The sequence below is a fragment of the Lissotriton vulgaris genome, chromosome 2_1, assembly GCF_964263255.1.
Source record: "Lissotriton vulgaris chromosome 2_1, aLisVul1.2, whole genome shotgun sequence".
Lineage (NCBI taxonomy): Eukaryota > Metazoa > Chordata > Amphibia > Caudata > Salamandridae > Lissotriton > Lissotriton vulgaris.
This window is the reverse complement of record NC_141687.1, coordinates 1,205,923,841-1,206,068,019: the sequence shown is the minus strand read 5'-3', so window position 1 is coordinate 1,206,068,019 and position 144,179 is coordinate 1,205,923,841. Positions and strand designations below refer to the sequence as shown.

Sequence of the window (144,179 nt, the reverse complement as noted above, 5' to 3'; positions counted from 1 at the left end):
ATGCACAGTCATTCTTGTTGATAGGAGTGCTAAGGGCAGAGCGTTAGGCCATTTAAGACCAGAACTCGCTTGGATCTTGGCCAATTTCAATTTTAGTGTGCCATTATAGCATTCTACTAGTCCAGCTGACTGGGGGTGATTTGCAGCATGAAATTTTTGGTGGATACCTAGCCCCTCACAAACTTTCTTCATCACTCGGCCCACAAATTCACTCCCATTATCACTCCAGACCATTCTCGGCATTCCGAACCTAGGGAAAAATTCTTTGACAAGGGCTTTAGCTGTGGACATGGCAGTGTTGTCCTTTAAGGGATATGCTTCCACCCATCTTGAAAAGGCACAAACAACAATGAGTACGTATTTCAAATTGTTGCACCTTTCCATGTGGATGAAATCTAGCTGCAAAACCTCGAACGGATACGTCGGAGGCACAAAATGACCAGCTGGAGTTGGGGTTCCCCTACCAGGATTGTATTTCAGACACACCATACAGTTCTTCACCAAGTTCTCTGCACATTTTGGAATTCCTGCATTCTGCCAAACCGGAGCCAACAACTTGCAAATCCCTTTCACGCTAATATGTGCCATTCCATGAGCCATTGTCACCACTGCAAGCACAAACACATCGGGTAACAACCATCGCTGATGCTCGGACAAATCAGTCCAACAACCATTCGAGTCCAATCTACCCTTACTTTTTCTCCATTCATTCAACTCTTTCTCTGTAGCTTCAGCTTGAATGGTTTCACGCTCTCAATCGTATCTTCACACATACCAACGTCACCAACCCATCTTGCAGGGCCTGCAACATACATACGACTCATCACATTCCTTGCAGTTTCTTTCGCGACTTCATCCGCAAACGCATTTCCGCGACCAACATCATCAGTAACCTTTTTGTGTGCACTGCATTTCACAATCGCAAATTGTAACGGCAAGGTCAGTGATTCGAGAAGCTCATTCACCAACTGTCCATGCTGGATCTTAGCTCCATGCGAAGTCAGGAACCCACGTTCTTTCCACAATCGTCCAAAACTGTGAGCCACACCAAATGCATACTGGCTGTCCGTGTACACAGTCACTCGTTTTCCTTTAGCCAACACACACGCTCTTGTCAATGCAATCAACTCTGCTGCTTGAGCTGAATTATGTGGGATACGTGCAGCTTCAACAATCGTATGCAAAGTCGTCACAGCATATGCCGCAGTCGTATCACCATTCGGCAACTTGAAACACGAACCATCAACCCACAAAGTACCATCACATTCTGGAAGAGGAGTATCCCTAAGATCTATCCTCCCTTTCGTTTCTTCTTCTGTCCTGAGACAACAATCATGCTTTTCAACATCGCCTGTCTCTACTGAAATCGGCAATAACGTGGCTGGATTCAACGTATTGAACCTCTTTATGTGCACATGACTCGCTAACAGTGTCAGCTCATAACCTGACAATCGAGCCCTAGTTAAGTGCTGATTCTTGGTTTTGTTTAACAAAGTGTCTACTGCATGCGGAACCATCACAATCAGCGTATTATTCATCACTAACTCAGCAGACTGTCGAATAGAAACAGCTGCTGCCGCTGTGGCTCTCAAGCAACTTGGCAACACCTTAGCTACCGGATCCAAAGTCGATGAAAAATACGCGCATGGACGCAGCTTGTCTCCGAAAGACTGTGTCAACACTGACAATGCACAACCTTCTTTCTCGTGGACATACAGTGTAAAGGGCTTACTGTAGTCGGGGGTACCCAGCACAGGAGCCGAACACAATGTATCACGCAATTCGGAAAAACTTTTCTGGCACTCTTCAGACCACGGAATGGGATTCGGTGTATCTTTAGAAGTCAATGCCACCAAAGGTTTGGCCAATAAGGAAAAATTCGGTATCCATTGTCTGCAATATGATGTAATGCCCAAGAAAGCACGTACTTCTCTCTGTGTCCTTGGCACACTCAATTTTGCAATTGCCTGAATTCTTTCTGGGGTCAGTTTCCTTCCCTCCTTCGATAAGAGATGACCTAAGTATGTCACTTCTTGTCAACAATATTGCAATTTTGAAAGAGACACTTTGTGGTGCAGATCAGACAAATGACGCAACAACGACAAGGTGGCTTCTTTACAAATCTCCTCAGTATCTGCTGTATTAGCAAATCGTCGACGTACTGAATAAGGGTAGCGCCATCAGGTAAAACAATTGTATCAAGCTGTGTTTTTAAAGCCTGACTATATATTGATGGACTTTCACAGTAGCCTTGAGGAGCACGTTTGAAGCGGAAGCTTCGGCCTCCTAAACTGAAACCAAAAATATTCCTGCTCTCCTCGGCAATCGGGATGCTGAAGAAAGCATTCTTCAAGTCAATCACCGAGAACCAAGTGGCTGAAGCTGGAATCATAGTCAATAAGGCAGTGATATCAGGGACAACGGGAAACTGTGGCACAACTATTTTATTTACCTCTCTAAGATCAATCACGAACCTGTAAACAGGTGGCTGAGAAGGGTCAGTACGTTTCATAACAGGCAGAACAGGACTATTACAAACGTTGCCTCTTGTCTCTTCAATTACATCTTTTTCAATCGGATCATAAATGATCGCTAACAACGCCTTTTCACCTTCGCTAGAGATCTTGTATTGGGGAATGCGTGGCATTTTAACATTGGCTTTCAATGTCACAACATATGGCGGTATTTCCAAAAGACCCACGTCGTTAGGACCAGTAGCCCAAAGAGTATCCAGAAGAGAAGAAAATTCTGTCGGAAGTGTATCCTTCGACAAATACATCGGGGAGACCACTCTCTTGCCCAGTGTAAGTTGTACTCCCGAAGGAGAACAATACAACGTCGCATATAGTCTTTTCAATAGATTTAATCCTAAAAGGTTCTCCCCACAACCTGTCGTCAGAATAAGGGGTGCTTCGAATTCATAGGGTCCAACAGAAAGAGACATAGGACTAGAAATCGGGTTCCTAACCCGGGCGCCAGAAAAACCTACTGAAACATTCATTTCGTCAGACAAAGGTGCGCCAGGGAGTTTTGAGTGCATAATAGAACTCTTTGTAGCACCAGTATCCAACAGAAAAGGCTCTGACACACCTGATGTAATCACCTCAACATAAGGTCCACTCTGATCTACTGGAACTGAAACAACTCCCTCTCTTTGTCCATGGCTGTCCTAGCAATCATTACCATTCGCTTCGTCACCTTCAACATAGTAATCGTCCGTATAGTACTGAGCGGTCCTACCAGATGAACCTCGCTGTTGATCAAAACTATTCATCGAGTTCTGTGGAGGCAAAGAACGTGTGTTTTGCAGGAACGCACCGCGTCCCCTACCTCTAGGCGTTTGTTGAACACCGCGACCTCGTACACCAGAAACACCATTCGTACGCTGCAACAAAACCTGACAACTATTCTTGTAGTGACCCTCTTCTTTGCAATACGCACACTGATTAGGACCGTACGGAAAACGCTGTTGAGAAAACTCGTTGCTTTGAGAGTTTCTCGAATATTGCTGAGGTTGCTGATAGTCGCGCTGATTATTACTACGGGGTGGATAAGCTTGCTGTAGAAGAACTTTAGTTTTTAATTCTTTAGTCTTCTTATCCGCTTTCTCTAACTCATCTTTGCACCTATTTTCGTAGTACTGGGCAGTAGCCAAAATCTGTGCTGACGTGGAAACGGCCCAAGCACTTTCAGAATCCTTCAACTTATTGCACAGTTCAGGAAGCAAATTATGTACAAATTTGTCAACAAACAATCTCTGACCACCCTCGGTAGCCATATCCTGACCACTATGATCTACAAAGGTTTCTTCAAACCGCGTGAAGAAATCAGACACTGTTTCGTCTTTCTTCTGCTTACATGCAGACAACTTGTCCCAATTGACACGCAATTCGGGCATCAAGGTCTTCATATACGTAATAATCTTATCAGGAAGTTCAGTAATCAAATCCTCAGGCTTAGCACCTCCTACTTGCCTATTGTCGGCATCTCTAAGATTAACCCATGTATCACCCAATTCAACCGCATGATCCGTATGACGAATCTTACTCCAAATAGGTTGTGGAACAACATTGCCAAACAACATGTTGATGTCTGCCAAATTCATAATACACGAACCCACAGTCTGAGTCAACTCTTTATAGTACCCTGCTGGATTTTTGCGTGGATCAGGTAAAGACTGCTTAGTAGCTAAAACTTCAGCGCATTTTCATGGAACATGCTCCCAGACACGCTGAAAATGAGCCGGTACAAGTGGTGCAACATTACCTGGACCAGCAGCCACTTCTTCTTTCCACACCGGGGGAACTTCTCTCATTGGGTATTTTCTTGCCTTTCTCCCAACTGAAGAATTAGGCCCAAACAATTGTCGAGATGAAGTCTCACTCCTCAATGACAACAACATCGCGACCGCTTTTCCAACATCAGATGGACTTACAATAGTTCCCTGCACAAATTCGGAACGTATGCTGTACAACTCGTCAGGAGCTTGTCCCACTTCCTCATCCCACTTTTCAACAAGAAAAGCACACATCGTATCGAAAACGAACCGTTGCTTCGGTGCTTCCCATTGAAGGAAAACATGCATAACACCCTCAAGATCATACTGTGTATCAGACATAATCCACTTACGCACCATGTGGTCCAAAATCGTACGCTCATCCATATTTGGCAACTGACTACGTGACTGTCTACGCTCGGTAGCACGGGACATACCCAATTGTCCCAACAAAGGTGAAAAGAAATCAGTAACAGCAGCAGTCATTCACTGTCTAGTAGAAGGAGAAGATGAAAGAATAAGGGAAGACGGAACGTTAGCAGAAGAATTCAAAGTCGGAATGGAGGGAGCATTAAGAACAGGCATAGAAGTAGCAGACAAAGGCAAAGTTGGCGGCCCCTGAGGAGGCTGCGCCAAAGGAACAGTAGCCAACGGAAGAGGAGCTGGCTGTGGTGGAATCACAGGTGGCACAACAATTGGAGGTTGCACAGCCACAACTGGTGGCGGTGGTGCCGTAGCATTTTGTGCAAAAGGGGGTGGCGAACTCAAGAGATGCAACATTAAAGGATCTTTCTCAAGATCTTTCTTTGCTTCCTGTTCTTTAGTTGGCAAAACTGGGTAGCATCTATCTACCGCTAACTTCTTCACTCTTTTCATCTGTTCGCTTTCTTGCTCTTCTTCGTTATCCCTAAATGCAACAGCAGCTTGTACCATTGACATACCTCGTTCTCGTTTATTTTTCTTTGCTAATTTCATTTCTCTCTGTTTGGCTTCTTTGCGCCATATGCGAAAAGAGTCAAACATTGCCGGCCGGGCTTTCTTCTTAAAAAGTTTAACCTCCAGATTATCCAAAATCTCTGTATCAAAGCTACCATATTGGGGCCATTTTAAAACACCATCTTTTCTGGTGTATCGGATCCATACTTCATTATCTGCGATAGGGCCTACGCCGTGTTTCACATAAAGTTCATAGGTTGGAGTTCCAATCGGAGGAACCAGACACGAGTCCTCCAATCGGGAATCCCTATTACTACCAGGACAAAACAAATTTCCAAGTCTGCTAAGACCAGGCATCTTCGCTCTCTAGTCTAGCTTCAAACTTCAAAGGATTATCGAATACGATATTCTCGTGAATACACAAGTCCCTCGGCTTTGGAGCTTGCAAGTTCCAAACCAAAGCGATCCCAAAGGGATACCAAAACTAAGAACCAAACTAAGGACTGGGAGACGCTCCACTTATACTTAACTGAGGTATCGATGACGTCACCAGAAGACTCGTCTAACGTTTCGCTCTGCCAATCATCAAGGGTCCAAAACAGGGCGATAGTCAGGGCAGCAGTCCTTCGTAGCCGTCGGAAAGCGGGGAACCTCGCAGCAAAGACTTTTGGACCACGTCGACATACAGGGGTCAATGAAGTGGCGGCCTTCCTCCAGAATGTTCACACGAAGCTCCTCACGAGCCTCTGGCTTGGACCGGTACCCCTGAAATCGCCTCACGTTGGGCGCCAACTGAAGTACTCGGTTTTTCGGAACCCAGCGGTGCCAGGGAACACACCCAAAGACTTCGAGTTCTTCCTGTTTCAGACTACAGAAACACAGAGTCTTCTTGGTGAAGTCAAAGATCGTATTTATTGGCTGCAGCCAGTAACAGGTATCCTAGAAGTACAACACGGTGTATGTTCTCAGGAGACTGCTCAATCTTACAAAGCCAGCCTTCTCTTTTTATACAAAATAATATGCTTCAGGCAAACATTCCTTATTTTACAGTTGACCATTCACATATTTTCATTACAAAGGAAATGCAGAGTCATGATGACAAGCCCACATTTCAGTTTGTCCAGTCCATAATCAATTACCCGGCAAGGCCCAGTACTTTCATCAGAATTCGACGGACCCCCAATAAAAACGGGCACCTCCTCCTCGTAAAGCAGGTCATAAAGAAGAAACAGGGACAGGTGTGTGTAAGATTAGGCATGGTTTGTGTGCGATGAAGGGTTTATGACATGTTGTGCCTTGATACTAATCTCACTCGGCCACTGGGAAAGCAACTGGCCGAACAGGTTTGGCTTCAGGCAGTGGAGTCAGCTTGCCCAGGTCACAGAGGAGTCAGTAAAGGTGTACGTGTCCTTCAGACTGGTTTTTGGCCTTGGTCATTAGGCCTATGTGAGGGCAATCACAAAATGGCTGCCGTTCACAAAATGGAACCCTCTGGTTCAGAACGGAAACTCCGATTTCAGGGTGATTTCGTCACCCGAAATGACGAAAATGTTTGTGCATAGTATTCAAACCATTACCCGTCTGCTGATACCAAAATTGTCATGATTCGACGATGTTTATAACACGAGTCCAAGATTTTCAGTACCACATCTGAATACCTCTCTGCAATGCAGCTCCCTGGAGCATACTGGAGGTAACTGGTGGGCTAGTTGGTCCCCAGGGACCCTAAAGTTTGAAGAGGAATTAATTCCTCCAAGGGGGCGTGTTTGCAGAGTGGTGCAAGGAGGGGGCGTGGCCTCCGGCGTGATCCAGTTTTTTCTTCTTTTTAAGAAGGGGGCTGTGTGGCCCCCCTTCTTTTTCTAATTTATTGGCCCTTGGGACCCCATCCCCCATGGCCTGCCCCCAATTATTTTTTAAAAAGTAGAAATTGGGAAGGGGGCCACGCGGCACCCTCCCGTTGCCATATTTTGCCACGGGGACCCCATCCCCCGAGGCATGGCCATTTTTTTATTATTACTATTTTGGAGGGGGGCTGCCTTGCCCCCCTTCTGTGGCCACTTATGGCCCGGGACCCCATCCATCGGGTCTGGCTTTTTAAAAAAAAAATATATATATTTTTTCAATTTGAGGAGAGGGGCTACGTGACCCCCCTCCCGAGCCACTAATAGCCCCGGGGACCCCATACCCTGGGGCAGGCCCTCTCTGTTGGTGGCCCTTGGGGGTCCCCAATCCCCCCACAGTCCCAGCCTGCTCTCCGCATCCTGCGGGAGCCGGCATTGCTTTTCCACATGGGGAGCAGCTAACATGCTGCTCCCCCTGTGGTAAAGCAATCTGCTTTGCTATTTGGAAGAGAGAGCAGGTTTCCTTTTCTCTCTTCCAAATAGCAAAGCAGTTTGCAATGACAGGCTGGGAGCCGCGAGGCTCCCACCCTGTCATTGCAAACTACAGTGTCCGGGGGGGGGGGCAGTAGGAAGTTATAGTTAGGACCTAGTTTCCATAGGGAAAGCATTTTTTGTTTTTCCAATAAATTTGGCGTCGTTTGATGACCCCTAGTGGGGCGCTCCGGTCTTCAAAGTTTAGGGGTGATTCGTCAAGCGGGGGACGAGAAAAAAGGGGTGGTCCCCAACATGTTTTCCCTATGTTATTTTCCATCGGATACTTTAAAATAAGCTACAGCCCGAACTGCTGAACCGAATTACACCAAATTTTACAAAAAGGTAGCACTTGGTTCGGAAAGCGACCCTTTTTTAAATTGTGTAAATCCATTCAGTAGTTTCTGAGAAATTAGATAAAGAAAACGTTTCGATATCAGTGACTGAGGAGGGTTCACGAACCCTGCCTACCACGAGCTTCATTCTAATTGGCTGCCAACACTCCAAACCAGGAAGTGTTGGCAGTCATCTTGTGACTCGGTAAAAGCGAGTCACGATAAAACAGTAAAAAACGGTTAAAAACAAGAAAAGGGGGCAGGGTAGAAACACCCTGACCCCCTAGGCCTGTTCAGGCGATCTCACAAGGACCCCCATGGCCAAAAAAAGCATTTTTTAAATAATTTCGTCGGGAATCGCATTGGGGTTGAGAATCCCGCCGAAATTAGTTTTTTAAAAGGAAGCACTAGCTCCCACTCTTCGTTTTGAAAAAGCCCTCGGTTGGGCCAGGTCCCGGGGGCACTCACAAATTAATTAGTGGGGGACCCCACAGCCCCAAGAAGCCCCATCTCTCCCGGGGCTTATTTTATTGTAAGCAGGGGCACTGTGGCCCCCTGCAGCCCCAGGGACCGCCACCTCCCCGGGGCTGTAAAACATTTGCGTGGGGGGGTCCCAATCCCCCCACCCTGCCTGAGGGACTGCCACCTCCCTGGGGTTCAGTTTAAAATATTTAAAAGATTTATGTAGGGGCTCAAGACCCCAAGACCCCCACATGCCCTGGGGTCGACCACCTCCCCGGGGCACTCTATATTTAAATTTGTGGTCCGCAGCTGTGATGTCATTTGAGATGTAATCAGTGATGTCACTGACCATGTCATGAATTATGTAATATGTGAAGTCATCAGCAGTGCATTGCGGGGTCGTGACTTATAGTTCGCTGAACTAACTATAACAGTAGAATTTCTCTGGTTTTGTATGAGTGAAATGTCCAACTAACTATAACGTCCCTGAAACCTATGGTTTTTTCAGTGAATATTTATTCATTTATATTTATTGTATTTATACAGTTATATAATTTATTACTTGCATTTGTGACTTTTTTTTTAAACCTTTATTGCACCTTACAGTCTTACACAGCTTCTGGCCTACAACCCAGGGGGCTGGCCGCCACACAATCACGACAATAGTATATCTACTGGATAACTCCGTATAATGGCCGCCATTTTCGGGGTTCGGCTACTTCGCAATACAGTGAAGGTACATCAGTCTCAATAGTTTGCTGATCTAATTAGGTTTGGTTTTCTGTTTTTTATCAATAAACAACGTAAAAAGAAACGAAGAAATCACATTTAGGTCATCAATTGTTTAAATAAATTTGCACTAAATGTGTCATGGCAGGTTTCTGTAAAGTCTATCTGCACTTATGCCCTTAGGGTCAGTCGCAGCTGTAAGTTCTGTGAATGAGTGTGGGTGTGTGGTTCGTCTGGGGCCTCGCTCTATTGGTCCCACCCTCTCTCCCCTCCTGACTCCCAAGGTCGCCCCCAATCCCAGCCCCCTACCCCCACTCTTCCCACCTCCGAGCTCTGCTAGTCGTCCTCCCCATCCTCATCTGATGTCATTGGGTCTTCTTCCAGTAAGGGTTCACAAATTTCTCCCCTGTACACATTCCATGGGGTCCAAATCCTGTTCCATTTCCTTGGGCAAGCCTGGCTAGAGTGCACCGCCCTTTCTGTGATCATCACCCTGTCCATATTCATACCCCATTGTGTTCTCGTTGGCACCTCTACCACCCCCCATTTCTGCGCTATGTCCCGCTTGGTGATCACCATGCCCAAAGTAGCCCATTGTTGGCCATGTCTGGACAAATCGTTGGGTCCCCACACATTTAGTATGCACTTTCGCGGCTCAGGGACCAGGGGAGTCCCCACAGTCTGCGATATTGTGCGCATTATTCATCTCCAATACTCCTGAATGCGTGGGCAGTCCCATATCGTGTGGAAGAACGTACCCCCCTCTCCACATCCACGAAGACAGTATGGGTGTTGTGCACGGTGTATGAGGTGCAATGTCGTTCTCGTATAGTACACTCTATGCAGAATTTTAAGTTGTATGAGCCGGAATTTAGCTGAGATGCCTACTTCTTTGGGCGACGCCAGTGCTTCATTCCATTAGTTTTCATCCATAACTTCTATGTCTCCCTCCCATTTGTCTTTCAGTTTGACCATGGGATCTGGCAAGTTGTTAATTAACTTACGGTATGTGAGTGATGTCGCTCGCTCCGGCATGAAGTCAGTAAGGAGGCGATCCTCGAGCGGGGAGGCCTCCGGTACCTCCTCCTCAGGGGGGATGGCATTAAGTAGTGCGTGCCGAATCTGAGCATACCAGAATGATTCTCGTGATCCCAGCTCATACTGCTATCTCAGCCGGTCAAAGGGACTCACCGTGCCTCTTTCCCATAAGTCTCCCACCGTAGATATACCTATCTCCTCCCAGTGGGAGAAGCCCTTGCTATGTCTTAGTTTTCCCAGGGCACGAGAGTCCCATAGTGAAGTGAGTTTGGTTATTCTCCCTTTCCAACCTAGTGCCGCCAGTGCTGTGTGCCACAGCGCTGCGGTGAGTCCCGTGGGTCCCACCAGTTTGCGCACCATTCGCTGGTCATATAGAGGGGCCAGTAGAGTACTGGTCCCCAGCTGTGCCCTGTCTGACTGGAATGCTGGGTCGTCCTGGGGAGCATGAATCCATTGATTTATGGGTTTCAACTGCACTGCCCAGTAAAACAATTTCAGATCCGGCAACGCAATCCCCCCGTCATACCATCCCCTGTGCATTTTAGCCTGTGCAATGCGCGCTGGGCGGTCACTCCATAAAAGACCAGCCACCAACGCCGATACTTGCCTGAAGTACCCTGGTGCCACCAGGTACGGCGTATTTTCCAGAATGTATAAAAACCGGGGCAATGACATCATTTTATAAAGTGCTGCTTTACCCAGCATCGTTAGGGGCAGCCCAGCCCAAAATACAACATCCTGCTCAAGCCATGGGTGGCATCAGATTTTTCCGCGCAAATTCCATTGGATCCATGGTGACATGGATGCCCAGATATTTAAAGGATGAGCCAGCCTCCCTTAAGGGGCAGTCTACGTTCAATGCCGGGATTGGGCCCTTCAGAACATACAGCTTCGATTTAGTCCAATTCAGAGTGTATCCCGAGACTTTACCGTGTTCATCACAAAGGGTCAGGAGCGCTGGAATTCTATTTTCTGGATCTGTTAGGAACACCAGCATGTCGTCCGCGTACAGTGAGAGGCGATCTTCCCACCCCTCTGCCCAGGAAATCCCTTTCAGAAGTGGGGTTGACCGTATCAAGTTTGCTAATGGTTCTAAGGCGATTGCATAAAGCATTGGCGACAGGGGGTAACCTTGACGGGTGCCTCTCCCCAAGGGGAATATTTGCGAGATGTGGCCATTCGCTACCACTTGTGCTACCGGTTTCGCGTAAAGCAGTCTGACCCATGCTATGAATTTGGGTCCAAACCCCAAATGTGCCAGGACCTCGAACAGGTAATTCCACTCCACCAGATCGAAGTCCATCTTTGCATCAAGTGCCAATATAACCGCCGGTTCGGGGATTGATCCCGCTCTTACCAACACTCCGTGCACCCTTTGCAAATTCAGTGCCGTGTATCTGTGCGGTATAAACCCGGACTGATCGGGATCTTTGAGGTCAGGTAGGTGCGCCATCAGTCGGGTAGCCAGGAGTTTGGCCAGAATTGTAACTTCTGCGTTAAGCAGGGATATGGGGCGGTAGGAAGTTCAATCTTCCGGTGGTTTCCCAGGTTTGGGGATCGCGACGATGGTTGCATCTCTTTGGTCTAGTGGGAGTTCGCCCTTCGACAAGCAGTCTTTGTACATAGCAAGTAGGTGTTCACTGAGCCTCTCCGATGTGGCCTGGTACCACTCTATTGGGATGCCGTTTGGTCCAAGTGCCTTACCGGGCTTTATCGCTCGTATGGCTATTTGAATTTCCTCCGTAGTTATGTCGGCTTCCAATTCTGCTGATGCCTCCGGCTGCAGCTTCGGAGTTTGGATAGGTTCTAGTGCCGCCCTGGCCATGTCAACGGACACCTCCCTATCTGATGTGTAGACACCCTCGAAGTGATCAGCAAGTGCCTCTACTATCTGTTCGGGGCTCATGTGAACTATCCCCCTCCTGTCTCTCACTCGTTGGATACCTCTGGAGCTCCCCCCCTTTTTATCCAGCCAGGCCAACATCCTACCCGCCTGTTCTTTGTTTCAGTTATTTGCCCCCTCACCTGGTGCCGTAAATGTTCTGTGTACAAGTGTTGTTGGAGGTGCAGGGCATGGGATGTGTCTGACGTGGGGTGTGTCTCATGTGTTACTGTCGCCTCTCGCAGTGTTAACTCTAGCTCGGCCAGTTCAAGTGCTTTTTCCCTTTGATAGCCTGTGATCGAAGTTATGGCCTGTCCCCTTAACACCGCCTTGTATGCCTCCCACAGAGTCGCTGAGGATTGGACTGACGTGACATTCTCTGCAAAGTAAAAGTAATGTGTCGTCGCCATCTTGAGTGCCTTCCTGACCTTGAGTACCTTAAGGTATGCAGCCTGTATGGGATAAATTTGTCTACGCGATTTCTCCTGGGTGGAGATTGTCAAAATGACCGGAGAGTGGTCCGATATGCCTCTAGGTTGAATGTCTATGGTGTCTACGTGTTGTATGCCATCTCCCAGTGCCAGAAAATAATCGATCCTCAATAAGCTGTTGTGGACAGTGGAGTGGAAGGTGTATTGTCTCTCTTGAGGGTGTGCATCAAAATATATCAACTAGACCCATGGCGGTCAGGATAGGCTGGAAGCGGGAAAGACCCCCAGTCGGGTTCGCTGCTGGGAACCTGTCAGTTAGGGTGTCCACTGTGGCATTGAAATCCCCCCCAAGTATAACATCTCCCTCTGGAAGGGTCAGGAGAAAATCACCCAGTGCCGGAAGCATGACCGAGTGAAGTGCCGGGGGGATGTACACCGAAACCACATTAATGAGTCGCCCCTCCCATTGTCCCTGTAGGGACGCAAAGCATCCCTGTCCATCAATCTTTGTGCGCAATGGTATAAATTGTGAGGATTTCTTGAGTAAAATGCCAGTCCCTCGAGAGCCAGACGTGAATTCTGAATGCACTATCATTTTGTAACCTCTCCTGTCAAGCGCCTTGGATGCCCCTACCTGTAAGTGTGTTTCCTGGAGGAGTGCTAGGACCGACCCCTGCCTCTTTAGTGCAGTAAGTACCAGCCCACGCTTGACCTTATCTCCCAGCCGTCTCACATTCCATGTCAGCAGGTGAAGGGGTGTTCCCTGTGATCTAGGCTCGAAATCCTCCGGACTACGTATTGGGCAATCGGCCATAGCTAGTCGTGTAGTTGATTGTGTGCCTACTGCGCCTTGCGGCCCAGGCGAGCCGTCTCTCTCTGCCACCTAAGCAGTGCAAATGCCTAATGATACATTGTGACCCTTCTTGTGGATTTCTAACAAACAAAACTAACATCCCCCCTACCTCCCCTTTCTCAACGTGATTAAATGTGTGTCCTGTCTCAACTTGCGGTTTGCGTTTAACATTTAAACAATCCTCCCACGCCTCCCTCCTCCCTGCCTCCCTGCTAGACGGACCTAGTACTGTCCACCCCCCCAACTCAGCAGAGTGCTTTACCCAACCCATGAAGAGTTACTTGCTTGCTGGGGTGAAGTGTCCCCCGGAGTAGACAGTTCCCCAGCCCTCTCCGGTCTCACCCAGGTCAGTGTCCAAGCCAGGTCCCACCCAGAAAGTCTTTCTGGTGGTCATCTTGCATGGTGACGGGAGTCTATTGTTCCTCTCCGTCCAGTGCGTTAGGGTTGTCCGGTGTGCGCAAGTGCGTCGATCCATCCCTGCCCGAGGCCTGTGATCTCGGTTGGCTGTCTCCACGTTGGTTCTGGTGTGTCCTGTGAGAACGGCGGGGCAATCCTACTTGTCGCCATCCTTCCAGCCAGTCACGGGCAGGTGTGTCAAAAAACCAAACCTTACTGTCCGCTACCACCCTCAGCTGTGCTGGGAAACAGCATTGAGTATGGTAGTTCTTTGGCTCTCAGTTCCTTCTTGATTTCAAGGAAGGTCCTCCTCCGGCGCGACACCTCGGCAGTATAGTCTGGGAAGAAGGCCAGTTTGGAATTTTGAACCTGTATTGGTGTGGCCACCCTTGCCGCCTGCAGGATCGCATCGCGGTCGCGAAAGTTAAAGGGTCTCGCCAGTATTGGTCTAGGGGGCGCTCCAGGCTTAGGTTTTCCCCCTGAAACTCTGTGCGCTCTTTCTACGGAGAAAAATTGCGATAGTCCCTTTGGTTTGAGCTGTGTCTTGATCAGGTCTTCCACATAAAAGTCCATGGCTCTGGTGCCTTCCGATTCCGGAACCCCAATGATTCTTATGTTGTTACGTCTAGAGCGCCCTTCCTGATCATCCAGCTTCTCTTTTAGTGCCGTATTCTTCGCCGTCACATGCTCCATCGCTATTTGTAAGTCTGATACGTCCTCCACTAGAGATTTTGTGACCACCTCGACCTGCTTCACTCTTTCGCCCATCTTTTGAAAGTCAGCCCTCAGAAGAGAGACTTCAGTTGCTGTGGACCCCACCGTTGCTTGTACTTGTGCCAACACCTTCATCACGTCTTCAAGTGTTGCTTTCCTTGTTCCGTCGCTCTCTGGTGTCTTCCCCGTGGATGTGCGAGGCTCCGATTGGGAATGGGCCTGTTTGTCAAAGGCAAATTTTTCCAACTTGGACTGCGAAGTGTTGCCTCTTGTGCCTCTGCCTGCCATGGTTCTTTCAGGTGTGCCTGTCGTTTGCTGTGTCTACGGTATGTTTCTCAGGAGGGCTTCTGCACTTGATAAGTTCAGGCCGTGTGGCAGTGGTGTTTCCAACCTATTTCCTCCACTCTGGGAAAGCTTGTTCACTCCCGGCGTCCGGAGCAGCCGAGCTTGTCCCCTCCGCTTTTCAGTTCCTCTGGCTGCAGCCTTTCGCCATTCCAGAGTTTACCAGGGCCACTTATTTAGACAGTGATGTCAACACTTTCCTTGCCTGCGTGATGTTTCAGTACTGATCCGCCCCGACCATCGGGTGTGTCTGCGGGCCCTCCTACCGTTTCTGGGCGCCCCTGGCTCTGTTATGTTCGGTCGTGCCCCTCTGCCCCGAGCCCTCACTGTTGCTGCCTCCCGCCGCGCCTCTTCCTTCTTCGGCTTGTGCGTTGCACTTCCGTAATGGCGCGAATTGGGTGTCTGAGGAGGCGGGATCAGTGGTGCCCGCTTTCTGTCGTTTTCCCTTTCTCGGGGATCCGGACAGTGAAGTACCGTGTAAGGTCTCCCCCGGGTCGGGTATTTTGTCCTCCTCACCCCGTTACTTTGGTGCACTGCTGGGGGGACTTAACTCTCCGCGCCGATGGCACTCCTCCGCTATCCTCGTCCGTCCGGACGCCCCACTCAGGTGTCGATAGAATTCAGAAGGACCTCGGGGGAGGCAGGGGAGGGCTCCGGTTTTGAATCCGTCGATGTGCCTCGTGGGGGGGTTCAGGTAGCGCGAACTTTCGGTCACCCTCTGCCGTCTTGCTCTCACTTCCGTCCGGCCTCTACAGATACCGGACCCCGGTGTCGTAGTCTCGATGTAGGCCCACCGCTGACGGAGTGCACAGCTTCACGTCCCGGCACCCGATTTTGACCGGTGTTTCGTCGGGTGGTTCCCGCTCGGTCCTGGACCCAGGTTCCTCCGTTCAGAGGTCGCAAATAGGCGGATTAAAATGCGGATTTTAGTGGGGAAGCCGCCTCACTCACGGAGCCTCACGGCTATGCTACCGCCATGTTCGGCTGCTAGCCACGCCCCCCGCATTTGTGCCTTTTTAAATGCTTTTTACTTATGCTGCCCAATTTTGGTTTTGAAATTGATCTGCAGTAATTTGTTGCATTGGCCAATTTGGATAGTCTGTTCACTATGCCTATTAATCATGTGATCGGCATTCAGAGGAGGTGGTGATAGTATCTCTTTAAATATCCTAGTATGTCGTTTGGTTGATGTTCTTCGCTTGTGAACAAGGGCTCTTGAGCCCAAAACGCGTCTGTGCTGCCAGTTTAAAATAAAATCTTCACCTACCTGATCCTGTGGTCTGTCTTCCTGCTTCGCCGTTCCTAAACCCGGAGGTTGCTGTGGAGTTGTCCTGTATATATATATATATATATATATATATATATATATATATATATATATATATATACTCCTCCAACCGGTTCTCGTGCCACGGAACGCCTCAGGCACTTTCCCCAGTGCGCAGACACCCAAATCAGTCGAAGCCAGTCTTTGCGATATTACCAATTTATTCCATCAAATTGAAGTGCAGGGGGTGGAAAAAAGAAACGCCGAATATATATATATATATGTATATATATATACTAGCAGCCCGCCCCAGCGTTGCCTGGGGCAGAAGGGGGCTGGGGGCAGCCTTTCAGGCTTGCGTGCACTCCCGCCCCGGCCCCTGCCCGCCACGACATTTCCACTCCTCCCCGCGCTTCACTCAGTCGCACACGTTCCGCCTTGCGTGCACTCCCGCCCCAGCCCCCGCCCGCCACGACATTTCCACTGCTCCCCGCGCTTCACTCAGCTGCACACGTTCCGCCTCCTCTCAGCGGTCCCGAGCTTCACCTACCTCAGCCCGACTTCACCGCTCCTCGTTCCGCCTCCTCCCATCAGCCCGACTTCACCGCTCCTCGTTCCGCCTCCTCCCATCGCTTCTCTGAGCCGCACATGTTCCGCTCCTCCCCGCGCTTCTTGTATCTCAGCCCGACTTCACCGCTGCTGTCCACCGCTCCTTCCAGCGCTAGATGATGTCAGCACGCACGTCCACGTTGTTAGCGCACACGGCCGGCGCTACTTCTTAGGGACTACTTTTTTTTATTGTTTATTTTTTAAATAACGTTTATTTTTATATTTTTTATAGCCTATGTCCATCTACAGGACCCCCCCTTTCCAACGCTGTATTGGGTGTTGCGATTGGTGGTGTACTTTTTGAGTTTACCTGGCTCAAAGGACACAGTTCTCTCTTTATAATAGTAGTATAGATATAAATATATATATATATATATATATATATATATATATATATATATATATATATATATATATATATATACTAGCAGCCCGCCCCAGCGTTGCCTGGGGCAGAAAGGGGCTGGGGGCAGTACACCCGCTTCCCCTCCTGTCCCGACCCCCTCCCGTCCCGACTCCCTCCCGCCCCCACTCCTCCCGCCTGCCCCTCTGTGCACACCCGCTCCCCTCCCGTCCCGACTTCCTCCGGTCTCGACTTCCTCCCACTCCGACTCCCTCTCGCCCGGACTCCCTTCCGCCCTGACTCCCTCCCGCCCTGACTCCCTGCCGCCCTGATTTCAATGCTTGTTTACATTACCTGAGCTGCCACTCCACTCCTCTTCGCCATGACGCGCCAAGATGCAAGTTCTCTCTCAATGTTTAAATTACCTGAGCTGCCGATCTGCTCCTCTTCGCCATGACGCGCCCACGCTCCTCCGCTCCATGTCCGCCGCGATTTCAATGTTTACATTACGCTCCTCAGCTCCATGCCTGCCGCTCCAACACGTCGTCATCACGCACGTCGTCGCGTCGTGTCACGGCCAGCGCTAGGTCCCGGCCAGCGCTACTTTCAGGGGACTACTTTGTTTACAAATTTAATTTTTTTAATTTACTTTTTTTTAAATTTATATAGCCTATGTCCATCTACACACCCTGACATTTTCACAGATGTATCAGGTGTGTAGATTGGCGCTGTGGTTCCCTCACTGTTTGTATGTGTTTTGAAGACAGCATATGTGCAGGACTATATGGGTAGATGAGTGTGTATATGTGTGTGTTAGTGAGTGAATGACTGTCTCACTAGTTTCTTTATCAGTAACGACATATGATTTAATCTAGTATATGTGAGTATTGATGTTTATAAGTGAGTATATGTGAGATTGTAAGAGTTCCTGTTTAAATAAGTATGTGTTTCTATAAGTGATTGTTTAAGAGAGTAAGTATGTGTAAGTTTCCTTAGAAGTAAGGTGGTAGTGTGTGCATAGTTGTATATGCAAAGAAATGGATGTTCAATAGTTTATTTGCATGTGTGTGAGTAACTTTTGGATGACTGTCGGTGTGTAACAGGATGTATTGGTGTATCACTACATATGATGAGTGAGTATATGTATGAGTGACTATATAGAACTGTTGGCGAATGAGTGGATGTGTATATAGATGGTGGTATTACTGAATTGGTTCTTGTAACTGGTATGGATATCTCCATTTTTTTGAAAATGTTAATTTCTATTTTTGAATATGTGTTTCAAGGGTTACATTACACTGAAAGGAGGTCTGTCACTCTGTCACAAAGATGGTGTCATGAGTGATGTCATGAGTGATGTCACTGACCATGTCATGAGTGATGTAATATGTGACGTCATCAGCAGTGCATTACACGCGCAAGTTATAGTGAGTCCAACTAACTATAACGTGGAATTTAAATGGTTTTATGTCAGTAAAATTTGCAGCTAACTATAACTGGTGTGAAACCTATGGTTTTTTCAGTGAATTTAATAGGTTTTTTATATGCTAATTCCTAACTATAACTGGTGTGAAACCTATGGTTTTTTCAGTGAATTTCATTGGTTTTTTAAATGCTAATTCCTAACTATATATAAGGCCCCAAACCTATGTTATGAAGTTCAAAATTTGGTTAATAGCAAATGTCTATAGCTATGAAATTTAATATTTTTGAAAATGAATGAATCCTATATTTTATTTGTATTTTAAACAAATTTTTTTTTTTGACCCTGGAGCGCTCCAGGGGCGCGCCCCGGTGAGCGCCCCAGAGAGCGTAGTCGTTTGAAGCGCCCCGGTGCGCGAACCGGGAAGCGTCCCGTTAGCGCCAATGTCGCGAACGAAAACATGATTGTGATGTATCGCGTAGCCGCGTCCGCGTGATACACACGGCGTAAGCGCACCCGGAAGCACTCGAGCGAATACGATCGCGCAGCGTAAACTTCCGACGCCCTTACGCGACGCGCCCCGGGGTGCGCCCCCGGGCGCGCCCGTGGGCATGTCGCGTAAGCGCGCCGGTCATGTGACCTGAAAATAACACTTTTAATTGGTGCAGAACAGTTTTACTTTCATAATGATGAAATCCCTGGTCTTGTGACCTGAAAATAACACTTCTCATTGGTTCAGGCCTTTTTTTCTCCAAATGATGAAAGACACCACCTTTTTTCCTTATTCTGACTTTGTCCTTTGACTGAGGAAGACCTTTTTCAGTAATAGAGACAGAACTATTTTGTACTTTCTAATGGCTACTGTAGCTGCAACAGCTGGAGCATCTGCACCACCACCACCACAACCACCAAGAGGACCACCACAACAGTACATTGGTGGTCAAGAAGAGGAGGAGGAGGAGGAAGAGGAAGAGGAGGATGGGAGAAGATGGCTGCCTGAACAAAATACCCCATACAAGCCCAAGTCACACATTGTATGGGAGTTTTTTTCACTTCCAGAGGGCAAGAAAAAAGTGAACTTGCCTAATCTGTAAGGAACAACTCTCAAGGGGCAACCCAAACAAAAAGTATTCCTTTGGTAACAATACCATGATTCGACATATGATCCGTAAGCACCCTAACAACTATTCTCGTGCAGAGATCAGGGCGTAAAGCTCATCGTCCTTGCTGGGGACAATCACAAGTGCCCCAAAAAGAAGTCATTTTTTCAGTTTTTTTGTTTTTTGCTCCAGTTGAGCCAGTTTCAATTCCCTTTTTTTTGTTTCTCCCCCTAAAAAAATACAAAAAAATATAAAACTGTTTTGAAAAGCCAAAAAAAGTACAAAATGTTCAAAAAACATTAAACAAAATATAAAACAACAAAAAGAAGAAAAAAACCATTTCTTTTTAGAACTACCTCCAATTTATAAAAAAAAGGCTTAATTTTTAAAAAACTCTGTCATTCTTTTTTCCTCATGGTATGCTCCCCGTTCCGCTCCCCGGTGCGCGTACCGGGCGCTCCCCCGCGCAAAACGAAAAAAAAAAAAGATTTTTGCCCCGCGGGCCCTTTTATAGCCCCCACATCAAACCTAGGGGTCAGGGGGGGGTGTACCCTGCCCCCTTATGGTCATTTCCCCCTTTGTTTTGGCCACCTCTTGTGTCTCGATCCTACCGAGACACAAGATGGTGGCCGCTCCGGACTGTTTCGAATGTTTACAGACACCCGGGAGCCAATCAGCTTTCCATGCGCACCTCGCATGTCGCGCCCGCTGCGCTCCCCGGTGCGCGTACCGGGGCGCTGCCATAGATATATATATTTTTTTTAACCTAAATTACTCAAAATCCACTGGAGCACATATCTTGAGACATAGCAAAGGCACATCGGGCTACCAGTCCCTACAATTTTGCCAAGTTTGGTGGAAATCCATTCAGCCGTTCGGGCTAAAAGTGAAGTCGACCGCCCAATGGAAATTAACATGGGGAAAACACGTTTTGGGACCCCCCTTTTATCTCGGCCCCCGCTTGACGAATCCCCCCCAAACTTTCAGGGAAGGAGCGGGCCATTTTCTTGGAGAAATTTGCGAAGATTCGTCCACCGGCGCCAAAGTTATTCCCAATAGAATGTTGCGGATTTCCTATGGTAAGTAGATCCTAACTATAACTACCTACTGGCGACCGCCAGTAGGTAATTGCCAACTGGCGATAGCCAGTAGGTATACATAGTTAGGACCTAGCTACCATAGGAAATCCGCAACATTCTATTGGGAATAACTTTGGCGCCGGTTGAGGAATTTGCGTGTAATTTTCCAAAATTTAGGCCAGCTCCGCTCCGCTTCTTCCCTGGAAGTTTCGGGGGGATTCGTCATGCGGGGGGCGAGGAAAAAGGGGGGTCCCAAAATGTGTTTTCCCTATGTTAATTCCCATAGGACGAATGGACAAGGCTAAAGCCCGAACCGCTGAATGGAATTATGCTAAACTATGCAAAATAATAGGGATTGGTACGCAGAAGTGCCTTTTCTATATATGGTGAAAATTGCTCCAGTGGTTTTTATGAAAATTAACTTCAAAAACACATATATATCTGGGCAGAGCCTAACCACACATCTCATCGTGAGATCTGATTGGCTGTCAGCACTTCATCCAAGAAGTGTTGGCAGCCATCTTGGGACCAATATACATGATAGCACCTCATTAAAAAGCATTGTAGTTAATAGTTACATTATGAATCATTTGTTGATGGTACCATACTCATTTTAGGAATTGTTGTGTGTTCTAAGGTGATTTTACTATGTGAAAAAGCCTTCTGCTGGGATATCAAGAATCATGTTTGAAAGAAAACTATTATCTCATGCTTTTCCCACAGTGGTTTGAAAGGGGATCTATAAGCTAAACTGAAAGCATATTTTCTTTAAATTCACATTATCTTTCTCAGTCATGTGAGAATGAAGTTTGACATTCTCAGTAAAACATGTACATCCAACAAGGACAGAGACTGTCAGTTGATTCCTTTGTGTTCTACTGCAGCCTCCTAGAGTGTTCTAAAGAACAACTAGAGCACTAACAGTCCTACTTATTACAAAGGTATGGCACACCTGAAGCCATCTTGATTGGAATAAAGTGGCAACTCTTAAAACATTTAATTTAAAAAGGAGAAAAATGAGGGGGTCTATTTTGCTATAGAATGTATGATTAGTGCTGCAGAAAAAAAATGTGGGCAACTTTTGAGTGACTTCTTAAATCCTCTTCTATTTCATTAAAATATTCTGACATGCAGTCTCCCAAGATGGCCACCTGAGACAAAAGAGCTCAAATGTAGCCCAAATATCACCCAGATGTAGCCCAAGTATAGCCCAATGACAGAATGTCTCAGAGTGTTCTAAAGAACAACTAGAGCGCTAACAGTCTTACTTATGACAAAAGTATGGCACACCAGAAGCCATCTTGATTGGAATGAAGTGGTAAGTCTGAAAACATTTAATTGAAATAGGAACAAAATGAGGGGGTTCATTTTGCCATAGAAAGAAAAATTAGGACACATTTTGAGTGACTTCTCAAATCCTCTTCTATTTCATTAAAATATTCTGACATGCAGTCTCCCAAGATGGCCACCAGAGACAAAAGAGCCCAAATGTAGCCCAAATATCACCCAGATGTAGCCCAAGTATAGCCCAATAACAGAATATCCCAGAGTGTTCTAAAGAACAACTAGAGTGCTAACAGGCCTACTTATTACAAAGGTATGGCACACCTGAAGCCATCTTGATTGGAATAAAGTAGTAACTCTTAAAACATTTAATTGAAAAAGGAACAAAATGAGGGGGTTCATTTTGCCATAGAAAGAAAAATTAGGACACATTTTGAGTGACTTCTCAAATCCTCTTCTATTTCATTAAAATATTCTGACATGCAGTCTCCCAAGATGGCCACCAGAGACAAAAGAGCCCAAATGTAGCCCAAATATCACCCAGATGTAGCCCAAGTATAGCCCAATAACAGAATATCCCAGAGTGTTCTAAAGAACAACTAGAGTGCTAACAGGCCTACTTATTACAAATGTATGGCACACCTGAAGCCATCTTGATTGGAATAAAGTGGTAACTCTTAAAACATTTAATTTAAAAAGGAACAAAATGAGGTGGTATATTTTGCTATAGAAAGTATGATTAGTGCTGCAGAAAGAAAAATATTGTGCACATTTTGAGTGACATCTCAAATCCTCTTCTATTTCATTAAAGAATTCTGACATGCAGTCTCCCAAGATGGCCACCAGAGACAAAAGAGCCCAAATGTAGCCCAAATATCACCCAGATGTAGCCCAAGTATAGCCCAATGACAGAATGTCCCAGAGTGTTCTAAAGAACAACTAGAGTGTTAACAGTCTTACTTATGACAAAAGTATGGCACACCAGAAGCCATATTGATTGGAATGAAGTGGTAAGTCTGAAAACATTTAATTTAAAAAGGAACACAATGAGGGGGCTCATTTTGCCATAGAAAGTATGATTAGTGCTTCAGAAAGAAAAATTAGGGCACATTTTGAGTGACTTCTCAAATCCTCTTCTATTTCATTAAAAACATTCTGACATGCAGACGGAACCATGCACATTGAACACCAGCAGCAGACTTCCCTGGTGAGCACTAGCTTTACTACAGTGATCTAATGAGCAACTAGAGTGCTAACATTCAGAATTCATGGCAAATGTGTGACACATCTGAATGCCTTCTTGATGGAACCAAAGCAAACAAGCATTGAAAATGCAATAGATCTTGCCCTCGTTTAAGGTAAAGCCATTCTGTTTGTAATGAGGTGGCTTTTTAGCTTTGCTTTTATTAGTGTTTTTAAAACTTTAAAGTAAATAACATGCATATGTATGCATATATGTATATGTATGCATGCATTTATATTTGTATTTATATAGATATGCAGATTATGTATGTTTATATATGTATGTATATATATATATATATATATATATATATATATATATATATATATATATATATATATATATACACACATACATTACCTACTGGCGGTCACCAGTAGGTATATATAGTTAGGACCTAGTTTCCATAGGAAATCCGCAACATTCTATTGGGAATAACTTTGGCGCCGGTTGATCAATCTATGTGAATTTCTCAAAGAAGATGGCGCGTTATGCTCCGCTCCTTCCCTGAAAGTTTCGTGGGGATTCGTGAAGCGGGGGCCGAGAAAAAAGGGGGGTCCCAAAACGTGTTTTCCCCATGCAATTTTCCATAGGACCTTTAGACACGGCTACAGCCCGAACGGCTGAACGGAATTACAAGAAATTTGGCAAAATGGTAGAGTCTGATTCGCAGATCACGCTTTTGCTTAAATGGTGTAAATCCCTCCAGTAGTTGCTGAGAAAATTCAAGTTGAAATCAATTATATATCTATAAGCGCGCACAGTGCGAGCACCATGCGCGCACCGTGCGAGCACCCCGCGATTTTTCAAAAAAAAATAAGGGGGTCCTTGTGGGACCCCCTGAGCAGGCCTAGAGGGTCAGGGGGCTTCTACCCTGCCCCCTTTTTGAGTTCTACACATTTGTTTTCCTGCTTTCCTGTGCCTTAATCTACTGAGGCACAAGATGGCTGCCAACTGTTTCTGTTTTGGAGTGTTGATAGACAGTAGCAGCCAATCAGCATGCCTTCCAGAGAAAGTTGCATGCTCATTGGCTGTCAACACTACAAACCAGGAAGTGCTGGCATCCATCTTGTGCTAGGTAGACCGAGGCACAAAAGAAGCAGAGCTCACAGCCCACACAGCTCTCACAGCCCACACAGCTCTCACAGCCAACACAGCTCTCACAGCCCACACAGCCCTCACAGCCCTCACAGCCCACACAGCCCTCACAGCCCTCACAGCCCACACAGCTCTCACAGCCAACACAGCCCATACAGTTCTCACAGCCCACACAGCTCTCACAGCCCACACAGCTCTCACAGCCCACATGGCTCATACTCTCACAGCCCAAACAGCTCTCATAGCTCTCACAGCCCACAGAGACCTCACAGCCCACATAGTCCTCACAGCCCACACAGCTCTCACATCCCACACAGCTCTCACAGCCCACACAGCTCTCACAGCTCTCACAGCCCGCCTAGGTAGACCGAGGCACAAAAGAAGCAGAGCTCACAGCCCACACAGCTCTCACAGCCCACACAGCTCTCACAGCCCACACAGCCCTCATAGCCCACACAGCCCACACAGCCCTCACAGCCCTCACAGCACACACAGCTCTCACAGCCAACACAGTTCTCACAGCCCCACAGGTCTCACAACCCACACAGCTCTCACAGGCCTCACAGCCCACACAGCCCTCACAGCCCACACAGCTCTCCCAGCCCACACAGCTCTCACAGCCTTCACAGCCCACACAGCCCACACTCTCACAGCCCAAACAGCTCTCATAGCCCACACAGCTCTCACAGCCCAAACAGCCCACACAGCCCACACAGCTCTGGCTAAGATAATACCAGCAGAGAACAAGCACTGGCAAAGACAATAATGGCAGCAAACAAACACTGGCAAAGACAATAACGGCAGAAAAAAAAGGCAAAGACAATAACGGCAGCAAAAAAAAAACACGGACAAAGGCAATACCAGCAGCGAACCAACACTGGCAAAGATAATACAATCAGGGGGGCAGGGGCACAAAAAACGGCACAATCAGGGGACAGAAGGCCCGACAAATGGCACAATCAGTGGGCAGAAGGCAAGAAAAAACGGCACAATTAGTGGGCAGAAGGCAACAAATACGGCACAATCAGGGAGCATGAGGCAGGAAATACGGCATAATCAGGGGGGCAGAAGCCAAGAAATACGGCACAATCAGGGGGGCAGAAGGCAAGAAATACGGCCCAATCAGAGAGCATCTTGCTCCGGTCCAAAAATCGGATCCCTAGGGCTGCTCAGGTGGTCCCACAAGGATATTAACATATTTAAACGTTATCTGCTAATAGAATTTGCATTTTCAAAACCTTGCAAATTCACTGAAAAAACCATAGGTTTCAGGCCTTATTCAGGTAGGAATTGGCATTTAAAAAACCTTTGAAATTCACTGAAAAAAACATAGGTTTTAGGCCTTATGTAGTTAGGAATTAACATATAAAAAACCATTGAAATTCACTGAAAAAACCATAGGTTTTAGGCCTTATATAGTTAGGAATTAGCATTTAAAAAACCTTGAAAATTCACTGAAAAAACCATAGGTTTCAGGCCCTATATAGTTAGGAATTAACATATAAAAAACCACTGAAATTGCTCCTATATAGTTAGTTGAACTAACTATATATTTCGCGCATTCGCAATCCACTGCTGATGATGTCACATATTACATCATTCATGACATGGTCAGTGACATCACTGATGACATCACTGATGACATCTCAAATGACATCACTGATGACATCATCCAGTTGAGGTTCCGTGACATTCGTAAGTGGTGTTTTTGACTCGCACGAATATGGTCGAGTCTGGTATCTATGAACCGCAAATGACGAGTTTAGTGGGTGTACGCAGTTTCGCTGTGCTAACCTGAACCGTTCGTTTGTTTCGTGGGTTTCTGTCTGTACCCACGGGTTCCATCTTAGATACGGCATCCATTTTGTTTCTTGCCCTCAAGTAGCCAGCGAACGGACGCTGTCCGCTTCGCGACCCTGGGATTCCCAAGACTCTTGCGGAAGACCCGTTTCCTTTGAAAGTGTCTTTATGATGAGGGGGATGATACTGTAAGGCAGATGGCCCCGCTCGATGCACATCTTGCCGTGCCGGTCTATTGTTTTAGCCGTGCATCTCATTAGGCACGTCCCTTTGATGCTCGCCGCTCGTGTTTCCCGATACCACCCCCTTTTACACCCTTTCCGATCTCCCCACTGTTTCTGCCTTCCTTGCACCTGTCCTTGTTCCTCTTTCGATCTGTTTACTGCCGATTGGAATGTACTAATGGTGGGAAGATGGGTTTTTACAGTTGGGAACCACCGAATGTTTCTGTACTTATGTTCCGGACCTTGAATACATCAAAGCGACCCCTCTTGGGGATAATGATGGGAACCAAGTTGTAAACCTTTGTGTACCATGTTAACCTATGAGAGAAAACTGTATAAAAAGGAGCGATCCACAGTAGCAAATTGAATCAGATCCCGCGAACTTACATGCTGTGTACTTCACGTGACTTCTGTGTTCCCTGCAGTAAATAAACCTCGAATCTTTGACGCCGAAGGAAGTGTCCCGTGTCTCTGTCATTTGTACGCCGGAACAGGTAACCCACGAAGGTTTCAGGTGTTGTCCCCTGGCACCGCTGGGTCTTAAATAACCCAGTCCTTCAGTTGGCGCCCAACGTGGGGCTGCATCAGTGGTACCGGTCCAAGCCCGACGATCGTGAGGAACTTCGTGTGAAATCTCCGAGGGAAGGTGCACCCCGCTTCATCGATCCTGTTGTCGAAATAAGTGGCCCAACGACTTTTCCCGCGAAGATTCCCGCCTCCTGACGGCTGCGACGGACTGCTGCCCTGACTGTAGACCTGTTTTGGCGCCTGGCGTAGACCTTGGTACAGCGAGACGATTGACGGGCCTTCCTGGTGACGCCATCGATCTTTGAGTTAAGTATTTGTGGGTCGCTCCCAGAATCCTTGGTTGTGGTTGCTTAGTTGTTGCATGGTTCCATTGCATTTGTGGTTCTTAGTACTTGGTTCTTTGTTGTAATATTTGACGACTGCAGCCGCCAAAAACCGAGGGTTTTTGCTCTTTGCAGGGACTTGGTAAATCCCGTAACCCTTGAAGTTTGTGAAACTCGACTAGTGTGCAAGATGCCTGGTCGTAGTACTTTGTTCAGTTGTTTCAGACGTTGTGGTACGGATTCCCGACTGGAGGACTCGTGTCCGATACCTCCGGTTGGAACTTCCACTTATGAGCTTTACAGCAAACATGGGTTGGGTCCGATTACCTTTAATGAATATTGGATTCGCTATACCAAAAAAGATGGTGTCCTTAGTTGGCCACCTCATGGTAGCTTCGAGACCCCGATCTTAGACAATCTTGAGACTAAATTGTTTAAGAAAAAGTCAAGGCCGGCCATGTTTGATGCCTTTCGGTTATGGCGCAAAGAAGCCAGACAGAAAGAGATCAGACAGACAAAACGTAACCACAGAGATGGGGTTGCTACTATAGTAAAGAAAGCAGAACAGTTTCAGCGAGATAAGGAGGAAAAGGAAAAGGAAGTTTTTGATAGGCTTCAGCGTATGACTAAAGATAAATGTTATCCCGTTTTGCCAACGGAGTCGGATAAGAAGGAGGAATTAGTTGAGGATCCTTTAATGTCCTATCTTATGAAGTCGCCACCTCCGTACGCACAGGGTACCGCAGCTCCTGTGGTTCCTCCTGTACCTGCTCCTGTACCTGCTCCTCAACCTGCTCCTCCGACTGTTCCTATTCCTTTGCCTACTTCTGTTCCTACTGCTCCTCCGCTTGTACTTCCTCATACTCCTGCTCCCGCTACTGCTCCTGTTCTACTTACTCCTGCTGCTTCTTCTGTTCCCGATTCTTCTCTTGTTCCTACTCTATCGTATACTTCTCCATCAACCCGACGTCGTACCCCTTTAGTTGCTGCTAACTTTGTTAATTCTCTTGGACCTATTCCTGAGTCCACTGGTTCGGACGGTCCACAAAGACGTAGTCAGCTTCCTGGTAATAGGGAACGTGCTGCGCTGTACAATATGGCGATGGCATGGATGCTGCACCCCTATAGGAATCCTCCACGTTCGGTATTGAATACGTTTAGTCAATTCAATGTGCCGACACAACGATATGTTTTTGAGGAAATGTGCAAGGCTTTGCGTGATCAGATATCGGCTGATGCATCGGACGATGTATTAACTGCTTTGACCAATCTGCAGCTCCAGTTTTTGAGCGGAATGATAGTAGGTACTAATGTTCGACGTGCTGTTGAGCAATTATTGGCTCTTCGCCCCTCTATGATGCCTCAAGCATTGTTCGTCGAGGATGTTGAGAGACAGTTAGATGCGTCTGGTCAGTACCCCATGCGCGAAGTTCCACCAGTGTGGATGCCAGGTGATCCTAATGCTAACCCCATTATTGTACCGTATTTCCAGAGAGTATGGATTCATCTCCCGTGGAAACGATCGGAAGTTCTGCAGGTGAAGCAATCTTTGCCCGACCCTCGCAAAAATCCTGCAGGGTATTATAAGGAATTATCGCAGCTCGTAGATGCTACGATAATGAATCTTGCTGATATCGATATGCTGTTCGGTAATATTGTGCCGCAACCGGTATGGGCCAAGATTCGTCAGGAAGATCATGCAAACGAATTAGGTGGTGATTGGGCTGCTCTTACTGCGGCAGATACACGACAAATTGGTGGGGCTAAACCTGAACAGCTCATTACGGCTTTGCCCCAAAGAATTATTACCCTAATGAAAACGCTTATGCCAGCTATGAAGGTAAATTGGGACAAACTGTCCGCTTGCAAACAGAAGAAGGATGAGAGCGTCTCTGATTTCTTTACGAGATTTGAGGAGGCTTTCATCGACCACAGTGGTCAAGATATGGGTACCGAGGGTGGTCAGCGGTTGTTTGTGGATAAATTTGTCTCTAACTTATTGCCTGACTTGAGCAACAAATTGAAAAATTCTGAGAGTGCGTGGGCTGTCTCTACGTCTGCTCAAATATTGGCTACGGCACAGTATTATGAGAATAGGGAGAAAGAAGAGAATGACCGCGCCGATAAAAAGACGAAAGAACTTAAAACTAAAGTGCTGTTGCAGCAGGCGTATCCTCCGCGTTCGAATCAGAATGAGTCGCAACAACGTAATCGGCCGCAGTTGCAATCTAATAGGTCGCAATCGCGAAATGACTCCTCCTTGCAGAGATCTTCGTTAGGGTACAATCAGTGTGCCTATTGTAGACAGGAGGGTCATTTAAAATTCAACTGTCCAGTCCTCAATGAGCGTAACAGTGGTAACATATCTAGAGGAGGTCGTGGTGGTTCTCAGCAGACATCACGTGGTAGGGGTCGCGGTGCTCAAAATGACCGTTCAGATAATTCATCAAATTCCAATAATTGTTTTGATCAACGTGGATCATCGCAAGGACGATCTGCGCAGTACAATGTAGATGATTATTACGTCGATCAGGGGACTGACGACAGTAATTACTAGGACAGCCATAGACAAGGAGAGGGAGTAGTATCAGTTCCGGTTGATCAGAGAGGGCCTTACGTCGCAGTTGCTACATCGGGCGTCGTTGAGCCTTTTCTGTTGGACACTGGTGCAGCGAAAAGTTCCATAATGCATTCGAAACTCCCTGGCGCACCTTTGTCTGGCTTAACAAATGTTTCCGTTGGATTCTCTGGCGCCCCTGTTAGCAATCCGGTTTCATGCCCTTTGCCACTTACAATTGGGCCACGTGAGCTCAAAGCTCCGTTGATTTTGACCACTGGCTGTGGTGAGAATCTTTTGGGACTGGATTTGCTTAAACGTTTGTATGCGACTTTGTACTGTTCTCCTGCGGGAGTAAAGCTTACTTTGGGTGAGAGAGTTATCTCTCCAATGTATTTGTCTCTCGATAAGCTTCCACCGGAATTGAGTTCTCTTCCTGCATCTTTGTGGGCAACTGGTCCCAATGACGTGGGCCTGCTTGACATTTCCCCTTATGTTGTTCACCTGAAATCTAATGTGCGACTGCCACGTATTCCCCAGTATCGTATCTCCCTTGATGGTGAGCGAGCGCTGTTAGCGATCATTTATGACCTGATCGAGAAAGATGTTATCGAGGAGACTCGGGGAAACGTGTGCAACAGTCCTGTACTCCCCATCTTAAAACGCACAGATCCATCGAAATCGCCTGTTTATCGTTTTGTTATCGATTTACGGGAGGTAAATAAAATTGTGATTCCTCAGTTCCCCATTGTGCCTGACATCACGGCGCTACTGACTCTGATTCCAGCCTCGGCGTCATGGTTTTCAGTGATCGATCTGAAGAATGCGTTCTTCAGTATCCCGATTGCTGAGGAAAGCAGAGACCTTTTCGGTTTCTCTCTTGGGGGTCGTAGCTTCCGGTTTAAGCGTGCTCCTCAGGGCTACTGTGAAAGTCCATCTATATACAGTCAAGCTTTGAAGGGCCAACTCGATGCATTTGTGTTGCCGGTTGGCGCAGCTTTAATCCAATACGTCGACGACTTATTGGTGGCTGCAGACACTCAGGATATTTGTAAAATTGCTACGGTATCGTTGTTGCAGCATCTCTGTGACTTACATCACAAGGTGTCACCTTCTAAACTTCAATATTGTTGTCAAGAAGTAACCTATTTAGGTCACTTATTGTCAAAGGAGGGAAGACGGTTGACCCCAGAAAGAATTGCAGCTATTGCGCGAATGTCTGTGCCAACAACCCAAAGAGATGTGCGTGCCTTTCTAGGTATCACGTCATACTGCAGACAGTGGATTCCAAATTTTTCATTGTTAGCGAAACCATTGGTGGCTCTTACGTGCAAGGATGTTCCAACTCCTTTACCATGGACGGAAGAATGTCAGAAAAGTTTTTCTGAATTGCGTGACGCGTGGTGTTCGGCTCCTGTGTTAGGTACCCCTGACTACAGTAAACCGTTTACACTGTACGTTCACGACAGAGAAGGTTGTGCGTTGAGTGTCTTAACGCAACCTTTTGGTGATAAGCAGCGTCCATGTGCATATTTTTCCTCAACCTTGGACCCGGTAGCTAGAGCATTGCCGAGTTGTTTGAGAGCAACAGCGGCAGCTGCGGTGTCCATCCGACAATCAGCAGGATTGGTCATGGATAATATGCTTACGGTGATGGTTCCGCATGCAGTTGACACTCTCTTAAATCGTACGAAAACTCAGCACTTGACGAGTGCGAGGTTGTCTGGGTACGAGTTGACGCTTTTGGCAAGTCATATTCAGATAAAACGTTGTAATGTCCTAAATCCGGCGACCCTATTGCCAATCAGTACGGAGTCAGATGAAGTAGCAGCTCACGACTGTTACTTAAGGACTGAGGAGGAAACAAAAGGTCGAGTGGACCTTAAAAACACTCCTTTGGAAGATCCCGATGGAACGTTGTATGTGGATGGTTCATGTTTTAAATTGCCAAATGGTGATGTGACTACTGCGTATGCTGTGGTAACTTTGAATACTGTTGTGGAAGCTGCGAGATTGAATCAGAACTCTGCCCAGGCTGCAGAACTGATTGCCTTAACTAGAGCGTGTGTGTTGGCGAAAGGGAAACGGGTGAATGTGTTTACCGACAGCCAATACGCTTTTGGCGTCACCCATAGCTTTGGACGGTTGTGGAGAGAGAGAGGTTTTATGACGTCGCATGGTACAAAGATTCAGCATGGACAGCTTGTGAATGATCTTTTGGATGCACTTACGTTGCCTAAGCAGGTAGCAATTGTTAAATGTAGTGCGCATCGTAAGGTGACGGATGATGTCGGCCGTGGTAATGCGTTTGCGGATGAGACTGCTAAGGAGACTGCATGGAACCTTAGCACTAGAATGTATGTGACGAGTTCGGTAAGGTGGCCTACAGAGACTGGTATGTGTGAGGATACCATCGAGAGTGTGAAAACGATACAGAACGAGGCCACTGAGACTGAAAAGACGAAGTGGAAGGAGAGTACGGGAAAGTTGGACGTGAATGGTTGCTGGGTTGATTTGTCGGAGCATAAGAGATGGATGTTGCCAGATGCGTATGTGCTGGCTGTTGTGACTATGGTCATCGTTAACAAAAGAGGGAAGGAGAGGGAATAGTGGATTCTGTCTCCCCTAGCAATTATCATAAACAAAATGGAATCCACTAGGTGGAAGGCGGTTGTTACCACAATGGTGGGGAGCAACCAGTGTTGTTAAAATACCCCTCACACACCAACAGGCCCCTTGGTGTCATGCTTCATCATCGGGGTCTTCGCAAACCTCTACGGGATGCGGCGTGCTACGACTTCACGACTACGCAGGAGCACTTTACGAGTGAACTATGTGTTTGGTGTGTGTGAGTACAAGAATGTGAGTGGTGAGGTGAAAGTGAAGAATTAAAAAATACCTGGCACGTGAGTACCGAAAATTTTTTTTATTTAGTCTCCGGCTGGTATTATTAAAAAGAGTGCTAGAGTGGTTGTGGTTTACTGATTAGGGTAACCCAACCAAATTAGTGCGTCGACATGTTTCGGAGTTATGGAACTCCTTCTTCAGGACGGGAATATGCACTACTTATCCCCACCTTACTCACATGTGTGTAGATTTTAAAGTGTGCTCTACAAAAATAAGATAAGGGTGAAAATGTACCTATCTATGTTGAATGCAAGGTCTGTTGCGCCCAATTGGCGATTCAGGACACCTGTAAACAGAAAAATCAAATAAAACAGGATAATACATGTTTTTGTTTCATACTGTGTAAATACACAGAAGGGTAACAAGGAACAAAAGTGAAGGTCCAGGAACCCTAAAAAGAAAAAACCGGAAAAAACCGGAAAAAACGAACAACATATAGACTGAAACACACAATGATTCAAAGTATCTGATAAGCCTTTGAGGGTATAATTTCTGACCCAGATGTATTGCTTACTTATGAAGGGAGGTCAAATGGCCTCATGAGCCACAGCGTGTTGGGGGGTCCGTTCTACCCGGTATGGCAACCTGTGAGGTATTCAAGGGAATGGATCAAAAGGTTGTAATCCCTCGAGATTGAAAGATCACACACCATTTAGCATATTCATACACTCATACACACTCACGGTTATCCCAGGACTGTCTGGCTTGGTACCCCTCCACGCGGCTCCGACGAGTACATTTGTGAGGTGAGGAGCGAGTTTTTATAGTCTCAACTGGCTCCAATTAGCCTCTAATTGAAAGCGGAATAAGCCCATAACTGGTCCGGACCCCTAGTTTCCATTCCGCTTCAGCGCGCATCGGGTAGGGCGTTCCCGTGCGAATGCGCATGTGCGGAAGAGGAGTGTGGAAGAGGTGCGCATGCGCATCACCTCTTTTTGTCTATGACAACACTGATTCAGTGTCTGCCGCCTCGCGCATGCGCGAAACCGGTGACAGTATTGATTCAGTGTCTGCCGCCTCGCGCATGCGCGAAAACGGTGATAGATGATGTATTGGCCGATGTCTGAATAGGTTGCCTCAGAAACCCAGAAATTACATGAATTGCATGGTAATCGAGCTGTAAGAGGTTGTGATGAAGGTTATAGGCACCATGTATAAACCGCCTACACAATTAAGGATAATATTAATGTTAAACCCTGGGCATTGTGGGAGATGTTACAATTACATAAAGAATGTCAGTGGAGAAGTAAAAATTAAAACTAGAAATTACAAAATACATTTTTCTGGAAGGGTCACTGAAACCATTTGAGCAGTAGGTACAGTAGGGTTTGGTTTGGCATGGATGTTAGTGAGGATGTTCTCCTCTGGAGTAAGTTTGGGGACAGGGAACTCATGCAATTGAGTCTAAGGGGTTACCAGTTACTGGAGAAGGGTGATTATCAGATCTCAGCGTGTTTGGCAAAAATGGGGTTATTTAGCGCAGTTGGTTCCATGGAATGGAGTCGTTCAACCCAGTCACATCTGAGCCCAGACGGAACACCCATCTTTGTTCTTTCTCAAACAAACCTCTTTCACATTTCAGTTGCTCAATAACAGTCCAATGTATATCATTTACACAGTGCTGTGCTTCTAGGAAATGGGATGCCATTTTCGTTGTCTGTTTTTTGCATCTCACATTGCTCTTGTGTTCATTAATTCTGATTTTAACTGCACGTGTGGTCATTCCCACATACTCTTTTCCACAAGGGCATGTGATGAGATACACCACATTACGGCTGTTGCAATTCGTGACAGCACGTTGTTCCCATTTTTTGCCATTACTGAATTCTAGAATCAAGCTTTTCTCAGTCAGGTGGCAATTGTTACAATTCCCACATGGGTGATGCCCATGTAGTCCTTTCAGCCTTGTTTGCTGTATCGCATTGGTTTGAGGTCTTGTATGGACCAGGATATCCTTCAGGTTTCTTCCTCTCCTGTGTGCAAAGATGGGTTTTTCCAGATCTAAATTTACACTTGTCAGGATGCGCCAATGCTTGTTTACCAGTTTGGATACCTGGTTAGACACGGGGCTGAAGGTCGTGACAATCTCGAGGGATTACAACCTTTTGATCCATTCCCTTGAATACCTCACAGGTTGCCATACCGGGTAGAACGGACCCCCCAACACGCTGTGGCTCATGAGGCCATTTGACCTCCCTTCATAAGTAAGCAATACATCTGGGTCAGAAATTATACCCTCAAAGGCTTATCAGATACTTTGAATCATTGTGTGTTTCAGTCTATATGTTGTTCGTTTTTTCCGGTTTTTTCTTTTTAGGGTTCCTGGACCTTCACTTTTGTTCCTTGTTACCCTTCTGTGTATTTACACAGTATGAAACAAAAACATGTATTATCCTGTTTTATTTGATTTTTCTGTTTACAGGTGTCCTGAATCGCCAATTGGGCGCAACAGACCTTGCATTCAACATAGATAGGTACATTTTCACCCTTATCTTATTTTTGTAGAGCACACTTTAAAATCTACACACATGTGAGTAAGGTGGGGATAAGTAGTGCATATTCCCGTCCTGAAGAAGGAGTTCCATAACTCCGAAACATGTCGACGCACTAATTTGGTTGGGTTACCCTAATCAGGAAACCACAACCACTCTAGCACTCTTTTTAATAATACCAGCCGGAGACTAAATAAAAATTTTTTTCGGTACTCACGTGCCAGGTATTTTTTAATTCTTCACTTTCACCTCACCACTCACATTCTTGTACTCACACACACCAAACACATAGTTCACTCGTAAAGTGCTCCTGCGTAGTCGTGAAGTCGTAGCACGCCGCATCCCGTAGAGGTTTGCGAAGACCCCGATGATGAAGCATGACACCAAGGGGCCTGTTGGTGTGTGAGGGGTATTTTAACAACACTGGTTGCTCCCCACCATTGTGGTAACAACTGTTGTGACTATGGCACACGGATTAGCACACATTAGTGCGAAAGGTATTTGTAAGTTGTTGTCCCCTGTGTGGAAGAATGATGGTATTACGAAATGTGCTGAGAGATTGGTTAAGAATTGTATGGTATGTATGTTGTACAACCCTGGTAAGGGAACACCTACACCTCCTGGCCATTTTGCTCCCCCTTCCTATCCATTTGAAGTGATCCAGCTAGACTTCATCCATATGGAGAGATGTAATAACCTGAAATACGTTTTAGTTGTGGTTTGCGCATTCTCCCGATGGATTGAGGCCTACCCTCTCAAAGACAATACTGCCCTGTCTACGGCGAAAATCCTACTGAAGGAATACTTTCCTCGGTATGGAATGCCTCGAATTGTATGGTCTGATAACGGAAGTGAGTTTGTAGGGAGTGTGATGAAGAGTGTGTGTAAGGGCCTTGGAATTAATCAAAAATTCCATAGCGCCAATCATCCCCAGTCAGCAGGTTTGGTTGAAGGGTATAATGGCACCCTTAAACTCAAACTGGCTAAGATTCAGGCTACGACTGGTCTCTCGTGGCCTGACGCTTTGCCCTTAGCTCTGTTGTCAACAAGGGCGACAGTACACTCCCGAGTAGGGCTCAGTCCCTATGAAATAGTGTTCGGCCGTCCTGCGAATGTTTGGGGGGTCCCTAGGCCAAGTGTGTTTTCTGATCTTGAGTACCCAATGTTGATTGATTATCTTCATGATCTGACTGCTAAACTGAGGTTAATTCACCAACAGGTTTACGAAGCACTGCCGACGCAGACGGAGGGTCCAGGCCACCAGCTCCAACCAGGAGATTGGGTGGTTACTCGAAACTTCGCTCACAAGAAGAATCTTGAACCCCGTTTCACTGGCCCTTTCCAGGTCCTCCTTGCCACGAGAACTGCTGTCCGTTTGGAAGGGCGCAAAAATTGGGTGCACGCCACCCATACGAAAAAGGTACCTATACCTTTACCGGCAGACTCGTGGGTGAGGAAAGGCATTGCTTCGTCTGAAACAGAGAAATTCCAGACATTTGTACCTTTTAGTGACGCTGAACCTGCTGGAGAATCCTCAGTGCAGCAGAACGACATTGCTGAACATTTGTCATCAAAAGACTCAAGATCTGAACAATTGACTGATCAACAGAACTCTGTTCCCTCATCGGATCCATTGTTTGACGAACAGACACGTCCTGGGAAAACTCGATACTTTTTGCGATCCAACACCAAAGACTAATACATTTTCGTTTTGTCCCTCGACATTTGCATTATCCCATTTGCCACGATCAGTCTGAACCCCCTGCATAATTGTGATTATTTTTGTAAATATTGAGTTTCGTTCCATATATGTGTTTTTGCTTCCACAGCTAAGAGACTTTGTATATATATTTGTGAATAAGATACCTTGCATCCAGGTGTACCGTAGGGCCGCGCGTGTACTTCCTTCTGGTTAGTAGGTCTTGGCACTAGGTCAAAGACCGTCGGTTCCTGGGAACTCCTAGGGATTGACTACTGCTACACAGAACGAAGTGCGTCAAGAAACGTTGCGGACGGTCTTAGGGGATGGCGTTTTCAAAGCTGATGGACTTGGAAGAAGCTCAGGCGCAAAGATTTAAACTGCAACAGATCACTCGTACCAAATGTTTTGTGTTTCAAGTGTTCCTTCTGTTTCTGGTTCTTTCTTCGTTATTGGCGGGTGGGGTGTATTACATGATACCGTACTTCTTACCCTCTGCCATACCTACTCCTACTTCTGAACCTAAAGCTACCTCCACTACATCCCCTCATTCTTTCCATATCTTACCCGAACACGAACAGGCTAGACGTGCGGAATTCAGAAATAATTCCTTTATTCAACTCCTTCATCAGCACCAGTTAGTGGTTAACACTACTAATTGTTGGGTGTGTGGGTTAATGCCACATACCACGGATAAGGGAATTCCATATCTGGTCCTTCCTTATAGTTCCCAGGGTTCAGCTCGAGCATTTCAAACAATGTTTCGAAGTGCACTAGATTCCTACCCCAATCGAGAGCCTCGTTCCTCCCACTTTGGTCCTGGTTCGTATCAAAAACCTTTGACTATAGCGATAGATGATTTAGATAGGGATATCTATGAACCGTCGCTCATCCCAGAGGAAGAGGTACAAGCCTATAGGGTCCTGAGTAAGGTCGAGTATAGTGCGCTCACTGATGAAAAACAGCTTAGAAGCTCGCCTCCGATATGGGTCGTACCCCACCTTGGTAATTTCTGTCTACTGGGTCGTGGCCGAAGATCGAGAGCTCGTCTTGGAGAGAGTGCTTGCTCCAAGACTTACATCTTGCCGATGCTCTCTTCCCCTGTGTTTCTGGCTGCCAAGGGTACATACTTTGTCTGCCATGATCGTGCGTATACATGGTTGCCCTCCGACTTTGTGGGCTCATGTTATATCGCAAATCTGTTGCCTCCGATGTTCACTGTTGATGCAGATTATCACAAGACTAGAGTTGTGAGAGGCGTGATTAGCGAAGAGGACACTGCCGGTCAAGAGGCAGGAGACTTTTTCAAGGGTTTCCTTCTGTTTTGGGGACCTATGGTCAATAGTAGGAACCTGAGACAACTGACTCGAGTGGTGGAATCGACAGCTAATATCACTGCCAGTGCCCTTGGTAATATCACCACAGAACTTCAGGCGGATAGGCTCATGACGTTACAAAACCGGATGGTTTTAGACGTTGTCTTAGCAGATCGAGGTGGAGTATGTAAGGTGATCCATTCGAGCTGCTGTATTTTCATTCCAGATAACGCTCCGACTGTCTATCAAGCCATCTCAAAATTGCATAAGATCTCTGAGTCCATACACGTGGACGTAGGGGATTGGACGCTACTTGGGTGGTTTTGGGGCCTAATGTCGACTTGGGGTTGGAAGATTCTGATGATCGTCGGAGTTGTTGCAGCGTTTCTGTTCACGTGTTGCCTTTGTGTGCAGTGTGGTCCTGCCTTATGTGGCCTCTGTGCTACAACGTGTATGAGACAGTCACCTGTTACCAAAGGAGCTCAGATGGACAGAGCTATGTTGCAGCAATATCTAGATGGTCTAATGAATATCGAGTATGATTCCGACTAGTGCTTGCCTACATGAGGGCAAAAGGAGCGTCTGAGGTTCCGTGACATTCGCAAGTGGTGTTTTTGACTCGCACGAATATGGTCGAGTCTGGTATCTATGAACCGCAAATGACGAGTTTAGTGGGTGTACGCAGTTTCGCTGTGCTAACCTGAACCGTTCGTTTGTTTCGTGGGTTTCTGTCTGTACCCACGGGTTCCATCTTAGATACGGCATCCATTTTGTTTCTTGCCCTCAAGTAGCCAGCGAACGGACGCTGTCCGCTTCGCGACCCTGGGATTCCCAAGACTCTTGCGGAAGACCCGTTTCCTTTGAAAGTGTCTTTATGATGAGGGGGATGATACTGTAAGGCAGATGGCCCCGCTCGAGGCACATCTTGCCGTGCCGGTCTATTGTTTTAGCCGTGCATCTCATTAGGCACGTCCCTTTGATGCTCGCCGCTCGTGTTTCCCGATACCACCCCCTTTTACACCCTTTCCGATCTCCCCACTGTTTCTGCCTTCCTTGCACCTGTCCTTGTTCCTCTTTCGATCTGTTTACTGCCGATTGGAATGTACTAATGGTGGGAAGATGGGTTTTTACAGTTGGGAACCACCGAATGTTTCTGTACTTATGTTCCGGACCTTGAATACATCAAAGCGACCCCTCTTGGGGATAATGATGGGAACCAAGTTGTAAACCTTTGTGTACCATGTTAACCTATGAGAGAAAACTGTATAAAAAGGAGCGATCCACAGTAGCAAATTGAATCAGATCCCGTGAACTTACATGCTGTGTACTTCACGTGACTTCTGTGTTCCCTGCAGTAAATAAACCTCAAATCTTTGACGCCGAAGGAAGTGTCCCATGTCTCTGTCATTTGTACGCCGGAACAGGTAACCCACGAAGGTTTCAGGTGTTGTCCCCTGGCACCGCTGGGTCTTAAATAACCCAGTCCTTCACAGTGTCTGTGTGTTTTTGTAAAGTTTAAATATGTTTAAACATATTGAAGAATGAGTGGATGTATAAGAGTATGGATGAAGGATTTGATTGTATAAGTGAGGAAGTATGTGTTAGTATATCTGTGAAAATGTAAGCTGTTCTGTGTTTAACTGTATAGATGAAGAAATCAAAGTGTGATTGATTCTTTACAGGACTGACTAGGTGTGTGAGTAACTCCATGGATGAGTGGCAGTGTGTGAGTGTCTGCATAGGTGTATGAGTGCATATGATAGTGTTGTAATAATGAGTGACTGTATGTACGAGTGATTGTATGGCTGAATGAGTGAATGTGTGTGTAGACGTAGGAATCAGTGAGTGCGTATGTAGTAACTGGTATTCGTGTGTCAATGGTTTCAAAAATGATACTCTGTATTTAACACTAGGTGTAACAGAGGTTATATTAGAGTGTAAGGAGGAGCATTGTATTATCACATGAAGTATATCATCAGTGGTGTGATCATTGATGTCAAATTAGATGTCATCAGTGATGTCATCAGTGATGTCATCAGTGATGTCACTGACCATGTCATGAATGATGTAATATGTGACATCATCAGCAGTGGATTGCGAATGCGCGAAATATATAGTTAGTTCAACTAACTATATAGGAGCAATTTCAGTGGTTTTTTATATGTTAATTCCTAACTATATAGGGCCTGAAACCTATGGTTTTTTCAGTGAATATATACATAAATGCATATGCATATCTATGCATATATATATGTGTATATGTGTGCGTGTAGAGAGAGGTGTAGAGGTAGAGGTGTAGAGGTAGAGAGTAGAGGTAGAGAGGTAGAGGTAGAGAGGTAGAGACTAATAGAGAGAGAAGTAGAGAGAGGTAGCGAGGTAGAGAGTAGAGAGTGAGTAATAGAGAGTAGAGAGTGAGTAGTAGAGAGCAGTAGAGAGAGTAGCAGAGAGTGAGTAGTAGAGAGTAGTAGAGTGAATAGTAAAGTGAGTAATTGAGAGTAGTAGAGAGTGAGTAGTAGAGAGTGAGTAGTAGAGAGTAGTAGAGAGTAAGTAGTAGAGTGAGTAGTAGAGAGCAGTAGAGAGTGAGTAGTAGAGAGCAGTAGAGAGTGAGTAGTAGAGAGTGAGTAGTAGAGAGTGAGTAGTAGAGAGTAGTAGAGAGTGAGTAGCAGAGAGAGAGAATAGTAGAGAGTGAGTAGTAGAGTGAGTAGTAGAGAGTAGTAGAGAGAGAGTAGTAGAGAGTAAGCATGGGCGAATTTTGCGAATTTGCGGTTCGCGAATTTGCGTATTTGCGAATTTCCAATCCACAAAATCCGCGAACTCTCGCAAATTTGCGAATTTTTTATTTTTTTTTGTGTCCGCAAGGGTTTTGTACCAGTTCGCAATTGCGAACTTACTTGTCGGCTCGCAACGGCCGCGACTATGTTGTTTCGACGTCTGGTTCATCATCACAGTTTCACAGCACCGTCTGTTTCACCACTGCCACCCTCTGGTACATCACTGCCACCCTCTGGTTCATCACTGTAGATTATTGGGGTGAAAAGCAAGCACACCTGCCCTGCTTCACCTGACATGAATTAATTTGGGGCTGATTATTGTGTCACTGAATTTAAACTTCCAGTCTGGCACCGGCTTCCTTATCTGTAATTTGCTTTCTGTTGCAGTGCAATTTTTTTTCACAGGACCTTTGTGGCCTACTTGTAGCTATTCTATGAGCCTGCTGTGAGGGTCAGAGCAGGGTCATAGAATAGTTGCAAGTAGGCAACTGAACTCTGGAGGGGCCCCTCAGGAAGCACTACAGGGAATAGTTACTAATGATGAGTTTGAACTTATGCACCTGCTGAGTGCTTTCAGCTTTGCAAAACTCGTTTCCTGCAAATTCGCGGGATCTGCGGGGCCCGAATTTGCGCGAGATCGAATTCGGAAGCCGCGAATTCGTGCGAATATGCGATTTGTTTTTTTGCGGCGTGTTAGTTCGCAAGGTTTTGTGCGTTTTAGCGAGCCGCTTGTAGCGCAACGGCCGAAGTTACCCTCACGGTCGTTCACGGGCGCGGCCATCTTGTTTGCATGATGTATTTCCGTTTCCAGGGGCGATGTGTAATCTCGCAAAGTGTGTGGCTCACTAGTACAAGTTTACGTGTGATCGCGAGGAAAATCTCGCGCGAACTTACCCAGGCGGTCGTGTACGGGCGCAGCCATCTTGTTTCTCATTCATTGCTATGGTTCTGGGCATGCTTTCTGTATCCTCTCTGAATCTCTGCCATCCTTTGCTTGTTTGAAGTTTTTTTTAATCTATTTTACTTATTATCTATCCCTCTATTTTTCTAGCTCTATATTTTTGTGTTTTCTGCTACTTTTGGTTAATTTTAAACTCTTCTCTTTTCTTCTTCCCTATTCTATTTCTCCCTTATTATTTACCTTCCTTTCTGCCCAGACCATGGTAAAGGGAGCCGGGAAGCATCCTGAGAAGGGGAAGAGTCCCGCACCCTGTGCCCAGATCCTGTGCGGGCGTTTGAGGGGGGAGCAGGTCACAGCCCGGGAGATCTTCAGCGCGGAGGAGGTGGCCGCACTAGTTTTTTATGTTCAGCGCCGCCTCCCCAGGACCATCATGGCAGGTGGCAAGATCGCTGGCGGGAACGGGATCCGGGAGCACCGGAAGCGGTGGGAGAAGGTGTGCCGGGCCATGTACCAACACTCTCGGGTCCGGCGCACCTACAACCAGGCCACCCACCGTTGGACGGATCTCCTGGACCGGGAACGCGACTTGATCGACCTGCTCGGCCTTGAGATCCCCGGGCTTGGTGAGTAGTAGTAGCTATTTCTTCACTACTCTGTTTTCTCCTGCTCTGTGTGTTATTATATTGCAAATTTTTGTTTTTTACCAAGAGCAATAATGCTGCTGATTACATTGTAGGTAAATTATATTTCAAAATCTTTTGTGCATTTCAGATGCACTGCTCTCCTTCTCAGTAGCTTTGCTACTATGCTTATTTGTTTTCGATTTTGTGTTCATTTCATTCGCCTGAGAAATTATGTATGAGTGTAGTTTAAAGAACTGCGTAATGCTAGACACTAAGGGTCAGATATTTAATTACCGGCGCATCCCTGCAAAGTAGCAGGGATGTGCCAGTAATTGTGCGCCACGCCACCACCACCACCCATGGTGCGCCGTATTTACAATGCGGCACACCAAGGGCCCAAAACGTTACCGAAGCGTTACACATCTGTGCCGTAAAGGCGGCGCATTGCTGGAGTTGCGTAGCAACGATGGCGCAGCTCCAACAATGCTCTGGGGTGCCCTATCTCCCCAATGCTGCGTCAAGCCGTACGTCTGCTTCAAGCAGGCGCAGGTTTTGAGTCACGCATCATTGTCCCAAAAGTGACTGATTGAAATCATGTACATTTCCCTCAGCCACTTTTAGGATACGTTCCTGCGCAGGAACACCCTCCCTTGCGCCGGAACTCCCCCTGATGGCGCAGGGCTTTACAACGTGATGCATCTCCAGTCCCATATGCGTCACGTTGTTAATATGCACCGCACCATGGCGCCTCTTTTGTTCTGCCGCTGCATCACAAAAGTCTCGCAACAATGGAGCAAAAGAGCCACAAGGGGCTTGTAAATCTGCCCCTACAGACTCAAGTCCAGTCCTTCCTTTGTACACCTGGCAATAAGAAGAAATAGTGGTGGTGGATTGATAGTTTGAGTATTTTAATGACTGGTTAATGTAGTAAGAAACATTTTAGTGTTGTCGCTGATCTGCAATCACGATGGACTCTGTCTGTCACTTTGCGTGCTGCGGACTCCTGCCTGCCAGTCCTAGGCGAACCTTTTTAGTAGTTTGTTTAGTGAGTTACATAACTTTCCAAGTCGACGGTCCGCAAATCAAGCAATACTAATATCGTAGTAGACCACATGAGATAGGTCAATACATCCAGTGGAATAGTTGTCTATTTGCTATTTCGCCAAAATATTTTGTTATTGTTCTTTTGAAATGTTTGATTTGGTTGACAAATATCATCCATGTTTTCTGGTCTTTCTTTCTTTCATGTTGTGCATAAGCTCCCCCCAGGGGCAAGAGGGCATTGGAGGAGGCTGCTTCTGCTGCTGAACAAGGCCAGGATCGGGCAGGCGAGGGCTCCTTTGCTGGCCCCGGTAAGGTAATTTTAATATAGAGTACCTATTTTTTCCTAGCGTTCCTCATTCGATGTCTTCTAAATCCTCTTTGATCTTCTTGTAGACTGTATCTAAATTCTTATCCTGCCTCGACTATGACTCCCTGTGGTATTACTAGATTATTCTTATTAGTCTGTCTGTGTAGCTAACTAAGATTGCACATTTGGCAAAAGGTGTAAAACGAAACTCCCATTCTAGCCAGCAATAGCTCTAAGCACTGAGTGCAGTCCATAATGTCTTTTCAAGTCTTGTAAATGTTTATGCTTTGACAATTACCAACAATAAAAAGGTGAATGACCACCAAGAAAGAATAAGATACTACTTTACTTTTGGTTTGGATAGGAGGACAATCCATACTACTACTGTTGCAGGGACAAATCTGCACAAACAGAACTATGGACACTAAATAGTGCATTGTTTATCAATTATAATAGGCGCCGGTAGACTTTCCACATACCTCAGTGATATCAGACTTTGAAGAACCCCCAATCTCCTTACTGACTAGATAGTGTGGCAGAGTCATTTAGCTCACCGAATTCATCGATGATTGATTCCCAATGATGATTATCCAACGCAGGACAAGAGTACGGAGTCAGAGTCCAGAAGTGTCAGAGGCATGGACTCATGCTTGCAAATTGCAAAACCTTTTGCTTATTCACTCATGACCAAAAACCACAGAGTCTATTTAAGTTTTAAAGCTTTATTAAAAGTAAAAATATTTATTAAAATCAAGCTTGTCATAAAACATAAACGGTTGATTAAAAATGGAAAAGTGCTTATAGTGATTTTTTATTTCACACATTTATTGTGGGCGAGCCGAGCCCTCACCTGGTTTGAACTTTCATTTTTCTTTTTGGTGCTGAATCATTGGTCCCTTCGTCCTAGTTATGATGATTTGTTCTTAGAAGTGAAGCTTCTGTCTGTTATGAGAAAAATGGTCCGTGTTAAAAAGCAAGCATTCATCAGTTGTGCCAAAAAGTGCAGCAAGACAACACCCTTTCCTGGAAAAAGGGACATTTTTACTTTAGAGTAGACAGTCACAAATTATTAGATTGGTTTCTGTATTCACATTTCTTCATTCCTAGACAAAATACTAGTGAGTGGTGTATGTCTATGACATCTAACATTCTTAAATGTAATTTGTAGGGACATTTTTACTTTAGAGTAGACAGTCACAAATTATTAGATTGGTTTCTGTATTCACATCTCTTCATTCCTAGACAAAATACTAATGAGTGGTGTATGTCTATGACATCTAACATTCTTAAATGTAATTTGTAGGTGGAACATCTGGTGCTGGGCCCAGCGTGGAGGTGGAGGAGGAAAGCTCTGGGGAGGAGGCGGAGGAAGTGCCGGACCAAACTGCTGTGCGGGTTGCCACGGTAGTGGCGGGCAGTGGTAAGCTCTTATATTCCTTACTTATTGAGATTGCAGATTGCATAGTGTGCTGCTCCCCGTGAGAAAACGTATTTTTTGTCCAGATGAGAGACATGAGGAAGAATGATTGACATTTAGGGGCCTATTATGATGGCGGACGGACCTGAGTCCGTCCGCCACCATAGAGTAGGAGGGACCGTCCGCAGGGGCAGCGGCGGTCTCTCCGTGGTAATTAGGATGTGACCGCCACCCTGGCGGTCACATCCTGTATTTTTATCATTGCGGCGGGTTTCTGCTTGAAGCAGCACCCGCTGCAATGATAAAAATGTAAGTTGTGCATTTGCATGCACAAAGCAGCATGCACCGCGCGGTGCCTGCCGCTTTGTGCAGGCAAATGCAGGGGGGTACCATAGGTACCCCCCATGTGCACCCCCACCCCCCCTTCACCCCTGGGGGCCTGCAACGGGCCCCCAAACAAAAATCTGTATGCCTTTGCACGGCGGAAACACAGCCGTGTAAAGGCATGTTCCTCCAGACATCCTAATATGGCTGGCGGTGTCTGATAGACACTCCCAGCCATGTTAGTGCTTTTCCACCGCGGATGGGAGGCGACCGCGGCGGAAAAGCTGCGGACTGAAAAATGATCCCCCAGCCATCCTAATCTGGCGGGGGGTCTTTTTCAGTCCGGTGCGGATTTCCCGCATCCTCCAGGCCGGCGGTGGATTCCGCCGGCCCGGAGGATGCGGGAAATCCGCAATCCTAATCTGCCCCATAGTTTGAATGGATGGATGCCTGGATCATGGTACTATCTGACTCTTAGATAGCATATGTGTATCTAGAGAGAGTAGACGGTCACTGGATGAACTAAGTGTTACTTTGAAGAGCATGTAACACCGCACCCGCACGTCCGTCCCAGTGTAGGAAAGGCAAGGAAAAGAAGTTGTAATTTTGTCCGAATAATACCATGAATAGTAGCAGTAGTTTGTATTGCAAGCACAGCATATATCCGGCTATTACGATGGCCACTCACTACCTCTGCTAATAAGTTTAGTAGAACTCGGTCATTCATGTATGGATGTATCACTGTTCACTCAATAAAAAGCAAAGCACCTAAAGTCATCTCATATGTAAGCAAATACATAGCATGTGCAGTGATAGATAATCAGATTATTTATCTTCTTCATTTTCCTTTTCTAGTATTCATTGGCACTGTAGGGTGAAAGTTAAATTAATTAAGCAGTAGCCCTAGTAACAGAGTATTCTCAGTGCCACCCGTAATAGAAAAGTAAGAGCATCACCACCTGCATGTACTGGACTGGTACAGTAACGCTAGTCTGTCTCACTCATCATGGCGGGCCTTTGTTTTTCTCGGGTGCAAGTTGACTGCGCTGGCATTATGCCGGCTTGCAGAAGTTAACGTACCAATTTTGCTAAACAAGAGAGAAGAAGAAGAATAAGACTGGTGTACTGTCATAGTCGACTCTAATGGAGTGAGTCCATAGTGCTCGTAGAATTGATTGCTTAAACTCCCACTAATGTTAGAGCAAGGGTGAAGAAGTGGGAGGTTAGATAGATACTGGCCACAATAGTTATGTACTGCACTTGCAAGTTGCTAGTTCTACTGTGACACAACTTTCTGCTGAATCATTTTGTGTTAATCTTAAAGAGCATTGGTTACAGACTATGTCTTTCTTTCTTCATATAGATGCTCCTTCCAAACCAACCCGGAAGGAGCTGGCTAGACGGGCCCGGCAACGGAGGCTGGAGGCCACTGTCACTGAATATTGGTGGCTGGTGGCCCAGGAGGAGGGGGACACGCAGTCTATAACAATATCTACCGGCACAGCTGCATCCTCCTCCGTGCTCCTTGGGTCACCCAGTCAGCGCAGCAGGTCTCCAGCGGTACGGAGCCGAGGTACCGCAGCCACCCGCCACCGCCGAGCAGCAAAGAAATCAGCTGCCCCCCACAGCAGTTGCAAAAAACGGATGCACCGCCTTTCCCTGAGGGTTTCCTACCTCGAGCAGGAGCTGCTCAACACGAAAACCCTGCTCGAGACCCTCCGCAAGGAGCATTCCGACCTGGCCCGGAAAGTCAAAAGCAGCAGCCAGCAGTAGGAGGAGACTGTCCCTTGCCCCTTTTTTAAAGACTTCTGGGGGGTGGGAATTGGGAGTTGGGTTTTTTCACTTTTTTTGACTTTTCACGGACATTCGTTGGGGTTAGGGAGTGGGGGTGGGTTGGGTCTTGTGGGAGATTATTTTTGTCAGGGATATCAATATATTTTAAACTTTATCTTAGCATACGTGTTTTTTTTACTGATTTTGAGGCTGGTGGGTGGGGGTTTAACAGTAACTATGTTTTCGTGAAACTTAAGTGACATCTTGATTCAAGTTGTGTAATTAATTGCCCAAATGTTTTCAAAACTAAGAGCCTCTCACAGAGTAAGTGAATTCAATAGTCCTAGGACTTTACTAGTACTAGCGTCAGTCTCTCGTCTATCCTAATACTCCATTATACTTCCTCCCCCCAAACGCTTATCTTACCTGTAATTTGTGTTTGGAAATAGGGCTAGGCACAGGGCTGGCTGCACGGCAAATGGCGATTAAGGTTGGCAATCCTGGGCGGATGAAATGTCATCATTGCGTTGGTACTAGTGGTGTTACACAGTGGCAGTTGCAGCATCTGAAAAAAAAAATGAAACCTTGTTTGTCCTTACCGTAGCATTAGAACAGTACGATAGAGAATATAGCAGGTGACAGTACACTAGAACAGTGCCACAATGTAGCCTAACAAATGGTAAAGTATTGAAAGTATAACTAGTACTTGCGTTGAATTTCTTTGACATTGGCTACTACTACAAGAAATAGTACAGAAGGTGAAGGACACAGCAGCGTAATAATTTGCCACGTCTAGGGGGAGGATGTTCTTGATGACCTATCAAGTTGATGGCGCACATGAAAATCTGCTTTCATTTGCCAATAGTGACTGAGTGTCAAGCTGAGTAAGAATAGAATGTATCCTCGGATTCATTCACCAGCCTGTTGCTATGATCTTATCCTCCCCCGCAAGTGTGTGGAAGTATTGCTGTCATTTAGTCACACATCAATCAAAACCACACAGCCCGGGGGAAGAGGGTTAGGGTTTGGAAAATGGATGGGAATGGGGGATTTTGGGAAAGTTTTGTTGAGAGAAGAAAAAAAAAGCACAGCATGGAAAAACAATAATTGAAGATAAAGAAATCTTTGGGTACAAAGCTAACCATAAATCTTTTAAGTGACATAAAGGAAGTGCATGCACTACTGCATGCATGGTTACTGAAAAGTAAGTAGTACTTTCGACAACCGTGAATGACAGAATGCGACAGTACAGGGCTGCAGCGTTTTCACTTGCCTATCTCTGCACTCAGAGAAACACTTCTTACATTAAATTAGGTTTAATAAATAGCAGAAGTAAACCCTATAGAATGGCTGTAGGGATGAATTTAGAAGCAGAGATCCAAGAAATGCAGAGTCACACTGATAGAAGTTCACAGCAATAACATTACTTAAAAGATAATTAGAAAAGAACGGATACTGTATCTGTATGTTGTTGTAGTTGTCCTGTTGAATTTGGTAAGTTGCATGCATCAAACCATTCCTCTTATTAGCGGGACTCCTCCATTCCAGCTGACGCTCCGTCCATTAATGTTGGTGACCAGAAGGCACCCTGTCCACTGCCTGCCTGGCGGATACTGAATTGCGGCTCGCTAATGTGAAGCCTGACTTCATCCTTTTTTTCCCATTGCACAGACTGAAAACCGGCCTGTAATTATTGATGGAAAAACAGGAAGTGATATTAGAACACCAATGACAAATAAATATAAGGTATGTACGCTGTGTAGTGCAAAAAGTCACACTTTGAGTTTTCTAATAGACAGTACAATATTTTTGAAAGTGCGTACTCTGTCTGAGTCTCCTTTTGAAGGATAAATAAGTATGGGCAAATTAATTTAGCGGATCTTTCCCCTCAAGCTAGGTGTACTGTAAACTGTGTTTTAGAACAAAATTAGACCTTCCCAGCAGTGCTCCCACCAAGACCCTTCCTAAAGCCAGTCGAAAAATGTAGAAGACCCCCAATCAGATCTCAAAAAACGAGGCCTAGTAGAAAACTGGTGACAAAACGTACTTTGAAAGTAAAAGTAGGCCTAAATCCCCCCTTACCCACCGTGGATTGTATTCAAACCACTTGCAAGCAAGCAAAAGTATCCATACCCAGCATCGCTCCAAGACTCGCAAACCCCTCCCCAAACAGCCCCCCGCCCAAACGCATGCAATACAAATACTGCTAACCCTAACGAGCCCTAAGTTAAGAATAGTGGCAAACACTTTCTTTAACTATGCCAAATCCCCCCTTTCCCACCATGGATTTTCTTCAAATCACTTGCAACCAAAATTACACATTCCCACGAGTGCTCTAAGACCCCAGAACTCAGTTGCAAAAATCTAGAACACCCCGAAACACATGCAATCCTGCTGCTAGTGCTAACCCTAATGAACCCTAAGTTACAAAAAGTGCCAAAAGGCTTTTCCGCATGGATTTCCTCCAAACCAGTTTTATCCGGTATTTGACCTTCCCAGCAATGCCCCAAGACCCGTCAACCCACCCGCAAAAAAGCACAACACCCCTAAACAGCCAAAAAGCAAAAAATGAAAATCTCATACTTACAATATTTTTCGGCCTTCTTTCAATTCTGTCCAAATGCACTGTGCAGCTAGGCCATAATTCCCGTTTTCCACCATGGATTTCCTGAAAAGCATATGCAATCAAAATTAGACTGTGCCAGCAGTGCTCCTAGACCCCAAAACCCACCCACAAACACCCGGAGCCCCCCCCAAAGAGTACCTCAAAGACAAGCAAGTCAGCAAAAACGCAAAAAGAATTTCGCCTCCGATTTGGTCCAAACCAGTTTTATCCGGTATTAGACCTTCCCAGAAATGGCCACAGAGCCGTCAACAGAGGCGAAAACAAGTAGAAGACCCCCAAACAGCCAAAAAGCAAAAGTACAAAAATGGGGACTTAGTCATTTTCAGGGCAATTTCCAAAATCACTCCGCATGCGCTCTGCAGCTAGGCCCTAACTCCCCTCTGCCACCATGGATTTGCTTCAAACCTCTTGCAATCAAAAGTATCCATACCCAGCAGTGCTCCCAGACCCCGAAACTCACCCACAAGCACCAGGAGGCCCCCCAAACAGGCCCCCGAAAACATGATAGTTAGCAAAAAGGCAAAAACGTTTTCAAGTTCGATTTTGTCCAAACCAGTTTTATCCGGTATTAGACCTTCCCAGCAATGCCCCAAGACCCGCCAACCCACCCGCAAAAAGGCACAACACCCCCAAACAGTGAAAAAGCAAAAATGGAAAATCTCATACTTACAATATTTTTCGGCCTTCTTTCAATTCTGTCCAAATGTGCTGTGCAGCTAGGCCATAACTCCCGTTTTCCACCATGGATTTCCTGAAAAGCAAATGCAATCAAAATTAGACTGTGCCAGCAGTGCTCCCAGACCCCAAAGCCCACCCACAAACACCCGGAACCACCCCAAAGAGCACCTCAAAGACAAGCAAGTCAGCAAAAACGCAAAAAAAAAATTGCCTCCGATTTGGTCCTATCAGTTTTATCCGGTATTAGACCTTCCCAGCAATGGCCACAGAGCCATCAACCCAGGCAAAAACAAGTAGAAGACCCCTAACAGCCAAAAAACAAAAGAACAAAAATGGGGACTTAGTCATTTTCAGGGCAATTTCCAAAATCACTCTGCATGCGCTCTGCAGATAGGCCCTAACTCCCCTCTGCCACCATGGATTTGTTTCACACCTCTTGCAATCAAAAGTATCCATACCCAGCAGTGCTCCCAGACCCCGAAACCCACCCACAAACACTAGGAAGCCCCTCAAACAGGCCCCCGAAAACGCTAAATTGAGCAAAATGTCAGAAAAAGCAAAAACTTTTTCCTCATGGATATGGTCCAAACCAGTTTTATCCGGTATTAGACCGCCCAGCAATGGCCACAGAGCCGTCAACCCAGGCGAAAACAAGTAGAAGACCCCCAAAAAGCCAAAAAGCAAAAGTAAAAAAAATGGGGATTTACTCATTTTCAGGGCAATTTCCAAAATCACTCCGCGCGCGCTCTGCAGCTAGGCCCTAACTCCCCTCTGCCACCATGGATTTGCTTCAAACCTCTTGCAATCAAAAGTATCCATACCCAGCAGTGCTCGCAGACCCCGAAACCCACCCACAAACTCCAGGAAGCCCCCCAAACAGGCCCCTGAAAACATGATAGTGAGCAAAAAGGCAAAAACGTTTTCAAGTCTGATTTTGTGCAAACCAGTTTTATCCGGTATTAGACCTTCCCAGCAATGCTCCAAGACCCGCCAACCCACCCGCAAAAAAGCACAACACCCCCAAACAGCCAAAAAGCAAAAATGGAAAATCTCATACTTACAATATTTTTCGGCCTTCTTTCAATTCTGTCCAAACGCGCTGTGCAGCTATGCCATAACTCCCGTTTTCCACCATGGATTTCCTGAAAAGCAAATACAATCAAAATTAGACTGTGCCAGCAGTGCTCCCAGACCCCAGAACCCACCCAAAAACACCCGGAACCCCCCCAAAGAGCACCTCAAAGACAAGCAAGTCAGCAAAAACGCAAAAAAAAATTGCCTCCGATTTGGTCCATACCATTATTATCCGGTATTAGACCTTCCCAGCAATGGCCACAGAGCCGTCAACCCAGGCGAAAACAAGTAGAAGACCCCCAAACAGCCAAAAAGCAAAAGTACAAAAATGGGGACCTAGTCATTTTCAGGGCAATTTCCAAAATCACTCCGCGCGTGCTCTGCAGCTAGGCCCTAACTCCCCTCTGTCACCATGGATTTGCTTCAAACCTCTTGCAATCAAAAGTATCCATACCCAGCAGTGCTCCCAGACACCGAAACCCACCCACAAACACCAGGAAGCCCCCCAAACAGGCCATCGAAAACGCTAAATTGAGCAAAATGTCAGATAAAGCAACAACTTTTTCCTCATGGATTTTGTCCAAACCAGTTTTATCCAGTATTAGACCTTCCCAGCAATGCCCCAAGACCCGCCAACCTACCCACAAAAAAGCACAACACCCCCAAACAGCCAAAAAGCAAAAATGGAAAATCTCATACTTACAATATTTTTCGGCCTTCTGTCCAAACGCGCTGTGCAGCTAGGTCATGACTCCACTTTTTCACCATGGATGTCCTAGAAAACAAATGCAATCAACATTAGACTGTGCCAGCAGTGCTCCCAGACCCCGAAACCCACCCACAAACACCAGGAAGCCCCCCAAACAGGCCCCCGAAAACATGATAGTGAGCAAAAAGGCAAAAACATTTTCAAGTCTGATTTTGTCCAAACCAGTTTTATCCGGTATTAGACCTTCCCAGCAATGCCCCAAGACCCGCCAACTCACCCTCAAAGAAGTAGAACACCCCCACAAGTGCAGAGTCTTTCTTCATTTGGCGTAATCCAGCCCTCTGCTTTGAGGGAAATAGGGATCTGGAGGAGGAGGATAGAGGAGCATGTTCTTGTGAACTTGTGAACCTGAGGAATGCAGACTGCGGCACCTTCAAATCAATAAGCAAATAAGTAAAGACAGTTCTGCTGGTGGGCTTGTTTTTGTGATTAGGTGATTAAAGTTTTAATTATATTGACTGTGCAAAACAAAGAAAGACAGACACACAGGAATAAAAATGAATAAGGACGAAAAAGAAAGTTATTCATTCATTGGCTCATTTTCAGGGCTGGTTGTCAGGGAATAAGAGTTCGTCCTCATACTCTGCGAATTCAGGCGGGAGTAGGTCACCTAACAGAGAAGAAATTCCTTCATCTAAGTTGCTGTCCTCCTCTTCTTCTTCCGGCGTGTATTCTCATACTTTGTAATCTGGTGGTATGAGGTGCTGATTCATCTTGATCATTGTTAACCTCTCCACATGTTTGGGCGAGAGGCGGGTCCTTTTGCAAGTTACAATGCCACCATCAGCACTGAAAACGCGTTCAGAAGGCACGCTTGCAAGTGCGCAAGACAAGTAGTTTATAGCCAGGTTGGAGATCTCTGGCCACAATTCTTTTTTCCCATGCCAATACGCCAATGGGTCAGCATTAACATAGACCTCTGTTGAGTCATTCAGATAGTCTTGCACCATCGACTCAAGGTTCTCCACGGTTCCTCCACTTTGCTTACTTTTTGCTGGGACCTTTTGAGAAGCAAACCCAAGCTGAGTTAGCCAATCCTCTTCTTCACCCAATGTTACTGTTGTGTCTGGTGCAGATGATCCGGTTGCCGGTGTCTTTAACGGCTGAGAGGTCACTTCTGCCACAGCCACAGGTGCAGAAGTGGATTCTTTTGACTGGGGATGGCCTGCTGATGCTGATGTACTGCATTTTCCTTCAATTTTCTGCCGTTCTCTTTCAAACCTCATGGCTGACATAGCTAGCCAATGTTTGTACATTAAAACTTGTGCTTCACCAAAAGCAAAGAATGCTCTGCCTGCCAGTGCCTTTTTGTAGCGTGGATCCAGAATAGTAGCACAAATGTAATGCTGTTCTGAGTGGATCATTTGAAGACGTTCATCGCCAAGTAGGCACTGTAATAATTTCTCCGCCAAAACAAAAGCTTCTTGCTTTTCTTCATCTTTTTCAAACATAGTAGTCACCGCCTTCAGTTGGTGCTCTAGCATGCACAACAATGGGATAGCTTTTCCCAAATTACAGTCCTCCCTGCTGACTGCACGCGTGAAGACCTCAAAAGGACTAAGCATGTCTGTCAGGCTTTTAACTAGCTCCCATTGCGCCGCATCTAGCCTCAGGTCCTTCAGAGCTGTACCCAGTGTTAAGAAATACTGATCGAGTACCGTAAACTGCTCATACAGACGCTCAAGCATGTAGAAGTTTGAATTCCAACGTGTTGGCACCTCCTGGGTGAGTGCTTTCACTGGCATTCGACGTTCATGTAGCAGGCCCCTCAGATGCTTCCAGGCCTTAAAAGAATGGCTGAAATGGTTGCACACTCTTCAGCAGGTGGTCACTAACTCGCACACTGGACTTTCTTCGCTCAAGAATTTTTTAACAACCAGCTTTATACAGTGCGCCAAACACGGCGCTCTGAAATATTTACCCAGCTCCATGACCTTAACTACATTGGCGCCATTATCCGTGGAAACATAACCAATCTTGCATTTTTTTGGGGACAGCCATTGAAAGACCTTTGTGTTAAACTCCTTCAAAATGTTTTCTCCTGTATGACTTGTCTCCATGCCAAACATGGCTAGTGTTGCATGCTTCCGAGCAGCTTTAAATACGTTGTCCTGGTCAACACCTGCCCTTAGCTTTACTGTAACTCCTGAAAAAGAGACCCAGTGTGCAGTGATGCACATGTAATCAGTGCCTGCGCCACTGGTCCTCATGTCTGTTGTCAGATGTATAATGTGAACAGCACTCTTCTGCAAAGCTGCCCCAATCACCTCCAGCACATCTTCATGTAGTGCTGGAACCGCAACTCTGGCAAAATAGAACCGGCTAGGAACCTTCCATTTAGGGCTGAGCGTTGCCACTAATTCTAGAAAACCAACCCCTTCCACAAAAGAAAAAGGGAGAAGGTCCAGAGCTAGCATTTTAGCCAGCTTAGTGTTATACAGACGCGTCAGTGGGTGGTTGCGGTCAAATGGTGCTTCTGAAAACAACATGGTTCTAATGGTGGGCTGGACCATTTTACGGGATGATGATGACTTCTTCGACCCAGTTACGCTCGCTGATGATGAACTTTTTCGCATTGGTGTCTCACTCTCTCCCACACTCTTAGTGTGGCTCGCAGGGGGTGTGCTGCTGACAGGGGTAATGGGTGTAAGTGAAGTGTTTGACGCTTCTTCCTCCTCGTCATCATCAGATGTAACATCAACGTATACAGTTTGTTGACTTCCAATTCGGGCTTCCTTGATCTCCTTTAGGTGCGCATGCCATTGGACAGTGTGCTGTCTCTCAAGATGACCTCTCTGGCCTCCGGTACCATAGTTGGTACCAAACTTACCACGACTAACTGCAAGCTTACAAATGCTACAAATGGCTATGTTTTCCCTTCTTGGGCAAACACTAAAGAAGTCTCAAAATGCGGACTTGAAATGTCTGTGGGGGGCGGAGGAGTCGATACTGGTGGTTGTCATGCTGCTAATGGCAGATGAAGTGGAGGATGTGTGTTGCCGAACTTTACTATGTTGTGCACTTGCACCACCACTAATTGAGGTTGAGGTGGATGGAGGTCCCTTCTGGCGAGAAAGAAATATGGAAGCGGTAGGTGGTGGTGTAGTAGTTAACTCCAATGATGGTGTTCCCATTGTCTCCTCATCGACAACATCACTCTCAGCAGCTTTTCAGGCTAGGGTCAAAATGTCTGTTTGCTGCATGCCCTCTGAGGCTGGAGTGACGTCTATGATGACTGTGTCGTCGTCGTGAGAGTCTTCATCAGCAGGAGTATACGCCACTTCTTGTTCAGCGTCATCATCACACTCCATAACTATGAGACTTTCGGGGACCTTCCTTTTACACTTAGCTACCTTTGTCAGATCATGGTGTGCCTCACTCTCAGACGGCAGTGGTGGTTCCCAAGTTTGATCCGAATCATCAGAAGGAGGTGGGCTTGAAGAAGATGTAGACACCATCCTTGATCTTTTCCTTGCTAGGGATGTGGAGACAATGAATGATCAGGAGGAGTGGCTTCCTCAAATGATACCTCGGCTTGAATTTCGATTTCCTGATGTGCCCCTACTTCGGGAGGAACAACTATTGTGGGTACTTGTGCCCCTCCATGCAGCTCTGCTTGCGCATCTCCTTGCTCTGCCTCTCCTTCCACATGTACTTGGGCTTGTACTTGCACATGTGGTTGTTGTTGCGGCTGTGGTTGTTCAACACTCGTCAGATGAGTTAAAACAACCTGTGTTGATTGAGGGGCATTGCTGCTACTTTCTTGCGATGAGCCAACATCACTGGTCGATGGAGATTGAACAAGTAGACTGGCTGCCTCTGCAACACTCAAGGGCTTGGACTTAAGTTGGCGTGGTGGTGGTGGCACTGAGCCCAGTGGAGCGGGGGTGCTGCTCCCAGCTTGGTCCCCAGCAGATCCCGCTGCTGCTGCAGGCGTACTTTTTTTTATTCCCAAAAAATGTGGCGGGTGGCACACCAGTCTCCTTGGTAAGTTGCTTCTTCTGCTCTTTACTGGCAACTTTCTTGCTAGAGGAGCTACGGGGAACTTTTTTTGGGGCCATCTTCTTCAGAGGTCAGAACAGCAGGCCGCAGTTGCACGAGTTGCAGACTTGTCTGTGGCCAGATGTGACGTCGCATGACGTTATGGTGCACACACACACCGCTGCAGGACTTCTTCCTGGCACTGGTGGTTCTCTTGAGTCTTGTGCACCTAAAAGCAATGGAAGACAGAGGAACATCAGTTATACACCCCAAAAAGTTGAAAAACACATAAAAATCAGCACAATCCCATGCCATCCATGCCCTCAATGATGTTTAAATTCAAGACACCCCACAGAAAGACTAGGCCCATGCACCACTAACTAGCCCTGGGCAAAAGGCCCCAACAGCAGCCAAAGAAATCGAAAAACACATAAAAATCAGCACAATCCCATGCCATCCATGCTCTCAATGAAGTTTAAGTTCAAGATACCCCACAGAAAGACTAGGCCCATGCACCACTCACTACCCCTGGGCATAATGGATGAAAGCTAGGCAAAATGGGTGCAGGCCTGAGAACACTGCCTGCATTCAAAATGGCCCCTTGCCCCAGGCACATGGCCAGGGCCTGCCTGTACCAGCACTCAAAATGGCCCCCACCCATATGGCCAGTCCCCATCAACACCTCAAAAAATCGAAAAAGACACAAAAATCACCACAATCCAATGCCATCCATGCCCTCCATGATGTTTACATTAAAGAGACCCCACAGAAAGACTCAGTCCATGCACCACTCACTAGCCCTGGGCAAAAGGCCCCAACAGCAGCCAAAAAAATCAAAAAACGCACAAAAATCAGCACAATCCCATGCCATCCATGCCCTCAATGATGTTTAAATTCAAGACACCCCACAGAAACACTAGGCCCATGCACCACTCACTAGCCCTGGGCAAAAGGCCCCAACAGCAGCCAAAGAAATAAAAAAAACACAGAAAAATCAGCACAATCTCATGCCATCCATGCCCTCAATGATGTTTAAATTCAAGACAACCCACAGAAAGACTAGGCCCATGCGCCACTCACTAGCCCTGGGCAAAAGGCCCCAACAGCAGCCAAAGAAATCGAAAAACACAGAAAAATCACCACAATCTCATGCCATCCATGCCCTCAATGATGTTTAAATTCAAGATACCCCACAGAAAGACTAGGCCAATGCATCACTCACTACCCCTGGGCATAATGGAGGAAAGCTAGGCAAAATGGGTGCAGGCCTGAGAACACTGCCTGCATTCAAAATGCCCCTTGCCCCCAGGCACATGGCCGGGGCCTGCCTGTACCAGCACTCCTCAAAATGGCCCCCACCCACATGGCCAGTCCCCATCAACACCCCAAAAAATCGAAAAACACACAAAAATCACCACAATCCAATGCCATCCATGCCCTCCATGATGTTTACATTAAAGAGACCCCACAGAAAGACTAGGCCCATGCACCACTCACTAGCCCTGGGCAAAAGGCCCCAACAGCAGCCAAAAAAATAAAAAAAAACACACAAAAATCAACAAAATCCCATGCCATCCATGCCTTCAATGATGTTTAAATTCAAGACACCCCACAGAAAGACTAGGCCCATGCACCACTCACTAGCCCTGGGCAAAAGGCCCCAACAGCAGCCAAAGAAATCGAAAAACACCAAAAAATCAGCACAATCCCATGCCATCCATGCCCTCAATGATGTTTAAATTCAAGACACCCCACAGAAAGACTCAGTCCATGCACCACTCACTACCCCTGGGCATAATGGATGAGAGCTAGGCAAAATGGGTGCAGGCCTGAGAACACTTCCTGCATTCAAAATGGCCCCTTGCCCCAGGCACATGGCCAGGGCCTGCCTGTACCAGCACTCAAAATGGCCCCCACCCACATGGCCAGTCCCCATCAACACTCCAAAAAATCGAAAAACACACAAAAATCACCACAACCCAATGCCATCCATGCTCTCCTTGATGTTTACATTAAAGAGACCCCACAGAAAGACTCAGTCCATGCACCACTCACTAGCCCCTGGCAAAAGGCCTCAACAGCAGCCAAAAAAATCGAAAAACACACAAAAATCAGCACAATCCCATGCCATCCATGCCCTCAATTATGTTTAAATTCAAGACACCCAACAGAAAGACTAGGCCCATGCACCACTCACTACCCCTGGGCAAAAGGCCCCAACAGCAGCCAAAGAAATTGAAAAACACAGAAAAATCAGCACAATCCCATGCCATCCATGCCCTCAATGATGTTTCAATTCAAGATACCCAACAGAAAGACTAGGCCCATGCACCACTCACTACCCCTGGGCAAAAGGCCCCAACAGCAGCCAAAGATATCGAAAAACACAGAAAAATCAGCACAATCCCATGCCATCCATGCGCTCAATGATGTTTAAATTCAAGACACCCCACCGAAAGACTAGGCCCATGCACCACTCACTACCCCTGGGCATAATGGATGAAAGCTAGGCAAAATGGGTGCAGGCCTGAGAACACTACCTGCATTCAAATTGGCCCCTTGCCCCCCGGCACATGGCCAGGGCCTGCCTGTACCAGCACTCAAAATGGCCCTAACCCACATGGCCAGTCCCCATCAACACCCCAAAAAATCAGAAAACACACAAAAATCACCACAATCCAATGCCATCCATGCCCTCCATGATGTTTACATTAAAGAGACCCCACAGAAAGACTCACTCCATGCACCACTCACTAGCCCTGGGCAAAAGGCCCCAACTGCAGCCAAAAAAATTGAAAAACACAGAAAAATCAGCACAATCCCATGCCATCCATGCCCTCAATGATGTTTAAATTCAAGACACCCCACGGAAAGACTAGGCCCATGCACCACTCACTACCGCTGGGCAAAAGGCCCCAACAGCAGCCAAAAAAATCAAAAAACACACAAAAATCAGCACAATCCCATGCCATCCATGCCCTCCATGATGTTTACTTTAAAGAGACCCCATAGAAAGACTCAGTCCATGCACCACTCACTACCCCTGGGCATAATGGATGAAAGCTAGGCAAAATGGGTGCAGGCCTGAGAACACTGCCTGCATTAAAAATGGCCCCTTGCCCCAGGCACATGGCCAGGGCCTGCCTGTACCAGCACTCAAAATGGCCCCCACCCACATGGCCAGTCCCCATCAACACTCCAAAAAATCGAAAAACACACAAAAATCACCACAATCCAATGCCATCCATGCCCTCCTTGATGTTTATATTAAAGAGACCCCACAGAAAGACTCAGTCCATGCACCACTCACTAGCCCCTGGCAAAAGGCCTCAACAGCAGCCAAAAAAATCGAAAAACACACAAAAATCAGCACAATCCCATGCCATCCATGCCCTCAATTATGTTTAAATTCAAGACACCCCACAGAAAGACTAGGCCCATGCACCACTCACTACCCCTGGGCATAATAGATGAAAGCTAGGCAAAATGGGTGCAGGCCTGAAAACACTGCCTGCATTCAAAATGGCCCGTTGCCCCCAGGCACATTGCCAGGCCTGCCTGTACCAGCACTCAAAATGGCCCCCACCCACATGGCCAGTCCCCATCAACACCCCAAAAAATCAAAAAACACACAAAACTCACTACAATCCAATGCCATCCATGCCCTCCATGATGTTTACATTAAAGAGACCCCACAGAAAGACTAGGCCCATGCACCACTCACTAGCCATGGGCAAAAGGTCCCAACAGCAGCCAAAAAAAATAAAAAAACACACAAAAATCAGCACAATCCCATGCCATCCATGCCCTCAATGATGTTTAAATTCAAGACACCCCACAGAAAGACTAGGCCCATGCACTACTCACTAGCCCTGGGCAAAAGGCCCCAACAGCAGCCAAAGAAATCGAAAAACACCGAAAAATCAGCACAATCCCATGCTATCCATGCCCTCAATGATGTTTAATTTCAAGACACCCCACATAAAGATTAGGCCTATGCACCACTCACTACCCCTGGGCATAATGGATGAGAGCTAGGCAAAATGGGTGCAGGCCTGAGAACACTGCCTGCATTCAAAATGGCCCCTTGCCCCAGGCACATGGCCAGGGCCTGCCTGTACCAGCACTCAAAATGGCCCCCACCCACATGGCCAGTCCCCATCAACACTCCAAAAAATCGAAAAACACACAAAAATCACCACAACCCAATGCCATCCATGCCCTCCTTGATGTTTACATTAAAGAGACCCCACAGAAAGACTCAGTCCATGCACCACTCACTAGCCCCTGGCAAAAGGCCTCAACAGCAGCCAAAAAAATCGAAAAACACACAAAAATCAGCACAATCCCATGCCATCCATGCCCTCAATTATGTTTAAATTCAAGATACCCAACAGAAAGACTAGGCCCATGCACCACTCACTACCCCTGGGCAAAAGGCCCCAACAGCAGCCAAAGAAATTGAAAAACACAGAAAAATCAGCACAATCCCATGCCATCCATGCCCTCAATGATGTTTCAATTCAAGATACCCAACAGAAAGACTAGGCCCATGCACCACTCACTACCCCTGGGCAAAAGGCCCCAACAGCAGCCAAAGAAATCGAAAAACACAGAAAAATCAGCACAATCCCATGCCATCCATGCGCTCAATGATGTTTAAATTCAAGACACCCCACCGAAAGACTAGGCCCATGCACCACTCACTACCCCTGGGCATAATGGATGAAAGCTAGGCAAAATGGGTGCAGGCCTGAGAACACTGCCTGCATTCAAATTGGCCCCTTGCCCCCAGGCACATGGCCAGGGCCTGCCTGTACCAGCACTCAAAATGGCCCCAACCCACATGGCCAGTCCCCATCAACACCCCAAAAAATCGGAAAACACACAAAAATCACCACAATCCAATGCCATCCATGCCCTCAATTATGTTTAAATTCAAGATACCCAACAGAAAGACTAGGCCCATGCACCACTCACTACCCCTGGGCAAAAGGCCCCAACAGCAGCCAAAGAAATTGAAAAACACAGAAAAATCAGCACAATCCCATGCCATCCATGCCCTCAATGATGTTTCAATTCAAGATACCCAACAGAAAGACTAGGCCCATGCACCACTCACTACCCCTGGGCAAAAGGCCCCAACAGCAGCCAAAGAAATCGAAAAACACAGAAAAATCAGCACAATCCCATGCCATCCATGCGCTCAATGATGTTTAAATTCAAGACACCCCACCGAAAGACTAGGCCCATGCACCACTCACTACCCCTGGGCATAATGGATGAAAGCTAGGCAAAATGGGTGCAGGCCTGAGAACACTGCCTGCATTCAAATTGGCCCCTTGCCCCCAGGCACATGGCCAGGGCCTGCCTGTACCAGCACTCAAAATGGCCCCAACCCACATGGCCAGTCCCCATCAACACCCCAAAAAATCGGAAAACACACAAAAATCACCACAATCCAATGCCATCCATGCCCTCCATGATGTTTACATTAAAGAGACCCCACAGAAAGACTCACTCCATGCACCACTCACTAGCCCTGGGCAAGAGGCCCCAAAAGCAGCCAAAAAAATCGAAAAACACAGAAAAATCAGCACAATCCCATGCCATCCATGCCCTCAATGATGTTTAAATTCAAGACACCCCACGGAAAGACTAGGCCCATGCACCACTCACTACCGCTGGGCAAAAGGCCCCAACAGCAGCCAAAAAAATCAAAAAACACACAAAAATCAGCACAATTCTATGCCATCCATGCCCTCCATGATGTTTACTTTAAAGAGACCCCATAGAAAGACTCAGTCCATGCACCACTCACTACCCCTGGGCATAATGGATGAAAGCTAGGCAAAATGGGTGCAGGCCTGAGAACACTGCCTGCATTAAAAATGGCCCCTTGCCCCAGGCACATGGCCAGGGCCTGCCTGTACCAGCACTCAAAATGGCCCCCACCCACATGGCCAGTCCCCATCAACACTCCAAAAAATCGAAAAACACACAAAAATCACCACAATCCAATGCCATCCATGCCCTCCTTGATGTTTATATTAAAGAGACCCCACAGAAAGACTCAGTCCATGCACCACTCACTAGCCCCTGGCAAAAGGCCTCAACAGCAGCCAACAAAATCGAAAAACACACAAAAATCAGCACAATCCCATGCCATCCATGCCCTCAATTATGTTTAAATTCAAGACACCCCACAGAAAGACTAGGCCCATGCACCACTCACTACCCCTGGGCATAATAGATGAAAGCTAGGCAAAATGGGTGCAGGCCTGAGAACACTGCCTGCATTCAAAATGGCCCGTTGCCCCCAGGCACATTGCCAGGCCTGCCTGTACCAGCACTCAAAATGGCCCCCACCCACATGGCCAGTCCCCATCAACACCCCAAAAAATAAAAAAACACACAAAACTCACCACAATCCAATGCCATCCATGCCCTCCATGATGTTTACATTAAAGAGACCCCACAGAAAGACTAGGCCCATGCACCACTCACTAGCCATGGGCAAAAGGTCCCAACAGCAGCCAAAAAAATAAAAAAAAAACACAAAAATCAGCACAATCCCATGCCATCCATGCCCTCAATGATGTTTAAATTCAAGACACCCCACAGAAAGACTAGGCCCATGCACTACTCACTAGCCCTGGGCAAAAGGCCCCAACAGCAGCCAAAGAAATCGAAAAACACCGAAAAATCAGCACAATCCCATGCCATCCATGCCCTCAATGATGTTTAATTTCAAGACACCCCACATAAAGATTAGGCCTATGCACCACTCACTACCCCTGGGCATAATGGATGAAAGCTAGGCAAAATGGGTGCAGGGCTGAGAACACTGCCTGCATTCAAAATGGCCACTTGCCCCAGGCACATGGCCAGGGCCTGCCTGTACTAGCACTCAAAATGGCCCCCACCCACATGGCCAGTCCCCATCAACACTCCAAAAAATCGAAAAACACACAAAAATCACCACAATCCAATGCCATCCATGCCCTCCATGATGTTTACATTAAAGAGACCCTACAGAAAGACTCAGTCCATGCACCACTCACTAGCCCCTGGCAAAAGGCCTCAACAGCAGCCAAAAAAATCGAAAAACACACAAAAATCAGCACAATCCCATGCCATCCATGCCCTCAATTATGTTTAAATTCAAGACACCCAACAGAAAGACTAGGCCCATGCACCACTCACTACCCCTGGGCAAAAGGCCCCAACAGCAGCCAAAGAAATTGAAAAACACAGAAAAAACAGCACAATCCCATGCCATCCATGCCCTCAATGATGTTTAAATTCAAGATACCCAACAGAAAGACTAGGCCCATGCACCACTCACTACCCCTGGGCAAAAGGCCCCAACAGCAGCCACAGAAATCGAAAAACACAGAAAAATCAGCACAATCCCATGCAATCCATGCGCTCAATGATGTTTAAATTCAAGACACCACACCGAAAGACTAGGCCCATGCACCACTCACTACCCCTGGGCATAATGGATGAAAGCTAGGCAAAATGGGTGCAGGCCTGAGAACACTGCCTGCATTCAAATTGGCCCCTTGCCCCCAGGCACATGGCCAGGGCCTGCCTGTACCAGCACTCAAAATGTCCCTAACCCACATGGCCAGTCCCCATCAACACCCCAAAAAATCGAAAAAAACACAAAAATCACCACAATCCAATGCCATCCATGCCCTCCATGATGTTTACATTAAAGAGACCCCACAGAAAGACTCACTCCATGCACCACTCACTAGCCATGGGCAAAAGGCCCCAATAGCAGCCAAAAAAATCGAAAAACACAGAATAATCAGCACAATCCCATGCCATCCATGCCCTCAATGATGTTTAAATTCAAGACACCCCACGGAAAGACTAGGCCCATGCACCACTCACTACCACTGGGCAAAAGGCCCCAACAGCAGCCAAAAAATCGAAAAACACACAAAAATCAGCACAATCCCATGCCATCCATGCCCTCCATGATGTTTACATTAAAGAGACCCCATAGAAAGACTCAGTCCATGCACCACTCACTACCCCTGGGCAAAAGGCCCCAACAACAGCCCAAAAATCGAAAATTCCAAAATTGTAGTTGCATCAACTGTAATGCCCTAAACAAACTTACTTGTGAAATTTCTAATCCAAAAGTGATCCAAAGAAAGTCAAAAAGGCCTCAAATCCAAATATCCAGCAACATCCACAAAAAGTAATCCTTCCAGGTCAAGATCCGAATGAAAGTGACCAGCACATGAAGAAAGCACTGGGAGGAGCCTGCTGGACAGGAACAGGAAGTTGGAGACGGTGTGGGGCACTTCCTTCCTCCCACCCCCCCCCCCCCAAAATGGACTCCTTGCAAAAAAAGTGCAGGCAAATGTCAACCTGAGGAGTTATTCTGATACAAATCATCATTTTCAGAAGGTTTATGCTGCCTGCTGGTGGATTTCTTGTGCAGAATTGCAAATTTTGTAATTTCTCGAGTGCGAGATTGTTGCTGCCCGCCGCATCTACGTGTTCAAAATTGCGAACTCCCGCGATACGTGATCACGGCGTACTCACGTTGACAAACTTTCGCTGTGCAAGGTGGCAAGCCGCGATGACGTAATTGCGGTCGCCAAGCTCCGGCGGGATCCCGCAGCAAGATCCAAAATGGCGCAGCACTCGCAAAATATCAAGAAAAACAACTCGTCAAACGCTGAATGACAGTAAGTGAACGCCCCGCGCCGCAATATTGTATCACCAAGCAAAAAAATCCGCTATGTGCGAATTTGCTGATTTTCGGCAAATTTGCGAGAGTTCGCGGATTGCAAATTTACCGAAAATCCGCAAAATCCACGAGTGGAACGAATTTTACGCCCATGCTTAGTAGAGAGTGAGTAGCAGAGAGTAGTAGAGAGAGAGTAGTAGATTGAGTAGTAGAGAGTGAGTAGTAGAGAGTAGTAGAGAGAGAGTAGTAGAGAGTGAGTAGTAGAGAGTAGTAGAGAGTGAGAAATAGATAGTGAGTAGTAGAGAGTAGTAAAGAGTGAGTAGTAGAGAGAGAGTAGTAGAGAGAGAGTAGTAGAGAGTAGATAGTAGTAGAGAGTGAGTAGTAGAGAGTAGTAGATAGTGAGTAGTAGGGAGTGAGTCATAGAGAGAGAGTAGTAGAGAGTAGTAGAGTAGTAGAGAATGAGTAGTAGAGATTGAGTATTAGAGAATAGTGGAGTAGTAGAGAGTAAGTAGTAGAGAGTAGTGGAGGATATTCCAAAGTTTGGCACAGCACCGCTTGCACAATAAGTCCAATCAAATCATATCACTTAGAGTCCTTATTGAAGCGCTGAATCTTGGTGTCTATTCAAATGCTTTTATTTTCCTTAAGTTTATGTACCACAGCCAGCCGACGCGTTTCGTTCTGTACAACAGAACTTCTTCAGGGCGTTCTTATTTCCTTCAAGTTATGTCGATATCCTGTTGTCATATAACTAGATATTTCTTCCAAATGTTAGACGAGACATAAGTACATTCTTATTCAAAGTGACTAGGTATCAATTTTACCCACACAATTCGGGCAGACTTGAGTAAGTTATAGCATCCTCAAAGTCAGTCTTTCAAAAATTCCAAAGTATAGGACATGATAATCCAAATCCAAATGTTTCTCAAGAAAAGTCATTTTCAATCGTTCGGAATATCGGTGTTTGGGCAGATGTGACCCAGGGACCCCCAGTATGCAAGGGGAATTAGTCCCCCCTCTGCAAACGCGCCAGTGGCCTGCGTTGCAGAAAGGTGTAAAAAGGGGCATAGCCTCATTACACCTCTGTGCAATGCAGCCCCCTGGCGCATACTGGAGGCTCCAGGTGGGCTAGTTGGTCCCCAGGGACCCCCAGTATGCAAGGGGAATTAGTTCCCCCTCTTCAACATGCACGGGGGCTGCGTTGCAGAGAGGTGTAAAAGAGGGTGTGGCCTTAACACACCTCCCTGCAATGCAGACCCCTGTCGCATACTGGAGGCTCCTGGTGGGCTAGTTGGCCCCCAAGGACCCCCAGTATGCAAGGGGAATTAGTTCCCCCTCTGCAAACGCGCCAGGGGGCTGCGTTGCAGAGAGGTGTAACAAGGGGCATAGCCTCATTACACCTCTGCAATGCAGCCCCCTGGCGCATACTGGAGGTTACAGGTGGGCTAGTTGGCCCCCAGGGGCCCCCAGTATGCAAGGGGAATTAGTTCCCCCTCTTCAAACATGCACGGGGGCTGCGTTGCAGAGAGGTGTAAAAAGCGGCGTGGCTTCATTACACCTCTCTGCAATGCATTCCCCTGGCGCATACTGGAGATTCCTGGTGGGCTTTCAGGTCTTATATAGTTAGGAATTAGCATTAAAAAAACTTTGAAATTCACCGAAAAAACATAGGTTTCAGGCCTTATATAGTTAGGAATTAGCATTTAAAAACCTTGCAAATTCACTGAAAAAAACATAGGTTTCAGGCCTTATATAGTTAGGAATTAGCATTTAAAAAACCTTTGAAATTCACTGAAAAAAACCATAGGTTTCAGGCCCTATATAGTTAGGAATTAGCATTTAAAAAACCTTTAAAATTCACTCAAAAAACTATAAGTTTTAGGGGTGTTATAGTTAGCTGGATATTTCACTCATACAAAACCATTGAAATTGCTCCTATACTAACTATATTTCGCGCACCCGCAATCCACTGCTGATGATGTCACATATTACATCATTCATGACATGGTCAATGACATCACTGATGACATCTCAAATGACATCAATGATGACATCACCGATGACATCATCCACGTGACAATCACATACACCTTTTCATACACTAGTAACATCTTTCATCACTCTTTGTAAAATACAGAGTATCATATTTGAATCTATTGTTACAGCAATACAAGTATCTAAAAACCCACTCAGTGATTCATAGATGCATACACACATCTAATCACTTACCTGTAGATTCACTCATACATGCTGTCAATGAACAATAGAACACTATCAAAAATACTTATACACCTAAATCGACATTACACACCATCACACATCCTATTCACATATGAAGTCATCTTACTCACTTATGCAAACAATGGATAATACTTACATATTTACTTAGCTACACACTTATAAAAACACAACTTCATCTATTCATTTAGATAGTAAGTCATACTTAGTAAATTATAAAATTATTATTACAAGTATAAAGTTATCCATACAGTCACTCACACAATCATTGAGTCTTATGTACACTTATTTATATACAACAACTGACACATACACTGCCTTTTATTTTTCTAGTTGGTTGGACATGTACCATTGAGAAATATATTTGCTCATCACAACACCCATAAAGATATTCACTCACCCAAACAACTGTTAGAACATGTAGTTTTAACTTCATATATCTAGTGAATCAACTATTCACACATCTTTGGGCAGTCACACACCCCCCACCGAACCACACACACATTCACTCTCCCATACAAATACTCAGTTAACTAATCAATAACTAATATAGACTTTCACATAGCTAGTAACCAACTGGAGAACCAGTTTACACAACAACTGACAAAGTGATACAGGTATTCAAACAGTTTAGTCACTATCCACTATATTTAGTGAGACACTATAAATTGGTCAAGTAAAAAGTCAATTACACTGCTACTAAATCCTCCATCCAAATATTTATTTTTATATATCCACTCATTCTTCAATGCAAATTGCTATATATATAATGAATATTTAAATAACGAAGCAAACCACATTCACTGGATGATGTAATCAGTGATGTCATCAGTGATGTCATTTGAGATGTCATCAGTGATGTCACTGACCATGTCATGAATAATGTAATATGTGACATCATCAGCAGTGGATTGCGGGTGCGCGAAATATAGTTAGTACAACTAACTATATAGGAGCAATTTCAATGGTTTTGTATGAGTGAAATGTCCAGCTAACTATAACACCCCTAAAACTTATAGTTTTTTGAGTGAATTTTAAAGGTTTTTTAACTGCTAATTCCTAACCATATAGGGCCTGAAACCTATGGTTTTTTCAGTGAATATATATATATATACATATATTACCTACTGGCGGTCGCCAGTAGGTAGTTATAGTTAGGATTATTTTGTATAGGGAAATCGCAACATTCTATTGGGAATAACTTTGGCGCCGGTTGACGAATCTGCCTGAAATTTTCCTCAAATTTGCCTCGCGGCGCTCCGCTCCTTCCCTGAAAGTTTGGGGGGGATTCATCAAGCGGGGGCCGAGATAAAAGGGGGTCCCAAAACGTGTTTTCCCCATGTTAATTTCCATAGGGCGGTCGAACTCACTTTTAGCCCGAACGGCTGAATGGATTTCCACCAAACTTGGCAAAATTGTAGGGACTGGTAGCCCGATGTGCCTTTGCTATGTCTCAAGATATGTGCTCAAGTGGATTTTGAGTAATTGAGGTTAAAAAAATATATATATATATCTATAAGCGCGCCCCGGTACGCGCACCGGGGCGCGGACCAGCGCGCTATGCGAGTTCCCGGGCGGAAAGCTGATTGGCTCTCGGGTGTCTGTCAACATTCCAAACAGTCAGGAGTGGCCGCCATCTTGTGTCTCGGTAGGATCAAGACACAAGAGGTGGCAAAAACAAAGGGGGAAATGACCAAAAGGGGGCAGAGTAGACCTCCCTGACCCCCTAGGTTTGATGTGGGGGCCATAAAAGGGCCCCGCGGGGCAAAAAAAAAAATATATATTTTTTTTATTTGCGCGGGGGGAGCGACCGGTACGCGCACCGGGGAGCGTACCGGGGAGCATACCATGGGGAAAAAAGAAAGACAAGAGTTTTAAAAAAATGTAGCCTTTTTTTTTTATAAATTGGAGGTAGTTCTAAAAAGAACTGTTTTTTTTCTTCTTTTGTTGTTTTATATTTTTTTAATGCTTTTTTGAACATTTTGTACTTTTTTTGGCTTTTAGGAACAATTTTATATTTTTTTTGTTATTTTTATGGGGAGAAACAAAAAACAGGGAATTGTAAACGGCTCAACTGGAGCAAAAAAAAATCAGGAAAAAATTATGGTTTTTTGGGGAAATTGTGGTTGTCATCAGCACGGCTGATGAGCTTTATGCTTTGCTCACCATAGTTGATGGTTTTACCACAAAAAATACAACTGATTTTGTATTCCCTAAACTGGGGTTGTATGTTTGGGACCATCTCCCTTGCCTCTGGTCCCGATGGAGTGGGTTGCTTTCTTTTGGAGGTGCTGGGTGAAGATTGGGGAGGGTTTCTGGCCAGTTCACGGACTCTGCCACAGCATAGTTGTTAGGATGCCTGCGCTGCATGTGGCGAATCATGGTGTTATTGCCAAATGAGTATTTCTTGAGTGATGTAATATGTGACGTCATCAGCAGGGCATTGCAGGCGCGCAAGTTATAGTGAGTCCAACTAACTATAACGTGGGAATTTCAGTGGTTTTATGTCAGTAAAATTTCCAGCTAACTATAACTGGTGTGAAACCTATGGTTTTTTCAGTGAATTTAATAGGTTTTTTAAATGCTAATTCCTAACTATAACTGGTGTGAAACCTATGGTTTTTTCAGTGAATACATACATATATATATATATATATATATATATATATATATATATATATATATATATATATATATATATATATATATATATATATATATATATATATATATATATATATATATATATATATATATATATATATATTACCTACTGGCTGTCGCCAGTAGGTATATATAGTTAGGATTTTTTCCCTATGGAACTTTTGAAAATTCTATGTCTAATAACTTTGGCGTTTGTGGACGGAATCGGCTGAAATTTTCAGGAAAATGGCACATTTTGTTTCTGAGCGTCCCTTGAAAATTTGGGGGGGTTTCGTCAAGGGGGGGCCGAGAAAAAAGGGGGTCCCAAAACGCGTTTTTCCCATTCATTTTTCCATAGGGCGGTTGGCCTCACTTTTAGCTCGAACGACTGAATGGATTTGCACGAAACTTGGCAAAATTGTAGGGACTGTTAGCCCGATGTGCCTTTGCTAGGTCTCAATATATGTGCTCCAGTGGATTTTGAGAAATTAACGTTCAAAACAAGATATATATCTGTAACAGCGCTCCGGTCCGCTTACTTTTCGCGAAACGGAACTTTGCGAAGCGATGCTGATTGGCTCTCCGGTGTCTGTCAACATTCTAAACAGTCCGGTGCGGCCGCCATCTTGTCTCTCGGTAGGATCGAGAGACAAGAGGAGGAGAAAAACGAAGGGGGAATTTAATGAAAGGGGGCAAGGTAGACCCCTCTTGACCCCCTAGGAATGATGTTGGGTTTATTAAAGGGTCCCGTGGGGAAAATAAAAAAAATTGATTTTTCACGGTAAAAGCGCTTCTCGGGCCGCAAACTGGGCCGCAAACTGGTAGCGAAACAGGAATTCGCCATTTTGTGTTTCGTTTTAATTAAATTACTAGGTATAAGGGGGTGCGGGAGACGTATCCTGATCCCTTATGTTTTCTGAGGGTGGCTGAGGAGGCTCATATATGTTGATATATGTCTTCCAGCGGCTGTGCGGCCGCCATCTTGTCTCTCGGTAGGATCGAGAGAGAAGAAGAGGTGAAAAACGAAGGGGGAATTTAATGAAAGGAGGCAAGGTAGACCCCTCTTGACCCCCTAGGAATGATGTTGGGGTTATTAAAGGGTCCCGTGGGGAAAATAAAAAAAAATTGATTTTTCACGGTAGAAGTGCTTCTCGGGCCGCGAACTGGGCCGCAAACTGGTAGCGAAACGGGAATTCGCCATTTTGTGTTTCGTTTTAATTAAATTACTAGGTATAAGGGGGTGCGGGAGACGTATCCTGATCCCTTATGTTTTCTGAGGGTGGCTGAGGAGGCTCATATATGTTGATACATGTCTTCCAGCGGCTGTGCGTGAGCATTTTTTTTTTTGCTGCGTGACGTCTGTTAACGTTCGATTCGATGGAAATCAGGAAGTGTTGACCGCCAATTTGTCACTGCGATAAAATATTTTGTTATAAATGAATCCTTATTGATAAACATTGTCTGCGCCATCTTGCCTTTTTTCCAATGCCACAATTTTGTCGTGCACGGCAGCCATTTTAGATGCCTTGACCAGACCCACTCTCTGCACGCCGCCGATCCTCAGCACGGCTCCCCACCCTCGCAAGCATCTCCCCCACGCACTGGTCACCCCCGCTCTCTCTCTCATGCATGGGCCATAAACTTCCCCCCATCTGCGCTGCTCTTCCCTGAGAATCACACCCTGTGCCCGCCTGACACCTCCCTTTCACCCTATTCACTACCGCACCCTCTGACACTCCTCTTCCTCTGTGTCCGATTGTCCAGGCCGGTCCCAGGCTATCACCTAGCCCTGCGGATGTAGTTTATGGCCCCAGCTGCAGAGAATCCAGACATGCCAACCCTCCCGATTCAGGCGTGAGACTACCGATTTCAGTGCTAGTCTCCCGCCTCCCGATTCCTGCAAGCAAAAACCCGATTCCTCGGGGGTTTCAGCTGACAGTGCTTGGTATTGTGTTACGTGCTAATTCTTCCAGGAAACGTCAGAGGGCCGATGCAGGGGCTCTAGAAGGGGTGATAAACCATTTAAGCCTCATTAACAAGCGCATGGTCTTTTAAAGATATATGAAGTACTCGGGGGGCGGCGGTGTGTGTGTGCCCTCTTTCAGGAGCGGGCGGGGGGGGGGGGCACTGCCAGCAACTTGCCAGGCCAGGCAGTGTTCAACACTTGCATCACCCTTTCTCTGCCTGCTATTGCGCTCCATGCTTCGGAAAGGTAAGAAAAAGAACGTGCATTTGAGTTTGAAATGTCCGATCCTGTAGCAGCACACTTCCAAAGCCCACACATGACAATAACCCGATTCAAGGCCCCATTCACCCGATTTTTAAAAAATATATAGTACTCCAACAAAGTAGGATTATAAAACTTTATTAACTTTATAAATATATCGAACGCAACAAAAACTGTAAATACATTTAAAAAAATGTTGGCAAAAAGAAGCAACAATGGTCAGTAGCTGTCTTTTGTGCGAATAGTCCCAAGGCAGCACAACGTGCTGAGTTCTGGACGGCACCCAGGTGATGTTACCTGGGTGCCGCACTGGTTTTTGGTTTCCTACAATGCAGCTCAGAAAAACAGCGTGGGGCGTCCCGGGTGGTGCGGGGGGAGGCCTCGTCAGTAGCGGTCTGTTGTGCGAATAGTCCCAAGGCAGCAGAACGCGCTGAGATGTGGATGGCACCCAGGTGATGCCAGTAACTTGCCGCACTGGTTTTGGTATCCTACAATGCTGCTCCGAAAAACGGCGTGGGGCGCCCCGGGGTGGGGGCGTGGGGGAGGCGGCGTGAACGGGCGTCCCCAGGTGGAGGCTCGTCTGCTGTACTGGGGCGCCCCTTTACCGTTTCAGTTGCCATTCCGCCCGCTTTTGCTACACTGTGCCTCATCCTCCATTCAGCTGTTTATCGCCCGCTCTTGCGGCTACAGCGTCTCGCTCACCATGTAGTTGAGTTGCGCCCACTCTTGCGGTGCAGCGATAGGCGGCTGCCATTGGATTCTTAAAATGGCGGACGGCTCTTCGGATTTGGGCCTGGTCCACTAAAATGGCCCTGGGACACCTTGGAACTCGGACGCTTGCCTGCTAGGGCTTGGGCTCAATTCTCGAAAGCGTCCCCTCAGCCGTGAAGATTCTACATAAGTCTTGGGGGCCCTCGACTCCTGCAGGCTTCCGGTGGGGAGCGGCTGCCATGATTGCTCGCGGAATGACCACGACGGAGCCACAAGATGGTGGTGCTCTCATGCTGACGCCAGCTTCAGTCTGAAACATCCAGAAACAAGGTGGGGCTTTCATCGTTTGGGAAAAAAAAATGTTCTAAACCAATGAAAAGTGTTATTTTTAGGTCATATGACCAAGCCTTCCATCATTAGGAAACCAAAAGTAAAATGAACCAATGAAAAGTTTTATAAACAAGTCACATGACCTGTTATGCGGCATAGGGCTACAAAAAGCGTAGAAAATCCGTTGGCACGTGAGGCGGCGTCAGTAGCGGACCGATGTGCGAATAGGCCAAAGGCAGCACAACGCGCCGAGATCCGGATGGCACCGAGTTGTTGTCCAGCAAGTTGCTGCACTGGTGTGGCTATCCTACAATGCTGCGCCGAAAGTCGGCGTGGGGCGCCCTGTTGGCCTGCAAGGTCGCGTCAGTCAGTGGGGGCTGTGCGTCTCCCCCAAGATGGAGGCTCCTCGGCTGCAGTGCGGCGCCCCTTATCTTTTCACTCGCCGTCCAACTGAGTTGCGTCCGCACTTGCGGCTACAGTAGGCCGAAGGCATCACAGCGCGCCGAGATCTGGATGGCACCGAGGTGGTGTCCAGCAAGTTGCCGCACTGGTGTGGCCATCCTACAATGCTGCGCCGAAAGACGGCGTGTCCAGCTGAGTTCCGGTCACTTGCGGTACAGTGACTCGAACGCGCCGAGATCCGGATGGCACCGAGGTGGTGTCCAGCAAGTTGCCGCAGTGGTGTGGGCATCCTACAATGCTGCGCCGAAAGTCGGCGTGGGGTGCCCCGTTGGTTTATGAGGTGATGTCAGTAGTGGACCGATGTGTGAATAGGTCGGAACCAGCACAAGGCGCCAAGATCCGGATGGCAAGTCCTGGATGTTGAGTGCCATAGTTGAGAGTTCTGAGCAGTGCTTGTAAGACTATCTGAAGCTTATTTGCACCTGCTGCAGCTTCACTATTGCCCGAGGTGGTGTCCAGCAAATTGCCGCACTGGTGTGGCCATCCTACAATGCTGCGCCGAAAGACGGCGTGTCCAGCTGAGTTCCGGTCACTCTTGCGGTACAGTGACTCGAACGCGCCGAGATCCGGATGGCACCGAGGTGGTGTCCAGCAAGTTGCCGCACTGGTGTGGCCATCCTACAATGCTGCGCCGAAAGTCGGCGTGGGGTGCCCCGTTGGCTTATGAGGTGATGTCAGTAGTGGACCGATGTGTGAATAGGTCGGAACCAGCACAAGGCGCCAAGATCCGGATGGCAAGTCCTGGATGTTGAGTGCCATAGTTGAGAGTTCTGAGCAGTGCTTGTAAGACTATCTGAAGCTTATTTGCACCTGCTGCAGCTTCACTATTGCCCTGGTGTGGCCAAAGATCACCCATGACATAGGCGGCCGGCTCCCGAGGTCCGGCGGAACTTTTTTCCTTTTCCTTTCTGCATCTTGTCCCACAATCCGTTTGACCTGAAGACACGACCAGGTCCCTGAATGTGTGCAGGGGGACGTTATTGATTGAATCAAAATGGCGGCTTCACACAAAGCTGACTCAAGCGTTGCTGTTGATGCTATACAGACAAAAATTGGTTTTCAGTTTGTACATTCTTCAGGATTTTTTTTTCCATCCAAGGCTGATTGAGAGTTTGTAGAAAAATGGCTTCAGATTTTCAACATACTACTCTTCAACATTCTTCCTAAATGTAACAATGTGAGACTCACTAGGAGAACGGCTGTTTATCTTTCCTTTCAAAATGCTGCCAACAATATTTTCTGAATGGAAGACACCATCTTGTAGCATAAAGGGCCGAAAGGGGTTCTGGTCTGGCCGATGGTTGGTGGAGACATTTTGACTATATCTTGGACCTGCCCGGCCTCGCCCAAAATGGCGCCGGTATAAATGGGACTCGTAACTTCTTGTTGTGTACTGGTTGAACAACCTTGATATCACGAGATATGAATGCAGTTTTGATGCTCATGGCGGGCGGGTACGAGAATTGATTGAATATTTCGACATCCGTATTGATATTAAGTTCTGATGTGTTATTGATTACTGTACTATTGAAAGTTCGAATTAACGTCACCCATGGTACTTGCCCGCAAATGTATATCTAGATGATTTTTTTGTAAGTGGCTTTGTCGTATTTTAATTACAAAATGTACGTCCACCGATTCCGCAACTGTTAGACACCTTAGTTCTTGCAACCTAATGGCCCGCTCGTTACGTTCCTCTACAGTGTAAATGTCTCCTCATCATATACGTTTCCAGTTTGCTCCGTGGCCGGCCCACGTGGTTATAGGCCCGTATTTGTATACTGACATTTTCACAATAAAGGTTTTTAAAACAAAACATGGTAGTAGTATTTACATTGGTAAAGTTTTTACTTTTAGTCACTGTTTTCGAATCAGTAAAAGGCAAGTGAAATAAAGCAATCCAATTACATGACGGATAAAAGGTATAATACGTAGGAACGCAGTAAAGATAAATGGTCAAGGGCAGTTGTGTTTTCCACTCCTGCAACATAAAATGATCGATAAGAATCTGATAATCAGGCGTATCGGCGAGTAAGACAGCAGGCCGAGCCTCTTTTACTCAACGGCCCCGTCATGGGACGAAGAAACGCCCTTTTTCTCGAAAAAGGAATATATTTTACTTGCAGGACAGTTGTAAATTTTCCGGGAAAGTACATTAGCCTGGAACATTATAACATATATGTTTAAAAAAAAAAATGTTCGAAATCAATAAAAAGCGTATTTTTTAGGTCATATGACCAAGCTTTTCATTATTAAAATAACAAAAGTAAAATGAAACAATAAAAAGTTTTATTAACAAGTCACATGACCTGTTATGCTTACGTTACGCGCTGCGCGCCGCGCCCCGGATCACTTCCGGGTGCGCTAACGCGGCGTGTCATATAACGCATTACGCGACAACGTAGGTCAAGAATATAGTCAAAATGTCTCCACCAACCAGCGTTCGGAACACAACCCCTTTCAGCAGTCCAAAAAGTTCTGTTAAATGACAACAGAGGGGACAGGCAACAAGAACCATCAGTCAAAGAGGGGAGGGCAAGTTCTTTTCTACCGGGTCATGTTGGGGCGCTACCGGAACTGATCGAATTGGTAGTCTACAGTGTTTCTGGATGTTTCAGACTAAAGCTGGCGTCAGCATGAGAGCACCACCATCTCGTAGCTCCGTCGTGGCCATTCCACGAGCAAACATGGCAGCCGCTCCCCACCAGAAGCCTGCGGGAGTCGGGGGCCCCCAAGACTTTTGTAGAATCTTCACGGCTGAGGGGACGCTTTCGAGAATGGGACCCAAGCCCTATCAGGGAAGCGTCCGAGTTCCAAGGTGTCCCAGGGCCATTTTAGTGGACCACGCCCAAATCTGAAGAGCCGGCCGCCATTTTGAGAGTCCTGTGGCAGCCGCTTATCGTTGCATCGCAAGAGCGGGAGCAACTCAACTACATGGTGAGCGAGACGCTGTAGTTGCAAGAGCGGGCGGTAAACAGCTGAATGGCGGAAGAGGCACAGTGTAGCAAAAGCGGGCGGAATGGCAACTAAAACGGTAAAGGGGCGCCCCACTACAGCGTGTCTTCAGGTCAAACGGATTGTGGGACAAGGTCCAGAATAGAAGAGTCATCAAAAGGCAAAAAGTTCCGCCGGACCCCGGGAGCCGGCCGCCTATGTCGGGGGCGATCTCAGGCTACACCAGTGCTATAAGACTTGGGGAAGGGGTCGGAGCCAAGCGTCTTCTCCGAGTCCGTGCCATCACACCGCCCCTCGGGGGCCTCCGTCAAGCGGTTTAGGGAGGTACTATATCACATTGTTTTCAAATGCAGTCAGGTCCACAAACGACCCTCACTTACTTTGAGAATAGTGAAGCTGCAGTAGGTGGAAATAAGCTTCAGACAGTGTTACAAGCGCTGCTCAGAACTCTGAACTATGGCACCCAACATCCAGAACTTATGCCATTTGAGAATGGCAGTGACATCGAAGCAACTCAGGGACCAAAACCATTAACGTACTTTCACGTATGAAAATCTTACTTGGGGAGGGGGCAGGAGCGAAGCGCCCCCTCCCAGTCCGCGCCACCACACCGTATGTGGAAAATCTGAAGCCATCGTTCTACAAACTCAACCAACCTCGGATGGAAAAATCTCGAAAAATGCACAAACTGAAAACCAGTTTTGGTCTGCATAGCATCAGTAGCAACGCTTGCTATCAGAGTGCATGAGTTTCATGCTCGATCGATTGAGCTAGCCGGATCGGGCAACAAAAAGTATAAAATAGTTATGTAAATAGTTATTTAATAAAATGTTTTACCCTGTTACTTTGCTGGTGTGTTGTATATATTTTTAATATTTGCATAGGGTTTGTCGTTATTTTGGGCGGGGTGGGTGACGGAGCCGAGCTGTCTTGCAGCCCTCATGGTGTGGAGCTCAGTTCGTCTCACTATTTTCGTATTTCTCATGAAGGGTTGTTCCTAATATTTCTATTTTAGCGAGGTCAAAAAGAGATCCAATTAGTGGCCTACTGATTTTGCTCGATTACTTTTATTTTTTTACACGATTTTTCACTATCTGCAAAGACTAAACAGAGTATTGCGACTTTGTGCTTGTTTGTAAATAGAGAATGAACCAAAGAGAATCAATTGTAAAACAGTAAATGCTTGGATAACAATCAATCAAATGGAGAGACAAGCAGGCACGACGGATTACAACGGGGGTAAAGGCCTGCGTTAACTACCCTTCACTATCTGCAAAGAGAGAGTACTACTAAGAGAAAAGAGGGGAGGGGGGGGCAGCGTTCAAAGCACATCAGCGTGCATAAACACAAAAAAGTTTTTACCTATCACGTACTTGACATTTGACAGCTTTTGATATTTGCTATTAAAAAAACATTGAAATTCACAGAAAAAACCATAGGTTTTAGGCCATATATAGTTAGGAATTTGCATTTACAAAACCTTGAAAATTCACTGAAAAAACCATTGGTTATAGACCATATATAGTTAGGGATTAGCCTTTTCAAAACCTTATTTTACTCACACAAAACCATTGAAATTTCATATATAGTTAGTTGCACTAACTATATATCGCGCACCCGCAATCCACTGCTGATGATGTCACATATTACATCATTCATGACATGGTTAGTGACATCACTGATGACATCACTGATGACATCTCAAATGACATCACTGATGACATCTCAAATGACATCACTGATGACATCTCAAATGACATCACTGATAAAATCACTGATAACATCTCATTTGACATGACTGATCACATCACTGATGATATCATTCATGTGATAATACCATGAACCTCTTCAGACTCTAATATAACCTTAGATACAATCAGTGTAAAAAGACAGTCACAGACTGTCACTCATCCATGGAGTTACTCACACACCTAGTCAGTTATGCAAAAAATCAATCACACCTCCATTTTCTCAACTATACAGTTATACACACCTTACTTATTCAAACATATACTAACACATATTTACTCTCTTATACAATCCCTCATACATGTTCACAATGATCCATACAGCCACTCACACATTCACTGGCTCTTATGCACAGTTATTTATATATGTCAACTCTCACATGTACTGTGTTTTACATATGTACTTACTTTGACATGTAGCACTGAGATATCCATTCACTCACCAATACACTCATGCACAGTCAACCGCCCATACAGCTGTTTCCACATGCACTTTTGAACCCATACATATAGTGAATCAACTACTCACACATCTATGTACAGAGTCACACACCTCCCAGCCACCCATACACACACACTCAGTTTCCCATACAAATACTTGGACAACCAATGAATAACCCATACAGTTACTCATATAGCTACTGATCAACACATGCAGCAGTTTGTAGAACAACAGATATAATGATGCACAAATTAAGACAGTTTAGTCACTAACCCATGCACTCAGTAAGACACATTTAATCATTCTCTCATACAGTCAGTCATGCACCTACTAAATCCTTCTTCCAGACACTTGTACATCTACTCATTCTTCAATATGTAAGACATATTTTAACTTTACAGAAACATACAGTCACTGGATGTTGTCATCAGTGATGTCATCAGTGATGTCACTAACCATGTCATGAATGATGTAATATGTGACATCATCAGCAGTGGATTGCGGGTGCGCGATATATAGTTAGTGCAACTAACTATATATGAAATTTCAATGGTTTTGTGTGAGTAAAATAAGGTTTTGAAAAGGCTAATCCCTAACTATATATGGTCTATAACCAATGGTTTTTTCAGTGAATATATATATAGGATTATTCACATTTCATCCGTAAATACCATCAAGGAAGGAGAAGTGAAGCTGCAGGCACGGCCCACTGGGGGAGCACTTGCGTACATGTACCTGCAGCAGCTGAGCACGGAGCACCGAGGTGAGGAGCAACGAGTTCAGAGTCCTTCCCCATCCCTCATAATGCCTGCACCAATCGAAGCGGGGCATTTGATTTGAAAACGGACAGCAGATAATCGACGAGGTGAAAGGCATTTGATAAAGGCATAGGAGCCGAAACCGGTCATGCCGACCCTGCGCTGCTGAAATAAATTGAAGGTTTTCCTGTGACCTGCGTGGGCTGAATTCCTTTTGTAAAGAAGGTTTTGGAAAGATATTTAGGTGCGAGGCCACGCGCGCCATGACGTCCCCTTCCTGAAGCTGTTCGGCGTAAGTAGTGGCAAACTCTTATGGACACTCTCAAAGTGCTTGGGATATACGCCGAACCGCCACCACTTACCTCTAGGCACATGCTGGCAAATCTGTGACTGCACAGACAGCTTGAACACTGAAGGCGCATGCTGTACAAATGAAATGCACGGACATTGTAATTAAAGCACTACAGCGCGCAAAGGTGCCTTGTGGGACTTGGAGGCTGGATGATGGAAACAGGATTATTCACATTTCATCCGTAAATACCATCAAGGAAGGAGAAGTGAAGCTGCAGGCACGGCCCACTGGGGGAGCACTTGCGTACATGTACCTGCAGCAGCTGAGCACGGAGCACCGAGGTGAGGAGCAACGAGTTCAGAGTCCTTCCCCATCCCTCATAATGCCTGCACCAATCGAAGCGGGGCATTTGATTTGAAAACGGACAGCAGATAATCGACGAGGTGAAAGGCATTTGATAAAGGCATAGGAGCCGAAACCGGTCATGCCGACCCTGCGCTGCTGAAATAAATTGAAGGTTTTCCTGTGACCTGCGTGGGCTGAATTCCTTTTGTAAAGAAGGTTTTGGAAAGATAATTAGGTGCGAGGCCACGCGCGCCATGACGTCCCCTTCCTGAAGCTGTTCGGCGTAAGTAGTGGCAAACTCTTATGGACACTCTCAAAGTGCTTGGGATATACGCCGAACCGCCACCACTTACCTCCAGGCACATGCTGGCAAATCTGTGACTGCACAGACAGCTTGAACACTGAAGGCGCATGCTGTACAAATGAAATGCACGGACATTGTAATTAAAGCACTACAGCGCGCAAAGGTGCCTTGTGGGACTTGGAGGCTGGATGATGGAAACAGGATTATTCACATTTCATCCGTAAATACCATCAAGGAAGGAGAAGTGAAGCTGCAGGCATGGCCCACTGGGGGAGCACTTGCGTACATGTTCCTGCAGCAGCTGAGCACGGAGCACCGAGGTGAGAGTCCTTCCCCATCCCTCATAATGCCTGCACCAATCGAAGCGGGGCATTTGATTTGAAAACGGACAGCAGATAATCGACGAGGTGAAAGGCATTTGATAAAGGCATAGGAGCCGAAACCGGTCATGCCGACCCTGTGCTGCCTAAATAAATTGAAGGTTTTCCTGTGACCTGCGTGGGCTGAATTCCTTTTGTAAAGAAGGTTTTGGAAAGATATATATATATATATATATATATATATATATATATATATATATATATATATATATATATATATATATATATATATATATCCTACTGGCGGTTGCCAATAGGTTGTTATAGTTAGGACCTATTTTCCATAGGAAATTCGCAACATTCTATTACCAATAACTTTGGCGCCGTTGACGAATCTTCTCAAAATGTTCAAAGCTTATGGCCCGCTCCGGTCCACTCCTATCCTGAAAGTCTCAGGGTGATTTATCAAGCAGGGTCCGAGAAAAAAGGGGTTCCCAAAACGTGTTTTACCCATGCAATTTTCCATAGGGACCTTTAATAGCAGCTACAGCCCGACTGCTGAACGGAATTGCACCAAATTTGGCAGAAAGGTAGACCTTGGTTCAGAGTCGTGCCTTTTGGTTAAATGGTGTAAATACGCTCAGTAGTTCCTGAGAAAATCAAAATCAAAATCACATATATATATCTATGGCTGCGGTGGATCCGCACACCCTAAGCGCACCCTGCAGAGCACGAGCTGTATTCTAATTGGCTGTCAATACTCCAAATCAAGAAGTGTTGGCAGCCAACAAGAAACCTAATAAAAACATGCGGAATAACGCAAAAAGGGAGAAGGGTAGAAGCACCCTGATCCTGTAGGCCTGCTTGGGGGGGGTCCCACAAAAAGCCCTGGGTCAAAAATTCTTTTTTTTTTCAAATCAGCAAAATCCACGCAGGGTGTGCACATCCTGATGATAAAAAAGAAAACGAAGCTCGTGCTCCCACGCTTTGATGCTAATTAGCCCCCGGGGGGCCACATCCCAGGGGCATACTGAAAAAAAGTTTGCCCCCCACACTGTCCCAGGGACCGCCACACCCCAGGGCAAAGTATGAATATTTACGGGGGGCACCTGGCACCCCGCAGCCCCGGGTTTGCCACCCCCGGGGCTTAATAATTTAATGTTGGGGGGCCTCTAAGGCCCCCCGAGCCCAAGGGGACCGGCACCCCGGGGCTCGACTTAATTAACATTGCAGGGGGGAGTCACTGCCCCCCCCGCAGCCCGGGGACCGCCACCCCCCGGGGCTTTTAGAAAACAATAGCAGGGGGATCATGGCCCCCGCGGCCCTGGGGACCACCACCCCCGGGGCTCCATTTACTTTGGATTGCGGTGGCACACTGCCCCCCGCGGCCCCAGGACCGCCACCCCCGGGGCTTTAAAAAAATAAATACCCTGTGTGGGGTGGCTCAAGCCTGCCCACATGCCCCAAGGACCGCCAACTCCCCAGTGCTCTAAAAATCTTAATTGGGGGTCCATGATGGACCTTCCAGCCCTGGGGACCACCACCCCAATGGGCTTTGAAAATGTGAGGAGGGGTGCTGTGTGACCCCCCTCCTGGAGCCATTGATGGCCCTGGAGACCACCACCCCCCAGGGCTGGCTCCTGCAGTGTCCTGGGGTACTTTGCTTCATTGAAGTGAGAGTAGGGAAACCTGCTCTCGCTTCAATTAGGCAAAGCATATTGCTTTTCTACATGGGGAGCAGCATGTTAGCTGCTCCCCATGTGGAAAAGCAATGCCGGCTCCCGAAGGTCCCAATCCCCCCACGGTCCCCAAAGAAGAGGACCAGCCCTGGGGGTTGGGATCTCCAGGGCTACAAGTGGCCCGGGAGGGGGAACTTAGAAAACAATTAAGTAAAAATAGAAAGCCGGCCTGGGGGATGGGGTCCCCAGGGCCATAAGTGGCTCAGGAGGGGGGCCACGCGGCCCCCTCCCCAACAGTTAAAAAAAAAAAAGGAAAAGGCCATGCCCTGGGGGATGGGGTCCCCGGGACCTATTAAGGCCTCGGGAGGAGACCCCCTTCCACAGTTTTTAAGTATTAAAAAAAATATTAGGGGCCAGGCCCTGGGGGATGGAGTCCCCAGGGCCCAAAAAATAGAAAAGAAGGGGGGGCTACACAGCCCCCCCTCTTTAAAAAAAACCAACAAAAACGGCATTGCGCCGGAGGCCACCCCCTCATTTCATCACTTTGTTGATGCGCCCCCTGGCGCGTTTGCAGATGAGGAATGTATTCCCTTTGAATATTGGGGGTCTTGGGACCAAGTAGCCCACCAGGAACCTCCAGGATGCGCCAGGGGGCTGCATTTCGGAGAGGTTTTCTGAGGCCACGCCCCTTTTTACACCTCTCTGTAACGCAGCTCTGTGGCGCTTACTGGAGGTAGCTCGTTGGCTAGTTGCAGCCCAGGGACCCTCAGTATTGAAGGGGAGTTAATCCCCCAACTCAAAACGTGCCACATGGCGCATTTTCACAGTGGGAAAGGGAGGGGGCGGGCCTGAGTTCACATGTGTGCAAACACACCCTGTGGCGCGGTTTAGTTGTGGAATTAATTCCTTGTCAATCCTGAGGGTCCCTAGGGGCCAACTAGCCCACCAGGTACCTCCAGTAAGCACCACGGAGCTGCGTTGCAGAGAGTTGTAAAAAGGGGCGTGGCCTCTGAACACCTCTCTGCAATGCAGCCCCCTGTGGCATACTGGAGGTACCTGGTGGGCTAGTTGGCCCCCAGGGACCCACAGGATTGAGGAATAATTAATTCTCTAACTTAAAACGCGCCACAGGGCGTGTTTGCAGACATGTCACCTCAGGCCACACCCCCTTCCTTCACCACTGTTCAAACGCGCCCCGTGGCACGTTTTAAGTTGGGGAATTTATTCTCTTTCAATACTGATGTTCCCTGAAGGCCAAATAGCCCAACAGGTATCTCCAGGACGCGCCAGGGAGCTGCGTTGCAGACAGGTGTTCGGATCCATGCCCCTTTTTACACCTCTCTGCAACGCAGCTCTGTGGCGCTTATTGGAGGTACCTAGTGGGCTAGTTTGACCCTAGGGACCCTCAGGATTCAAGGGGACTTAATCTCCCAACTTAGAACGGCCACAGGGCGCGTTTACACAGTGGTGAAGGGAGGGGACGGGGCCTGAGGTGACGTGTGCAAACACGCCCTGTGGCGAGTTTTAAGTTGGGGAAATAATTCTCCCTCAATCCTGAGGGACCTTGGGGGCCAACTAGCCCACCAGGTGCTTCCAGTAAGCGCCACTGCACTGCGTTGCAGAGAGGTGGTGTAGTCCATGCTCCTTTTTACATCTCTCTGCTACGCAGCTCTGTGGCGCTTACTGGAGGTATCTACTGGGCTAATAGGACCCTAGGGACCCTCAGGATTGAAGGGGAATTATTTCCCCAACTTAAAAAACGCCACAGGGCGTGTTTGCACAGTGGTGAAGGGAGGGGATGGTGTAGGAAAGTGGCTCTATATATACTGGACCGAAGTAAAATCAGCCGAACTACGAATTCCAATTTACTCACCTGTTATCAGTAGAGACCTCAGTGCTGCATCTTTGAGCCCAGTACTGATCCTGAAAAGTAATTATAACCGTACTTACCAGTAACTTGAATTTCCTTCCATAGGCTAACATTGACTGGTTTCACTTGGAAATTATTCTAAGTGTGGAATTTTGGAACTTTAAAATATTCTTCTAAAATCAGCCGAACTACGAATCCCAATTTACTCAACTGTTATCAGGAGAGACCTCAGTGCTGCATCTTTGAGCCTAGTACTGATCCTGAAAAGTAATTCTAACTGTACTTACCAGTAACTTGAATTTCCTAACATAGGAATTGTATTGATGTGTCAATGGTTTCAAATATGGTACTCCATATTTTATAATGAGTGTTGAAAGGTTATACTAGTGTATGATGATATGTATCAGATTGTCATGTGGATGATGTCATCAGTGATGTCATCAGTGATGCCATTTGAGATGTCATCGGTGATGTCACTGACCATGTCATGAATGATGTAATATGTGACATCATCAGACGTCGATTGCGGGCGCGCAAGTTATAGTTAGTACAACTGACTATAACGTAGGAATTTTAATGGTTTTGTACGAGTGAAATGTCCAGCTAATTATAACACCCCTAAAACCTATGGTTTTTTCAGTGAATTTCTAAGGTTTTTTAAATGTTAATTCCTAACTATAACACCCCTAAAACCTATGTTTTTTTCAGTGAATATATATATATATATATATATATATATATATATATATATATATATATATATATATATATATATATATATATATATATATATATATATCCTACTGGCAGTCGCCAGTAGGTAGTTATAGTTAGGACCTAGTTTCCATAGGAAATCCGCAACATTCTATTGAGAATAACTTTGGCGCCGGTGGACGAATCTTTGCGAATTTCTCAAAGAAGATGGCCTGCTCCGCTCCTTCCCTGAACGTTTGGGGGGGATTCGTCAAGTGGGGGATGAGATAAAAGGGGGGTCCCAAAACTTGTTTTCCCCATGTTATTTTCCATAGGACGTTTAGACACGGCTACAGCTCGAACGGCTGAATGGATTTATAAGAAATTTGGTAGAAAGGTAGAGTCCGGCTCGCAGATTACGCTTTTCTTTGAATGGTGTAAATCTGTTCAGTAGTGTAACGACTGGATTCTCAGACCAGATAGAATCAGCTCATCAGAGCACAACCAACCCAGCCGGAACGTAATCACCTCCCTCCTTAGGACCTATTTACAACAGGTATCTATGTCTCCTACCCAAGGATGGGGAATTAGCAATGTACATGCCTAAGTTTTCTACAATATCACACTCACACCAGCTAGTCTCGCGGCAACCCAGGCCCAGACTATTCTACCCTGGGGCAGTTCTGATTATTTACCATTACACACTGACCGCAACCAGTGCTCGCTCCAGCCAAAATCCTGTGGATACAGGCATCAGTATCCCTCCTGATGCCCTCTCTATTTCCTCACAAGTCACAATCCTGTGGGTATAAACACCAGTATCCCCCCTGGTGCTCTCTTACTTACATTACAAGCCACAATCCTGTGGGTATACACACCAGTGTCCCCCCTGGTGCTCTCATTAACGCCGCCTCCCGACGACGATCACTTTCCTATGAATACCATTAGCTCTTCATGTTGGGGAATCTCTCCTTATTTACTAGAGGTATAATACTACGATATTATGGATCACACAATGATAGCCGAATTAGATGATGTACAACTTATCCTCTACTTCAAGGGCTCCTCTCTCCCTCCTTAATATGAAGTCTGGACTCAGCAGTCATCTGGGTTCCCTTCTCGTCTGTGCCTTGGCTCGTCTTAAGGTCACACTTCTGCAGTCACGGATACACGTCTGCACCGCTATGCTCTGTCTCCTTCGCCTCCCTCCAAGTCACTGGAATCTTCCTCTCATCGGCTGCTTTCTCTCTGGCTGTTCTGCACTACTCCTCTCTCCTCTCAATCACGGGCCATCTTCACTTCTCGGCTTCGATCTTATAACTCAGTTTCAGCCACTCTGGTATTCGTTCCCTTAACTAACTGCTTCACTCTGTATGCTCTGTTCTTAATGTCAAAGCTCGCCAGCTGCTCCAGCTAAAATAACTTCAATCTTTTTAAGAGAGTATCAGCTTCTCGATCTTTCTCGGACTTTAAAATGGCGACTGTCTGCCCTGAAATAATTAATAGCATTGATGCTAACGGCTAGCTGCCGCCTACAGTTCTGACTAACTCACTGCCTCATGCTTTCACTAATATGGAAGCTTGTTCCTTCATGGAAAGTTACGGCCAGTAACCTGCCGCCCACCAAATTCTTGTACCTCCCCGTACCAAGGACACGTTCCCAGCCGGCCGGCCTGATGTTGTGTCTTCGGAATGGAGAAAAATACAGTCTTTCGATAAGGGCCAGCCTGAGCCGGTTCTCTCCAAGCGAACAACACCTCGTAACTAAAACATTACATTTGACCTAGAAGCATCTCAAGCTGCCGGGGCAGAAAGAAAGATGGAGTCTCTCCCGTTTGAGGCCTACAGGACCCGAAATAAGCATAACTCCATAGAAGGTATACTAACACTCTTACAAAAGGACGGATTATCACTAATACTAATTAATCTATCCCCTAACATAAGTTTATAAGCCCTGATCTAAGGAAAAGGGTACGGAATTATATCAACACGCCTTGTGAATAGGCTCTATTTACGGTTCTAATCCTTCCACTAGAATGATAGTAGACTGAAGTCACCTCCAATCACCTTCCCTCAAGGAGGGGCCGAAAAAGTCGGTCAGAACACTTCACCCTTGACTTAAGGCTACTAATCATTTGCTAAATGGAACTAACATCTGTAGAAGAATAATAGGAAACAAAACTAACTGATCTATTTTTCATGCCAAATCTACAGTATTGGAGTAGGGAAGGAATGCTCTGAATAAAGCAGCAAATAGCTATTAAAATGCTAATAGTAATCATAATACCCCCTAATATCTGTCGTAAGGAATGTAAGTCAGGCAACCAATTGAAGAGCCAGTCAAACCAGCCCTGGTCAATGTGTTTTCTAACCTCTTCAGTCAAGTCATGAAGTTTGTCAATGTGAGCCTGAATGGATTTAGTATGATCCGACAGATTAAAACAGCAAAGGCCCTCAAAGTCATAACAGTCATGTCCATGTTTGAGCAAAAGATAGTCAATAGCAGCCCGGTTCTGCAAGATAGCTTTGCGTTCACCCTGGGCATCTAAAAGCATGTCAGATAGAATTGTAGAAGTATGGTTAATAGATTTGACCATCCAGCAGGCCATCATCCCGATGGATTTAGCATTATAGACAGCCAAGGCTGGAACACCAATAATTGAAATAGCTAAACTAAGGTATTCAGATTTAGAATATAAATGTAGTGAAGAATCACAGTCTTCATGTAACATCACAGCATCACGAACCACACGGGAATATGTATTAGGATGTGAAGAAAACATCAATAAGCTTAGTCTAGTGATGGCACAAGGGCCTCCAGAAATGTTTGCAGGAATGTAGGGCCAGGAGGTATTACCACAAGAGAAAAGCCATCCAGAAGGTAACAGCATTGTAAGATAATGGCTAGGGGTAACTACTAAACTTTTACAGGTCATATTATTTTTAACAGAAGTACATGATTTCGGGGGTCTTCGGGAACACAAAGTTCGTTCATGAGCTGAAAAAGAAGTGGCTGCTTTCAGTTTTAAACGCACACATTCAGTAATTGCATTGGGATCACATGTAAGGAAGAAGCACAAGTCTCCCTGGGTGATATTATATGTGGTTATTTGGGAATGAATCGGTGGTATTGGTTCTAAAAGTACAGTACATAAAGGACAATATTCATGGGTTGCAAAATCACCAAAGATCACGTTGGGGCAGGCATTTGATATATTAAAGATATGGGCTAGAGTCTCCAATGAAGCGGGGACAGCAACCAAACAGGTCACTAGAATGTCAGTCACCGAACGCATCGGTGTCAAGCAAAAATGTGGAGAGTTGGTAACTCGTTTAGCTAAAGTAGTCCAAAAATTAGATGATGAATCCCACGCAGCAAAGGAACGCGGTACTCGGGTTACCGAATCAACCAAAATCTGTGGGTTCCCTCCTTTCCCGAAGTAGCAGACCAAAAGGAGTCCAACGCCGACACATCCTACAGCAACAGTCCAGAGAATGATCTGAAAGAAAATCAAATACAGGCATTATTCATTCTCGTAAGTAACATTTGTCAGCCGGGACAGTTTCCCAGCTATCTTTCCCTGGTCTCATGACTAGAATCGTATTATCATGACCGGTTGCAATAATTTCAGCTTGTTCAGGGGGATTTATAGGCGATTGCACCCATACTCTAGCTCCAGGATTATCCGTGGAGCCAAAACCTTTTTGTCCTCGTACAGTTAGCAACGTTGGGGCAGTGCCTTTTTGAATCTCACCACTGAAAACAGGCATTATCAGCAACTGAGCAATTCGGTCCGTTTTGTGAATTAGTAAATCAACCTCACTGCTATTCAGCAGGAGTACCTTAATCTCTCCCTGATAATCGCTGTCAATGACTCCTCCAAGTACTTGAATGCCTTTTAAGGCCAGGCCCGATCTAAGGGCGATCAGTCCAAAATTTCCAGTTGGTATACAAACACCAACACCAGTTTCAATGATAACTCGATCTGTGCTTTTAATAGTAGTGTCATTCATGGCATGCAGGTCCAAGCCTCCGGAACCTGGGGTTGCTCTGCATGGAGCCAGTGCTCCGGGGGAAATTTCCCAGTACATTACAGTATTGCCAATGGTGTTTGGCTTTGCATCAATAGCTGGAGGAAATAAACGCATTAATGGAGATTCAGCATTTAAAAAGGGACAATTATTCAGAATTAACAGTGCTTGAAACAAATAATCTCTCCAATTCTTATATTTATTGTCAGTTAATTTTCGCAATTGATCTTTTAGCAAACCATTCATTCTCTCAATAAGGCCTGATGCCTGTGGATAATATGGTATATGAAACACCCATTCGATGTTATTTTCCACATAAAATTCCTGCACCACTCTTCCTCGAAAATGGGATGCATTGTCAGATTGAATTTGAAATGGAACACCATAATAGAGCATAATCAATTCCAATGTTTTAATGGTATTCACTTGGGTAGCTCGTTTACAGGGAAAGGCCACTAAAAGGCCACTGTATGTATCAACAATGGTGCAAACGTATTGGCAGTTTTTACTCATAGGGAGTGGACCAATATAATCAATCTGCCAAATTTGAGCGGGCAATTTTCCTCAATGTAAATGACCTTTAACAATTTGAGGTACTTTTCCTTGTCTAGAATGTTGACAAATAGGACAATGCAATATGGTGTCTTTAATCAAATTTGAAGGAATATAAATTCCTCGATCGGCGGCCCACCTGCTAGTGGCTCTCTCTCCAAAATGTCCTGCTTTCTGGTGGGCCCATTTCGCCAATCCCGCCAAATCAGAATCTTGCATGTCCACCACTGCCTCAGCAATTTTAGATTTCTCATCTGCAATGTTATGAAAGAATTTGTCAAGGGAATCTATTGGGGTATGAGCATCCACATGAAAGATTGTAACAGTACTTTGTGGGAGCATTTCCCAAATTTCTTGCCATAATTCTTTTCCCCACAGTTCTTTTGAATACAGTTCCCAATTATGAGAATGCCAAGTCGGTAACCAAACCGCCAGTCCATTAGCAGTGGACCAGGAATCAGTAAAAATGTGGCATGTACCAGGTAACTCTTGTTTCAAAACTTGATAAACAGCATATAATTCAGCAAATTGACTACTCTTTCCCTCACCAGTTGTACTCAGCCATTTTTGTGTGATCGGATTATAGGACACTGCCTTCCAATGCCGTTTCTCTCCTATGTACCTCGCTGAACCATCCGTAAACCACACATGGTTTCTGTCCTCCGCGGACAAATCATCAAATGGCTTACCCCACTTAACAGGAGATTCCTGTACTATAGGTATGGAGCAATCACTCCCAGTCTCAGTCGATGGCGCCTGCGCCACTTGCTCATGTAAGGATGCTAAACCTTTTGATCCCACACGTGCCCTGTCTTATATGTACCATTTCCACTTAATCACACTCGCCTCTAGAGCATGTCCAATTCGATGAGTTTTCGGCGAACTCAAAACCCACTGCATAATAGGAATTTCAGGTCTCAACATCACATCATGTCCCAAAGTCAATTGCTTGGTATCCACCAGAGCCCAATAACATGCAAGCAACTGTTTCTCAAAAGGTGTATAACGCTCACCAGCATCGGGTAAATTTTTAGTCCAAAAACCTAATTGTACTTTATTTCTGCCTTGTTTTTGTCACAAACTCCAATTTGCATAAAGACCTTGCACGGACACATTCAAATCCACATCACCATCGCACACAGGCCACAAATCCAAAGCATACTGAATCGCTTCTTTTGCCAAATTAAATGCATCCTGCTGTGGTTTACCCCACTCAAACACATTCTTTTTCCGAGTGACTCGGTATAAGGGGGCCAATATCTGACTCAAATGTGGAATATGCTGGCGCCAAAAGCCAAATAAGCCAATGAAGCTTTGGGCTTCTTTCCTATTTCTTGGGAATGCAAAATCACTTGTGGAATCACCTCTCTGTGACCTTCATGCCAATTGATGCCTAAAAATTTTACATTTTGAGATGGACCTTGCAACTTATCGGGATTGATTTCCCAACCTTTTTCGCGTAAGCAATCAATGATTTGATCTAACTGGGTCTGAACTTGGTCTTGTGTCTCACCTTGAATTAAAATGTCATCAATATAGTGACATATCTGGATTTGCGGGTGTACAGATATTTCAGACAAATGTTCCGCCACCAGCCGGTGACAAATCGTAGGACTGTGTACATAGCCTTGGGGAAGACTTCTAAACGTCATTTGACGTCCATTCCATGTAAAACTGAATTGTTCCTGACACTCGGGGGCAATCGGAATTGAAAAGAAAGCATTGGCAATATCAATGGACGCATACCATTTACCTGGATGCTTTTGAATTCTTTCAATTAAAGTAATGATGTCTGGTACTGCAACAGTCAAAGGGTGTGTGTGTTTGTTCAATTCGCGGTAATCAACAGTCATGCGCCAAGAATTATCACTCTTTCGCACAGGCCAAACGGGATTATTCCAAGCAGAAGTAACCGGAGTTATAACTCCTGCATCCACCAAATCCTGAATAGTAGCACTAATTTCTTCATGGCCACCTGGGATGCAGGACTGTTTCTGAGAAACAATTTTTGTAGCCTGGGGAATTGTTATGGGGGGTATCCTTAAACGACCAACCCGTACAGGTCTGGACGATATATAATGTTTAGTTCCAAATTGATAACAGCTGTCATCTAAATGCAAAGTCATTCCTTTCAAAATGTCAATTCCAATTATGTATTCCAAAAGTGGCACAACTAATACAGAATTTTCTTTTCTGGGAATTCTGCCTATTCTCATTTCAAGTGCAGTCTGCACTGCAGGGGTTTCCTTTCCACCTAAACCAGTAATTGTGAAAAATTGGCCTTTAAATTTCTTTGATTTTCCATGAATAAGAGTGGCCTCCGCTCCCGTATCTACCAATGCTCGGGCCCTTTGGATATTACGATGTTTCCAAAAAATGTCAATATCTACATAGGGTCTATTGTCTTTGTGAGCCCACCTGCGTACTGGAGCTTGACCTATTTCCTAGTCATTTTTACTGCGTTCTGTCAACCAGGACAAATCAGGGTAAATGCTCTCATACTTCTTGGGTGTCAAAACATCATGTTCATATCCATCTCCATTACGAAATGGATTCCTGTCATCTGTATGGTACTGTGAATTTCGATCGGAAAGTCTGTATTGATCCTCCCTTCTCCTCAACTCAGGGGACTGATCCCTTTACTCTCTATATCTGCTGTTAACACGGTCGTCTCTCCCCCTTTCTCTTCCCCCCTCTCGCCCTCTCTCTTTTTCACGCCGAGGGGACACATCACGCTCATACCGTCGTTCATCACGACGACCAGAATCATCACGACATCTGCCATCTCCACTGTCATCAGAATGTCACGATCACAGTCATTCTTTCGCACACGTCGGGCATCATCTTTCCGATCCAATGCGAAACATGTCCCACAAGCGATTATTAGGTTCACCATCAATGTCTTCCTGTTTCACACCATCAGCCAACAGCACAAGAAACATATCACGTCTAGAGAACTTATAATCTCCAGCAGTACGACCCTCGGGTCCGGACTGTCTCTCAGGTTTAAACCAATCACCCAACTCACCAAGCTGACGGACAGATTCAAGCACCATAGACAAGGCATTCCCAGTTTGGTTGATTAACAAAGTCATTATAACCTGCTTATAAGCAACAGGGGAAGAATGGATAATGCGATTACGTACAGAAGATGTTAACAAACCATCCAACAATCTGTCAGCTGTACTCAGAAAAATCGCAGTTTACATCACTTCCTCTTTCAGCCGTTGCGCCGCATCGCGCAAGGTATACCACGGCTTGTCATTCACAGGCCAATCAGATTCAGAAGGGTATTTGTGATTACAGCCATCAGTTGCCAACTGGAGCAGACTAATCTGGCCAGCACCATTAAAATTTCGAAAATGATCTTGTACAGTAGAATCGGAACTCAAAGAACAAAATTTCAAGGCATCTCCTCCATCTAACATAATACCTGCTGCGCCCAATTCATAAAGGCGCACCATCCACGTAAGCAAGGACTCACCAGGCCGTTGTCGAAATCGTTGTAAAATGTCACTAACTTCCTGTTGTGTAAAATCCTCTAAACTATCCATAGCAATACCATTTGGATTCCCAGGAGCTTGTTGCAATTTTCGTCGAAAAAACGGATGCGCAGAAACCTCCGGACGAGCATCAGAAGAAGCCCGATCCATAGATTTAGGAGGAACAATCAGAATGAGAAACGTCATTAGAATGGGAAGAGCGACCACGGTCGCCAGAATCATCATGTTTGTCACAAGAAGTAGATTTACAGTCACGTCCGGAGCGCGAAGACTTGCGCCTGTCAGACTCCTGAGCCGAGGAACCAGAATCATTCGAGTCCCAGATATTACCATCCCATTCATCGGCGTTCCAGTCCAGTCCGGCTTTAGCCACCACCAGACGCACCTTACGCTTACAAACACGACCACGACGATTCTTATATTTGTATTTCGCAATTCGAACAGCAGCCCTTTCGGCTATTGTCTGATAAGTTTCGAGTTTGTCGGCAAGCAATTTATTTTGACAACGCAAAAGAGTATGAGCATTTTGCACTTCAACAAACTTTTCCTCCACATCCACATATTGCTTCTGCAATTTCAAAAATTTCTCATGTACAATCCTGTACGCAGTTAAAACAATCCAACCTCTGTGTCCTAAAATAGGAAGTTCCTCACCCTTCACTACTGGCGCTTTCTGTAAGCAAGAAATCACATTAGCCGGCTATGCCAGCTCCAAACAAGAACTCCAATTTTCACTCAAACCAGTAGAATCGGCCCACTCACGGGCCAAGGCCTCGTAAGGCGTTGATTCCCAGCCGGGAATTTCAACAGGCAATTTGAAGGTAGATTTCGACCTTCGCAAAAACATTTTGAGAAATCAAAAAGATATATACAACTATTAACAAATAATATACAAAATAAACCACGTACGAGCCGAGCGCAAACCAACAAGATAAAAACAATACAGCGCACACAGGCTTCGTAAACAGTTTGTGACGCCAGATGTAACAACCGGATTCTCAGACCAGATAGAATCAGCTCATCAGAGCACAACCAACCCAGCCGGAACGTAATCACCTCCCTCCTTAGGACCTATTTACAACAGGTATCTATGTCTCCTACCCAAGGATGGGGAATTAGCAATGTACATGCCTAAGTTTTCTACAATATCACACTCACACCAGCTAGTCTCGCGGCAACCCAGGCCCAGACTATTCTACCCTGGGGCAGTTCTGAATATTTACCATTACACACTGACCGCAACCAGTGCTCGCTCCAGCCGCAATCCTGTGGATACAGGCATCAGTATCCCTCCTGATGCCCTCTCTATTTCCTCACAAGCCACAATCCTGTGGGTATAAACACCAGTATCCCCCCTGGTGCTCTCTTACTTACATTACAAGCCACAATCCTGTGGGTATACACACCAGTGTCCCCCCTGGTGCTCTCATTAACGCCGCCTCCCGACGACGATCACTTTCCTATGAATACCATTAGCTCTTCATGTTGGGGAATATCTAGTTATTTACTAGAGGTATAATACTACGATATTATGGATCACACAACGATAGCCGAATTAGATGATGTACAACTTATCCTCTACTTCAAGGGCTCCTCTCTCCCTCATTATTCAACCACTGCTTACCTGATCGGGGGTTGCGTCCGTTCGCGAAACAGTACCTGACTAGAAGAACAGGTTACTTTTATTATATACGAATAAGAGGCACATGCCGGTTCACTAAGAACTGGGGTACTTTATTTATCAGAACAACAATAGCAATATAACACTATGCTATAACATATAGCCTGCAAAGGAAAATGAAAGGTTAGAATGTGCACGCTAATAAGAAAGGGTCGACGTCACCTTATTAATATGAAGTCTGGACTCAGCAGTCATCTGGGTTCCCTTCTCGTCTGTGCCTTGGCTCGTCTTAAGGTCACACTTCTGCAGTCACGGATACACGTCTGCACGGCTATGCTCTGTCTCCTTCGCCTCCCTCCAAGTCACCGGAACCTTCCTCTCATCGGCTGCTTTCTCTCTGGCTGTTCTGCACTACTCCTCTCTCCTCTCAATCACGGACCATCTTCACTTCTCGGCTTCGATCTTATAACTCAGTTTCAGCCACTCTGGTATTCGTTCCCTTAACTAACTGCTTCACTCTGTATGCTCTGATCTTAATGTCAAAGCTCGCCTGCTGCTCCAGCTAAAATAACTTCAATCTTTCTAAGAGAGTATCAGCTTCTTGATCTTTCTCCGACTTTAAAATGGCGACTGTCTGCCCTGAAATAATTAATGGCATTGATGCTAACGGCTAGCTGCCGCCTACAGACTGACTAACTCACGGCCTCATGCTTTCACTAATATGGAATCTTGTTCCTTCATGGAAAATTACGGCCAGTAACCTGCCGCCCACCAAATTCTTGTACCTCCCCGTACCAAGGACACGTTCCCAGCCGGCCGGCCTGATGTTGTGTCTTCGGAATGGAGAAAAATACAGTCTTAGGATAAGGGCCAGCCTGAGCCGGTTCTCTCCAAGCGAACAACACCTCGTAACTAAAACATTACATTTGACCTAGAAGCATCTCAAGCTGCCGGGGCAGAAAGAAAGATGGAGTCTCTCCCGTTTGAGGCCTATAGGGCCCGAATTAAGCATAACTCCATAGAAGGTATACTAACACTCTTACAAAAGGACGGATTATCACTAATACTAATGAATCTATCCCCTAACATAAGATTATAAGCCCTGATCTAAGGAAAAAAGTACAGAATTATATCAACACGCCTTGTGAATAGGCTCTATTTACGGTTCTAATCCTTCCACTAGAATGATAGTAGACTGAAGTCACCTCCAATCACCTTCCCTCAAGGAGGGGCCGAAAAAGTCGGTCAGAACAAGTAGTTGCTGAGAAAATTAACTTTGAAAAAATATATATTGGGCTACATTGGGCTATATATATATGTTAGAGCCCAAATGTAGCCCAATGTAGCCCAAAGATGGCCACCAGAGACAAAAAAAAACAAATGTAGCCCAAATATCAGCCAGATGTAGCCCAACTATAGCCCAATGACAGAATGTCCCAGAGTGTTCTAAAGAACAACTAGAGTGCTAACAGTCTTACTTATGACAAAAGTATGGCACACCTGAAGTCATCTTGATTGGAATAAAGTGTTAACACTTAAAACATTTAATTTGCAAAGGAACAAAATTAGGGGGTTCATTTTGCCATAGAAATTATGATTAGTGCTGAAGAAAGAAAAATTAGGGCACATTTTGAGTGACTTCTCAAATCCTCTTATATTTCATTAAAAAAATTCTGATATGCAGTCTCCCAAGATGGCCACCAGAGACAAAAGAGCCCAAATGTAGCCCAAATATCAGCCAGATGTAGCCCAACTATAGCCCAATGACAGTAGTTAGGACCTAGTTTCCATAGGAAATCCGCAACATTCTATTGAGAATAACTTTGGCGCCGGTGAACGAATCTTTGCGAATTTCTCAAAGAAGATGGCCTGCTCCGCTCCGCTCCTTCCCTGAAAGTTTGGGGGGGATTCGTCAAGTGGGGGCAGAGATAAAAGGGGGGTCCCAAAACGTGTTTTCCCCATGTTATTTTCCATAGGACGTTTAGACACGGCTACAGATCGAACGGCTGAATGGATTTATAAGAAATTTGGTAGAAAGGTAGAGTCCGGCTCGAAAATTACGCTTTTCTTTGAATGGTGTAAATCTGTTCAGTAGTTGCTGAGAAAATTAACTTTGAAAAAATATATATTGGGCTACATTGGGCTATATATATGTTAGAGCCCAAATGCAGCCCAATGTAGCCCAAAGATGGCCACCAGAGACAAAAAAAGCAAATGTAGCCCAAATATCAGCCAGATGTAGCCCAACTATAGCCCAATGACAAAATGTCCCAGAGTGTTCTAAAGAACAACTAGAGCACTAACAGTCTTACTTATGACAAAAGTATGGCACACCTGAAGTCATCTTGATTGGAATAAAGTGTTAACACTTAAAACATTTAATTTGCAAAGGAACAAAATGAGGGGGTTCATGTTGCCATAGAACTTATGATTAGTGCTGAAGAAAGAAAAATTAGGGCACATTTTGAGTGACTTCTCAAATCCTCTTATATTTCATTAAAAGAATTCTGATATGCAGACTCCCGAGATGGCCACCAGAGACAAAAGAGCCCAAATGTAGCCCTAATATCAGCCAGATGTAGCCCAACTATAGCCCAAAGACAGTAGTTAGGACCTAGTTTCCATAGGAAATCCGCAACATTCTATTGAGAATAACTTTGGCACCGGTGGACGAATCTTTGCGAATTTCTCAAAGAAGATGGCCTGCTCCGATCCGCTCCTTCCCTGAAAGTTTGGGGGGGATTCGTCAAGTGTGGGCTGAGATAAAAGGGGGGTCCCAAAACGTGTTTTCCCCATGGTATTTTCCATAGGACGTTTAGACACGGCTACAGCTCGAACGGCTGAATGGATTTATAGGAAATTTGGTAGAAAGGTAGAGTCCGGCTCGCAGATTACGCTTTTCTTTGAATGGTGTAAATCTGTTCAGTAGTTGCAGAGAAAATTAACTTTGAAAAAATATATAGTGGGCTACATTGGGCTATATATATGTTAGAGCCCAAATGTAGCCCAATGTAGCCCAAAGATGGCCACCAGAGACAAAAAAAACCAAATGTAGCCCAAATATCAGCCAGATGTAGCCCAACTATAGCCCAATGACAGAATGTCCCAGAGTGTTCTAAAGAACAACTAGAGCGCTAACAGTCTTACTTATGACAAAAGTATGGCACACCTGAAGTCATCTTGATTGGAATAAAGTGTTAACACTTAAAACATTTAATTTGCAAAGGAACAAAATGAGGGGGTTCATTTTGCCATAGAAATTATGATTAGTGCTGAAGAAAGAAAAATTAGGGCACATTTTGATTGACTTCTCAAATCCTCTTATATTTCATTAAAAAAATTCTGATATGCAGTCTCCCAAGATGGCCACCAGAGACAAAAGAGCCCAAATGTAGCCCAAATATCAGCCAGATGTAGCCCAACTATAGCCCAATGACAGAATGTCCCAGAGTGTTCTAAAGAACAACTAGAACGCTAACAGTCTTACTTATCACAAAAGTATGGCACACCTGAAGTCATCTTGATTGGAATAAAGTGGTAACACTTAATACATTTAATTTGAAAAGGAACAAAATGAGGGGTTTCATTTTGCCTTAGAAATTTTATATATATATATATATATTCACTGAAAAAAACATAGGTTTTAAACACGTTATAGTTAGGAAGTAGCATTTAAAAAAACTATGAAATTCACTGAAAAAACCATAGGTTTTAAACCCGTTATAGTTAGGAAGTAGCATTCAAAAAACCTATGAAATTCACTGAAAAAACCATAGGTTTGACACATGTTATAGTTAACTGGACATTTTACTCATTTAAAACCAATGAAATTCCCCCGTTATAGTTACCTCAGCTAACTATAACTCGCGCGCCCGCAATGCACTGCTGATGACGTCACATATTATATCACTCATGACATGGTCAGTGACATCACTCATGACATCACTGATGATATCTGAAATAACATCACTGATGAAATCACTGATGACATCATCCTTGTAAAAGAGTGGTAGACCTCCTCTCAGCGTAATATAACCTTTGATACACACATTTAAAAATAGAAGCTAAAATTTTCAAAGCATGAGTGATGTAATATGTGACGTCATCAGCATATATATATGAAAGAACTCCGTTCCCCACACGCTGACACTTCCCCAGACGTGGGGCAAGAACAGACACGGACCACCAAGTAGTAGGATGCAGATTTATTCAAGTGCTGTCGCCATAACGTTTCTGCTCAAAATGAGCCTTGATCACATGACTATATATGACGTTGCCCCTTTCTAGCTCAGCGTGGATGGCACTGTGCTAATCCTACGCTTAAAGACTTTGATAGAAAAGCAGACATTTTAGGTGAGCAAATTTGAGTGTCGCTGGTGTTGAGAGTGATCTATATTGGAGTTGCTTTCCACCTAAACTTGAGAATTACCCAGAGTTCTCTGCTTTTTCTTTTCATATAAATATATATACACATATATATTCAGGCGCGCAATGCCAATAGGGCTAAAAGGGCTACCGCCCCCCTGTTGTGTGTGTCGCAGCCGGGGCTGCTGCAGCTCGAGTTGCTGTGGGCTCGGCTGGGAAGTGTCTGGAGTCTTATCTCTGGCATATTTACATACCTTTGTAAACTGGTTGCCGAGGCTTCGTTTTTTCTCTGGTTCCAGTAACCCCTGGTCCCCCACTCGGCCTATTCCTTACATTTCTATTTTACATTTACTGCTGTAGTGTGAGTATGTATTTCATGAAAAGGAATATAAAGTTGGGTTGCCAAAAGAAAAATACCAGCCCTGTGTTCTTTAAAGAGCCTGCAAAAGCATCCTTTCAACACTTAATAGGGTTATAAATAAAAAAAACAAATTATTCATTTGAATTTGACTTTTCTGTCTTTGTTCCCTTTAATTATCAGTCATGGATCATTCAGGCAGCCTTAGAACACAATTAAAAGTGCTTTCTATTTATATTTGCTGTACGAAGTATGCACAGATAAGTGCTAAATATGGCTTTAGGTGTCTGTTTATTTTTGTACTGTCTGGGACATCAAAATAATGAGCTGGCAACCCTAATCATGAGACTGTAAGTTTGTCGCAGGATCAGCAACTCATTTTTTTCCTCCACTCTCAATCCCTGATTAATGCCATATTAGGAAAAGTTTAACTTATATATGAAACCCTATGCTGCAGTCAATAGCATGTTGAGTTACTTCAAGTGTCTGGGAATGCACCCTGTATTCAGACAACTCACTCCTCATTCTCGCACTTCACTTTCACACTTACCCTGCACTCACAGCAATCACAATGCACTCACCCTGATCAACATGCACTTACACCATTCACCCGCTCACCCTGCACTTACAGTGATCACTTTGCACTCACAATGCACTTTTACTGTTCACCATGTAGCTCACCCTGCAGTCACACGAGCCCACTACTCACCCTGCACTCATGTGACACTTCACTCACCCGTCCCCTTCACTGCTCAATCTGCAATCTCACTCAAACAAACCCATCACTAACCATGCATTCATTCGTCCACTCCATACTTACATCTGTACCCAAATTCATATAGCCACCTCACTTACCCTGCAGTTACTCCTCTTACCCTACTCTCACACTGCCACATCACTCTCCGTGCACTCATATGGGCAAATCTGCCCCTTACACACCGCAGTGGGTTAATGTGCCTGCTACACAGAACGTGTACCATGCAGGTCACAGAAATGAGTGTAAGTAAACTATGAGTAGCGCCATAAAAAAATGAAATGTTTGTCAGAAAGGTGCTATAGAAAGATGAGGTGCATTGTTGGTGTGTGGTAGTGAGGGAATTCATGGAGAAGGAGGAAATGGGGAAGGGGCGCCAAAAAAGACTGTTGCACAGTGTGCAACCAGTGCTAAGGCCAGCCCTGGATGGGAGTGTTATCCCCTCCCTGAAGTTCGGGTCTAGTTGCGCCCCTATATATCAAGAGAAATACTGTGTATTTATAAGTAAAACAAATTTAACATTCTTGAGTAGTTTCTTTTTGTTATTCTTTATTTTCATTCTCTTGATGTGTCATTTATAAACAGCAATACAGCCAACATGTGTTTTGCGCACTCGCGCGCTTCTGCAGGGCTTTTGGATTCTGGTTCAAATGTTACCATGGATAGATTCTGTATTTTATACGTAGGTTCCAGTCAACAATTTTAATAATTTTCTTAATTCTCCCTTTGCATCGTCTTTCATTCCAATGGTTGGTTATTCGCCTCTCTCCAACAGATCCCACATCTATGTTTGGTTGTGCCTTCTGTATTTTTTTCAACGGATAACCACAACTTGCATGTTTAGTTAGTCTGTGGTCAATTTCAATGTAGAACTGGTTGTGTTCATTCAGTAGCAGTTCATTCCCCCTGATATGTAATGCGCAGTCAGACTTTTCATGCATCTTGTCTTCCTTCGGTTCAAAGTAGTTTACCTACTGGCGAATAGCCAGTTGGTATTTATATTTAGGACCAAAGTATCCATAGGAAAAGTGTTTTTTGTTTTGACAATAACTTTGGCGCTGCTTGACAACAAAAAACTTCAGCTTTTTGGTTTGGATGTATGACGGTACGACGCAGTTTTAACAATGCAAGTCGTTACAACGACTTGCGTTGGGGGGCGCTAATAGTGAATAGTTTAATTTACTATTCCAACACCAGTCCCCTTGGATAGTAGGGAAGGTGTTGGATAGTAAATTAAACTATCCCCTATCCTAGAGCCCCCTCCAGCGAAAGTCGTTGTAACGACTTTCGTTGTTAATGCTGCGTCGTAACGGTACCGCGTTGTACCAGTTACGTTGTAAAGGATGTTTCCCTTTTGGTTCAGCTGCTGTGTTGACTGTTTCAGGGTGATCCTTCCAGCGGGAGCCAGGAAAAAGTGGGGTCCCAAAATATATTTCCTTCATGTTATGTCTATGGGGATTTTTTATTTTTTGAACACGACTACAGCCCGAACCGCTGAAAGGAATTACAGCAAATTTGGCAGAAAGCTAGATGTTGGTCCAGAAAGCGTGCTTTGTGTGATTTGTTGTAAATCTGTTCAGTAGTTTTTTAGATATCGGGTGACGCAAGCCCTTGAAGTGGACTGGCAGATCCTACTGAAATTTCATTGGCTGCCAACACTTCAACCAGGAAATGCTGGCAGCCATCTTCCAACTCAGATGAAAGCTGAGACCCACAAATTATTTTTTAAAAAGAAGGGGTTAGGGTAGGAATACTCTGACACCCTGAACTAGTGGGGGGTCCCACAGAGACCCCGCCGGGGGCAAAAGTTTTTTTTTAAATTATATTTTGCCACAAATTAGCAGGTGGACCTGCGGATCCACAGCACAATAAAATTAATAAAAAAAGACGCATTGACTCCAGCGTGTCATTTTCAAGAAGCACCCAGGTGGGCCAGATCCCGGGGCAGTGCTTTATATGAATGCGGGGGGTACGAATACAGCACCTCCCATGCCCTGGGGACTGCTACCTCCCCACGACAAACATAAGGAAACTGATGCAGGGCTATTTATTAAAATGAGTTTGGGGGGGGCTCGTATGGCCTCTCCCGCCTCCTCGGCGACCACCACCTCCCCTGGGCTAATTCAATGAGGGGGCCTTATGGAGCCCACCTGCCCTAGGAATGACCACCTTCTCAGGGCATTTTAGTTTTGACATTGGGGGCCTCATGGACACCACCTCCCTGGGTCGAAACTCCTTTTTTATTTTCGAAATGGAAGGGTGCTGTGTGCCTCCCCTATTGTTCCTTTCAAGGCACCAGTAAACGGCACCTCCCTGGGGCAGCCCTTAATCAAGAAAGGAGGGGGCTGCATGCCCATCATCTTGGAGCCATACATGGCCCTGAGTACTGCCACCACTCAGGGATGGCTCCTGCTATGTCCTGGGGGGCCCACCCCAGGGATATAGCTGTTTGCTATGGCTTGGAAGGAGCTTTACCGCTTCCGCCAAGCCATAGCAAACTGTTCTCAATTTCAGCAAGCTAAAGCATTGAATATGCTTTAGCTTGCTCAAAGCGGAGCACAATTGCTTTTACAGAAAGGTAACTGCATGTTAGCAGTACCCTCACTGTCAAAGCATATATGGCTCCCACAGAATGTGGGGAGCGGCAGTAAGCATGGGCGAATTTTGCGGATCTCGCGTTCGCGAATTTTGCGGATTTGCGGATTCGCAATCCGCAAAATCCGCAAATTCCCGCGAATTTGCGGATTTTTTTTTTTTTTGTGTTCGCCCGTGTTTCTGCCAGTTCGCGAGGGTTTTTACAATTTCGCAATTTGCGAACTTACCTGTCGGGTCGCAAGTTTTGCGAACTTGTTGTTTCTACGTGTCCAGCCTGTTTGGGACACTCTTCTTCATCACTGCCACTCTCTGTCACCACTGCCACTCTCTGACTACTCATGCCACCCTCTGGCCCACCCATGCCACCCTCTGTTTCATCACCACACCCTCTGGTTGTCCAGTGTACATTATTTTCGGCAAAGCAAAGCACACCTTCCCTGCCTCAAGTGACCTGAATTAATTTGGGGCTGATTAATGTGTCACAGAATATTTTTTTAGCTGGCACCTGCTTCCTTAGTGTGCCCTGATTAGTGATCTTTTGCACTTGCTAAGTGCTTTCATTGTTGCAAAATTAGTTACAACACCTGCCCTGCCCCAACTGACAATAATGAATTAGGGGCTGATTAATGGATTTTAACTTCCAGCCTGGCTCCTGCTTGTCTCCCTTAGCTGTAATTCAGGACCTTTGTGGCATATGTGTAACTATTCTGAGGTTCAGAGCAGGGTCACATAATAGTTTCAACTGGCAACTGAACTCTGGAGGGGCCCCTCAGGAAGCACTACAGGAAATGGCTACTAATGATGAGCCTGAACTTTTGAACCTGGTAAGTAGTTACTTTCAGTTTTGCTAAGATCGTATTTCTGCAATTTTGCACTTATTCGCGGGGCGCGAACTCACGCGAACAGTGCGAGCAGTGCGAGCAAAATCCGCTGCTCGCGGATTTGCGGATTTTGCGGGAAATTCGCAAATCTCGCGGATTGCGGATTTCCCGAAAATCCGCAAAATCCGCGAGCGGAACGGATTTTCCGCCCATGCCTAAGCGGCAGGGACCACAAGGGCCTTGAGACTCCCCCTTCGGTCTCCAAACATCTTAAGTGGGATCCTGGGTGGGACCAGGGTGCCCACCGTAGAGGCCAGGACCCAGGGGATGGGGTCCCCTTGACCAAAATCGACCCATTAATTATGTATTTATTTTAATTTATATAAAAAGGCTGGGACTCAGGGGATGGAATTTCCGGAGCTGAAATCAGCCTGTGGAGGGAGGCTGCATGGCCCCTCTTACCATTCTAAATAGGCCTGGTCCTGGGGATGGGGTTCCCGAGGCTGAAACTGGCCCAGGGAATGGGGACCATGTGCCCCACTCCCCGGATAAATTGAAAAAATTAAATTAAAGACCAACAATTCTCCGGAGGCCCCGCCCCCTTTCACTAACACTCTGCAAACATGCCTCCCTGTGCACAACTTGTTGGAGGATAAAGTCCCCTTGGCTGCCGAGGGTCCTTGGGGACCAACAAGCCCTACTGTTACCTTCTGTAAGTCTCAAACAGCTGGATTGTTGAGAGGACTTTGTGGCCACACCCCTTCTCTCCACCATTCTGCAACCTTGCCTCCTGGTGCACTGCTGGTTACGGAGTGAAGTCACCTTGGCTCCAGAGGATCCTTGGGAGCAAAAAAAGCCCTAGTGTTACCTCCAGTGAGTCCCACACTGATGGATTGCTGAGAGGTCTTCAAAGGCCAAGCCCCGTTTCCCCACCAGTCTGCAAATGTGCCTCCTGGTATACTTCTGGTTAGGGGATAAAGACCCCTTTTCTGCTAAGGGTCATTGAGGGTCAAAAAGCCCTCCTGTTCCCTCCAGTAAGTAAAACCAAAGTGGATGATGGGCGGAGTGTTGAAAATTGCAAGCACTCACCCCCAGTCAACTGATCTGGGTTTCATCCATCATCATTCTTTAGCTCACTCCGCCACCCCAGTTCAGACATGGCCATATGCAAATCAGTCTGACCCTGTTCCTCATGGGAACAGTCTAGCCCAAACTGCCAAGCCATGTCTTTCCTGGACCGGAAACAAACATACTGGGACTGGTTTCTGGCTAATCAGCCATCATCAGCCAGACTAGCTTGAATCCAGTGGCAAAGTGTGCAAGGGACCCACGTCTGGGCATACCCTGCCAACTTAAGGCAAACAAAGCAAAACCAAAGGGGATGATGGACCGAGTGTTGAACATTGCAAGCACTCACCCCCAGTAAGTCCCACAGAGCGTGATTACTTAGAAGACTTTGGAGGCCATGCCCCCTTTCTCCACCACTCTGCAAATGCACCTGGTGCTTTGCTGGTTAGGGGATAAAGTCCTCTCGGATACAGAGGGTTCTTGGGGGCCCAGAGGCCCTCCTGTTACTTCCAGTAAGTCTGACACAGCAGGATTCCTGAGAGCTGGTTGTAAGCCTGTCCCCTTTGTCCACCACTCTGCAAACGTGACTACCAGTTAACAAAACCTAGAAACTCACTTAAAAAACAAAGGTTACAGGGACGTTATAGTTAGGAAATAGAATTAAAAAAAAACTTAGAAATTCACTGAAAAAAACAAAGGTTACAGGGACATTATAGTTAGTCTCAGATTTCACTGGTACAAAACCAGTGAAATTCAGCAGTTATAGTTAACTGAGCTAACTATTACTTACTCCACCGCAATGCACTGCTTATACCCTCACATATTACATCACTCATGACATGGTCAGTGACAACACTGATGGCATCTCTGATGACATCTCAAATGAGATCAATGATGACATTATCCACAGAACCACTCACACACCCACTCACACCCCATACATTTTGTATACCCATTCATATATCCATACAACCACTCACATACCCATTCATAGACCCATACCAGTACTCAAATACCCAATCACTCCTCCAAAGAGACACTCAGACACACATTTACTCACTCATACAGCCACTCACACGACCACTCTTTCACCCATATAGCCAATCATACAACTAGTAACTCACCAGTACAGCCACACACTCATCCATGCAGGTAGTTACACACCTACCTTTTTACCTACATAGTCACTTACTCACACACCCACTCACTCACTTATGCAGCCTCTCAAAACAGACACTCACTTACCCATACAAACACTCAAACACTCACTAACACACCCACACAACCACTCGGAAACCTATTCACACATCCATACAAGCACTCACACATTCACTCCCTCACCCATTCAGCCATTCAGACACTTACTTTCCATTACAGTCACTAACACATCAACTCACTTAACGAAACACCCACTCAAACAGCCACTCACTCACCCATACAGCCACTTATACATGGAGTCACTCACTCATATAGCCATTGAGACACCGACTCACTCACCCATACAGTCACTGCATACCCATGAACCCACCCATAGATCCACTAACACTGACACTCACTCACCATTACAGTCACTGACACACCCACTCACTCACCAATACAGCCCCTCACACAGCATCTCATTCACCTACACAGCTACTCACAAACCCACCTATAAACCCATACAGCCTCTTACACACCCATACACACAATGTATGTATGTATGTATGTATGTAATTGGTTTTGTATAGCGCATAAATCACCAAAGGTCTCATAGCGCTGCAGAAACAATCAGATAAAGAGGAAGAAGGAAGGTATGGAACATCTTGGTCAGAATAGCCAGGTTTTCAGGTTTTTTCTAAATGATTTATGATTAGGATCACATCTGATGGATAAAGGAAGTGCGTTCCAAGTGGCGTGGCCAATTTTAGAGAAACTTCTGTCTCCATTTCTGACTGTTCGGACTTTAGGGACTATTAAAAGATGTTTATTGGATCATCTAAGAGTTCTTCCCGGTCAGTCACCTCGGAGCTTTTGCATCAGGTACTGTGGACCCTGTCCATACAAAGATTTATGGACCAGGCAGCAAACTTTGAATTTAATGTGTTTTCTGATTGGCAGCCAGTGTAGTTTTTTCAAACATGGGGCTGAAGGGGTGCGGTGTGGAAGATCAAGGGTCAGCCTGGCCGCCGCATTCTGAAGAGTCTGAAGCTTGGTTAAGAGGCTTTCATTAACGTCCACCAGCAATGAGTTGCCATAAACCAAATGACTGATTATGAGTCCCTGGACAAGGGGTTTACGTGATGCCAGCGGTATCCATTTAAAGACCTTTCTGAGGTTGCGCATCAGTCCAATGCTTGTATGCATGGTTTTATTTATATGGCAAGCCATGGTCAGTTTATAGTCAATGGTTATACCAAGGTTTCTGATGGGGTTTTTTGGTGCCGGACATGAGCCCAGAGACTTAGTCCACCATTCTTCTGACCAGATTATGTTTGCCCTACCAAATACAATGATTTCTGTTTTTCCGGCATTCAGCATGAGGCAGTTATTTGTCATCCATTCTTTAATTGACACCATACACTGTTTAAATCTATGTTTAGTGTCTATGATGTTAGGGCCGAGAGTAATTAGGATTTGGGTATCGTCGGCATATGAAACCGTATTGAACCCATAATCTTTAATTATCTTGGCTAATGGAGATAGGTAGATATTGAATAACTTTGGGCTCAATATAGAGCCCTGCGGAACGCCTTTGTCATTTTCAGCATGGTCAGATGAAAAAGGGCCAATTTTAACTCTAGATTTTCTTCCCGAGAGGTAGCTCTGGATCCACCTGTGGGCTAGACCCTCGACAACAAACTCACGCAGCCTTTCCAAAAGGATGCTGTGTGAGATGGTGTCGAAGGCCGCCGACAGGTCCAGCAAGATCAGAATGGCTGATTGTTTTGCATCCAGTGCCATGCGGATGTTATCTACTACCTCCAGGACGGCAGTCTCTGTACTGTGAGCGGCTCTAAAGCCTGACTGTGACGGATCTAATAATTTATTATCTTCCAGATGTTTAGTTAATTGTTTATTAATAAGTGACTCGATCATCTTACCAAAAAAAGTCTGGAGAGAGATGGGACGGTAGCTAACAGGTTGTTTGGGATCAGCGTTATTTTTTTTAAATAGGTCTTACTGTGGCTTCTTTCCAGATTGCTGGAAAAGTGGCTTGAACTAATGTTAGGTTAAAAATTGAACTTAATTCAGTGATTAAGGCTGGAGCAATTTTAGCCAAAATTTGAGCTGACGCTGGATCGCTAGGAGAACCAGACTTAGTTTTCCTCATTATATCTCCAATCTCTTCCTCAGATATAGTGTTAAATTCTTTTAGAGTCTTGTGTGAGGGTATAGGTTCAGTGTGTTCAGAATTATCAATGATTGGGGCCCTGGTAGAAATGTTTGTAGCAGGAAAAGAGTTATGTATATCATTAATTTTATCTCTAAAGTAAAAGGAACGTGTATCGGCCCATTCTTGGGATTCCATGATAGGGGGTTGACAGGCTGAAGGGTTCGTAAATTCCCTTACTATTGAATAGAGTTCTTTGTGCGAATTTCCAGCTAGGGTAATTTTTGTTCCCAGATAGGTTTTCTTTGCTAGTGCTATCTGGGCCATATACTCTTTATGTAGAATCTTATATTGTAGTTTATCTTCTTCTTCTTTTGTTTTGCGCCATTTGCGCTCGGCGGTCCTAGCAGCTAAGTTAATTGGTTTAAGTTCTGGAGTAAACCAGGGTGATCGTTTGTTTGGGCACTTGATTCTCTGTTTTGGAGCTATAAGGTCTAGTGTCGCAGTAATTGCTATCTCAAGATCAACTGCCACTTTCTTTAGATCTGAACTTTCATTCACAAGAGGGGGCGCAAAGGAGCGTAAAAAGGAGTCTGTGTTTATTTTATTCCAAGCGCGGCTTATTTTTATCTCCTTTTGATGAACAGATTTGGTTGACTTAATATTAATGGTAAATTTGATAATTAAATGGTCAGACCATAGGACTGGATGTAGTTCAGAGATATGGACTTCATGAGAATTAGTGCATAACAAATCTAAAGTGTGTCCAGCATTGTGGGTGGCCTCTGTGTCTAATAACATCAGGTCTAATGCATGAATACTATTGATTAATTCAATAGTGTTGGCATCATTACGTAATTCCATATGGAAATTAAAATCTCCTATTAATAAGAAATTTTTACAGGCCAATAAATGTGGGGCCAAAGCGTCCAAAAGCTGCGATACAAAGTTTGTTTTGCTTTCTGGTGGTCTGTAAAAAAGCGTTCCTTTCCAGGATTCCTTGTTGTTAAGGTCAAGAGAAAAAGTTAATAGTTCTCCCCAGCTGGCAATCTGCGAGTCCACTATACAGATTTTTATATGGGATTTATAGACTATAGCCGTACCCCCACCTCTCTTTGCAGTCCTGTCTAGCCTTAAGATGTTGTAGCCAATCGGCAGGGCTAAGGCTATGTCAGGGGAAGATGTCTCTTGGAGCCAGGTCTCCGTAATGAAAAAGAGATCTGGCGAGTTTTGATCTAGTAAGTCCCATATTTCAAGGGAATGCTTCGGTAGAGAGCGGACGTTGCCGTACAGGCAAGTAAGGTAGGAGGGGTGTGGTACAACTGACTGATGAGACGGTTTCAGACCATGTTTGAGGGGGAGTGTATTAAGCGTTAGAAGTCCTCGCCTTGAATATCTAACATTGGCCATAGTACAGAAAAAGAAAGTAAAAACGAGCAAGGGAGGCACTAACTTGGCGCTGACGTAGCGCGGACGGGCACAGACAGGCAGGGCTTGACTCTGGCGCGACTGCGGCGCGTCGCCAGCGCGACGCTGCGCGTGTCTGCTTGGCGCACTCACTTTTATCGCTTGAGTGGGCAGGACACCTGGCAGCAGTAAGAGTGGAGAGCTGACCGGTATAGAAACCCGGAAATGCGACTGGTTGGTGATAGTACCCCTTCGCTCAATCGGCACACGCCGTGACGGAACAGGGGAAACACCAAAGGACAGGTAGCCAAAAGCTTACTTTAAACCAATATGATTGCAATTCACAAGAAGTACAATACAATTAAAAGCGGCAATTTAAAAATTAGTTGCAATTCGGTTTTTAGTTACAAATTCGGCATAGCATAGTGTTGAAAATTGGCTATTCAGCAGAGTGTTCCGAGAAGTCCCTTCTATAGCACTCTCTCTACAAAGCTGAAATACTAATCTGTCACACAGCCCCTCTCATAATATTTTTTAGAAGTAGTTGTAGGAAAGTAGGATCTGCTTCTTATGGTTACCCCCACTTTTTGCTTAATGCCTCACTGTTTTTGACTAGTCTGACTGGGATCCTGCTAATCGGGAGCCAAGTCTATCTGCTTTCTCCTTTAAATTGACATACATGCACTTTGGTACACTCCAGATTGGATACTGGGGTACCCTTATAAGTCCCTAGTATATGGTACCCATGTACCCGGGGCATAGGTACCCCAGAGGCCTCCCATGGGCTGAAGCATGTATTGTGCCACCCATGAGAGGCCATGCAAAATGGAACTACAGGTCTGCTACTACAACCTGTGTAAGCTGGTGCTTGCACCACTTACTTTCGATAAGGGTTCACTATATCTATTGGCCACTACACTTAAAACTTATAAGTCACTCCTATTGCAGGCCTTATCAATCCTGAAGGCAAGGTGCTGAGTTTTATGTAAGATGGTGCCCCTGCATGAGCAGAGCCTCTGCAGCTTTCGGAGACCCTTCTTCCGGGTTGTCTGTGACTCAGCCAGACATATAGGTAGAGGTGCATTACAAGTTATAACCTTGCGGTAAATGCTATCTCGAAAATGGCTGCATAGAAACATATCATGTTTGGTATAACACCTTGAAATGTCACCTCAACACTGGTAACCGGTGTGGGAGGTATGATTCAACTCTTCTGAAGTGAGCTTGGTGTGGTCACTGGTCTATCCCGTGCCAGCCTTCCCAACCCGGACAGCACAAAAAGGATGCTGCTGAGCAGAGACACATTTCTGCACTCCTACTGCTGAGCCAGGCTTGAAGAGAGAAAGGCAGCAAAATAGGCATCCTGTCACAGGGAGGTGTGACCACCTCCCAGACAGGATTTGTGTATTGGGGCTGGGTGGGTGCACTCTGAGAGAGCTGAAAGTCTGCACATGGGGCACACTTGGTATCCCTGTGCATAGTCCAGCTCAAACCAGTTCTGGGAGCCATTGGCTCCTGCTCTGGCGTGAAATTGGACAATGGACATAGGAGTAACCTCCCCTCTGTCCTGCCCCTCCCCTAGGATGGTCCCCTGAATCTGTCCAACACTCTCCTGTGGGTACATAGGGGCTTATCTGGCTGTAAGACTTTAGATTTTACGTGGACAAGATTCTACAAGTAGAAACCACTGACCTTCAACCGTCTGGACACTCTGGACCTCGCTGGACCTTGACTGGGCTCGACTTCATCCCCCTTTCTGTCTGAAGCCTAGTCTATGCCCTTGCTCCACACAGGCTCTGTGCAGGACGTGTGGTGCACTAAGGACAACTGAAGAATCTCCCTTGGAGTGATGGAGTCACTCCCCTGCAGTAGCAGGCACCTCAATGCAACTGCCAAGTCTGCTGCTCCCGAGGACTCCTTTCAGCAACACAAGAGGTGGATTTCTGAAGGTTTCAGAGGTTGATCTGCCCTCTCAGCAAGTTTGAGGCCAGTATCCCTTGTGGGGACCACATAACTTGAACCCCTGTGCACCAGTTGCATATGCTTGTTGGCATTTTCTGAGCGTGTGCATTGGAGTCGTTGTAGTCCTGACCCTGAGCAGTAATTGAACCAAAGAACTCCGGCCTCCTCGCACCGAGCGCTCCATGGGCTGGTACTCTGCAATCTTGCACGAGGTCCCTTTGCGACTCCTGGTCATTCGGCCTGTGATTTTCCTTGGGCTTTCCTGGTTGCTCCACACATGCCCTGACTCCTCATTGCTCGGTAAGTCCCCTGGACTGTGCTGGTCCACACCGTAACCTGCTTGACCATCCTGTGTGGGTTGCTTTTGCCAAGGCTTGTTGGTGCTCCAGCCGGACACCGACCCCTCAGCACTTGACATCCTTAGTGCGACAGCTCGCATCTGGCTGCTGGTTGTCCTAGACATCTCCTGGTCCTCTGTGCTGCAAAGTCAAGCATCCCTTCTTCGCACATGAAGCACCCCACATTGGTGGGAATTTGTCTACCGAGCCCCTAGTCACTCTGAAGTGACCCAAACTCTGTCCCCTCTGCTTTAAGGTTCTTTCCTTCCAAAATCCAGGCATGGATTCCTCTAGACCCGTTTCACCTTCTTTGTAGCAGTACTTCTTCACAGCCCTCCATTGAGAACGACGGCGGTTTCCGACACCATTCCAGACCTATGCACCCGGCTCCACTGTGATAGGTCACTTGGTACTACGGTATCCGCGAGTAGGGTGGTTCTCTAACCTCTTAAGTTCCAAAGGGTTTGCTCAAAGTCCTCCTAGAAGGGTTCATAAATTTTAAAATTGCAACCACGACTTCCTCATAGAATTGTTCGGAGTCCACGGTCGTGTTAGCACACTGCACCTGTCCTCCGTGCGGTCCTTATCTACTCTCCTTGGGTGGTTCCTTGGGGTCCCAGCAATTCTACGTGCTCCAGACCTTGTCTTGATCAAAGTTGTGTTTGTTATACCACTATTTTAGCATATAGTTTGGTCTCCCCCTGGAGCCCACTGTGTATTGTGCTACTTACAGCTGTTCTATTGATCTCATATTGTGTGCTTGGTGTTCTATCCTCATGTAGAGGATAGTAAAGAATGTTATATTAATAAACCAATATTTTTATATAACTACTGTGTGGTTCGCCTTCATTTAGTTAATTCAAGAGGTGATTTTCTGGTAAAACAAGCTGCTTTACATTCCTTCAAGATTAAGACTGAAAGCTGCTCTCCACAGCTACAACTAGGATAGCTTTCTAAAGGTTATCTTCGACCTCATACATCATAAGGGTTGTTTGGACTGGTGCAAGGTGCCCAGTTGAATTAGTGGACATCATATACCAGGCCAACTTCTCACATTGGGTGCAGAGGTTGCGATTCAAGCCTGCATTGTTTTGCAAGATAAATCTCTTTGGATTGATTTACTGAAAACCACTAAAGTATTAGGCACATATAATACTTAAATATTAGAATACGTAAGTTCTACTGAACTTAGGGATTGGGTAAGTTAAGGGTCTAGCACATCCTTTCTCCAACCTAAGAGAGTTTAGTTTCCACTAGGTTAGGTAGCTGCATACACCACTCCACAATAGTTATGTCACCTAGAGGAGATGCCAGTGGCTCTCTGCCTTCTAGGTACAATGGTCTTACATTTCGGAAATTGAAAGCCATGAGTGTTTCTAAAAAGCTGAAGGCAGGGAGAAATGCCAACACCAAATGTCTCATTGAGGTGTTACTCTTGGATGACCTTAGGAAGAACCCAGGATTAGATGAAGTTGAAAGAGTTGGTGGGGCAGGGAATGAGGACAGGCCAGAAGTGAAACCTTTTTTGACCTAGAATCAAACACTGGCCCAGAAGTTTAAGATGATTCTCACCTGGACAACTTAGATCTTCAGGAAGAGGGTGGAGAAGGCCCCAGTGGTCCTCTCTTTACTCCTCCTGGGAGAGTGCAGGGTTTATCTAGGAGATCTAGATCTCCCTCTGCAGAATCGGACCATTCCAGTCATTCTATAGGGTCCTCCATATCCCATAAGAGAGATAACTCTTATGATAGAAAATGTCAATTTCTAGAGCTTGAGAAAGTCAAGCTTAGGTTCATGCAAGAGCAATTGGCCCTAGATAAGGATTGATGGGTTTGGCTTAACCACTGAACAGTATAGGATTAAGTTCAGAGACACCCAGAAGACACAGACCCAGGACTGGGTAGACTTGTAGAGTGTGCTACTAAGGCTCTGAAAGGCTGGTTACTTGGCAGCAAAGTGAATGATTTCAAGGGATTGTACAATTTGATTATGAGGGAGCAGATCCCTAATAATTGCTAAAATCAGTTGTTGCATCAGTACCTGGTTGACTCTGATCTGACTTCTCCCCAAGAATTGGGAAAGAAGGCAAATAGGTGGGTCAGAACCAGGGTGAAGCGGAAAACCCAGACCACAGGTGGTGACCAGAAGAAGCAAGAGGCTAAACCTTTAGATAAAGGTGAGGAAAAGGGTAAAGACCAGAAGTCTTTGTCAGGGCCCCAAAAACCTGCATCTGGGGAGGGGGGAGTCACAGTCTCACAAAGGTAAAGGCAGAAAGAAACCTTGGTGCTTCCTGTGTGAGGAGAACCCCCATTGGACAAGAGATGCCAATTGTTCAAGGGCCAAGGATCCTCCTACCACCACCACTGCCCCTAAGGCAACTGTTCCGCCTAGTTCAGCTCCAAGTGGTGGTACAGGGAACAAGGGTATAGTAGTGGTAACCCTGGGATCTGAGATGGGTTCTGGCTTAGCAAGAACTCCAGCTCAGGCTGTTTTAGTCTGTGATGGAGGCATGAATATTGTCTCGCTATTTTTAAGTCTCAATAATCTGAACAAACACAGACAACAGCCTTTAATCAATGGTAAGGAGGCCATGGCATATAGGGACACAGGAGCAAGTGTCACAATGGTGACAAAAGATCTTGTGGGCCCTGACCAGTTCATACTTGGTTAGATGTACCAGGTGACCAATGCTAACAATGTCAGGACAGACCATTCCTTGGCAGTTGTTCATTTCAGCGGGGGAGGGGTAACTGGCCCTAAGAAGGTTGTGGTTAGCTCAGACCTCCCTGTGGAATCCTTGTTGGGCAATGATTTGTAAACTTCAGCCTGGACTGAAGTGGAACTCAGGATACATGCAGCAATGGTGGGCATCTCTGTAGATGTGTTTACTGCGACTAGGTCACAGGCCAAACTGTCTTTCAACTGAACAGGCCCTGGTTCCTAGAAAAATGGACCATGTGCCTTCCAAGAGAGGAGCAGTAGTGGTAAGGCAGTGTCTTTCCCCAGACTCAGAGTAAGGATAAGTCTCCTGAGAAAGATGATCCCAGTTCCTGTGAAGGAACTGCCTCAGAGGAACTTGAACCTGAACAGGTTGAGTTCTTGGGGACAGGGGGCACGTCCAGGGCAGATCGGAGCCAGGAGCAGCACAGCTACCCCTCTCCTGAACCCCTCAGACAGCAAGCTGCTGGGAGTGCCAGTTGGTCCCACAGGATCTACTCGGATGAAGACACTGCCACATGATATCCCTTTAGCAGGACACCTAGGCCAAAGCAAGACTTAGGGCAGGCGTGTCCCTCACTTTCATTGGCCTCACATGTCAGAGGACACAAAGAGGTTTTGTCGCTCCTGTACCACCTGTCAAGCTAGTTGTTCCTTTTGCTTTGTAGTTCCTGTGTTATTTAAATCGAAAAACATTTTTGTTTCATCTGCAAATTTTTCAACGCAAGTCTGATCTAGGAGAATACTCTTGTCCACTGTCCACCTCTGGGGTGGGGTTGAGGATCTTAATATCAGGCGATGGGTCTAAGATGTCGGCTGGGATATGATCGACTTTTCTTGTTCGTTCCACTAGGCTCCTGCTAATAAGAAAAAAAGTCTATTCTGGAAGCATGGCCTATCCTTTTGTATTTATAAGTGAATCTATGATTCTTATTTCTTTTTTCCTTCCACACATCCACAATTCCTAGATCTTTTATGCATAACCCACCCCATTGTCTCATTTTAGGCAGATTAGGGAGGTTTTCTGCTGGGTGCCGGTCTTCTTTGGGGTTTAGTATGATGTTGAAATCTCCACCCATTATGATTGGTGTGTTTGTTTTTGTTAGCTTTGTTAGCTTTTAAAGCGGTTCAGGGTCGTCGACATTATGACCATAATAACCCACCACAGTGTGCGAGTTATTATGAAATTTTGCTTTCACAGTGACCCACCTCCCCTTTCTGTCAATTTCTGTTTTCTCAATCACTGCTTTCAGGGATTTTTTAAAGATGATTGCGACTCCCTTTACATTACAGTTTTGGTTTGTACAAATACAGTGGTCTATCCATCCTTGAGTTTTACATATCGGCTCCCATTCCTCTTTTGTTAGATGTGATTCCTGGAGTATAATTATTTTGCTGTCACAGTTTTTTAGGTATTCCAGTATCTTCATTCTCCGTTATTTTATTCTCAGCCCATTTATGTTCCATGTTAAGATTTTAAGTTCCTTTTCTTTTCCTGATCTCTTACCCGTAACTGACATCCCTACTCAGCTCTCCATATTCTGCATCTGGGCCCTTGTACTCCTCTTGTTTTGCTTTTAGGACTTTTTTGTTTTCTTTTTTTTCCCCATTTTGCTCCCCAACTTGTGCTTTGATTTTCACTTTTTTCGAATTTTTTTGGGTGAACATTTATGCATTGAGACCCCCTCCCCACCCCCACCCTGGAGAAGCCTCCCTTGTCTTCTTTCTTCTGGGCATTGATCTGGCTTTTTGAGCTCCTTGCCCTTCGGTTTAATTCAAGTTCCACCGGTGTCAAGGCCATAATCTGGAGTATGGGTTGCTCAATTTATCTCATTTGCGAGTGAGAGTGATCTTCCTGTTGTGTTTTGATTTGCTCTATTAGCCTTTCTGCTTCCTTTGGATCTCCTATGTTAGCATTTTATTGTTCCACATAATTTTCAGTGAAGCGAGAAAGCGCATCCGAACGTTCGCTCCAAGTGCCCTTATTTGCAGCACATGCTGGCTCAACTCCCATTGTCTATCTTGGGTTGTTTTGGATATGTCCTATCTAATTTTGCAGGACCAGTCATCCTTGGTGAAAGATACCGCTTTTAGGCCTTCGCTTAGAATTCGCTCTTTTAGAGAATAGGTCATGAAATTAATCAGGACTTTCCTCTGGTTCTTCCGCTGTTTTCCCTTCTTGAAGCGGTCCCGGTCTATCCTTTGGATGTCTTCACTGAGGTTGACTGATTTAGTCCATGGGATTTTTTCCTCTAGTAGCTGGATTATGAACCCCTTTATATCTTCGCCTTTGATTCCCTCCGGTATATTCAGGATTTTTATGTTGTTTCTTCTGGCATAATTCTCTAGAGATTCCATTCTCTCGCTAATTTCAGATTCCCTGGTTTTCAGTCGTTATTTCTTTATGGTTTGCCTCTGTTTTCTTGTTAAGCACCTCTATTTCAACAATATCTTCGATACTGAGCCCATCTTTGCCTATACACGAGCCAAAAACCTGGGTGAACTCATAAAACACTCCAATCGCACCACCATTGAATTCAAAGGAACAGTTCCATGCTGGAATTGCAACCATTGCAACAGCGTTATTAAAGGAACAACCATCAATCATCCTATGAGAGGACACCAAATTAAGATCGGAGCTATGGCGACTTGTGATACATCTAACGCAGTTTACATGCTGAAGTGTCCATGCGGCAAAACCTATGTTGGACAGACGGAGAGAAAACTTAAAATACGATTAAATGAACATAAGTCCAACATTAGAACCAAGCAAGCCAAATCAGCAGTCGCCCAACATTTCTTAGAAGCAGGTCATGATAACAGCCAAATGCGCTATTGCGCTTTGGAAACAATCACTAAGGAAGAAGGCAAGGACAATCATAATGAACTGTTAAGGAGAGAGAACTATTGGATTTTTGCATTGTCTAGTATGAAGCCACATGGTCTCAATAAACGTGTGGAATATTCATGCTACTTATGAAATGTTCTATACATGTAGTTAGTTTCCAGTGTGCGAGCAGTGGTTAGCCCTGTCATTATATATTTTTCTAAATGCAGGTAATGTTGATTAAGAGACGTATTTTAATTTAAAGTGTTTTCGTTTCTATTTTGCAATAATGTTTCGTTGTTTGACCCACTTTAAGCCATATATTTGTAGCTGATCAGCAGTAGTAGAGTCTGTTCTTAATAACTGACATTATCGTTTTTATCTTGTAAGTCCCCTTTAACTTGCTGACTTGCTAGTTCAACTTTTACGAACTGTATTGATTTGTTGCTTTGTACACTCACATTCAGCCTCGCGGATAAAATCACCACCACAACGGTTTAATTTATACTTCACAACCCATGAGGTTTTCCTTATGGGATTGAAATATTATCGCATGAAATGTAGCCGGTTTTCCGTGCTTTTTCATCTACACGTTTAACACGAAGCAGCATGTTGCCTAGCAACATCCTGGGATTTATTCATATCCGGGGTTCAGCCACGCCCAGACCCGGTATGGGAACAGCCGTATCTTCGTTTACAACTTTGTCCGTGCACGCCACGGTAAGCTTCATTTACAATCGCGCACCTTATGGTTTGCTTTACGATATGTTTGCGTGATCACTTTTTTAACCATTAAGCACAGCCACGGCATTCTTGCCCACTTCAGTGTATTTCTGAACACAGAGTATTTTCTTCGTTTTTTAGCCGACATAATTCCACCGCCCCCAACACGCTGCCTTTTTAATACAATCATGGGCTTGAGCACAGACCAGAGGCACACCTTTTAATTTTCACGCTGCACTGTTTATTTACAGTTCTTGACCATAGTTTGTTAACGAGCACGTTTTGCCCCATAGAGACCCTTATGAACTTCCCACCTTCGTTGTGATTTGTTAGCTAAAACTCTCTTGCACATTACTCTGAGCACATATATTGTTTTCTTTGTTGACAGAATATATATCCCCAGAAGAAGGCATTTGTGATATGCTGAAATGCATTGGGATTGTTTGAGTGCACAATTTGGATTTGGAGGACTATGTTAAAGCTGAATATATCCTTGTGAATACAACAAGATGGACTAAATATAAGCATATTTCAAAAACAAACATTTTTCATTTACTTTTTTACATTTATTGGTGAAACCTTTATATAAGGACAAGTCAGGAGCCCGGGGGACACTTCTCACTCTTGGGGAGTGCTACCTCAGTTCGCATTAATCACGCTCTCAGTCGGAGGGCGGTACCCCGGAGCACCATACAGACTTTTGAACTTATTCTTAAGAATCGCAGTGCGTCCAGTAATACCCAATAAGCACATTGCATTTATCTGACTCCATCTGGACAGCACACGCGCAAATATGGATGAGATATTTAGCCTCACGGACACAAGAGCAGAAACCTTTGCTTATACCAACGAGGAAGTGAGTAGAATCTACGCACTCATCAACAAAGAAACCACAGAGCTATCCACCAATCGCACAAGGGAACAGAATGTGAGACAATTGCTATACCTTTCTAAAAAGGAGATAAACCAGCGCCTGCATGCGAGCACCTTGGTCAAGTACCACAAGGCGCAAAGGATTCCAAGGGGTCTAAGGATACCACTCAAGCCTTCCTTATGCAAGAACGTTCAGAAGTTTAAAGATCGATGGTACGCCATCTTAAATAAATGCAGCCTGGACTTAATATTATTGATAATAGAAGAATTATCCAGTATCCTGGAGGAATTATCTAGGGACATATCTCGAGTGAAGACGGAATTGGAAAGCAGTTACTCTGCAGAGGAACTGACTAAAATCATGGACGACATCAACCAGCAGCTAGCTAAACACACCGCTGAGGTCAGCGAGCGCAAAGTCAGGAAACTAAGGAGAGATACCATCGATTACAAGATGGGAGAGGTTTATATGTGGGCAGACATTTATGCCAAACGGCGCCAGAACAAACCATACACTGCCAACACCGAGACATCATCATCAGAGGGTGACACAGTGAACCAACAAGGAAGAAGAGGACGGTTTCCTCCTCAGAAACCAACTACTAGCATTCAAAGTATTCCAGCTACCTCCGAAATTCCATCTACATCCACTGAGTCTTTTTTAGAGTCAGGCCAAGATCAACACGAAGACCCAGGAGGGCAAAAAGAAAAAACCAAAGAACCTCCTCAAACACGGACAGTGACGAGCAAGAAGGACAAAACCAAGGTGAAATAACCGACAACTTGGTTATTAACATTTATGACTTTCATTTCAGCACGACACAAATCAGGACCTTACAAAAAGGCACCTCATTTATCCCGACGGCCCACACCAACAAACTGGAGTTGGAAATCTCTTTCTTCAAACTCATGAGGAAGCTCCGCTTGAGGCACTTTTTCGACAATGTAATGCAAACATCCGTCGACATAGAGCCGGATCAGCTGAAGGGACTACGTCCTAAAAGCACTTTCCTAGCACCAGTCACACACAAAAGCCTCAATACTTTTGAGACCCTAGTTAAGAACGATTTAACAAAACTTAATTGTCAACTGAGATCTAAGAACAAGAATTACACCATCAAAGAAATCAACATCCTTAAGTCCATTTCAACTAACAATGAGGTAACCTGCGTCAAAGCGAACAAGGGTGGCGCAATCGTCATCCTCAACACTTCTTACTACGACGGCCATGCATCCCTTCACCTCTTGGACACCAACACATACCTTAAGCTACAAAACAATCCCACTATACAATTCAAGGAGAGACTTGACACCAATTTGAGTATGGCACATAAAAACGGGGTAATCACCGATAAAACTATTAAGGATCTCACAACGCAATATCCTAAAAGTCCCGAATTTTTTTTGGTTCCCAAAATTCACAAAAATCTTCGCACACCCCCGTGCAGGCCCATAGTTTCCACGTGCGGCAGCATCCATGATCCTGTGGGCAAATTTTTCGACAAGTACTTCCAACCAATTGTTATCTCCACACCAACCTTCATAAGAGATACAACTGATTTTCTTAACTAACTAAATTGTGTAGAACTAGAGGACCGCAGCAATCTTCTACTGTGCACAGTAGACGTCACATCTTTATACACGTCCATCCCCCATTCCATGGGAATTGAAGCAATAGAATACTGTTTACTAAGGACTGAATTGGACAACGACTTTAAACTTTTTCTAATGGAGCTACTAGAATTCACCCTATTCCACAGTTATTTTGTGTGGAAAGAAGAATGGTACCAACAGATGACGGGAACATCAATGGGCAATTCGGCAGCACCTGCCTACGCGAACATTTTCATGCACAGATTCGAGGAGGATCACATCCTCTGCAAGACCACATGGATTGACCACCTCAAAATGTTAGTGAGGTTTATTGATGTCATTTTTCTAATATGGCAAGGCCCTGAAAACATTTTGCAAACAGAACTCTCTCAACTCAATTCCATTGACCAACAAATACAATTCACCTACGAAATACAAACAGAATCCATAACTTTTCTTGACGTTAGGATCACCAATACCACCACCGGATTTGAAACAAGTTTATTCAGGAAAAAAACAGACAGGAACAATACTTTACACTACTTGAGTTTCCACCCGCAACCCCTCAAAAATCATCTGCCATACAGCCAACTCATTAGAGCCAAAAGGATTACATCTGATACCAACCAGTTTAGTCAAGAGGTTCAAATCATGACATCACAATTTAAATCCCGAGGGTACCCACACCAGATCGTCGAGCAGGCCAAACAGCGTTGTGCGATCAAATCCAGAAGTGAACTATTGTCTAACACAGTACCAACCAAAAAAGATTCCATTACTATTGTCTCAAAATACTCAACAGTTAGTAAAAAGTTCAAACAGATCATTAAAAGACACTGGGACATTCTTAGGGTTGAACCAGATTTCAACAATATCTTCGAAACTGATCCCATCTTTGCCTATACACTAGCCAAAAACCTGGGTGAACTCATAAAACACTCCAATCGCACCACCATTGAATTCAAAGGAACAGTTCCATGCTGGAATTGCAACCATTGCAACAGCGTTATTAAAGGAACAACCAGTCCAACCCTCTTCAACGTCTACATGAGCCCCCTCGCAGACATCGCACGCCAGCACAACCTCAACATCATCTCGTACGCCAACGACACCCAGCTGATCCTCTCCCTCACCAACGACCCCGCCACCGCCAGAGCCAACCTTCACGAAGGGATGAAAGAGGTAGCCGAATGGATGAAGAATAGTCGCCTGAAACTGAACTCGGACAAGACGGAAGTCCTCATCCTGGGATCCTCACCCTCTGCCTGGGACGACTCCTGGTGGCCCCCCGCCCTAGGCAGTGCACCCAAACCAACAGACCACGCATGCAACCTGGGCTTCATCCTGGACTCCTCCCTCTCCATGACCAGACAAGTCAACGCCGTCTCCTCGTCGTGCTTCAACATCCTGCGCATGCTACGTAAGATCTTCCGGTGGATCTCCACCGAGACCAGGAAGACGGTCACCCAGGCCCTCGTCACCAGCCTTCTGGACTACGGCAACTCCCTCTACGCCAGAACCACCGCTAAACTCCAGAAGAGACTCCAGCGAATCCAAAACGCCTCAGCACGACTCATCCTGGACATCCCCCGTCGCAGCCACATCTCCGGACACCTGAGAGACCTGCACTGGCTCCCGGTCAACAAGAGAATCACCTTCCGTCTCCTCACCCACGCACACAAAGCCCTGCACAACCAAGGACCAGGATACCTCAACAGCCGCCTCAACTTCTACGCTCCCAAACGCCAGCTTCGATCGACCGGCCACGCCCTCGCCACCGTCCCCCGCATCCGAAGAGCCACCACAGGGGGACGGTCCTTCTCCTACCTCGCCGCCAAGACATGGAACTCCCTCCCGACCCACCTCCGCCTGACCCAGGACCACCTCGCCTTCAGGAAACAACTCAAGACCTGGCTGTTCGAGCAGTAGCGGACCCCCTCCCCTAGCGCCTTGAGACCCTCTGGGTGAGTAGTGTGCTATATAAATGCCTTGATTGATTGAATGATTGATTGATTGAACCATCAATCATCCTATGAGAGGACACCAAATTAAGATCAGAGCTACGGTGACTTGTGATACATCTAACGCAGTTTACATGCTGAAGTGTCCATGCGGCAAAATCTATGTTGGACAGACGGAGAGAAAACTTAAAATACGATTAAATGAACATAAGTCCAACATTAGAACCAAGCAAGCCAAATCAGCAGTCGCCCAACATTTCTTAGAAGCAGGTCATGGTATCAGCCAAATGCGCTATTGCGCTTTGGAAACAATCACTAAGGAAGAAGGCAAGGACAATCATAATGAACTGTTAAGGAGAGAGAACTATTGGATTTTTGCATTGTCTAGTATGAAGCCACATGGTCTCAATGATCGTGTGGAATATTCATGCTACTTATGAAATGTTCTATACATGTAGATAGTTTCCAGTGTGCGAGCAGTGGTTAGCCCTGTCATTATATATTTTTCTAAATGCAGGTAATGTTGATTAAGAGACGTATTTTAATTTAAAGTGTTTTCGTTTCTATTTTGCAATAATGTTCCGTTGTTTGCCCCACTTTAAGCCATATATTTGTAGCTGATCAGCAGTAGTAGAGTCTGTTCTTAATAACTGACATTATCGTTTTTATCTTGCAAGTCCCCTTTAACTTGCTGACTTGCTAGTTCAACCTTTACGAACTTTATTGATTTGTTGCTTTGTACACTCACATTCAGCCTCGCGGATAAAATCACCACCACAACGGTTTAATTTCTACTTCACAACCCATGAGGTTTTCCTTATGGGATTGAAATATTATCGCATGAAATGTAGCCGGTTTTCCGTGCTTTTTCATCTACACGTTTAACACGAAGCAGCATGTTGCCTAGCAACATCCTGGGATTTAATCACATCCGGGGTTCAGCCACGCCCAGACCCGGTATGGGAACAGCCGTATCTTCGTTTACAACTTTGTCCGTGCACGCCACGGTAAGCTTCATTTACAATCGCGCACCTTATGGTTTGCTTTACGATATGTTTGCATGATCACTTTTTTAACCATTAAGCACAGCCACGGCATTCTTGCCCACTTCAGTGTATTTCTGAATACGGAGTATTTTCTTCGTTTTTTAGCCGCCATAATTCCACCGCCCCCAACACGCTGCCTTTTTAATACAATCACGGGCTTGAGCACCGACCAGAGGCACACCTTTTAATTTTCACGCTGCACTGTTTATTTACAGTTCTTGACCATAGTTTGTTAACGAGCATGTTTTGCCCCATAGAGACCCTTATGAACTTCCCACCTTCGTTATGATTTGTTAGCTAAAACTCTCTTGCACATTACTCTGAGTACATATATTGTTTTCTTTGTTGATAGAATATATATCCCCAGAAGAAGGCATTTGTGATACGCCGAAGTGCATTGGGATTGTTTGAGTGCACAATTTGAATTTGGAGGACTATGTTAAAGCTGAATATATCCTTGTGAATACAACAAGATGGACTAAATATAGGCATATTTCAAAAACAAACATTATTCATTTACTTTTTTACATTTATTGGTGAAACCTTTATATAAGGACAATTCAGGAGCCCGGGGGACACTTCTCACTCTTGGGGAGTGCTACCTCAGTTCGTACCCATCATGTGGACACAGGTGAAAGTCTGCCTCTTAAAAATAAGATTTACAGGCAACCTGACCATGTGAGGGACTGCATCAGGACTGAGGTCCAAAAGATGCTATAATTGGGAGTCATTTAACCCTCAGATAGCTCTTGGGCTAGTCCAGTAGTCCTGGTACTCAAGCCTCATACCCAGGGTGGTAAAAGAGAAATTAGGTTTTGTGTAGCCCACAGGGGGCTCAATGCTCACCCTATTCCTAGGGCAGATGAGCTCATTGATACTTTGGCCTCAGCCAAGTTCTTGGGTACATTTGACCTCACTGCTGGATATTGGCAAATTAGACTAGCTGAGGATGCCAAACCCCGACAGCATTTTCAACCCCTAGTGGGCATTATCAATTTATTGTGATGCCCTTTGGTTTGAAAAATGCACCTGCTACATTTTCCAGGTTGGTGAATAAAGTTCTCACAGGCCTAGAAAACTATAGTGCAGCTTATCTTGATATTTCTGTCTTTAGTTCCACCTGGGAGGATCACCTAGTCCACCAGAACATCATGGACTGAGTTGCTCCAACTACCCAGACTCAGGTCAGAGCTTTCTTGGGCCTGACTGGGTATTACAGGAGGTTTGTTAAAGGTTTTGGATCTATAGTGACCCATTAAATGATCTGACCTCTAGAAGAATGCCTAAGAAATTTCAGTGGATAGTTAGCTATCAGAAGACATTTGATGACCTGAAGCAGGCCATGTGCACTGCTCCCATTCTGCAAAGTAGTGACTATTCCAAACAATTCATTGTTCAAACTGGTGCATCTGAGTTGGGGTAGGGGCTGTGTCATCACCACTGAATGAAGAGAGTCCGGATAAGCCAGTAGCTTTTATAAGCAGAAGGCTGACCCCCAGAGAGAAACGTTGGTCAGCTATTGAGAGGTAAGCCTTTGCTGTGGTTTGGGCTCTGAAGAAGCGGAGGCCATACTTGTTTGGCACTCACTTCATTGTTCAGACAGACCATAAACCCCTCGTTATTGGCTAAAATAGATGAAGGGTGAAAACCCCAAACTTTTGAGGTGGTCCATTTCCCTACAGGGGATGGACTATACCGTGGAACATAGACCTGGGAGTAACCATGCCAATGCAGATGGACTCTTCAGATATTTCCACTTAGTGCTCTGTGGGCTGGTACTTTGCAATCTTGCTCAAGGTCCCCTCGCGACTCCTGGTCATTCGGCCTGTGGATCCCCCTGAGGGTCATCTTGATTTCCTTTGAGCTTTCCTGGTTGCTTTAGATAAGCCCTGATTCGCCATTGCTTGGTGAGTCCCCTAGACCTTGCTGGTCCACACCGTAACCTGCTTGACATTCCTGCGTGGGTTACTTTTGCCAAGGCTTGTAGGTGCTCCAGCCGGACACCAACCCCTCAGCACTTGACATCCTTCGTGGAACAGCTCGCATCTGGCTCCTAGTCATCCTAGATGTCTCCTGGTCCTCGTGGCTGCAGAGTTAAGCATTCCTTCTTCGCACCTAAAATACCTGACATCGGTGGGCATTCATCTACCGAGCCCCTGGTCACTCTGAAGTGACCCACACTCTGTCCCCTCTGCTTTCAGATTACTTCCTTCCAGAATCCAGGCTTGGATTCCTCTGGACCATTTTCACCTTCACAGCAGCAGTACTTCTTCACAGCCCTCCATTCAGAACGACAGAGGTTTCTGACACCATTCCAGACCTATGCACCCGGATTCCCTGGGATAGGTAACTTGGGTACTATGGTATCCTTGGGTGGGGTGGCTCTCTAACCTTTTAAGTTCCTAAGGGTTTGCTCGAAGTCCTCCTAGGAGGGTCCTTACACTTTAAAATTGCAACGCGACTTCCCCATAGAAATGTACGGAGCCCGCGGTCGTGTTAGCATACTACACACGTCCTCCGTGTGTCCCTATCTACTCACCTTGGGTGGTTCCTTGGGGTCCCAGTGGTTCCACATGCTCCAGACCTGGTCTTGATCTCAGTCACGATTGTTATACCACTATTTAAGTACATGGCTTAGTCTACCCCTGGAGCCCACTGTGTATTGTGCTACTTACAGCCGCACTATTGATCTTGTATTGTGTGCTTGGTGTTCTACCCTCATGTAGAAGATAGTAGAGAGTGTTAAATTAATAAATCCATATTTTTATATAACTACTGTGTGGTTCTCCTTCATTTAGTTAATTGAGGAGGTGATATTCTGGTAAAACAAGCTGCTTTACATTTCTTCAAGATTAAGCCTTAAGACTGCTCTCCACAGCTACCACTAGGATACCTTTCTAAAGGTTTTCTTTGACCTCATACATCATAAGGGTCCTTTGGACTGGTACAAGGTGCCCACTTTAATTAGTGCTACGCATACAAATGATGGACGGAATGCTGAATAAATCATACATACACCCCCAGTCAAGAGATCTGGGTTAAATCCATCGTTCTTTTGCTCACCATGCCACCCCAGTTTAGATCCACCCATTTGCAAATCAGTCTTGACCCTGTGCCTCATGGGAACAGTCTAGGCCGTACTGCCAAGCCAGGTCCTCCCTGGACCGGAAACAATCATCCTGGGACCGGTTTCTGGGTATTACCCTTCATCCGCCAGGCTAGTTTAGGTCCAGTGTGAGAGCAGGGTATGCTCACACATGGGTCCCTTGCTCATTTTGCCACTGGATTCAAGCTAGGCTGGCTGATGAAGGGTGTTACCCAGAAACCGGTCCTAGGATGTTTATTTCCAGTTCAGGGAAGACCTGGCTTGGCAGTTTGGGTTGGACTGTTCCCATGAGGCACAGGGTCAAGACTGATCTGTATATAGCTGGGTCTGAACTGAGGTGGCGAAGGGAGCTAACAAATGATGATGGGTTCAACCCACATCTGTGATTGAGCGCTCCGTCCATCATCTCCTTGTGTTTGCTTTGTTCGCCTTAAATTGGCAGGGTATGCCCAGACGTGGGTCCCTTCTCACTTTGCCACTGGATTCAAGCTAGCCTGCCTGATGAAGGGTGTTACCCAGAAACCAGTCCCAGGATGCTTGTTTCTGGTTCTGGGAAGACCTGGCTTAGTAGTTCGGGCTGGACTGTTTCCATGAGGCACAGGGTCAAGACTGATTTGCATATAGCTGGGTATGAAATGAGGTGGGGAAGTGAGCTAAAGAATGATGATGGGTTCAACCCAGATCTGTGACTGGGGGTGAGTGTCTGAAAAGTTTCAGCACTCCGTCCATCATCTCCTTGTGTTTACTTTGTTAACTTTAATTAGTGGACATCATATACCAGGCCAACTTCTCATAGTAGTATCACTCAGTAGTAATGTACCTAGTATACTAATATAACTTATGTAGTAGGTTAGTATATATGTTTAACACCCATAAACACTTAAAACACTAACACTCACTTGATGATGTCATCAGTGATGTCATTTGAGATGTCATCAGTGATGTCACTAATCATGCCATGAATGAGGCAATATGTGAAGTCATAAGCAGTTCAATGCGGGGGTGTAATAGTATAGTTAGCATATATGGCGGCCTCGGAATAAAGAAAAAATACTAAGCACTCAACCTCTGGTCCGTGTCCGGATGTGTGGCAGGATATATGTATATATTAGAGAGAGACAGACAGACAGATAGATAGATAGATAGATAGATAGATAGATAGATAGATAGATAGATAGATAGATAGATAGATAGATAGATAGATAGATAGATATACACAAATGAAATTAAGATTCTGGGGAAAATCGGAAATTAGGACCCAAAGAGCTTGCCCAAAAAAAGAAAAAGGAGGATGTCTTCTGAGTTGGTGGTACTTTATCCACCTGTAGGTGACTCAGGGGGGAGATGCTCATGAAGTTGTTTTCGAAGGAGGTAGGGGATCATAGTGCCTTCCAATGACTGGAATGAGGAAGCGGACAAGAGTATTTCCCCAGAATCGGACTATGTAGTCCTTTGGCCACAGGAACACGTTAATTGATGATTCAAGTTCGTGAAGCACAGAAGACTTGCAACCACTTTGTATAATTTCACTACTTAAGAAGGAAAGATGGGTAGAAAGAGCAAGTCCCCATATAGTCAAATATGTGTCCTCGAGAACGGGGCTAAACCAAAAGGAAATTGTCACTTGAAGCAAATGTGTCTATTTCACCGGTGTTCAACATAGGCCAAGAGGGTCACTTTCATGCAAGATTTTGAGGATTAACATTAACTATCTAAATGGTTTCCATTCAGATACCATGTATGCCAATTGTCTAATGCAGATACCCTAAAAACATGCATGTCACATCCCCCATAGACATCTATAGACTAGCTTATTCATGTGATATAAATGTGCCCTTCTGTTGTGAAACACTGCTGGCGAACACTATCTGTCCTCCAGTCTGTCCTACGAAATCACACTGGGGTCAATATCAGTGACGTATAGGAGGGCGGGGCCCATTCCAATATTTTGGGATGTCCCTAACACAGATGTACATAAAATTTAACTAAATGGAATTAATTTATGTAGTCAAAGAATATCCAGAGGCATATGCCTCTTTAGCCTATGTTGGACACCAGTTGCATGCATCCATTGGCAAGACTGTTGTTAAGCTATAATAGAAATAAAATCTGTGGACTGTGAAGCCATGCTTTGGGTCAGACATGGCACGACAGGACTCTTGTGAATACATGGTTGGGTCTATGTACTTTTTCTGCTTTCTTCTTTGGTTGGTGTAATCTTCTATGGTTGTGTAATCTTCTTTGCTTTAATCTCAGATCAAGAAGTGCAAGCTATTACGGTTGAATTAGGTTTCTGTGTTATGTAATTCTGTTGGCAAGACGCGAGATCTGTAGGTTATGGAAATCTGAAAATCCCCTGTCCTTCGCTGAGTGCCTTAGGCATATTATTTATACATGCAAATCAGATATGGCATGCGACTCGAGAAGCAGAGAAAAAACTTGGGCTCCGTTGATAAAGTCGAGAGAGAAGGAAGCGTGAGTCCTATGATTATGCCATCTACCCTGTCGGCCATCTTATCTCCTATCCTAGGGCAGTCTCAGTTTGTTAAGGAGATTGAAATGAAAACAGTAGTATCCTTGTGGGCCATACACTTCCTTTTCCTCCTATGGTCTATGGTTTGGTTCCTTTCGCAAGACCTAGAGGGTCCAGAGTATAATCCAGCAAGAATTCAGGCAAAAAGAGGACTAAAAAATGTTTACAAAAAAGAAGAAAAAAATGTACTTTTTCTGCTTGATTCTGTGAACTTGGGAAGGTGAGGGGAATAAGCCTTCCTTTTTAAAGCACAGGTTTTGTTGTGTGGAGAGCCTTTATTAACTTGCTGCACAGTCATGCATAAATAACAGACACACACTCCGTATAGTGGTGCACTGGCCAGAAGACCATGAGGTCCAGTCTCAACCCCTTTTATTATCTTTGGCTCCTACGCTATGGCCGTGACCTCTTTAATTCAATACACGGGCTCCATGATGTTAACACCCCTCATTGGTTCTCCACCATGTCTACGTCCATCTTCAATACATAACATTTCTCCCAGACCCAGATATTTATATTTATTCATTTGTAGAGCGCATGGTTACACCAACGGTGTGTCCCCGAGCTAAGAAATCAAAAATACCATGTATAAACCATTGCAGTAATGTTAGAATGGTGCACAGTGAGAATTGCACAAGGCATGTCACCATCAAACAACTTGGATTGATGAGGGAACAATGAGAGAGAGTGAGAAAAAAGAGAGAAACAAGAAAGAGAAAGAGATATTATGAAAATACACATTTTCTAGAACAAAGTATTTGCATATTAAATCAGTTTACTACAAAGTCTTTCGAATGCGAAGACTTTAATTGACGCAGCTGGTGGTGGTATCTCATGTCTCCTTGCGACCTGGGAGGTTCAACTCCACTTCCAGGACTTTCTTGTGGCTGACAGGCCTCGGGACTATTGTGTTTTACCTTCTAAGGATGCACAGGAGTCAGGTAGGCATGTGTATACTTATTTTATTGTTTCACTTGTTGTTCTTGCTTCACGTCCCACATCTGATCTCATCCCCTGTCCTCGTGGTAATGCCCTCCTCCCCACTCCCTGGACCGGAAGTGGTGTCCAGTTCTGATCCCCTCCCCAGCAGTCGGGTACAGGGTCCTAGTGCCCTTGCGCCCAGGTCATGACATCTCCCCCTTTGTGGCAGGAAAATGATGGGAGAAAGTGGTGATAGATATAGAAGTATAGAGGGAGAGATAGAGAGAGAGAGAGAGAGAGAGAGAGAGAGAGAGAGAGAGAGAGAGAGACAGACAGAGAGAGAGACAGAGAGAGAGAAGAGACGTTTCAATGTTCCCATCATGACATTTCTTCAATCAGTCTTTTTGGTCGTTTGCATTCTCTTCTTGGATATTGCTCTCCCTTGTCCTTTAGCCTTTCCTCATCCTGTCTCTCGTCTGTGCCGGTGGCTCCAGCGGCTATGTCTCCTCCGTTCTTCCCTTAAAGTGAGAGCTGTTCCTTGTTATTTGATAAGGGCCTGCTGTCACTGTTATCATGGGCCCTTTCACATGTGTCACCATTATTGGTTCCTTTGAGAATGGACTGTCTGATTTTCTCAGCTACCGCTGTCACACCACCACCGCGTCCCCTTGCTTGAGGTGCGATGGAGTGGCATGTCTCCTGCTGTTGGCATACGCCTTCATTTTTTCCTTAGCCTCATGGTCTCTGACAGCAATGCTGCTATGCTCTGGTGGCGCTGTTGCTTCTAGCTGTGGTAGCCTTGTCCTGCTTGTTCTGCCCAGCACCAGCTCAGCAGGGCATCATCCTGTGGAACTGTGAGGGGTGTTTCGTTAATCTCTTAGTACTTGACAAAGGGCCTGTCCTATTGATATCTGCGCCAACTTTGCTCTTTGGACAGCCTTTTTTATTTTACCCATGAATCTTTCCACCATGCCATTTGCTGTGGGCACCGAGGTGTTATCTTCCTGTGACGAATGCCTAGGTAGTCCATAAACTTTCGAAACTCCCAGGCTGCGAATATGTCATCCAGCACTTGCTGGTGTCGACTAGACTTGGCGCATGATGGGAAATCTTGAGTATTCATCAATAATCACCAGAAAATAGTTGCCCGTGTCTAGAGGCCCATAGAAATCTGCTGCCAGTTCTGTCCACACTGCCCGTGAGAGTTCTGACATTTGTCGTGGTTCAGGCTTTGCTGGCTGCCCTGTCATTTGCCAGATGTGGCAATTTATGATAGTGTCCTCCACCATCTTGTCCAAACCAGGGAGCCACACTTTCTCCCGTAACAGCTTCTTTGTCGCAACCATGCCTCTGTGCGATTCGTGTGCTAAGTTTACAGTTTGTCTGTGTAAGGCCCTTGGCATAACTATTCTTGTTCCTCTCATTACTATTCCATTCATGGTCTCTGAGAGTTCTTCGTGAATCTTTTTGAATGCCAGAATCTCCTCCTTGCTGACTTCTTCTTCCATGATGCTGTTGTTGTTGAAATGTCTCCTTCTCTGCTGTCTCGTCACCATTTTAACTGCTTTCATCGTGGCATCCCTCCCTGTTTCTTGCTCAAGTTCTGCTATCGTTATTGATGCCGGAGTGTTTTGTTTTCGCACAAAGTTTAGATATTCCTCCGCTATTGATGTGCCCTGAGATGTCTGTGGTAAGGGATGCTGTGACATGTAGTCTGCTGGGTTATGTTCTTTACCCAGTTTGTGTACGATCTTGAAATCATAGTCCATCAGTCTTATGCCCCATCGCTCAATGCGAGGCGGTATTCTTTCATTTGGTTTTCCGTAGATGATGGTGAATGGTTTTCCGTGGATGAACATGTGATAGTGTTCACACGCCCACACTACTTCTAGGCTTTCTTTTTCTGGCTGCGCGTATGCCCTCTCAATGTCGGACAGGCTTTTGCTTGCGTATGCCACGATCTTCCTTGGCAAATCTTTGCCGGACATGCGTTGTGCTAAGATCGCTCCTAGTCCTACCGGGCTGGCGACCACCGTCAGTTCCGTACAAAGCAGTGGATCAAAATAGGCAAGATGGTCCACTGCTAACACAGCATGTCTAATGGCCTTAAATGCCTTGTTACTTTCTTGTCCAACTAAATTTTTGACCCTGTTTCATTAGTTCCCTGAGTAGTGTGCTCACTGTGGCAAAGTCTTTTATGTATTGAGCACAGCAGCTGGCGAGCCCAAGAAATGACCTCACTTCTGCAACATCTGCCGGAGGACTCGCTTTTTCCAGTGTCTCCACTTTGCTGTGGTCCGATCTCATTCCTTTTCTGGAGAATATGTGTCTGAAAAATACCAATTAATTTCTCCCTATTTTGCACTTGTCTTCATATAGCGTTAGGCCTGCTTGTTCAAGATGCAAAAATATTTCCCGCAGAGCCCTGTCATGCTCCTCTTCTGATCAACCGAACACCGGAATGTTATCACAGTAATTTAGGCCGTTCTTTACTGGCCTTATAACCTGCTGTATCGTTTCCTGAAATATCTTGGCTGCCGATGAAATGCCAAAACTCAGTCGTTTGTAGCGAAACAGTCCCATGTGTGTGGAGAATGTGGTAATGTAATGTGATTGTGGGTCATGCTCCAGCTGATGGTATTCTTTACACAGGTCCAGCTTTAAAAACCGGGAGGCACCAGTGAGGCAGCTGATCATATCATTTAGGTGCGGTCCTGGGTGTCTTTCTCTTTCAATTGCTGTGTTTGGTATCCTCATGTCTACACATATGCAAATTTTGGATGTGTTCTTTTTTAGAACCACCAACTTTGAGACCATAGGTCCCGACCCCTACGCACATTTTCCTTTTTTAGAACCGTCTCTACTGGTGACACCCATGGGGTTGGTTCGTCCGCAGGCTCCATAATGTCTTGATTTAACGGGCTTTGTATTTCCTCTTCCACCTGTGGCTGCAGGTGTATCGGCACTCGTCGGTGATGCTGAGCCACAGGTTTTACTGCTTCATTGATGTGCAGTGTTATTTGCCGTCCTTTTAGTTTTCCTAGTCCTTGTAGTATTGCTGGATATTCTCGCAAGATGTTCTGTTTTTCTGTTACGTGGTATGTCATTGCGAGGAGACCCATCACCTGCGCCATGACGTTGCTCTGCAGACATGGTGCTGGAATGTCGCCCCGTAGTACATGTATTTCTTCCTTGCTTGATTGATCTTTGTACATCAGTGTCTCTGTGAACTTCCCCATGTTGATCACTGGTTTCTTCGAGCCCCAGGTAAATACATCAATGGTTGATGGTGATAGCGTTGGTTTTATTTTCATCTTTTCGTATTCTGACATGCACATTATGTTGGATGTGGCACCACTGTCCAGCACGAATCGTGCGCGGTGTCTTCCCACATCTATGTCTACGTTTCTTTACTTGATGTTTCTCCATTAGATGGATGCGCTCACGCTCTCTGTCTTCCGCAGGGGCATTGGACATCAGGTATAGTCAATCCACGTCCTCCTGTATTGCCTCCCCATCCGACTTAGCTGACGAGCTGCCATTTGCCATCTCCATGTGTCTGATTCAGAAAAGGGGGTGGGGATGAAACGAGTGTCTGAATTAAGCAGACCACTCTTACCCAGTCCAAAGATCAGGGCTTGATCCATCACCGTTTTTTAGCTCACTGCAGCATCCCAGCTCAGAACCTGGCTACATGCAAATTAGTCTGTTCCTGTCCCATTGCATGATGGGAACAGGGCAAACCAAACTACCAAGCCAATTCTTATACTGGGAAGGAAACAAGCTTCCGGGGACCGGTTTCTGGCATTTCAGCCGTCTTCGGCCCGGCTTGCTTGAATCCTGATGGTGCAATGAGCAAGGGACTCACATCTGAGTATACCCTTCCACGCTTATGGTGGACAAAATGATTCAGAAAAGGGGATGGTGATGAAACGAGTGTCTGAATTAAGCAGACCACTCTTACCCAGTCCAAAGAACAGGGCTTGATCCATCACCGTTTTTTAGCTCACTGCACCATCCCAACTCAGAACCTGGCTACATGCAAATTAGTCTGTTCCTGTCCCAGTGCATGATGGGAACAGGGCAAACCAAAGTACCAAGCCAATTCTTATACTGGGAAGGAACCAAGCTTCCGGGGACTGGTTTCTGGCATTTCAGCCGTCTTCGGCCCGGCTTGCTTGAATCCTGATGGTGCAATGAGCAAGGGACTCACATCTGAGTATACCCTTCCACGCTTATGGTGGAGAAAATGATTCAGAAAAGGGGGTGGTGATGAAACGAGTGTCTGAATTAAGCAGACCACTCTTACCCAGTCCAAAGATCAGGGCTTGATCCATCACCGTTTTTTAGCTCACTGCACCATCCCAGCTCAGAACCTGGCTACATGCAAATTAGTCTGGTCCTGTCCCAGTGCATGATGGGAACAGGGCAAACCAAACTACCAAGCCAATTCTTATACTGGGAAGGAAACAAGCTTCCGGGGACCGGTTTCTGGCATTTCAGCCGTCTTCGGCCCGGCTTGCTTGAATCCTGATGGTGCAATGAGCAAGGGACTCACATCTGAGTATACCCTTCCACGCTTATGGTGGACAAAATGATTCAGAAAAGGGGGTGGTGATGAAACGAGTGTCTGAATTAAGCAGACCACTCTTACCCAGTCCAAAGATCAGGGCTTGATCCATCACCGTTTTTTAGCTCACTGCACCATCCCAGCTCAGAACCTGGCTACATGCAAATTAGTCTGTTCCTGTCCCAGTGCATGATGGGAACAGGGCAAACCAAACTACCAAGCCAATTCTTATACTGGGAAGGAAACAAGCTTCCGGGGACCGGTTTCTGGCATTTCAGCCGTCTTCGGCCTGGCTTGCTTGAAACCTGATGGTGCAATGAGCAAGGGACTCATATCTGAGTATACCCTTCCACGCTTATGGTGGACGAAATGATTCAGAAAAGGGGGTGGTGATGAAACGAGTGTCTGAATTAAGCAGACCACTCTTACCCAGTCCAAAGATCAGGGCTTGATCCATCACCGTTTTTTAGCACACTGAACCATCCCAGCGCAGAACCTGGCTACATGCAAATTAGTCTGTTCCTGTCCCAGTGCATGATGGGAACAGGGCAAACCAAACTACCAAGCCAATTCTTATACTGGGAAGGAAACAAGCTTCCGGGGACCGGTTTCTGGCATTTCAGCCGTCTTCGGCCCGGCTTGCTTGAATCCTGATGGTGCAATGAACAAGGGACTCACATCTGAGTATACCCTTCCACGCTTATGGTGGACAAAATGATTCAGAAAAGGGGGTGGTGATGAAACGAGTGTCTGAATTAAGCAGACCACTCTTACCCAGTCCAAAGATCAGGGCTTGATCCATCACCGTGTTTTAGCTCACTGCACCATCCCAGCTCAGAACCTGGCTACATGCAAATTAGTCTGTTCCTGTCCCAGTGCATGATGGGAACAGGGCAAACCAAACTACCAAGCCAATTCTTATACTGGGAAGGAAACAAGCTTCCGGGGACCGGTTTCTGGCATTTCAGCCGTCTTCGGCCCGGCTTGCTTGAATCCTGATGGCGCAATGAGCAAGGGACTCACATCTGAGTATACCCTTCCACGCTTATGGTGGACAAAATGATTCAGAAAAGGGGGTGGTGATGAAACGAGTGTCTGAATTAAGCAGACCACTCTTACCCAATCCAAAGATCAGGGCTTGATCCATCACCGTTTTTTAGCTCACTGCACAATCCAAGCTCAGAACATGGCTACATGCAAATTAGTCTGTTCCTGTCCCAGTGGATGATGGGAACAGGGTAAACCAAACTACCAAGCCAATTCTTATACTGGGAAGGAAACAAGCTTCCGGGGACCGGTTTCTGGCATTTCAGCCGTCTTCGGCCCGGCTTGCTTGAATCCTGATGGTGCAATGAGCAAGGGACTCACATCTGAGTATACCCTTCCACGCTTAAGGTGGACAAAATGATTCAGAAAAGGGGGTGGTGATGAAACGAGTGTCTGAATTAAGCAGACCACTCTTACCCAGTCCAAAGATCAGGGCTTGATCCATCACCGTTTTTTAGCTCACTGCACCATCCCAGCTCAGAACCTGGCTTCATGCAAATTAGTCTGTTCCTGCCCCAGTGCATGATGGAACAGAGCAAACCAAACTACCAAGCCAATTCTTATACTGGGAAGGAAACAAGCTTCCGGGGACCGGTTTCTGGCATTTCAGCCGTCTTCGGCCCGGCTTGCTTGAATCCTGATGGTGCAATGAGCAAGGGACTCACATCTGAGTATACCCTTCCACGCTTATGGTGGACAAAATGATTCAGAAAAGGGGGTGGTGATGAAACGAGTGTCTGAATTAAGCAGACCTCTCTTACCCAGTCCAAAGATCAGGGCTTGATCCATCACCGTTTTTTAGCTCACTGCACCATCCCAGCTCAGAACCTGGCTACATGCAAATTAGTCTGTTCCTGTCCCAGTGCATGATAGGAACAGGGCAAACCAAACTGCCAAGCCAATTCTTATACTGGGAAGGAAACAAGCTTCCGGGGACCGGTTTCTGGCATTTCAGCCGTCTTCGGCCCGGCTTGCTTGAATCCTGATGGTGCAATGAGCAAGGGACTCACATCTGAGTATACCCTTCCACGCTTATGGTGGACAAAATGATTCAGAAAAGGGGGTGGTGATGAAACGAGTGTCTGAATTAAGCAGACCACTCTTACCCAGTCCAAAGATCAGGGCTTGATCCATCACCGTGTTTTAGCTCACTGCACCATCCCAGCTCAGAACCTGGCTACATGCAAATTAGTCTGTTCCTGTCCCAGTGCATGATGGGAACAGGGCAAACCAAACTACCAAGCCAATTCTTACACTGGGAAGAAAACAAGCTTCCGGGGACCGGTTTCTGGCATTTCAGCCGTCTTCGGCCCGGCTTGCTTGAATCCTGATGGTGCAATGAGCAAGGGACTCACATCTGAGTATACCCTTCCACGCTTATGGTGGACAAAATGATTCAGAAAAGGAGGTGGTGATGAAACGAGTGTCTGAATTAAGCAGACCACTCTTACCCAGTCCAAAGATCAGGGCTTGATCCATCACCGTTTATTAGCTCACTGCACCATCCCAGCTCAGAACCTGGCTACATGCAAATTAGTCTGTTCCTGTCCCAGTGCATGATGGGAACAGGGCAAACCAAACTACCAAGCCAATTCTTATACTGGGAAGGAAACAAGCTTCCGGGGACCGGTTTCTGGCATTTCAGCCGTCTTCGGCCCGGCTTGCTTGAATCCTGATGGTGCAATGAGCAAGGGACTCACATCTGAGTATACCCTTCCACGCTTATGGTGGACAAAATGATTCAGAAAAGGGGTGGTGATGAAACGAGTGTCTGAATTAAGCAGACCACTCTTACCCAGTCCAAAGATCAGGGCTTGATCCATCACCGTTTTTTAGCTCACTGCACCATCCCAGCTCAGAACCTGGCTACATGCAAATTAGTCTGTTCCTGTCCCAGTGGATGATGGGAACAGGGTAAACCAAACTACCAAGCCAATTCTTATACTGGGAAGGAAACAAGCTTCCGGGGACCGGTTTCTGGCATTTCAGCCGTCTTCGGCCCGGCTTGCTTGAATCCTGATGGTGCAATGAGCAAGGGACTCACATCTGAGTATACCCTTCCACGCTTATGGTGGACAAAATGATTCAGAAAAGGGGGTGGTGATGAAACGAGTGTCTGAATTAAGCAGACCACTCTTACCCAGTCCAAAGATCAGGGCTTGATCCATCACCGTTTTTTAGCTCACTGCACCATCCCAGCTCAGAACCTGGCTTCATGCAAATTAGTCTGTTCCTGTCCCAGTGCATGATGGGAACAGGGCAAACCAAACTATAAGCCAATTTTTATACTGGGAAGGAAACAAGCTTCCGGGGACCGGTTTCTGGCATTTCAGCCGTCTTCGGCCCGGCTTGCTTGAATCCTGATGGTGCAATGAGCAAGGGACTCACATCTGAGTATACCCTTCCACGCTTATGGTGGACAAAATGATTCAGAAAAGGGGGTGGTGATGAAATGAGTGTCTGAATTAAGCAGACCACTCTTACCCAGTCCAAAGATCAGGGCTTGATCCATCACCGTTTTTTAGCTCACTGCACCATCCCAGCTTTGAACCTGGCTACATGCAAATTAGTCTGTTTCTGTCCCAGTGCATGATGGGAAAAGGGCAAACCAAACTACCAAGCCAATTCTTATACTGGGAAGGAAACAAGCTTCCAGGGACCGGTTTCTGGCATTTCAGCCGTCTTCGGCCCGGCTTGCTTGAATCCTGATGGTGCAATGAGCAAGGGACTCACATCTGAGTATACCTTTCCACGCTTATGGTGGACAAAATGATTCAGAAAAGGGGGTGGTGATGAAACGAGTGTCTGAATTAAGCAGACCACTCTTACCCAGTCCAAAGATCAGGGCTTGATCCATCACCGTTTTTTAGCTCACTGCACCATCCCAGCTCAGAACCTGGCTACATGCAAATTAGTCTGTTCCTGTCCCAGTGCATGATGGGAACAGGGCAAACCAAACTACCAAGCCAATTCTTATACTGGGAAGAAAACAAGCTTCCGGGGACCGGTTTCTGGCATTTCAGCCGTCTTCGGCCCGGCTTGCTTGAATCCTGATGGTGCAATGAGCAAGGGACTCACATCTGAGTATACCCTTCCACGCTTATGGTGGACAAAATGATTCAGAAAAGGAGGTGGTGATGAAACAAGTGTCTGAGTTAAGCAGACCACTCTTACCCAGTCCAAAGATCAGGGCTTGATCCATCACCGTTTATTTGCTCACTGCACCATCCCAGCTCAGAACCTGGCTACATGCAAATTAGTCTGTTCCTGTCCCAGTGCATGATGGGAACAGGGCAAACCAAACTACCAAGCCAATTCTTATACTGGGAAGGAAACAAGCTTCCGGGGACCGGTTTCTGGCATGTCAGCCGTCTTCGGCCCGGCTTGCTTGAATCCTCATGGTGCAATGAGCAAGGGACTCACATCTGAGTATACCCTTCCACGCTTATGGTGGACAAAATGATTCAGAAAAGGGGGTGGTGATGAAACGAGTGTCTGAATTAAGCACACCACTCTTACCCAGTCCAAAGATCAGGGCTTGATCCATCACCATTTTTTAGCTCACTGCACCATCCCAGCTCAGAACTTGGCTACATGCAAATTAGTCTGTTCCTGTCCCAGTGCATGATGGGAACAGGGCAAACCAAACTACCAAGCCAATTCTTATACTGGGAAGGAAACAAGCTTCCGGGGACCGGTTTCTGGCATTTCAGCCGTCTTCGGCCCGGCTTGCTTGAATCCTGATGGTGCAATTAGCAAGGGACTCACATCTGAGTATACCCTTCCACGCTTATGGTGGACAAAATGATTCAGAAAAGGGGGTGGTGATGAAACGAGTGTCTGAATTAAGCAGACCACCCTTACCCAGTCCAAAGATCAGGGCTTGATCCATCACCGTTCTTTAGCTCACTGCACCATCCCAGCTCAGAACCTGGCTACATGCAACTTAGTCTGTTCCTGTCCCAGTGCATGATTGGAACAGGGCAAACCAAACTACCAAGCCAATTCTTATACTGGGAAGGAAACAAGCTTCCGGGGACCGGTTTCTGGCATTTCAGCCGTCTTCGACCCGGCTTGCTTGAATCCTGATGCAGCATCAGGATTCAAGCAAGCCGGGCCGACGACGGCTGAAATGCCAGAAACCGGTCCCCGGAAGCTTGTTGGGCAGGGATGCACTGGGCCAGGGACAGACTGATTTGCATATAGCCAGGTTCTGAGCTGGGATGGTGCAGTGAGCTAAATAACAGTGATGGATCAAGCCCTGCTCTTTGGACTGGGTAAGAGTGGTCTGCTTAATTCAGACACTCTGTTCATCACCACCCCCTTTTCTGAATCGTTTTTGGCCACTATAGGTGTGGCAGGGTATACTCAGACATGAGTCCCTTGCTCACTGCACCATCAGGATTCAAGCAAGCCGGGCCGACGACGGCTGAAATGCCAGAAACCGGTCCCCGGAAGCTTGTCTCCTTTCTGGTGAAGAATTGGCTTGGTAGTTTAGTCTGCCCTGTTCCCATGATGCACTGGGCCAGGGACAGACTGATTTGCATATAGCCAGGTTCTGAGCTGGGATGGTGCAGTGAGCTAAATAACGGTGATGGATCAAGCCCTGATCTTTGGACTGGGTAAGAGTGGTCTGCTTAATTCAGACACTCTGTTCATCACCACCCCCTTTTCTGAATCATCTCCATGTGTCTGGCAAATCTGTTTGTTGCTGTTCGTGGTCTACCGAGTCGTCCTCTCTCACTTTTGAATTGCGTGCCCATGCAGGCACTTGCAAAATGGTTGTCCCTGTTTTATTTTCTGCATTCCTGACCCATTGCTGGGCAGGCATCGACGTGTGGAAACTCAAGTCCGCATCCGTAACATGTTCTTTCCTGCATTTTTCTTGGCTGGTGCTCAGTGTTTTCTTTCTTCCTGTTGCTTCTGGTCATGCGGCTTCTTCCGGTCATGCGGTTAGCTTGTTCTTTTCTTCTTTCCTTTCCCAGTTCCATCTGCTTTGCTGTATGGTTGCTATCGCTTCTGCCTGTGCCATGGTCAGAATTTTCTCCAACGAGGTCTATTCTTTCAGGGTTTGTGTGCGGAACTCCACGGACCGTCAACCTTCAATAATGCACAGTCTAATTGCTTGTTCGTTGTCAAACGTATCGAATTCATAGTATGTGACCAATTTTCGGAGTCGTGTTGCAGAGTATTCGAGAGACTCCTCTGCTTGTTGGTACACGATGGTGAAAGTGTATCTTTCAAAATCATCGTTTCTTTGCGGGTCAAACTTGTCTGTGAGGCACTTGATCAGTCCCTTGAATGTTACTGTTTGATCTTGAGGGAATGTTACTAGCAAGTCTTCCACTTCATCCCCTACGAGGTTTAGAAATAGATCTATGTGCTTGGCATCTGTGGCGCGCATGTATCTTTTTATCTTGTGAATCCATCGTTCCCATCTGTGGCTCAGATAAATTGAATGGAAGGGGTCTGCGGAATATTGCTTGTGTGCCGTTCTTGTCATTTGTGGGGTCAGTCATTATTTGGCTTTCAGCACTGGCGCATCTCTCGTTATGGCGTACTTCTTTTCTTGGTACCACCGCTTGGTACCACCGTGATGCTATATACCCCTTATTGATTTGGCCTTTTAGTTGTGCTTGCCTTTTTTTATTTCATCTTATTTCTTTTTCTTTCTTCTTTTTTTCTGGTTATAATTTTCACTTTTTGTTCGGTTTATTGCTTTTTATTCCCTTTATTTGACGCTTTCATGTACGTTTTGACTTTTGCCTGACTTAAAATTGGCCCCGGGGCCTGATCTCGATGCTCATTGGCTTGAAATGCCTGATCCTAAGATGGCCGCCAAATCGCGCAAGATCGCGGGTCTTCTGATGACTTTGCCTGACCCTAAGATGGCCGCCAGGCCTTTTGGGATGCTGATTGGGAGGGCTGCCGTCCTCGCGCCAGAGTTGCTTTAAATAGCGCGCACGCTGACGTTAACACAGCAGGCAATTTTTAATGTTATGCCGGGTGCACCTCTTTGGCTTTTCTTGCATGCACCGCCTTTGTGCTCAGATGGTTGCACCTCTCAGATGTCAGGGTCTCTTATCGCTTGTCTGCTGCAGCCGGGGTGGGCTCCTGCGATGTTTTCTTTTCTCCACACTCATACCAGGGTGGGCTCCTGGCTCCGTTTCTTCTTCTTTCCAGCGGATGGCGGCTATTATCCTTCACGTTGTCGCCGGCGGCCCAGGGTGGGCTCCTGGCTCAGTTTCTTGAACACGAGGGAATGGGGCACATGCGTTGTCCTCTTTAACCAGCACTTCATCGCCAGGTTTCATGTTCTACCTTCTAAGGATGCACAGGAGTCAGGTAGGCAAGTGTATACTTATTTTATTGTTTCACTCTTTGTTCTTGCTTCACGTCTGTAGGAAGGTGGCTACCTGGCTATGGTTACCCCAGATTGTTTGCCTTGTGTTTAGCTGGTTTTCAACTTAGTTGGCCTGGTTCCCTGCTAATCAGGGCCCCAGGCTATCTGCTCTCTCTGTAAAATGGATTCCATGTACCCTAGGTGCATAACTAGATTGGCTTGGGTCACCTTATCAGCCCCTGTACAGAGCACTATAGGTGCCCAGGGCATAGGTGCATCCAAGGCCTACCAGGGGCTGCAGCATATCTGTTGCCACCCCTGGCTGGCTATCCAAAATTGACACAACTGGCTGATCACTCAGCTGGGGCAAGGTGGTGTAATCACCCCTTGCTTAGATATAGTATGCCTATATCTAAACCTATCTGGACACATATAAACCTATAAGCCACTCCTATGGCAGGCCTTAACAATCCTGGAGGCAGAGTGCGTGGTTTTATGTGAGATGGTGCTCTAGCATGAGCTGAGCCTGTCTGCAGCTGTCGGGACCAATTCCCTAAGCTGTTCCGGGATAATGCCATACCATATACTATTAAGTGCATTATAATCCTCGCGGTTATATGTTAACTTTGGTTTGGCTTTATCAAAACATGTCGTGTAAGGTGTCATACGATGTGGAATACTACCCCCTCGCCAGTTCTGGTGACAGGGGTAGCATTCCACCCCTCTAGAGGGAGCCGACGTGTTACTTTGCTAAAACGAGGTTGATTTTAAAAGGAGCCTCAGATCCACAAAATGGATGCTTCTGCCACAGACACAAGTCTGACCTCCTGCAGCTGACCGAAACTCAGCCAAGGAGGCCTGGACAAAGGATGTCCTGTCACAGGGAGGTGTCACACCATCCCAGACAGGAGATAGTGGATTATTGCACGAAGGTTTGAAAGAAACCAGACACTGCCTGTGGAGCACAAGGCTTCCACTTGCATAACCCGGCCAAACCGGTTCTGGGGCCACTAGCCCCAGTCTCAGCGCGGCCTGGACAAAGGGAAAGGGGTGTATCCACCCCCTTCCTGGGTCCCACCCATAGGAGGGGACCTAGCAGGTAATCCAGCCCCCTAGATTGGTATAAGAATGGGAGAAGTGCCAACGCACTCAGATTATCCTGATGAAACATTTGAAATGAAACTCTGGACCCTTCAACATCCTACTCAATGTAGAAGACTGAAGAATCTCCCTTGTGGTCAAGGAGTGACCACCCTGTGCAAACAGGCACCATCCAGCACCTCGACGTCTGCTTTGTTGCAGTTCCCGCCGGAACTCGAGCAACAGAGATTGACAAGATTAAGCTTGTCTGCCTTCTACTAGCCCGATCCACAGTCCCTGCAGAGCTGAGACCCGTGGAGGTGACCGGAAGCGTGGGGCCCGCCATCTTGAAAAGACCACGAGACGCTGACCGTGCAGCCCATGAGTGACCCTCGAAGCTGTACACCAGGGTTTGAGAAGCCCCAGCCCTGAATCACTTTTGCGCCAAAGCTCACCCCTCTACACTCACCGAGTGCTGCGTGGGGCCCTTCTGCTTCTTTTGACTCAAGGCGTTGGCCCGGTCACTTGCCCACTGGCTTGTGGCCCCTGTGCCGACAAAACTTGAAATCCGACTTGTGATTCTGGTTGCTCCAGACTTGCACCCGCTCCTCTAAAAAGGAGCACCCACTCTGACCCTCCTGGTCTGAGTGAGAAGCAATCTTCCAGTCCTGCGTGGATTGCTCTTGCCAAGTGTTGTTTGCTCCGATCTTGAAGCTGACAGCGCCGACGGGGAGAGCTTTTGTGGGACAGCTCGTGACCTGATCCTTGACGTCGCAGATGCCCTAGAGCCCACGTGGCAGTGGAGAGAAGCTCCTTAACAACCATCTGATTGCGCCCAACATTGCCTGGTTCCGTCCTGGTTCCACCCTGGTCACTGTTGAGTGACCCAGACTCTGTCCCCTCTGCTTTCAGGTACTTTACGACTCTGATCCACCCTTGGATCATACCGCACACTTCTCCTTCACATCGCCTGCAGCATCTTCAGCTTCAAGCACAAACAACCTGCGTGACAAAACCCGACACAACTTCGACCCTATGCACCCGCTTCCTGTGGGCAAGGTAACTCAATAATG

General features: G+C 45.9%; 1 pseudogene; it reads right to left on the bottom strand.

The window, feature by feature from the left end:
• Nucleotides 1–52,907: 52,907 nt before the first annotated feature.
• On the bottom strand, nt 52,908–107,823 carry LOC147732396 (zinc finger BED domain-containing protein 6-like; annotated as a pseudogene).
• Between the last annotated feature and the right edge of the window lie 36,356 nt (nt 107,824–144,179).